This window comes from Haemorhous mexicanus, chromosome Z (genome assembly GCF_027477595.1).
Source record: "Haemorhous mexicanus isolate bHaeMex1 chromosome Z, bHaeMex1.pri, whole genome shotgun sequence".
Taxonomy (NCBI): Eukaryota; Metazoa; Chordata; class Aves; order Passeriformes; family Fringillidae; genus Haemorhous; species Haemorhous mexicanus.
Genome location: NC_082381.1, coordinates 12,038,463 through 12,147,322, shown reverse-complemented (window position 1 = coordinate 12,147,322; position 108,860 = coordinate 12,038,463). Strand labels below are relative to the sequence as shown.

General features: G+C 39.0%; 1 protein-coding gene across 3 annotated transcripts; it reads right to left on the bottom strand.

Annotated features, from left to right (window-relative positions):
• Nucleotides 1–32,565: 32,565 nt before the first annotated feature.
• Nucleotides 32,566–88,382, bottom strand: CHD1 (chromodomain helicase DNA binding protein 1). 3 transcript variants are annotated; one of them, XM_059837159.1, is made up of 37 exons: nt 88,365–88,382; nt 85,337–85,545; nt 68,663–68,867; nt 67,552–67,653; nt 66,175–66,242; nt 64,286–64,435; nt 63,699–63,973; nt 60,492–60,717; nt 59,521–59,621; nt 59,091–59,269; nt 57,975–58,102; nt 57,193–57,409; nt 56,497–56,586; nt 55,372–55,562; nt 54,114–54,302; nt 53,637–53,799; nt 53,068–53,220; nt 52,500–52,571; nt 50,673–50,822; nt 49,946–50,094; nt 49,611–49,707; nt 49,422–49,517; nt 48,307–48,483; nt 48,000–48,160; nt 46,578–46,619; nt 45,737–45,867; nt 45,211–45,349; nt 44,351–44,501; nt 43,270–43,392; nt 42,763–42,900; nt 40,345–40,608; nt 39,800–39,940; nt 36,912–37,090; nt 35,241–35,337; nt 34,964–35,021; nt 33,757–33,967; nt 32,566–33,551 (listed from the first exon to the last, which is right to left on the bottom strand). In XM_059837159.1, the coding sequence occupies exons 2-37, from the start codon at nt 85,387–85,389 to the stop codon at nt 33,188–33,190; spliced, it is 5,430 nt and encodes a 1,809-aa protein (XP_059693142.1). In that variant the 5' UTR covers nt 85,390–85,545; nt 88,365–88,382; the 3' UTR covers nt 32,566–33,187. The 3 variants fall into 3 exon arrangements, with proteins under 3 accessions (XP_059693142.1, XP_059693141.1, XP_059693143.1); XM_059837158.1 differs by lacking the exon at nt 88,365–88,382 and adding an exon at nt 87,321–87,461; XM_059837160.1 differs by lacking the exons at nt 40,345–40,608; nt 88,365–88,382 and adding an exon at nt 87,321–87,461.
• Nucleotides 88,383–108,860: the final 20,478 nt, after the last annotated feature.

Sequence of the window (108,860 nt, the reverse complement as noted above, 5' to 3'; positions counted from 1 at the left end):
GCCTCCTTGACTCCCTTAAATTCTTCCTTGTCCTTTTGTGTCCACTCACTCTCTGTGGTGAGTTTAGCATAGAGAAATTTCACCTTTTCACTCCACTGCCAACAATACCCCAACAATCCCAAAAGCTGCCAGACCTCTCTTTTTCTCTGCAAGGGTGGTAAGGCAATAATCGCTGCCACCCTCTCCGAGTCCAATTTCTTTTTTCCCTTTGTTAACCAATGTCCCAAATACCTGACCTCCGGCTCTGTGAACTGCAATTTCGATTTTGAAACTTTCAATCCCTTTTCTCCCAAAAAGTTCAAAAGCCCAGTTGTGCTCGTCCTTACCTCCTCCTCCCCTTTTCCTGCAACCAACAAAACATCTAGGTATTGTAGAAGCTTTGTTTCTTTTGTGGGTACACACTGACTCAAAACCTGCTCAAGTGCCTGTCCAAATAAGTTTGGAGAATCCACAGAGCCCTGAGGCAACGATGTCCACCTGAGCTGCTGCTTTCTATTCGTCTCTGGATCTTCCCATTGAAATGCAAAATAATCATGACTGCCCTCCACAGTCCAGAAAAGCATCCTTTAAATCAATCACGCTGTACCACATATCTTCAGGGAAGAGATTGCTTAACAATGTGTAAGGATTTGAAACAGTGGGAAACAGAGTCTTAGTTCTCTGATTCACAGCCCGTAAACCTTGCACCAGCCTAAAGCTGCTGTCCAGTTTTCTCACTGCCAAAATTGGGGTATTATATCTTGACATGCACGGTTCTAGTGTGCCTTTCTTTATTAATTCGTCAATCACTGGTTTCAAGCCCCTCCTCCCTTCCATGGAGAGGGGATATTGTTTGACCCATAGAGGGTCTTCAGGTCTTTCAATTTCCACCCGAATCAGTTCTATGTCCAACCTCCCAGCTTCTCTCAGAACATACCACACCCTTGGGTCTATTTTTTCCCCATCAGGAGCAGTGAGGCTATAAAGTTTCACTTTGAGCTGAGCTTTCTCCACTGATAGCCCAATCCCTAGAGTAACCATCATGTCCCACCCCAGCAAGTTAAAGTCTGCATCCTTTGCTAATAAAATATTACCCATGTGCCTTCTGTTTCCCGTCTGTATTTCAACATTTTTTATGATTGGGACCTCAAAAGGATCCCGTTTTGCCCCTGTTACCATCATGGGTCATTGCTCAAAGAACACCCCTTCAGTATTTGTAACACCATCGTCCACTCCACTCCTGAATCCACCATAAACTGTAGTTCTTCTTTGTAGCGTCCCACTTTTAATTTTATCAAGGGCTCCCTAGATGTTCCAGGACCCAAACTGAAAAGCCCCTGACACCTCTAATCTTCCTGAAACATTGCCTGATCCTTGGCTCTGTTTGGGCAATTCTGTTTAATGTGCCCCTTTTGTTTGCAGTAATAGCCCTCAAACTCCCACTTTTGCTCACCCGAGACCTTGTCCTGGGACGGACCGTTTTCTTTGCTGGCACCTTTTTCGCCGTATCCTTTCCTCATTCCTGTTTCTGAGTCTCCCTCACCACTGCCACCATGACTTTAGCTTGTATTTTCTGTTTTTCCTCGTCCCAGTGCATGTAAACTTTCTGAGCTTCACACAGCAATTCCTGCAGTCCCTGCTCCTGCCAGCCATTTATTTTCTCCAACTTCTTTTGAATATCTTCCCAAGATTTTGCCACATAACAACACCATCCCCACCGGGGAGTCCAGGGTCCGTCCCTGAATACATCCTCAGACCTTTCCAGAGTCTTTCCAACCACTCTGTAGGTGTTTCATCCTTCACCTGACATTCTCTGAGCACGTTGCTCATGTTCTGCCCTTTCAGTACCGCCTCCCTGATACCTTGAATCACCATATTTCTCAGATTTATCATCCCCTCTTCCATCTGGGTTTTCCAGGACGGCTTTTGGTTCAGCCTACGCTTCTCCCTGGACCCCCTGTTCAGGTTTTGCCTTTCCCAATCTTTGATCGCACCTGACCAGATCATATCTCTCTCCTCGTTATTAAATAATGACCTGAGGATCACTTGGAGATCCTTATAAGTGTAAATGCTTGTTCCCAAAAACTCATCCAACCTCTCCGCTACTCCTAGCGGGTTATCCATCAGCTTTCCCATCTCCTTTTTGAATGCCCTTACATCACTGGTGTCAGTCGGGATGTGGACATACCCAATCACCCCCGGGGCTGTCGGTACCTCCCGTAAGGGGTACATACGAAGTTTTTCCTCCTCATCCCCATGGTCGACCTCATCGTTCTCCTCCTAGTTCGGCGTGCTGGGGGAGAGTCATCCCTGGTGATGCCCACCCCCTTCTCCTCAACTTTCAGGAATATTTGAGGCTGTGGCTGTGCCGCAGCCATGTGGCCATGTGGGGAAGTGGATGCAGCCACCTGTTTTTTGTAGCACCGGTGGTGCAGTCACCTGAGCTCGTGGCACCCCCACCTCGAGAGGCATCCCTGGTGCTGCTTGTGCCAGCGCGGGACCTGGCTGCTGTGGAGCCACAAAGTAAGGGGGTGGAAGATTTTTCAATGGTTCCCACTCCCTCCCTCCTTTCGCCACGCGCCAGTGGGCTCGCACTGGGTACAAACCTGAGCAAGCATGCCTCCACATGTCCGCGTACTTGATTTCCTCAGGATCCCGCGGACGGCGACCATTCATGTGTTCAAACAAAGACTTTCAGGTCCAACTTTCAAACGTGCCGAATATCAGCCAGACCACCTACTGTACAATCTCCCTCCATCCTCATTTCTCCATTCTAAAATGGATCATCTTTTCCTTAGATTTCCCGACTCTCTGCAGACTCTCGTCCCAGTGTTCCAGCATCCACCCCAGAGGACTATCTCGGGGTATTTCTGGTAACACTCTTTCAGGGACCTGAGGGATTTTCTCCTGAGTTCTCTTTTGCTGCTTGCTCTTTCCCAACCCCATTTTCTCAAGGAAAGTTACGATTTTCCTTACCTTCTCTTGTTTTCCTTGTACTTTGGCCTCGAGTCCCGATCTTTTCTCCAATGTCGGGTTTTCCGGCTCGTGAAAAGTCGCCAGCCTGACCAAGTTGGACAGTTAACTGCCCTGTCGACTTTTGGGTAGTCTTTCTTACCTGTTTCCTCTGGTTTCAGAAGGTGTACGAATTCCTGGAATTTTCCAGGCTCGCTTCTCCCCTTCCGATCCCAAACATGACCGGTTTTTCCCCTATACTCTCCCTGAGCCCTGGGTCTTGTGTGTTTCGAACCAGAACCTCTCGCTTCCCCCTTGACTGACCGCTTCCCTTGTGGGATAGTGGAACTGCAATCGTGGGGTCCGCACTCGCTCCGTGACAATGTCACGCCTCACACACGTGTCCGATCACGCTCCACCCAACCATGCAATACTTACGGATCTTTTCTTGCGTGGATCTCTTCGTGCACATTGATTTCTACGCATGAAAAAACCTCGGATCTCAGAGATCTCTCTAGATCTTTCCGAACCGAGAATGAGCCCTTATCTCCCTTGGCTGTGGCTCCATTAGCACGTGGCTCCAATCATCCGTGGCTCCAGTCTGCAACTTTTTGTGGATCTGATTGGTTCCGAAATCCGATTCCCGTCCAGGCCACTAGAAACAAGCGGGGCGCCCCCCCGGGTGGGAAAAGGGGTTCCTGGACCCCAATATCAGATCACCTTGGGCCGCCACCAATTTGTTGTAAGTGGTCAAAGCGGCAGCCAAATTTATTAAAAAATTTTATAAATTTATTAGATCGACAACCAAAAATAGAATATTATGAAACCGCCACAGCCAAGACAGCGTCAACCCTGGACTTTGACACTGGGTGAACTTGGGTCAAACTGACATAGTGTCAGTGTCTCCCCAGAGTTTCACACCAACTCCTTCAGGTAGCCAGTTTATATACAGTTTATTCCACCTGAAGCAGAAATGACATAAGATTTCTGTAGGTCCCTACATATGTATAACGGGGACTATACGGATTCAGACCCGTACAAAAGTTAGTTTGGATGGCTGTCTGAGCTCCTCAAAATAGTCTTTTTTTCAATTGTAGCCAAGACTCCGCCAGTCCTCGATGTAATTTCTTCCAGGTGCCATTCTGTGAATGTTCTGGACATTCCTGGGAAATGGCTGCTTATTGCCCCAGAAGTACTCATTCATTCGTTAATAGTCATGATTCTATCTGGGCAAGTCCGGGAAATCTTTGAATAGAAAGAAGGCCCTGCTTCTGGCCATGGGGGTCAGAGGCATGGTTGGATCTTATAATTTTTATACAGTTATAAAGCATGAATTATCTCTATCATATACTGCAGAAGGGAAGGGGAAGGGGAAGGGGAAGGGGAAGGGGAAGGGGAAGGGGAAGGGGAAGGGGAAGGGGAAGGGGAAGGGGAAGGGGAAGGGGAAAGGGAAGGGGAAAGGGAAAGGGAAGGGGAAAGGGAAGGGGAAGGATCCTGGACACCGTCCTGAGTGCCTGGGGTGGGAAATTTTAAAATGGAGGAGTCAGCCATGGGACTGGCACCATCTTGTTCCATAGCAGTGAAAGGGAGTCAAAGGTAAAGACATTTAGGGGAAAGGGTTTGGTAAGAGCCCAGATGGATATAAATAATAGGGCAGGAGATTTCTCTCCTTTTTAATGCCTTTATTAAGGTCAGCTTGGGTGGGGGCCCAACAGGTTGCACACACGCCTCCACTGCTACCAGAAGTGGCATGGAGAAGAAGGTGTGCAGCTTTGTCCACTGGTGTGCAGGCAGAGCCAGGGCTTCCATCCTCGTGAGAGCACCAGGAGATTCCAATTTTTGATTTAACATTTGAGGTCTTCTTTCTAGCTGACATCTCTTTGGGTTAGGGTGAGAGGTTAAAAGGTCTTAACAGACACTGGATTCAGTTGCTTACCCTTAGACATCACTTAGATTGTTTAATTCTGTGGTGGCTCGTTGTTTTAGGGGTTTTCTTTGCTGGACTTGGTGAAGTGTTTCTACATTCTGATAAAAGCTCTGACGACACTTCCTCCTCACAGTCCCGGGTGCCATTTTCCAAGAAGCAGCAGGGGTGATACCCAACAAAGGGGGATTTCTAACAATTTAACTATTAACATCAGGTAATTAAAAGATAAAACTATTAACAACAGGTAATTAAAACATGAAACTATTAACAATAAGTAATTAAAGCTCTAACTTAGTAGCAATTGCTTTAACTTGTTAATGCTATCACTTTTAAAAATGGACTACTTTTTACTCCTAACACAGACTAGCATAGCCAGTACTAGTTTGGAAAGGGGATGGGAGAAGACTGGAGGAGGCACAAGGCAGGTAGCTCTCCTATACTTATTTTAGGCAGTTTCCATCTCCAGACCTATCCTGAGGGGACAGAGGAACAGGGACAGGGGGTTTGGAACAAAAAGGCAGGGATACAGAACTTTTGGAATCTTTAGAACTCTCTCCCAAAGGTTGAATTACCTCACAAATAGAGTGAAAAAGTGGACAGAACTTCCCAACCAGAAAATCACCTTCAGTCTAGAGTTGATACATGCTTTTCCTACATTATCCCAGAACTCAACAGAAAAAACTGACTCAGCTGTAGCACCTGGAAAGTATTTGAAAACCCAAAGAAAAAGATCCCTCAGATCACCCTTAGAGAATTTAACATTATGTTAAAGAAGGACATTAGAAACTTTGGAATAAACTTCTTTCTGCTCAGTGGTTTGTTTGGTACCTATTGAGACCTCTCCCTCCTAAGAGATAAAAAAAAAAAGGTGACTGTTACCAGGCTATACTCACCACCTCGGTGTGTCAGATAAAAAAAATCTCAAGAGGAAGTTTCACTGATACATCTAGTCCTCAAAGCCTCGAGGGTTGTTGGCTGCTCCCAGAGAAATCCCCCAGAAAATTGGGTTTTTTCTCTCAGGGAACTGGAACAGTGACTGCGACTTAAAATCCAGTGGAGATCCAGTGGAGATGCTTTCAAAAAGCTAGCTAGAAACCTCAAGGTCCGGGCCCAGTACTGTGCCAAATAAAAATGCGGGAGTTGGATGATGGGTGCTGTTGCCTATTACCTGTTCCCAACAAACCTCTCCTGTAGAAAAGCAGGTTGGGCTAACATTCAGGTAACTCAGTCAGATCCACACACAACACTTGCCACAGCTGGCTCAGCAAGAGAGGCAGAAGGTTCTTTTGAGGGTATGTTCCCATGGAGGCTGAAGGAAACCCAGGCAAAAGAGGCAGAACACATGCTCTGGACAGTTTAAGAAGGGGAAGGGACTGGGGGCTGAGCTAAGGGCAGGGCAAAGGGGATTGGTCTCCAGGGGAGAGGGGGCAGCCCCCAGGGGCACCCAACCTATGAGGAAACAGGGAAAGGAGAAACCAGGGTAGGTTGCAAAACATAGGGATCAGTGAGACAGAGGTCCATGGGGGAGAGTAGTGTTTCCAAACAGGAGGAATAAACTCTAAGGTACAATGCCTTTGGGAATTGGCTGCCGGGGGGGGGGAGTTATTGGGATACTATACTTTAGCAATTATAAATCCTGTAAAAAGGCCCTAATCATTAAATTGTGCCTTACATAGTAGTGTTTGGGATTCTTTGGAATGCTACCATTTCAGATTTTTTTTTTTTTTTAATATGCATGTAAAAATGTCAAAGTCTCACCTTCTTGAAAATGAGGTGAGCTTTATGTATGTAAAGCGATCAATAAATAGTCCCATTGGGAAACCACAGACAGATGCTTCTCTATAATAAGAATAATTGGTAAAAAATAATTTCAGATGTGCCTGTGTCTATGGCAATCACAGTCTTCTGCCCTCTCTCCACAACTAGTCTAGGCTTCTTGGCCAAAAAATATGAAAACCTGCAGAGATGACCCTCTGTGTTTGAGTCCTTGAGAGCTTTCCACAATCAGACCTGTCTGTTCCTTGACTGAAGTGCTGAGAGTTTCTTCTGCCTCAGCAGACCATCAGATAACTCTTTTAAGACAGTGGATTTCTTTTTGACTTCCTCTGGATGCATTTTTTTGTATTGTTTTACTCTGATCATAATTATCAAAATCCTGATGCTGCTGTTTTGTGGACAGAAATAGAAGACCCTTAAAAGTGGAAACACTTTCAACTTCAAATTTTATAATTATAAAAATGAAGCCAAATAGAGGTCTTTTCATAAATGTGTTAGATTGTTGCTCCTACATTGTCTGCTGAGAGCAAAGTGTGTAAGGAAATCTCTAGTTCTGCACATTTGAGGCGATTTTACTCTGAGTTTCTTCTATACTAGCTCATACAAAGCAAACAGCTGGAGTGCATTACACAGCAGGGTAGGAGGGAGGATGAAATACAGAGGTTCTCTTCAAAAGGGAAAATCTCACCAGCTCTTTCAATATTAAGAAAAGGTCAGTTGTCTGGTAATTATAATACAAACCTTTAAAATCAGTATTCTATGTAATATCTCTGGATAAAAAAATAGCAACCAGAACCCTGCAATCTAAAAGCACTTCATTAGAAAAAACCCTCCCAGTTTCAACTTTAACTAGCCAGTAAAAATATCCTCTGAGCAAAGTGCCAGTAGTTAAATGGCAATATATTGGCTTCTGGTGGAGACTCTAAATGAAGGGCTGCTAACTGCAGTGTAATTGTGCACAATAGGATTATATTACATTACATGACATTGACAGTCATTAATGAAACTTCCCAAGGTAACAATTTAAGCAGGACTTTTTACCACTAATTTTGCCTTAGTGGAGTTCTTTATTTTATATGTGTGTGTGGACCACTATGTGCACAGAGAGTCTCCTTGATTTTTAATTTCCAGAAACAGTTTTCTTTTGTGCCAGAGTATTAGGTGGCTTAGAGACTTAGACAATTAGGAATTTCTTCATCTTGCCTCTTCCCTTCTGTTGCTTATGCATAGAGTCAGCATTCAGTATCCCACTCCTAAGGAGGGAATACAGTTCTTCCATTTTTAAATTATTTCACCCTTACACATAACTTTGAATATAGGGATTATTGTGTATCACCTTTGGCTGAAGCACTGCATCCAAGAATCTCAGACAGACTCTTTCCCCTGCATGTGACTTCAAAGCTTTGTTTCAAACTCATAGCAATCACTGTTAGCTGCATTTTTCTACAAAGGGACAAAACGATGCTTGTCACTGCCTTACACTGATTGTCTTATGCTACCAAGGAGCAGCTGAGTTGAAGTTACCATTTTGTATCTGGTATCCAGCAGTCTGCACCCACAGATGTAATTTTAACAAGCAAATAAGCATCCTACAAGAAAAATTTCAGGTGTGAAATTAACAGAGCCTTGTGTTCTCACTTTTCTTCTCATATTGATTTTCTTCCTAGACAGAAAAAATCCACAGCATAACCTTCTACACACGGATAAACCCATTTCTGGGATTATGTCAAGAATAGCCTCGCAAAAGGCTGTTATCCCTGCAAATTAACAATCTCCAGTTTTTGCAGATGAGCTTTAATTTTGAATATCCAAAAATCCTGGGACCTTGTGAGCTGCATCTCAACACCTCATCTTTTGTATTTGAAAAGCCATGGTGGTCAGGTGAAGTCTGTAATGACTATATGTTCCATGCATGTAGAAATGCACCCAGTTATGATGATCTTGTGTAAAAGGTGTGATAACTTTCACCATAATGCACAAAGTGCTCTTTGCACATCCTTTTTCATGCGAGCTGGGCCCCCTTCTGCTCTGTTCTACTAGCACAAGGTTTCTCCTATCTGCATCAGCCTGAGCCCTTTGCATGTCAGTCCAGGTCACAGCTTTCTCTCTTGATGCTTGAGAGAAATACTCTCTTGCTGATAAAGTTTGTGAGAGACAATTGCTTACTTTAAAATTTTTAAAAGTTTATTAAACCTTAACAAAAATACAACAAAAGGACTAAATAAGGAAAAAGTGCAGCACTGGGAACTGCCTTCATGGCTGCCTACCATGTGGCCAGTTCATCTTCAAGAGGGATGCTCAGTCTTTTATACCCCGGGGGGTTGCATCAGCCAACCCTGGCCTCTCCCCAAGGTTTGTCAGTCAAGTCTTCTTTGCCATTTATCAGTGGACACTGCTTTCTTGAAACTTGATTGGAGGGTCAGGTGTTGTCATGCCCCTTAGTAACAAGCTTTTCCATTTCCAACTGCCCCATGGAAGGGGCACACTTGTATGCCTTCTTTCTACCAGACCGAGACAACCCAGGCTGTCTGATGGCAACAATAAGGAGTGGGGGGATGGGGGATAGCTAAACTACAATGACATAATTATACATCAGTAAAGCTTCTCTTAACATTCACACAGTATTCATCCCTTAACTGTGAGAGCCAATCATCTCATTATCCATCTATAACAAGTTGAAAGAGGACAAAGTCATCAAAGCATGACTTACTTAATGATAACAAGTCATCTGAGTCAGGTGCATCTCACTGAGGAGGCATACATCTCTCTAAAATGCTCAAACTTCTACACCCTTCCTCAATCACTGTCCCTGTCCCATTTTCCCATTGGCTGGGTACTGAGGAGCTCACGTTCTTCACATTCTTTCTGACTGCCCACAGTGTTCAAGCTGATACCTCCCTTCTCCCCCCCTTTCTATACCTCTAAGTACCAAGCACTGGTTAACTCCCCTTTTCCTACCCCACCCCACACTCACACAGCCTAGGCTCGTGCTAGCTACATCTTTGCCTAAAAGACATTAGTATACATTCTTATGGCTGAAGCAAAACATTATTTTATCTCTTACATGGTGGATCATCACTTGCTGTTTCTAGTTCAAAACTCTTCTCACTAGCTTGCCCAGACTTGACAGATATGAGAAACTGTTTTGTCATACTCAGTCATGTTGGACCAACTACCCATCCTTGATCTTTCAAAATGGCCCTGTGGTCATAAAAGCTGAAGCTTCAGTCAAGACCAGCTGCAACAGTTGTTGTTGACCTCCTCCTCAAGCTCCTCCATTCACTGGCAAGAGAAAGGGCAGGACACCAATGGGCCCTGGCACCCCTGGTCCTCACTTGCAGAGCCTCACATTCATTCTTGCTCTGCTCCAGGTCTCCACTGGTGTAGGGAATGAGTAAAAAGTAAGGAATGTTTCTCCATTGCCTCCTAGAACATAAAGGTTTGAAAGCTGCCTTTAACAAAAACTTTAGAAACTGCTTTATTTTAGAAAATGAGGCATCCTGTTTCAAGTCATTAGAACAGCTTGTAGTTGGTACATCAGCAGAGGAAGTAATAAGCTTTGAAACATCAGGCAAACTTCTCCTGAACACCAATGAACCAGCTAACCTCAAGGGATCAAATAAAGTTATGATGGATTTGGCCAACCTGCCCCCATGTCTAAAAACTTATCAAAGTGACAGAGTCTTTGCTGTCTGTTGTCCTTCACTGTTCTGGCTGCTCCTACAAAGCTGTTTGCCCCCCAAACCCCGCTGGTCTGGCTGCCGGGCTCAGCTGCCTTGCTGGATTGCTCACCTGCTCTCAGGGGAGCTTCACCAGGGAAAGAGCCATCATGCCCAATGAAGATATTCCCCATGCACTCTATAAACCAATGCTGGACCCCTGGTAATCCCTTTCCTGTGGTTTTCGTAATTATTCTTGGAAATTTCCTATTTTTCTATTTCCTTTCTATCCTTCCTTCATGAAAAAATAAGTGAGTTATCACTTTGAATCCAAACATCTAACCTTATTTGTGTTTTAATATAGCTTTTAGATATGTCTAGAATGTAATTTCTTTGCTCAATTGTGAATCAAAGCAAAACTCACCTCACCTTAAGGTATGGCTGGCTCTCAGGTTGGCCAGGAACTAGAGAAGCCTTATCAGCCGGCCCACAGTACCTCTGTGAAGCAGCACATCTCCTTTATCCTGATACAGGCCAGGTAGGGTGGTGGGAGGGAACCTCTGCCCCTCCACAGGGAGCTCCACTGTCTCTTGCCACCTCCCCCAGCTTCTGCTGGGGGGACTCAGATGGGAGGATGTCCCAGCCCCTCATATGTTGTTGGGGTACTAAATCCCTTTTGTAGGCACAGACCTGCAAATGGGGCAGTACACCTTCCAGTCCTTGCCCCCTTCATTTCCCACACCTCTCTGTGTGCATAGACTCTGCCTGTGCCCTCAAGTGCAGCAGTAGTTCAGGCTGACACAGACAAGTTGACACATCTTTGTTGCTGCCATGAGAAATTATTGGACAAGGTCAGGCACAGGTTAACAAGCCTCACAAGACCACTCTGGGCTGTAATTAAGATTTCTATTGCTGGAAATACTCTCCTTTGCTCTTTGTCTGCTTTGCACTTGTTCATGCCCCCTAAGAGTTTGGCAAGTCTGCCATGGTGTTACCCAAACACATGATGGAAGATTCACTTTCTTTTATCTACCAAATGGAACTTCAGTTCTAAAGGTCTTTTCTTAGGCTGTGTGATGCTTTGTTCTTCTTGTCTCTCTTGTCTCTGTTTCTGATGCTGTAAATTTTACCTGAAATATTCATTTCAATCAATAAAGTACATCAGAAATAGCCATGATTATACCTTTATATTTGTGCTGTAGTCATTATTTTAGAATCTGCTCTTTTGGTGGAAAAGCAAAACAGGGCTCACTTCAGAGTCTGGAAAGACCTGAATCTAATTGTATCGACCATCTAGTTCTCTAAGTTTTAGTTTTGGGATTAACTGCAAGAACATTCTGGAGCTCAAAATACAGCTAACACACATATTTTGCATTTGAATTAGGCTTGAGAAAAATACACAGACTGTAGGAAGCACGAAAATTTTACTATTCACAAAGCTGAAAATTAATATAAATTATGGTTAATTATTACATATTTAACATTAAAAAAATAGTTGAACATTAACAGTACTCTGGGAAAAGAAGGCAACCATATTAAAATATTTCAAGGTGCTGTATTCTGTGACATTACTGACAATTGCTAACAAGTTTATAGAAATCAATATGTTTTTACATAAGCATGTTCATTTCTTAAATGTACTCTAAAGTACATTTCTTTTAACCATAAAAGAGCTTCACAAGCTTTCACAGTCACATAATCTTAAAGAGGAAACTGTGTGAAAAAATCTAAAATTACAGAGTTTTATGTCCAAGGAGGACATGTAGGATTCCTGTAACTATTTAAATAAAGGGAGAGGCCATGGAGCATTCCCCCTGGAGTCTCTAAAATTGTTGGGGAAAGCAACTCCCTTATTATCCAAAGTTCTCAGCCACATCACCATCTTCCTTTCCCCACTGGCAGAGGTACTTGGAAGGTAGAGACACCCTGAATCGCCTGCTCTGTGTCCCCTTCTAATGTGCACCCCCCCTTTTTTTTTTCTTTTGTAACAAAACACTATTCATAATTCTGTTATATCTCTGTTCTTTTTCTCTAAGTTCAGGAATTTAGCACAGCCTTGATTGAGCATCAGTCCATGTCAATTAGTAAAATTTTTTAGAACTGATAGTTTCTTTTTTCTGTTACTTCCTTATCTCTAAGTTCCTGGCCCTATCTACAAGCAAATTCACATGGTCTGTTTATAAAGACACATTCATTTTACTAATTTCAATTCCTCCTCTTTTAATTCCCTCAATAATTCTCTTTGCAAACCTTAATTATAATTTGTGACAGCTATAGCTGGTCTACACTTACACAAACAATTCAGCTTGATAGTCACTTAGTCGTCCAGCTAGCTCCTTAGCTTATTGAAGTACAAAAGTCCCCAAGTATGAAAGTGATTGTCGGAATTCAAGCTCAAACAAGGGGACACCAGCCAATTCCTCTGAGCCAGGGATGTGCCCACATCATTGGCCAGTAAGCTGGGTGGAGTTGAAACCTTTGTCCAATAAACTCTCTATGTGTAGGAAGTTTAAAGCCCCTATAAGAGGGGCTGCCCTTCAAAAACACTGGCTGTTGCTGCATAAACGCAGAGTTTCTTTGTTGTTTGTCTCTCTCCAAAACTGTGACAATCATTCATTTAATATTTTCTTCCTGGATCTTCTTTGGTTTTGCAATTATTCACGGTGACATCATTTTCTGTCCTTTAGCCATTTCTGGATCAGTAGGCATGGCTACCACCTGCATCCCCTTGATTACCTGCTGAATGAGCTGCACTAAGCAGGGTATCATGCAGGGTAAAAAAAGAATTTGAGTTGCTACAGCACATAAAAGGAAAAATAGCATTTGGTTTAACCCGTAGTCCACTGGGTAACCATGAAAAATGTCCCATTACTATCCTTTGCATATTTGGGCTGGTACATGAGTTAATTGTCTTATTTCCTTTGCTATCTGTTTTACCACTTTTCTGTTATCATCCATTTGAAAACAGTAGTTTGAGTTATTTATCTTTCCACAAACTCTTCATTTTTCTGCTAATATTCTAACACCATCCCATGTTAAAATATTGCATTCCTCAACTGAGTGGATTGATCAGCAAGAAGATCAAGAGCTGTACCTGTCTGGTTGATTATTATTTAAAAGACAGCTTATAACCTAATTATCTAATTCCAATTATAAATGGGTTCTCTGGTAAATGATATTAACTTGTTAGGATTCCAAGTGGCTGGTCTGCAGTGCTATATAATCTGTTCTGGTGGCCATTCATCTTCTCCCTACTTTGGGGCACTCCCTCCAGCCAGGGATGTGTCAATTGACTGTTTTTCTACAGTTAAATCATCATATGCTTTGATTCCTGATTACCCTGAACTTGTGGTAGCAAAAATACTCCAGCAGTCTAATATAGGATATATAACATATCCCTGACCAGTTTGGAAGTAACTTGGGATAATCATGTTGGCCACAAATCCAATAAATTCCTTTTAAGGTCCACATTCTGTCTCCAAAGGGAACTTCCCACTTTTCATCAACAATTGGTGGGTCAAAATATAGCTTGTTTCCTGGGCCTAACGGTATTCCAACAATAGTTGCCCCACTATAAGAGCCACAATATTTCCATTTCCAAACTCCTAAATGAGGTTTCCATTTACAGTTGCATCCCAAGCTGTTTGGTTGAGTTTGGACCAGAATTCACTAAAAAGGGTTCAAGTTCTGTTCTGATGTTACCACTTCGACTGATTGTCATGGACATGTGTTTGACTTATAAAATAGGTGGTCAGAAAACCTGTCCCTCCCTAGTGTTTTACAGCCTTCAAAATCCCTGTGATAAATGTGGTAGGATCTCTTTACCTAGGTACCATTAGTGAGCTTATTATGCATTTGATTCAATCTGCCTGAATATTTAGAACAATCATAAGGAAGGCAATTGGGGGTCCAACTGTCATCCAAAGATATATTTATCCCAAAGATAAAGTCCATTCATTTTACAGTGTATTCATTTAATTAAAACAAAATGAGGTATCGCCGGCCGGGGATTTATATACAAATCACAAACAGGATGGGACTGCTGTGGAACTTGCCTTGAGCTGTTTTATTTTTCAGCATCAGTCTCATTACATGGTTATGACAATGGGAAGATGCCAGCAGCTCACATCCCAGGCAGCAGACCAAAAACTTCATGTTACAACTTCCTTTATAAGTTTTTCAACCCATCACACGAAGCAAAAGCCTATTGACAGTAGTTCTATCCAACCACTATAAGTACACGTACCTTTGGTTAAAACAATGCCTGTTAATTTAGAATACAATACCTGCTTGTAAGCCTTAAAACACAATGCACAGAGCTCTATTATTAAGCTTCAAACTTCCTAATATCTTGCTAGATAAACTTTTCTGCAGCTTAGGGAGTTATCCTAGACAAGCGTTAATATGTGGACCATTGTTCTATTTGTCCTTACTTTTCTACTTTTAAAATAATTTTTCTGCTGACCTGTCTCATGGCTATTGCTTAGCTCTAATCAGAGTTCAGCTGTCTCTGAGGCCTGCCTTTTGCAGCTTTCCCAAAATCATCTGATTTTGTGGATTCCCACTATTCCCCCTCTTGATTCACCTAAAAAGAAACCTTCAAAACCATGTTGCTTATTGCTACCTTGCATTTCGTATCCTTGCTATAATATTTCTGCTATTACCTACTTAAAGCACCTTTTTGCTTGCCCTAAGCATTGCTATATTACAACACAGCAGTTTAATGCTGTGAAAGTTCAGTCAGTTCAAAGGGCATAAATCATGCCTGACAATAATTACAAGTCATGGTTTGAAAAAGTCTTGTCGGTTCCAAGGTCTTAATTCAGAACCTTCTTCCAAGTCTGTACCTTCATTCACCATCTCTGTAAGATTTTGAGAACTCTCTGTGAATCCATTCCCTACCTCTCTCTCTTGTATGATAAAACCTTCTTTGATATTTTTGTCAATCATTTGTCGCACATACCGAAGTATGCAAGGTACTACTACCAATATAACTACAAAAACACCCAATACATAGAGACCTATCTTACAAAGTCCCCTTAGCCAAGGTGCTAAGCTCCATTCTTGGAACAAATCATCTAACCAGGACCCACCATCTTTAATTTGAGCTGTCAAATCGTTCAGCTTTTCTATGCTTTTGTGGGTGGATTCAGAATGATCAGACAGGTTCATACAACACCAATCCTTCAAATTCCTCTCAACCATGTCCTTGTGCCAGTAAAAGAAAATCAGTTGCTGCTCTATTTTGAAGGGTAGCATGTCTAACACTATAAACATTGGTCAACATATCACTGATTGCAGTGGATGTGGCATTATTTTGTTTACTCAGCCAACATCCAACTCGATCTAATTGTTTCAATGCCATTGCTGAAGCCAGTCGGGGTAAAAACAAACCTGCTGAAACCCTTTTCACAGCTTTCCAAGGCATGAAATAATGGGTTTCATCCTAATGATGAGCAGATCTTGTTCCCCTATGTTTCTTCTTAATGACTGCTTAGCAGTAGGTGCTATCACAGTGAGCATCCCAATGCAACATGGGCCACCTTCAAGGTGTGATGGAATGCACTGCCAAGCCCTATCTCCACAGATGAACCAATATCTTTTTGGCAATTGTCATGGATATTGGTCAGCCTCAGAAAGCACATTGCAACTGTTTGAATAATTACACCAAAAACTTAAATTTCTGTATGCAAAATAATGGGGAGCAACACTGTACTTTGGAGGATCACCTTCTCGCCAACCATTAGCTGTAAATGTAAGGCAAAAAATCCACTGTTAAAGAACCAAGGATTTCTAATTCTTAGGGTTCAGATACTGCTTTGGGAAGTTCTCTGGCCCAAATGTTGCAATTCAATACAGGATTGCTCCCATTATCAATTTCACCAGGCTCACCATTAGATTGCTTTTTGATCAAAGGCAAATACTTTACTGGCATACCAACCAGACAGGTTGAGAAAGGCTTTTCTGGTTCCGAATTAGACAAACATAAGGTATCTGAGCCTGCTGCCTTGGCTAAGGTCACCCAAACATTTGTTTTGGGTTGTTCCACAGGCAAATCGGCACTACAAGAAGGAATTAAACCCCACCAACACCAGCATATCATTTGATTTCACTCCATCCTTTTCATGAGCTAATTTTTGGCAAAAATCCAGCCATATATATTAATTTAAAAACTTTAATTTTGACCTTAAAATAAGATTTCATCTTTGAAAGTCCAATAGAGGGGATCTATAACATAACAAAACAAAACCCACGCTTTAGCCAAAAGTCAGCTCCACGAAACCAAAAATTGACACATATAAATAACAGAAGATTAGAATTTGCAGGGTCTACCGATGAACAAGGAATGTCAGGTGTGACCCAGGATCTCTCTGTTCAGCTCATGTCTGTGTACTTGCTTCCTCGGTTTTGGACTCGTCAGCACGTTCTGGTGTGCTATATGGTTTGACGTTTTTGGCTGGGACCCACTTAATTCCTGCACCTGTGGAGACAGAAGCATACCCTTTGCCCCAAGTGATTAGTTGGAAAGGAGCTTCAATTTGTCCAGCCTCAGAGTTTCTTACTATAACAGGGGGATTTTCTTTCAGCTTCGCCTGTGTGTTATTTGAAAAATGCCTAAAAATTGGTGGATTGGGTTCTGCAACCAAGCTGTTTATGAAATTAAAAACATACAAAGCTTTATTCAACCTCATCTGTGGTGTGACCTCTACTCCCCCCCTCTGTTGATCTAGAATGCGTTTTAATGTCTGATGTGCCCTCTCAATAATTGCTTGACTTGTGGGAGAGTGAAGAATACCAAAGATGTGACAAACACCCCATTCTTTCAAAAATGTGGCAAATTTTTGAGATATATATGCAGGGCCATTGTCGGTTTTTACTTCTTGGGGCACACCCAATGAAGCAAAAGCTTGCCAAAAGTGATGACAGCCAGGATTACCTGTTTCATCTGTGTGAAGAGAAGCAAAAACTGCACCAAAGAATGTGTCCACTGAAACATGAATGTTTTTAAATTTACCAAAGGAAGGGTATTTAGTGATATCAGTTTGCCTTAAATGCAGGCTTTGCAAGCCTCATGGGTTGACCGCTCCTGTAGGAGGCTGCACAAGCTGACAGTCAGGGCAAGTACTGATGATAGCCTCAGCTTGACTTTTGGAAATTTGAAACATTTACACAAGTGCTTGCGTGTTTTGGTGAAAAAAGGCTTAACTCAGTTTTGCTTGCTCAAAAATGTTTGGCATACTGTTTGAAATAACCATTGTCAGTTTGTTCGCTCTTGCATTTCCTTCCACTAAAAATCCAGGAGGCGAAGAATGAGCCCTAATGTGAGAAACAAAATATGGATTAGTTCTATATTGCAAAGTTGTATAAAGACATGAAAGCCAGCAATATAAAGTGTCATTACTAACATCCTTTAAAACTGATCCTTTTAACTACATTAGCAACATAAGCAGAATCTGTGATTAAATTAAGAGATTGTGGAAAGAGCTGAAAAGCCCGAACCACAGCAGCAAGCTCAACAATCTGAGGAGATCCTTCTACTATTTGAATGTCTGACCCCAAGCATCAGTTTTTTGGTTCAACCAAGTTATGACTGATTTGTGACTTTTGCCAGAGCCATCAGGGAAGAGAGTTATTGCATTTAAAGGTCCTTAAGTTGCTCTCTAAAACTCAATTTTACTTGCAATAATTTTTGAGCTGGGTAATGAACAGAACAAACACCTGGGAAGTTCAACAAATGCATACTGCAAATCATCAGAATTTTGCATAACCCAATTAAGATAATCTTTCTTCAATGGTAGATAGATAACTGCAAATTCTTGACTTGCTAAACTTAACAATCTTGTTCTGGCCTTAATTACAATTTGTGCTATCATCTTGAAAACTGTGAAGATAGCCTTTGGAAACCTGTAGGGAAGAAAAATCCATTCTATTATCAACAAAGGATCTATCTCAGAAGGGTCCCACTGAAAAATGAGACCAAAAAGTTGCATTTTTTCTCCTAAATTTGCAAAAAAGAAAGGCTTTTCTGGAATACAGTGATGAGCTTGTCATCTTTGGAGAGCTTCCATGACCTTGTCAAGGGCTGCACAAGCTTTAGGTGTTAGAGATCTAGGAGAGTTGATGTCACAGCTTCCTCTCAGTAAATTGAAAAGTGGACCTAGTTCATCGCTGGTAATTCTTAAAAGGTCTGACCCAATTGATTTCTCCTAGAAGCTGTTGTAAGCCTTGCAGATTGTTGACATTGGTCCAGAGCTGTTATCTTCTGTGATGTTCTTGTTTTTTCAGTCATCCTCCATCCCAGATACTTCCAGGGTGGAACTTCTTGGATTTTTGTTGTAGAAATTTCAAGTCCAGGATTTTGGATTTCAGTAACAACACTAGCACGGGTTTGCTCCATCTCTGTCTGCATTGGAGCTGCAATGAGCAAATCATCCATGTAGTGTAGAATCATGGATCTTGGATACTTTTGTGGAACTGGAGACAAAGCTTGTGCAACAAAATATTGGCAAATTATAGGCGAATTCTTCATTCCTTGGGTCAATGATTTCCAGTGATATCTCTGCACAGGTTCTTTTAGATTGATAACGGGAACAGAAAAGGCAAATCCTGGAGCATCATCAGGATGAAGCGGAATGTGGAAAAAACAATCCTTTAAATCAATGACAATGAGAGGCCAGTGTTTTGGGATCATTGATAAAGAAGGGAGTCCAGGTTGAAGAGGCCCTATGTCTTCAATCACTTAATTGATCTTCCTCAGATCATGAAGCAACCTCCAGGAGTCTGATGTCTTCTTGTGAATGACAAATACTGGTGAATTCTAGGGACTGTTCATGGGAGTGATGTGGCCTTTCTCTAATTGTTCCTTTACCAATCTTTTAGGGTTATTTAATTTTTTCTCTGTTAAAGGCCAGTGATCAATCCATATAGGATTATTGGTTTTCCAGGTCAGCTTTAAAGTGGCAGGTTTCGACATGGTCTCAATCACAGGCCCACCTCCAGTTTTGCTCCCCATTGGAACAGGACATCTCTCCCCCTGACAGTGAGAGGCTTCTGTACAACAAAAGGACGCACCTTTGCTGTCTTTCCTTCAGGACCTGTAATGTTAATCATGGATGCACTTTGAAAACACACAGTAGAACCTCCAATCCCTGTGAGGGAACCTGAAGGAGCTACCAAATCCCATTCAATGGGCCAAAACGTGAGAAATTAAAGTGAATCTGCACCAGTATCCAGCATGCCTGTAACATAAATTGTTTTACCACAGTGAGTCAGGCTACAAGTCAATTTTGGTCAGTTGCAGTCCAAACATTGCACCCAAAAGACCTCTGGACCTGAGGTACAAAATGGCACAGATATAATTGAATTCTTTGGAAAGTTGTTTTGCTTGGGTGCATTCATGGGTAAAAGAAATGCAATAGCTATAGGTGTTTTTGGTGGAATTACCATAGGAACATAAAGTGCTAGAGCTAAAATCATTACAATTTACTGAAACAATGAAAAGATTGAAAGTCCAAAAATTTTGTTGCTGGCTTTGCCTAGAATCAAAAAATCTTGTCTTTGTTGAAAAAGATTGACAATTCCAGTAGGAATGCTTTCATAACAAAAATTATTTAAAAGATGAATCAATTTTGAGGAGGCCAATTTGAACCGTGTACCTGAGGGTATTGAGTTGGGACCATTTGAGGGATGGTTGAGGGATAAATGACTGAGGTACCAATACCATTTGATTGGGTAATTGGCTGTAAGGAGGTACCACTACTTGTGTCGAGACGTGGTGGTAATCCGTGCTCTTTTTTGAGTTTAACGACAATAGTTTGCCCTTGATGTTAAATTGAGAGTGACAAAGCTTACCAAGATGCTTCCCTTTCCGACACTGAGGGTAAATTGAAAGTTGTTTAGGTTGGATTGTTTTTGTAGGACAATCTTTTTTAATGTTACCTGGTTTACCACAAGCAAAGCAACAAGCCTTTTTATCAGAGTCCAACTGTACAGTACCAACAGATTTTTCCCAGATTTTTTCTTGTGTTTCTAGGACCTTTTCAAACTTTTCCATTTGTTTTGCCAAATTATCTCCCAATGTTTTTCCCAACTTTTCTGGAGATTCTCCAATCTGCTTTCCAAAAGCATTGACTTGCACATAAGCAAGTTGTATGGAGAGGTGAGCCTACTGCAAGTTGTTAGCATCTGTGTAACAGTTGGTGGCTGATCAGGTAAAGTTAAAATAATTTTTCTACATTCCTCATTAGCATTTACAAAAGCAAGGTTTTGAACAATATAGGAGTGAGCTTGTTCATCGACTGCTTGGGTTAATCTGTCTAGGAAAGATCTGTAAGATTCCATTTCACCTTGTCTGATAGTAGTATAAGCATTTACATGGGTACCAGCTGGCTCAACTGAAAATAAAGCTTTTCTAGCAGCATCTTTAATATCTGTTAGTACAGGCTGAGGCAATTCCACCACTTGATTTTTCTGACCTATGGAAACGTGGATCACCTGCTTGGGTAATATCTATATTCTCATAAGGAGTATTTTCATATCTTTCAATCAATTATTAAGAAGTTTTTTCCATTGTAATTCCCATAAAAGATACTGTGAATTGGTTAAAATCAGAGATGCCACATTTCGACAACCAGCAGGGACTAAGTCCCTGCTGATGAGAGTTAAATATACTTTTCAACATATTATTAAAATAAGGAGAAGAGAACCCACTTTCTTTCAAAGCTTGACGGAGTTATTTTATATCATGGTGAGAAAGGGTTTCAAATCATGGATTTACATCCTTACGACTGTATCTTACAGGTAATGCAAGGAGTTGTTTCTTTGAATCCAAATATTTTTCTAAATTTTGATTAATATTAGACCAATTAGGTAATTGCGATGGAAGGTTTACCTCTGATTTAGATTGTGTTTTGTTTTTCCCTCTCACCACTCCTGTGTCTGATATAGGAGAACAGGTAGTATTGTCACTGTCATCAGCTGTCCCAGGAACTCTGCCAGGAACCTCCAAGTTCTTCTTGGCAGAGGTGCTGCTGCAGCAACAAACCTTCCCAGGAGTCCTGCCAGGAAGGGCCGGGCAGGAGAGCTCCAACTTCTTGGCAGCAGTGCTGCCCGAGCGACGTGCCTCCCTGGGAGCCCTGCCAGGAAGGGCAGAGGAGGAGAGCTCCACACTCCCAACAACCCCCACCCCAATGGAGATAGTGGCTGAGGAATGTGTTGTATTGGTTACAGGAAGAAAGCCAGAGCCTGATAAACCACGTCTCAATTCACTAAATCGGGTTTCATTAGAATCATACAAATCGGGCTGCTCTCGAGTTGCAGATCCCGAATTTGTATTTGTGATACTTTCCAATGAATTGTTACAGGTTCCACACCGTATCCCCACCCACGGGGATACAGCTGGAAAATTCTCAGCTCCAAGCTGCGATCCTGACATGCTGTTTTCCCCCCCCAGCAGCGAATGAGACAGGCTTCAAGGCCTCTGTGTGAGTGATCTGTGTCTCCACAGAAACTTTTCTGAGCTCTTCTGCCTCCACCCCATGCATCTCTCTGGGCAGAGCCATCCTGGCCCCACTCAGCCCCTAGCTGCCAGCTGTGGCCTCTGTCCCCCCACCTCCACCCGCTTTTCTGCAGGCAGAGCCAAATCCAAAGGCCCCCCACCATGTGTATCCAGAGGATGGGGAATCAAAATTGGAAAAAACCTTGAGAGAGGCTTGGGGGAGGAATTTATACAAAAAGAATTCTCAGATCTACAAAGCAATCTGCCTGCCTGAGCTCAATCTGAGGGGGTGTCTTCCCAGGAAGGGGAAGCAGTGGCAGGAGTGACCCCCGCTGCCCCTCAGCCAGGCAGAGCGGGTCCAGAGCCCACCTCGGCAGACCCCGCCTGCACAACTTCAGCACAAGATCCAGACGCAATTGGTTTGGAAGAGGAACAGGGCACAGAAACAGCAGCCCCTGATTTGCAAAGCCACCCCAAACTTTCACTTCTCTGAGCCACGCGACTCCCATCCTCCCCAGAATATGACCCCCGACCCCCCACATTCTTGGAACACATTGAAAATCCTGAATGCTTTCCTGGGAATTCTGGAGGTGGAGGATTCTGTGGAGGAATGGGAGGACAACTTGTCACAGCATCAGTGACGCGGAAGAAATGGAGGACACAACCGAAGCTGGAAGCTGATCTGATTCCCCTTTCCCGGAGTTCGAGGTGCTGTCAACACTGCCTGGAGAAACCCTGGACACACAAGAAAGGAAGGAAATCTGAACAAAACCCGAGATCCTTCCAGAAAAGGACAATGGCCTGGCACCACCCGGAATTAAAGTCTCAGAACTAGGTGCTTTGTTTTGGCATTCGAGAAAGTCTCTATTATGATCATTCTGTTTAAAACTCTCCATTAAAGCTCCGGAGACAGGCATTAGTTTGACCACAGTCTCTTCCTTTTTGAGAGAGACTAGATTATAAATTTTCCAGTTTATCTGGTCCCAAAAATCAAAGGTAAACGCAGACAGCAAGCCTGTATTTTGAGTATTCACTTTTACCCAGATTAATAAGTCTTTCAGTTCATGGTTTGAGATGTCTGAATGTCCTTTATCCTGTAAAATTTTCTCAAGCCAGTAAAAAACGTCCCATTCTGTTTTAGATAAATGACTTCACATCTCATTGCCCAGGAGCCCCTAAACCCGCTACTTATTACTTACAAGGACATCAGGTGCAGATGATGATGAAGGGGATGATCTATTCCTCCTGTTAACAGCCTACTCCTCCGGTGACCTAACTGTTGATGATCTTCTGTTTTAGTCCTCTAGTCTAATAAAGTTCCTAATAGAAGCACCATTTATTGCCTGCCAGGTGTTTATATACAAATCACAAATGGGACAGGACTGCTGTGGAATGTGCCTTGAGCTGTTTTATTTTTCAGCATCAGTCTTATTACATGGTTATGACAATGGGAAGAAGCCATCAGCTCACATCCCAGGCAGCAGACCAAAAACTTCATGTTACAACATATTTTATAAGCTTTTTGACCAGTCACACAAAGCAAAAGCCTATTGACAGTAGTTCTATCCAACCACTATAAGTACACGTACCTTTGGTTAAAACAATGCCTGCTTATTTAGAATACAATACCTGCTTGTAAGCCTTAAAACACAATGCACAGAGCTCTATTATTAAGCTTCAAACTTCCTAATATCGTGCTAGATAAACTTTTCTGCAGCTTAGGGAGTTATCCTAGACAAGCATTAATACAGAGACCATTGTTCTATTTGTCCTTGCTTTTCTACTTTTAAAATAATTTTTCTGCTGACTGTCATGGTTTGAGCCTGGCACAATGCCAGTGCTTCCATGAGAATACCTCTTTTCCTGGTATCTACTGTGAGATGTGATCAGAGACAGAGCAGAGCAGGCTCTAACTTAAGATTGAAAGAAAAAACTTTATTAACCTAAAACTACAAGGAAAAACATGCAGAACACAGGATGAAAACCTTCCAAATTTCCTCCTCCTCCTCCCCCCACCAAATTTCCTAATTCCATTACCACCTTTTAGATAATCAGTTCTCAATTCTTCAAGAAGAGAGGAGTCCCTCTTTCACCACAGACTTCACCCAGGAAACAGTCAAAACTTCTCGTGTTTCCATGTCACGTGTGGCACTGCCCAGAGAACATTTGGCCATCGTGACTTCTTCTTTCTATGTCCAGTGCTCTCACCACTGCACATGGACCAGAGCTGCTTCTAGGGTTTTTCCCTTTAAGGATGCTTTGTCCAGTTCCAAAAAAGAGCACAGTCCCTCTCCTTTTGGGACACCTGTCCTCCCCAGATTTCACCCCTGGGGCTGAGGGGTCTCTTGAACAGAGATCATCTTCCTCTTCTTCTTCGAAGATGGAGGGCACCACTACCACTCTCCTCACCCGTCGTCTCTGTTCACACACTTTCACGTCACCGCACTCTCCTGGCTCTGAGCCATTGCCTCCCCCTAGATGCAGTCTCTGTGTCACAGGAACTCAAGGGTTCTGTCATAGCTATCCAAGAAAAGTCCAGTCAAAGGCCATTCCATCATCTCCTCCCACCTAGAATTCTTCTCAACTTCTCTCAATCTCACCAACTCCAGGAGGAATCAGCATTTGCAAGGTTTGTGGTAGTTCACCTCTCTTCAGTCACTAGCAGAGGCATTTGAAAGAAAGAATAGTTTTAAAACATCAGACTAGAGGGTTGTGAAAAATGTGTATTTTATGATTGGCTTTTTGCAAATATTAAAATAAATATTATATGTGTTATGTTAGAAAGTTATGCTGTAATAATTTTAAGTAGTGTGTTAAATATAGCTATAGGTTATAACAAAATGTTAAAATAGAAACTATACTAGGTAAGATACTTTTTTAAAGAAAGGACTTGAAGTGAGATAGCAGCCACAGGACACCTAAATCTTTCAGAGAAAAAGAACTTATTTCTCTCCTATCAGAAGAAACTAACTTCTTCCTGCCTCACTCAGCTCTGAAGACGTCATTAGGATTAAGAGGAAGAAGTTGACATTGACCAGACAGAATCCTGTGTTTGAATGGAATTTATGCATCATGTATGAGATGCATGAATATGCAACAGGTTATTGTTTTTAAGGGTTAATCCTCTGTTAACGTGTGTCCTTTTTCAGGCTTATGTTGCCCAGAAAAAGGTACCCATCCATAACTCTTTGTTTCTATTGTCTCATATTGTTCTAATTCAAATGGTCCAAATTATTATTATTACTGTAATTATATTGCTATTTTTATAACTATTTTATTATCATTAAACTTTTAAAATTTTAAAAAACAAGTGATTGGCGTTTTTCACAGAGTGTTGTGCTTCGTGTGCTCTTTTTCTTTTTCATTAAAGCTCATGGTGCATGCTCCTGTGCATGTTTCCCTCCAACATTATGTTTAATGCAAAACTCCAACCTAACTCTTAAGATGTGTTTTTTTGGAATTTGACATGACTCATTGAACACTTAGAATCTTGGAAAGTAGTTCTCCAGCCCTGTTTTCTTACATGACAAGAAAAAAAAAAAGAGTTAGACCTTCCCTTCCAGATTTTATAGCTTTGATAGAGTTCTGTGAGGTAGAATTATAATTTTGTATTCTAGGTATTTCGAAATTGACCTCCTGCTTATTGTATTCTGGATAGAGGAGTCACCTGCAGATTTTATTACACAAGAAATATCATCAACCCTCCTATGAGAAATTACTGCTCACTTTTTAAAAATTTTATTAAACTTTTACGAAAACTACAACAAAAAGGACTAAATAAGGAAAAATTACAGCGCAGGGAGCTGCTGTGGCTACCAGCCCCGTGCGCCTCTTCAAAATGGATGCTCCCACTTTTATACCTCTAGCCCCTCCTAGAGTCTTGTTAGTCGACTCCTTCCTTGCCGTCCAGTGGTGGAAATCGCTTTCTTACATCTTGATTGGAGGTCAGGTTTTACTATAGTAACAAGCCAACCTTCCCCAGGTGCCCCGACTACCAAGGCCATCCCGTGATAACAATGCAGGGAGGAGAGGACATATTGCAGGTAACATAACTATACATCTACAAAACTTCTTTTAACATACTCTGAACATGAACAATCTTTACCCCTTAACTGTGAGAGCCAACCATCTCATTACTTGTCTATAATACTCCCGAGTGAAATTTATTTAAAATTTAAACTAGAAAGCTGTCTCTCATATTAACAGCTTCTTTGCAAGCAGTACCAAAAAGAGATGGAACAGTAAGTTCCAGAAAAAAAGACTAAAGGACATTTAAGGTTGTGGACCTGTAACAGCTTTATTAGGGGTACTTGGTGCCATGGTAGTTTTAGGTTGCTGGGGGGTGGGTTTCTTTCTTTTTTCTTTTACTTATAGATTTTTTTCGAATAAGTTGCTAGGAAACTAATTACTTATGGGTACTTAAAGTCAAAAGAAGTAGCTGGAGTCAGGGGAAGAGTGTGGCATCTGGCTACACTTTTTTCTCAGGGAGTATCTATTGGAGACACTCCTCGAGAATAGAGGCAGGTAAAAGGGGTTGGGTCAGCTGCTCCCTCTCGTTCTGTGACGGTCAGGCTGTCACTTACTGTGGCGAGAATTCACTGGCACTGCTAGAGTTCAGCCCTGAGGGACCAATTACCATCTGCTTGTGTGTCCCGGGAATCCTGAGCTGCACCTCTCCCGGCCCTGCTCAGAGCCAGCCTGCCGCTCCCCAGTCCCCGCTGTTTCCTTCAGTACTGCTCTCCATTTCTCCATGCTGTAATCCGCACCCTTCTGCCCTGCCAGGGAGTCCCGCAGTTCCGGCTACCACCGCCGAGCTTCTAATACATCCCGTCCACCACCCCGGGATTTTTTTGCTCATTCCTGCTGTTTTCCAGGGTGGTGCTCCTCAGAGTCCTGCAGGGGCACCGAGAATTGACTGCTGCAGGGTTTAGTGAAACAAAGCCACTCCTCCATGCATTCCCGTCTTGGTCGAGAAGGCTGTCATGGGGTTCCTGGTTCTGTTTGTTGTTTGCTTGCCTTGTTACACATACTAATAAAGAACGATTATTCCTATCCTCGTATCTTTGCCCGAGAGCCCCTTAATGTCAAAATTATAATAATTCGGAGGAAGAGGGTTTACATTCTCCATTTCAAGACTCCTGCCTTCCCTAGCAAACACCCATGTAGTATATAGTAGAGATAATTAATGCTGTATATGTGTATAAAATATTGTGAGATCCAACTTACGTCTTTGACCACCCTGGCTGGGAGCAGAGTCTTATTTCTATTCAACTGGTTCCCGGACATCATTAAGACAGTATCAAGCACGTTAACGTAAGGATGAAACCTTCCGGGCCATGAGGGCCAATTTCCCAGGAATGTCTGGGCCGTTCACGAGAACTTGCACCTGGGGAGACTACATCGACTAGCTCAAGTACTGGCAATACTCTGTTGCATGTGAAAGAAGGCTATTCTGAAGAAGCCCAGACAGCCATCCGGACCTCTGGACCAGCTTTTGTACACTTCTGCATCTGTATGGTCCCAGTTATACATGTGAAGGGACACAAAAGAACCTTCCATCATTTCTGCCTCAGGCAGAATAAACGGGATATAAGCCAGCTGCATGAAGCATTTGGGGTGAACCGCTAAGGAGATGCTGGCACTCTGTCAGTCAGATCCAGATTCACCCAGCGCTGACTTCCGGAGTTGGTGCTGCCTTAGCTGTGGTGGGTTTTCAAAATCCTATTTTTGTTGTTGATCTAATAAATGTTTGTAAATTTTTTTTATAAATTTGGTTGCCGATCTGATCATTTATAACACCCACCTTTCAAACTAAGACACTTCTCAGTCATTGCTGGAATTATTAGGGCAGGAGATCTTTCTCACGTTTTAATGTGTTTATTAAAAGTGAGTACCTCAGGTGGGGAGAACCAACAGGCCCACATTCACGCCACTTCTGCTCCCACGTATAGCACAGAAAAGGAAAGAAGAACAGCTTTATCTACCACTCCACAGGCACAACTGAGACCTCCAATCTCCCCAGAGCACTACAGATTCCCCTTTTTTGGGTTTCTGGGTTTATGGTCCTCCCTCCAGCCGACATCCTGTGGCTAGGGCGAGAGGCAAAAAGGGTCTCAGCATCTCAGCAGATTCTGGATTCTGTTCCTCAGGTGTAGACATCACTTTGAGCTCTCAATTCTGTGTTGGCTCGTTGTTTTTAGGGGTCTTTTTGCTAGGTTGGGGGGGGGGGGGGGGGGGGGGCTTCCCCGTTGCATGCTGGTTCCGAGGCCATTTGCATGCCAACTCCGATGTCCTCTCCTCTTCACCATCCGGGTGCCGTCTCCCAGGAAGCAGCAGGGCGGCACCCGGCGAAGGGAGCAGCCCGCGGCTGTCCCTGCGGGACACGGCGACCCGGGCCGGTCCCCGCGGGGCTTTCTTGCCGCGGCTGGGACCCGCGTCGAGCGGGGGGGCCCCGCCGCTCCCGGGGCGGGCTTCTGCTCTTGAGACACTCCCGGGGCAGTGGCGGGCTGGCTCAGGGCACTATTAAGAACAGGCAATTACAAGGAAACTATTAACAACAGATAACGACATGAAATTATTAACAAGAAATAGTTAGAACTCCAACTTGGCAGCAATTGGTTTAACTTGTGAACTTTGCAACTTTTAAAACTATGGACAACTTTTTACTCATAACATTGCTTTTCACAGTTCCAAGACTAGAAAAGAATGATGATCTAGTAGGCTTACACAAACCAGAGCTTTGAAGTTTGCTGTGCTTTAGTGATTAAAAAGAATGTCAAAGTGTCATTTGGTCTATACAATACAGGTAGCCACTTATCAATTATAATTTATCAATTATCAATTAGGGAAACCCAAATCCGGTAGCTAATTTTATGTGATGAATGAGATTACTTTCCAAATGCTTCAGTTACTGCAGCAAATACTAGTTCTGATGCAAATAAACACAGTGGATGTCTAAGAGTACTGCAGTAATAAAAGCTCTCTGATTATTTTTTCTCATGGGATCAGTGTCACATGATTTTCTGCCATGATATCCATGTGCTTATTTTCAGAGAAGACAGATTTGTCTGATGAAAAACCTGTGTGAAATAAATAAAATGTATTGTTCAAGTGTATTATTCAGGCTTCAGGCTTAGTTCTTGAGGTAGAATATAGATCTAAAGTTTATATGTCAAAATGTCTCAGAAGTCTTGCAGCAGCAATTTCCAAAGTCTTCAAGAAACACTCAGGGCGAAGTTGTGGGGTGGGAATTTGGGGTATAAAACAGGTTCACTCAGTATCAGAGTATGTTTGGATGCTTCAAGTTTGAATAGCAGCCATCAGAGGGACTTGCAGCACCCTGGAGCACCATTTCCTTCACAGTCACTTGTCTGGCATACAAGAAACATGCACTCACCTGACTCCCTGACATGCATGCGAATGCAGCTGAGACTGTCAGCCTTTCAGCAAAACCTTTCTTTTTGTTAGTGCAAACATGGCATCAACTGTGGTAACGCCTCAACCTCAAGAGTAGTTTTTGAATAGGTTTATGAAGATGCTACAAATAATTTAAAAATCAGAGTTATTTTGTTATGCAAGGTTCATAAGTGATTATTTTCTTTTGATCAGGACAACAGCACTTCTTACATTTTCTGCAAATTACAATCATCACTAAATTTCATCTTTTATGCCAAATGTTTCAGTTGCTAAAAGCTTTAAAAATACAAAAAATAATTACCAATAAATTGGTAGAGCTATGGGCCTGGAAAATAGATGCTAGAAATATTAGTTTTGTGTTGGCCATATCCAAAAACACCATAGAAGTTTAAGGATAGGTGGACCAGAAGGTACTTACCATTACACAGGTGTTCTCCACTTATATCTTAAGATAAGTAAATGGAATAGAGAGGAAAATAAAAAGCTTAAGAAACTAATTCCATGAACTTTCTCTTAATTCTGCTTGTATCAGCATCCCACAAAATTGTATTCCTTAGCCAATGCTTCTGGACTGTTTCACAAATTAAAGATTCAGCATAAAATTTTAAGAACAAAACTGAAATTTCAGCTGCAGCCACACTAGTTTGTTGGAAGAATGAAGACATAAAATGCCAGCACACACCTGTCCCAACAGAGTTCAGTAAAACAAACCTTGTTTGGTACAAATGGATAACTCATACCATGTATGGCTATTTTAACATTATTTACTGTTCTCTAACAGAAACAAGAAATTGTTTACATTGATTTCTGTGTAATTCCTAAGTAATAGTGAGGTAATTTCCTACCAAAAAGAGCTCTTGTCACTGAACACAATACTAGGTGCAACACTGGAGATGGAAACAGCTCCTTAAAACTGCTTTGCTACCAGAGTACCTCCCTGGGATTTTATATTGTAAGTGGAGCCCAGCAGCGACCCAGTTAGGGCTGTGAAACTGACAAGATATGTCTGTGGATGACAAACTATCTCACAGGGACAAATCAAGCCCATCAAGTTTCAAAAGGGCATTAAAAATACTTATCCCAGGGAGTCGGTGTCTCAAAGGGAGGTCAGGGCACACTCCTTTCATAGGAGTGTCATGTTAACACCGCAGGAACTGTCAATCCTTCAGTGAGTGGTGCCTGAGTGTTTTGCAAGTCCTGTTGATTGTGGTGAAAGACTCTCAGCAACTGTCTGAACGCTGATCAGACAACACAACATATGCATGAAGGATCAAAATAGGGGAAAACACGGAGCAACTGTGATCAGGTAAATGATGATTGCATCATCACCCTTGTCAACTAACAGCAACCAGAATATGCATTTCTCTAACTAATAGCAACCAGAATATGCACTTCTCTGTCCCTAAAACTTTAAGAGCAGTAATATGGTTTTAAATCTGCTTCTTCATACTTAACAACAATTTATTCTTTCTGGGTAGTACTGGGAATGGTAGACTAGGATTAAGATGGAAGTCTTAGACTTCATGCATGGTAGACAAAACATCTAAGCCTTTATCAATAGCCACGTGAGGACTTCTCTTGCAGTCTTCAGAATTCTTACTTCCCAAAATCTTTCACAGACAGGCAATGTTAGTATCTGATGGATGCTTCAGAACTGGACACTCCTTGAAGACTTTTCATTAGAAATGAGCAAAAGAAGGATCAAACCTACATTTAGACTGAATGATAAATAGATCATTTGCAGAGGATATGGAATTGAAAAGTAAGATATAGCATAACAGGCATTACCAGCAATTAAGATAATTTCCATTATCAAACTTCAAATACTTACAATGTAATGGAAAGCAGAGGGGGAAAAAATTAAACTATTGGAAATGTGATCTGTGTATCTGTAAATATGACTGAGTAAAAGTTATAGTTACAAAGCATAAGGATACTAATTCCCAAAGACTGACATCATCAAAGCCATCAAGTATTTCAGAGACCTGAGGGACCATTGGTGAAAACGTACAGACCACCCATGTCATGTGAGGCAGCAGTGTTATATCACAGCCAAACTGAAGGAGAACCAGCCTCTGTGGGAATGCCCTCTCTATGCTCTGGGATGCAACTGTGTGCTTCCCAGCCAGGAAGAGTTGTGTCTTTGTCTGGAGATGTTCCGACTTCTATGTTTCCACCCTTGGAAGTGCAATGTTCATGGTACACATAAACAATCTTATCAGACTCTGCTGCCTGAACACTGTTCAACAATCAAGCCTGAAAGCAGAACCACTCAAACCCCTCAGCTCCTGTCAAGATGAAAACTTAAGAAATGAAGCAGCATTCATTAATCAAGTTCCAGCCTACACTAAATGAGCAGCAACTACCTAATGTGCAGCAACTGTGCCTATAGTAAGATCCATAGATATACTCTGTGGACAGACTGTGGTTCTATGGAAATGCTTCCATATAAACCTGCTTAATTGGAAAAAATAATCCATATTGCAGGAGCAGAGAAAAACTGCAGCAGCAGATGAACCTTCTGCCACCTGATGCCAGGCTAGGTACCTATTCGATTTATCACCAGGAATAAAATTCAGTACTTTTAATGTTCTTATGGTAAACCTGGGGAAAAGTAACACAGTATAGAAAAACACAGTAGAAAACTACAAGACCCACATGTCCTTTTAGTTTAAATTTAATTTGTCAGATAGAAGTTATCTATGTACAATCAGTGTGCATTGTAACAATTCTGTCAATAAAGTCATAATTCAAATCTTCTAAAATATTAACTACCTGCATAGCACATTTGACATTATTGCCCATGTTGAAGAGGGAACATAGAAATTTACAATTAATTTTGATTGATTTGGATACTGAACTGTTCAGGTATTTGACACACCTCCTTTAAAACCAATGCACCTGAAAAGCTTTCCAGAGCACAGTTTAGCTAGATATTTCTTACCATTTCATTACAAACAATCACAACACCGACAGCTTAGTACAGAAAAAAGACACCCCCCCACCCAAAAAAACCCAGAAGACCCCAAACAAAAAAAAACCCACCAAAACAAACATACCCCAACAACAAAAAATCAAATCCAACAAACCAAACTAAACCAAACAAACAAACCCCCCCCCCAAACCACAAAATGTGTATCTAAAGTATCAAAAAAGGATCACTAAATGCAATGAAGTTTCCTTTCCCCATTTTTACATTCTGAACAGTGACTCCATCAAAATCTTTTATTGAAACATGTACATACACTGATTTTGTTTCATAACTGTGGCAAGAAGTCCTGAGTTGGTGGGGAAAGGAACATTAAAAAAAAGCCTGTGGGGGGGAAAAGCTCATTTAATAAATTTACAATTTACAGCCATTAGTTTTGTATTTTGCTTTTATTTTTATTTTTTTGTGTTTTTTTTATAAAGGCATTGTAACTGATCACAAACAGGAGAAATCCTGACTATTTTACAGTTATAGGTACAGAATTTAAATATTCAAGCTTGTGATGAAAAGCGGCAAGGTGGTCGCAGTGTACAATGTAAACAAGAAGCTTTGGAAAGTGAACAAAGTCCTTGAGATTTCTTTACTAAGAAAAAAACATTCTCCCCATTCCCTCCTGAAATATGAGCACAGGTCAGTGTTTAAAAGTTCATTTACAAACATAACTTAAAACATTATCAGCCTCAAACCACTTTGACATGAAGAGTGTTATACTAAGATCCAGTCTGAAATGGGCAGTGTTGAGGTCCCTGTAAAAGTAAACATCTTCTATTTCTTAAAAAAAGTGCCACAGCATTTGCAGCACAGTGCAGCATAAACTTTAAATACAAAAATATTTTTCTTCTGTTGGGATAATAGACCTTGCATCCTGGAAAGAAGTAACAATACTGCTACTGATAGAATATCCCATCTGTATCTTTCAAGTCATGTAAGGCATTTACTGTGTTAATTTACTGTATATGGCTAAAAGAAGGTCCAGAAAATATCAGTCTTTGTTATGTTTTCCGGCTACTCCATGTATGTTCAGGTGTACTTTTGTGATCTGATGAATGTTCAAATGGAGATCTGTGACCGAGGGGAGATCTTGAACCAAAAGGAGACCTCTGATCCAGTGGTGACCTTGGGCCACTACCTGAAGCTCTGTGGTCCATTTGCCAGTCTGAGTTGTACCTATAATCTCTGGGAGATTTATGATGGCTGTACTCAGAAGAGGAACGGTGATCTGAATGTATCCTGTGGTCTGAGTGGGAATGGTGATCCAAATGAATCCGGCTGTCTTTTAGACTCCCTTCCAGGCTTGACCTGTGGTCTCTGCTCCTGTACTCATCTAACTTCCTATGTTTACTATCACTGTAGTATCTAAAAAATAGGAACTTATTTGTATTAGTTACTGGTAACACATCAAGAGCCACAATTATGTAAAATTGACAGAACTGCATTAGAGAAAGATCATTGTTGCAATTTTGTGTTACTCAGAAAAGACTGTTTGGTGCTTCCTACAAGCGTAACTACAAAAACACAAAGAGAATTCTGACCAGATTTCAAAATTGCTCAAGAAACTCACCTGCTGTCTTGTTTGTAGTGATCCCAGTCTCTGTGATCTTTTCCATTGCTGAAGGCTGAATAGGGCCTTTTCCTGGAGTCATTTTTCTTGTAAGCATCTCCCTGATGCCTGTCCTTATGATGATCGTGGTACTGTGACAGATGTCTATCAGAGGAATAGCTGTCTCTGCTACTGTCATCATGGTTTGTATTCTCCTTCAGTCTTTCCACATCTGTTTAATAAAGCAGAGGTTAAAAGGAAATACCATAACATTTTTACTTCACCTAATTCAAACAGCACTTCTATCTGTCATCTGTAAACCAGTATGAAATGGACATAATTTAAAAGAAACAAGATCTAAATAGCTAAAAATCAAATGCACTAATGCCAGCGAACAGAAGAAAATCTCAGATTTAAGAGGAAATCAAGCTAGAACGTAGATGCATAGGACTTGGGAACTGAACTTCTCAACCTCTCCATTCAGTCTATGAAGCTGTGTGTCCAAATGGGCAATGAGCAGAGGGTACCTTCAGCAGAGCAGTTTTGGATAGAATGGCAACAACTTCCTCTCTAAGAAAGGACAGACTTTGTATGAGTAACACTTTTAAAGAAACCCCCTTGTTAGCAAAAAAAATTTCAGCGGTATTCCTAAAATTCATGACTGTTGATTTTAAGCCTATGACAATGTACTTGGAAGTTTGGTACCACAACATTAAAAAAAGCAATACATACAAAAAGGCAGGTGTGGGAACAAGTGGGGGGAAAAAAAATCTCTGTTATTGACAACAATAAAAGACAGCCCCTGTAACTAACAACTGTGACATCCCCTGTCAGACTGTGACTGACTAATAAACTGCTTTCTTTCATCATAGTGATACTGTGACAGCTACAAACAGCCTCAAAATTTCCGAGAAGTTTACAGGTTTTAAGTAGACCTCTTGCCCTCTCCAAAATTTAACACAAAAATAGCTGTTTTTAAAGGATGCTCAAATAACCTGGTTAAGTACCAGCTTCACTCTGCACTCTGCTGGATTTCACCAGCAAATTAGTGAAGCTTTTTGAATTAGTCTATTACTTAGTGCAAAGTACTTAATTAGTTATTATTGACTAATAGCATTAGTCTATTACTGTGGTACTGTGTGGAAAACAAACCCAGAAGACATGTGAAATGGAATAAACATGAATAGTTAAGGTATTTAACACAAGAATATACTTAAAAGTTTCTTACCTGGATTTCTAATTACATGTGTATTCACATGACCGCTAATATTCTGATCGCTGTGTTGCTAAAAAAGAGAAGTGCATTGGTAAATGTACTTATCGATAAATCCCAAAGTTCATTTGAATACCTTAGAAAAATACCCTATCAAAAGACACTACTATACTGAAACACAAATACTAACTTGAAGTGTATTTCCATGTTCTTTATAATCCTCTATATCTAATAAAAGTTATAATAATTAAAATATATATTTGTGTATTTCAAAACAATGTGAAAATATTACCTGAGACTCCTGACGTTTTTTGATTGCATGTTTATACAGTTTGTGCAGCTTTCTGGCATCAAATTCTGTAAACTTAGAGACAAAAATCCACAAATTTCTGAGGAGGAAGAAAAGAGAAGTTGTAATTCTTCTTTAAATTTTTTTGCCCTTTATTATGTAGCAGAACATGGATTTGACTGAATTTGTTTGAACACCACTTCAGTAAACCTGAAATGCTATATAACCTACAAAATATTGCCAAATTGCACAAGAAATGTTATGCAGTTGTAAATGAAGTATTTAAAATATTGACTCCTTTAACAATTTTTCACTTTTTTCACTTTTTAATATTTATTGTAAGTACTTCACAGTGTGAAGTGCATGGACAATAGTACTAAGAAGAATTGTTAAATTTCTGTGAAATGCTTATTAAAAACATAGCTATCAGTATACATCTATTCTAAAAAGATATATATATAATCTGAGTATTTGAATTCTGAATATTTACCAGTCTGTAAATTAAAAATTTAAGTACCTAAAGGAAGTAAAAATTCTTTCAAATGTGAAATTTCTTACAGTGTAAGACACTTGACACAACAAACCTTATTGTATTAAACCATCAGCAAGAGAAAACTTTTTCTTCCATGATCACAGGTAAAGTTTTTTTAACAGATACTGAATTTTTTAGTGAAATTTGCAGGTGGAATGCTTAGAAAAGCCTACAGTCTAACAGCATTCAAAAATATTCGAAGTGTGGAGGTTCACAAAGCAACAGTATGCTAATTCACTGTGATTATTTAAACACAATAATTTCTGTCCAGAAGTTTGACTAAGTACACAGCCAGTCAATGGTGTGTCTAATGAGACCATTCTAACTTAATATAAACTACACTACTTCTTATCAAATATAGCTGAAATAATTTTACTTATCTACATATAATATCATAGCATTATTATGAATAACAACTCTATTACAAGTTTCCACTTAAAATAATAAACCTAAGACATGAATCTTGGTTTTGTATCTCAGATCACCTTACTATTTTCAAGTAAAGGAAGTAAAATCAGCAGAAGCATATTACTCTAACAGAATTCTTCAAGAAAACACAAGACTTAAGAATTTGATATATATATATAAAATCACAGGATGTATTTTCAAGCATTAACTGAACATTCTGATAAAAGTAAGTCAAATTGCATTAAGAACGCATCAATGAAATACAAGACCAGGATTTTTTTCCTAGTTCTTTTTATATTGTCACCTGATATAGATGAAAACTCTTCCCTTACTTTTGAAGTGTATCTGAGCACATTGATAAATACTTGTTATCAAGTAATAGTTAATACATAATACACCATTTCATTTTAGAGTACATTAAAAAAAAGAATTCTACAACTTGGAATCATACATTCAACATAATTTTAGAACTGTGTATTTTCAACACAAATTGTTAAGGAGAGAGATGTCTCCACCCTCTGGACAAAATACAGGGCTCTGCATCAATGCTTAAAGTCAATGCATTACAAGTCAGAACGATGTATAATCACTTTTTAATAGACTCCTATTAAACACAGCAGATAGCTACAAGAAAGAGGGAAAAATAAACAGGAGAAATAACTAAAACCTACTCTTCTCAATGGAACCAATTGTAGATTTCCTTTTTTTAAGTAAAACCCAAGAAAATAACTTACTTTCTCCACTGTTTAATTTGTTCAGGATTTGTATACTCCTTTAGACATTCAGTAATATGATCCCCAATTTTGATAAGACACTGTCTAGTATGTTCCAGCTGTTCTCTTTCAGAAAGGCCCTTCTCTGGTCGATCAAGCTGTTTCAATGCTGCCTTGACAGGTCTCATTCTTTCTTTGCACTGTAAAATGGAAAAAAGCACTGTATTGATTCAAAAGAAAAAAATTATTCTAAAGCATGACTCACCTTTTACTGTGATATATAACCACAGGAGAAGACAGGATTGTTAGAAGTCAAATGAAACACAAGACTTTCTCAGAGGTCTAAAAAATGTTTTATATTTTCCCTTTGGAAGATTTTCAATCCAATTGGAAATTCTCTATGAAAGCTACAGATTGCATAAAACACATATATCAAGCTGTAGAAGGTGCTAATCAAACATCAGCAGCCGGATAGCTGTGAAGGCACCATTTTTTCTGTTCAAAATCCACTGCTGTGGGCTTATATGGCAGGTCAGGGACTAACATACTGATTTTCATTCCAAGTGTGTAATTTACTAATAAAACCTTCTAAGTTTTTGCAGACCTGCTCACTTTTGAAGTTCCTTTCCCTCGCAAGCTTCCATAAACCTAGGGTGATGCTTTCCTCTTGAGGGTAGGATACTTCTAGGATATGAGAAACCACTAATTTAATATCTAGGATTTCTGAGGAAAAGGACTTACTACAACAGTAATTTGCAATTACAACTCTGAACATAATCATGTAGGGCAATACTTACCACCTACAAATCTATACAAACTCAATGTCAAAATTAAATTTTAGAGTGTCCAGTACATTTCAAACAATACTTTCTGCAACCATTACACGTGGCATTCAACAAAGGATCACAATTGCTTCTCTGAGCATTTTTTAAACTTCACTTCTTTGCAGATATTAGCAGAAGTTATGCTACCTAGAAGAAAGCTAGTTTGGGAATAGCACCATAAAGGTTGCAAAAAACCTCCAAGATCATTAAACCCAACCTTTGTCTGAACACCACCATCCCAACTGAACTATGTAAGTCCCACATCAGTTGGTCTTTTGAACACTTCCAGGCACAGTGACTACTCTGAGCAGATTGTTCCCTGCTTAACCACTCTTTCACTGAAGAAATCTTTCCTTAAATCCAACATGAACCTTCCCTGAAACAAAACTGGGCCGTTTCTCCTTGTCCTGACACCAGTTCCCTGGGAAAAGACCTGATTCCCACCCGGCTACAACCTGCTATCAGGCAGCTGTAGGGTGTGGTAAATTCTCCCCTGATTCTCCTTTGGGCTCAAAAATCCCAGCTCCCTCAGCAACTCCTCAAAAGACTTGTGCTCCATTCCCTTCTCTGGACTTGTTTCAGCACCAAAATGTCCTTTTTGAGCTGAGGGGCTCACAACTGAACACAGCACTTGAGATGTGGCCGCAGGGAATGCTTAGACTAGCCACAGATAAAGGTCATGCATTCTTCAATTTTCATATTTTGAATCCAATGTTTTAATAATAAATCCAGATAAATCCAGTTGGCATGGTTTCAATTGCAGACAACTGCTTAATCATACATCAAACTCCAATAGCATGGTACCCGTGACCGGAATATCCTCCTTGTCATCAAGATCACTGTCAGTTAAGCGCGAACAACATTTCCATTTGAAAGTGCACTTAACTAGTATGTTTAATTGGACTGCACCTGACCATGGCATAATGATAAATACCAATCACCTCTTTCCCCCATTGTTCCCCACTATATGCTACCAAACCTAGAAAAAACAAACCAATACCTGAAATGGAATGAAATGGAATATCACCATTACTAGCTAAGCATTTAGGGACAACTCAGAAAAACTGGGGAAGCTCTTCCATTGCAATCTCACGCCACTAAGTAATTAAGCATCTGGTTTACATATTAAACTCACACAGATTAAAGTAGCTTTTTAAAAGACAGCGTAATTCAGAGTGCAATTCTTAGAGAACTAATCAGAAACATATAACTGTATATGGAAATCAAATAATTTTCTGTAATTAGCCACATCGACATATCCACTGGATTCACTCAAGGTCCATGCTGAAAATCACAGGTGAGTTAAGAATGAACCCCTGGACAGGAACTGCCACAGTCATAAGAATCCTACTAGCGTTCTCACAGCCAGCATCCACAATATACCCAAAAGACCTGGTTGGCTAAAACACAGCTGTTGAAATCTGAAGGACAAAACAACCACAGCTGTTCAAAGTAACTCACTGATACTTTTCCATGGGCCTCAGCCAACCTATAAAACTTCATAAAAATTGTGCATATATATTTTTCTCAAATGTTAATTCTATTCTTGTAAGCAGTAGTGATTAAACAGAATTCTTTTGGTGTCAGAGACATTACCTCAGCAAGATATTTCTAAGTGCTTTAGCATAGTTTCTTCCTGTGTTTACTAACTAAAGTCTGTGATACTTCAGAAGTGCTGAATCCTAGTTTTTCTTGCTATCTTACAAAGAAGAAAAGCATGTATTATATGGTGAAGCCAAAGACTCCATCAATTCCAATTACATTCATTCACATCTGCTCTTAAGAAACAGGATATACAAATGATTCTCACAGATAAATCTTTAGTTTATATTCTCAACCTATTAATCCTACAATCTATTAAGTTTTTCTATTATCTTGTATATCTATATTATACAGCAAAAAGCCAAAATAAAACTGCTATAACAGAGTAAAAAAATCACTTTAGTACACTGTCAATAACATTAATTGATCCAAGAAGTAGCAAAGATCACCTGTGTTACTGTGCCAAGTAACAGTATCAAGAATATCAGCAATTGTCCTCATTTAGACTATTAAGTATACACACTAATTTATTAAAAGACTTACCACACTAAAAGTTTTCTGATCTAGCTCTTCAGATTCTTCTGATATAGGAACTGGTTCACTAGAAGCAGTAATATGAACTGGAGTATCCAGCAATGGAATTTTTTTTGTTTTTTCTTTATTTTCGGATTTGATTTCATTTACCTAAGAGCAAGATACAAAAATATTTAAGTACATTTTACTATGGTTCTGCAGTTATAACATATGACCATCCCCATAACTACTGCATTCTCTTCAATATATAAGAATAAAATCTGTGCTGACATTGAATGACAGTACATTTTACTTTCTCTGTGAAATGGAAAAGGAAAATGGGAAAAAAAAAATTTTTGCACACATTCAGTCCAATTATATCATTGAAGATGTACTTCCCCATTTCAAATGCCTGTCCTAATGATTTCAGGTAGTAAAAGTAAAGCTTCAAATAACATAAAATACTTTACTGAAATGACAACTAATGAGATCCACAACACTTTTTCATCTCAAAATTATTTACATAAACCTGGTGGCCTTCTCTAGCACTATGCAAGATAAGTAAACCTAGTTACCTTCTCTTCCTTTACTTCTTTTTCTTTCTGTGTGGATTCTTTTACTTTGTTTTCTCTCTTTTCTTTAATATCCTTTTCTTTTAATTCTTTCTTATCCTCTTTTTCTTTTTTCTCCCTTTTCAAATCCCTCTTATTTTCCTTTTCTTTTGTCTCTCTTTTTTCTTCAGCTTCCTTCTTTATACCAGTATCTGGCTCAGGCTTTTCTTCATTTTCTTTTTCTGCTTTAAATTTTTTATGCAGATGTTTCACTGAAACAATCTCATCCTGCAATATGCAAGCATATATGTCACATCAAACTGGATTCCTATCTATACAAGTTTTGCAGCTATCAGATTAAAACATTTTTTATCTGTGAATTTTTTATTTCTGGATGTAGATTTATCAAATCACCTCTTAAATAGCACTGAATGCACTTGGTAAAGAAATATGAGAGCTCACTTCCTTGATGTGACAAAGCAAGTACTGATTGGTGGAGGCAGTGGGCATGAGAAATTGCATCCAGTTAACTTGGAATAAAGTTTGAATTTAATCCCTTTAAAGGTTGTTAGACTGAAGGACTGAAATCTAAAAGGAAGTACGTTTTCAGAACTCACCTGATCAGTCAAGACAGTCAAGTGATGGGAGATGTTAGAAGACCTCTGATCTAATTAGCTGTGTCCCAATCCCATATTAAACACTCACAGGAGAAGGTAACAGAATCCCTACTTTCTCTTTTCCACAACTGTTCATTTTACTAGGCTTTAAAAATACCTTTAATTACAGACTCTCTGTTTGGAGGTGAACAAAGTATTACTCACTGCTCTCTATAAAATTCACTGAGAAGGTCTGAGATCAAAACTAATATCCTTTCAGACATAGAAAAATACTATAAATAAAGTATTATTATCACAGATGGAAGAATCATTATCAAGTTTGAATTTATTTGAACATACCAGAAAGGCACATACAGAAACTTCTTATCTGTTGCATGAAAACAGATTAAAGACTGTCTAGTACTTGAACATGTTACTTAGAAGAAGTATGAAGTTATGAGCTCAACCAGGGCTAGGTTTTAGTGTTTAGGTATCATGGAAACGTTCTAGCAAAATCCAATTATTTAAAAACTTTCTTGTTAATTCTAACAGTAAAATAGGTACGTTTTAAATACTGCACACAGTAAGGAATCTAAGTAGCTAAAGCCAGTAGTTTAGGAAGGTTGTACTATACAGTCCAGTTTTCAGAAATGGAATTGTTATTCAGTGCCCAAAAGTAGTGAAGTGATGAGTACCTGTTGTTAACAGACAGGACAGCATTTCTAGGCAGTTTCCCAAAACATAGTTAAGGCCATCAACTGATGGCAGTGTCTTCTCTTTTGAATGGAAATGAAGACTAATACTCATTTTTAAAGTAGTCTGAACAATTAATTTGCTTAGTTTTAGGGTCCATTAATCTGTGGCAACATTTGCAGGTCTTAGTCTTACATTCCAGGCAGATTATTCTAGCTATAAACACAAGGCAGTCTACATTGATTTTTTTTTTTTTAATCACTGGCTTCACATTTTATTCTTTATAGTGCAATTTAAACACATACACTGAAAGAATGATTAAAAATTACTGTTTTTCATAGATTTATCATAGCTTTTCTAAAGCTAATTTTAACTACGTATTTCCACAAGTAGTTTTTATTTTAGGACAAGCTGACAATTACAATGGCTTGTAACTGTTTGCTTTAAACCGAGTATTTTATTGATTATAGAATTGCCGTGACGTAATTCAACTGCTTTCAAATTAGCTGTGACATGACCCTAAATTTTATCCAAATTTTTATGTCTAGTGATTTTGCTATGTGATAAACAACAAAAATTAAAAAGACACAACAAAAGCATATTACCAAGATTAATAATCAGAAGTAAAAAAATCCAACAAAGTTAGTCTTTCTGAAAAATGAGAGTCATGATGTATACACAAGCTTTTGTATACAAGTCTTGAAATACAATTTTTTATGCTGCACATTCTAATTGAACTTGATGACATTTTTCTCAGCCTCAATAAAAAAGCCTTTACCCTAAGAATTATTACCAGTAGTAGTAACACATGAGCAAAATCCAGTGGTTTACAACTGTGATTTGCAATTCTTGCAAATACAGGGCTAGTGCTTTAAAAAATAAGTTGAAGCTGAGCAATGTCACTAGTATTTAGACTATAATATTTCAATAACTATTTGGAAAACTCATAATCCCTTACTTATTTATCATTAAACTGAAATAGATACAGTCTTCCATGTGCTTGTAGTGATGCAACATCAGTTGTAGCGGCAACAGGAAAAGGATGACATTCAGGTGTCCTAATTTTATTCAACCGAGCAGAAGATGAAATACAAATTGATACTAACAGGAAGAACTGAATGTATGGTATCTTGACTGTTTGAAAGATACTCACCTTGTTATTCTCATCCTCATCTTCATCAGATTTTTCTGAGGGTTGTGGTGAAGAATCACTTCTTATTTCTTCTTTTAATTTTGCAGCCTTTAGCACCTTATTCTTCTTAGTTCTTGTTTTCCTCCTCTTTGAATTGCCCTGAATGCAAATTGATCTCTTTAATCATGTCAACTGACAAGTTTCCTTGCACTATATTTGCAAAGTAAGATTTGGTTTTACATAAAAGAGAGGGTTCCTTTTATTTTATTTACTGCCACTAATGACCACCACTTTACTCAGGACTGGAGACAGAGCATAGTGAAAAAGTAGAGAATACACACAAATAATAAGAGAATAATACAATATGAAACTTGCAATTAATATCCTGAGTTTGTCTTATGTTCTACAATTAGGAATAGAGTAATACTACACAAATAAAAAGTGCAGCACTAAAAAATGAAAAGGATCAGGTGACATGCCAATAAGCATTTTGTTTTACCTTTTTAATGAATGCCACATTTTACTTACTGCTCCAGCAAGCCTTTGTGCTTCCTTCCTCGCAAGGTCTTTATTCAGTAATTTAATGAGGTAGTCTGCACGGGTCTGTAACTGCTTTGCTTGGGGTTTCTTATCTGGATCATCAGGCAAAATCTGAGGAGAAAATGGTAGCATCACACCTCTGAGTACAGATTATCAACTTCAGATATTAGCCTGGAGCACACAGAACAGAAAACGCTGTGCAAAAGGACATGGTAAACAATCTACTCCAACTATACCTACTAAATATATCAGAATGTTTAAAGCAAAGGAGAATTTCATAAAAGTTTTCATTTCTCTCCAATGAAACCAATGCAAGCAACCAATGCAGAATCTTGGAAATTGCCTCAGAATTTAAAACCAGCTCAAGAAACCAGCCTCATATTTCTGTCTCCACTCTGATATTTCATCTAAGAAATTATGGGCACCTGTACCAGTCAGTCACAGAACTCCTGGCTCTGACTCATTGATCTTCTAAATGCAGCTGCCAAGAATACAAATACATGATTTCAAAAGCCAGACAAATTAATGAAAGGCAGGTGTAGGAATCATTACTAAACAAATTTCGACACAAACCTATCTTCTCAAATCCCAAAACTATAGGTTGTTGGCACTGTCACAAAGTTTACTTCACCCCAGGCTTTTCCTCAGTATCTGCTGCTCACTATTGCTAAGAAGTTATTGCACTAATTCTAGTATAGCTACAGTCAATGCTGAGAGTGGAAGACAGCTTCAACTGAAAAACCTGGGGATTAAGCACGGATGGAGAAACAAAACCAGAAGATCTGAAGTAAAGAAAGAAAAGACTGAAAAATATCAAATGACACAGAACCAACCACGTGAGAATATAAAAACACAACTGACTGCAAGAATGCTTGCTTCAAAATAAATACTCAAGACCCCAAAATCTACTACTATACTATGAGAAGGATATGAATTATGTATGAAGTACAACTGACATATAATGTTTTTGCAATTTCATTTATCATAAAATAAACTCTTTCAGTAACACTACTTAGCAGCATCAATACCTAAAAAAACAGTCCTTGATAAACTATTGTAGACGACATACCTTCTGTGTCAAACTGAGATCAGGATCCATTTTTATCATTTCCCAGCTGCCATAACCATATTCATAAATGCCTATCAACAAATTGGAGTCATCTTCCTTACCCCAATCTATATCAAAATGAGCAGCCTTAGTGTGGCATGGGATGACATATCTAGAAGAAATATATTAGAAAGAAAAATACATAATTTTTACATCTGAAACATAGCGAGGGGGAAGAGAACATACTGAAGGTAATGTAACTAGATATATTTTCTCTGCTGAGATGCTGGTAAATTTAAGAAATTAATCCAAATATTTATTAAAATATTTGCTTAGTATTTCTATAAAACAGTTCTTGAAATCAGCACTGGAATGTGTTTTAAAGCTGATTAAGACTAAAATATGAAGTACAGATACCTGTCTGTAGCCATGAGCTGACAGAATTGGCTAGCCATGAATAAAAACAAAAATTATCATCCAAGTGTTCTAAGTGGATAGTTTAGGAACTGCAATACACGAGGTGGGAACAACTACTGCTGCACTTTCATACTTCCCTCAAGCAGAGATGACACATTTAGCTCCTCAGCAAGCCTGAATTCTAGTCCTAATTAACACAGTTAATAGTGAACTAACTGAACACAGTTCATACAATTTTGAGTAGAACTGACAAGTTAAAGCTCTTACTGGCGTCTGTGGCAAAGGAAGAAGAAACAAAGTACAGCTGTGGAGCAGGTAACTGCTGTGAGTTCTTAAAGGGAATAGAGGGACAATGCTTTTAATAGAGTGTTCGAATCAAAGTTGAAAAAAAAAAAAACAACAAAAAAAAGACTTGAGAAGTTTTCTGCATTACTACTCTCTTAAAAATATGCAAAAATTAGTACCTTTTCCTTTCTTCTGGATCTGAAGGAATGGATTTGTGCAATGGTGCCAACTCTTCTTCATGAGAGATGACTAATTTTGCATTTACTTGCACTCCTGAGATTCGGAATGTTGGGCCTTTAACCTTCCCAAGTCTACCTCCTTAAAATAAAAGACAACGCTATTAAAATATTTACCTTTACAAATAACATCAGAAGATGTACAGAAAACAATTATATCACATCACCTTTTCTTGACCAAATGCTTGAATTAAATCCTTCAGAACTGAAAAGTCCCTACATAACTGGAGTACATCTAAATTTCACAGCATATCAAAAATCTATTTCATTTTTCAGTGGTAAGTCACACAGAAAGGGGGAAAAGTCACCTTACTATAACCCTGTTTTTTTTTTTAATTATCCAGTATGCACCCTAACATTTTTGTTCATATTTCCCAACAAAATTGTTTTCTGTTATAATCAGAGTGCAAGAGTAACTAATTTTTCTTGTCATTTTTCACTGTCCTCTCAAACCTGGTGAATATTGTACCTGCTCTTTCTTGTCCAGATGAATTGTCCTTTAAGGCTTTAATGCATCCATTATGTACAAGCTCTCCCAAACGTCTGAGGTCTGTCTCTGATTTATCAACTAGCTCAGCATCTCTAGCTACAGCATCTAACCTGTAATAAAAAAACCTCATTTTTATAACTCTGAACATTTGGCAGCTGTGAATAATTCCTTCAGATTTCAAAACAAAAGAAATGATCATGTAACTTAGCAGTCAGCCGTGGTTTTTATTTGGTGTACAATTTCGATCCAAGAAAAAAAACTCTAAATGACAGGTATGAGGACAATCAAAAAATTGCAGAGAACCCTAACCCTCGTGTTAAATTATTGTACTTTTCCTTAGAAAAGAAAATGAATCATTAAATCATACATACATATATGAATAATATGATCATACGCACTATAAATATTTCTAAGTATTAATATTTTTAAGGATGAGAATTTTTTCTTAAAATAGGAGTAATGAAAGAAGCTTAAAAATGATAACTGACAATATGTAAAATGCAAAACTAACTTTGACAGAGTGGATAGACTGATAGGCTTTCAACAGCTTATCTAACATTACAAATGAATGATTATCACCAATGAAGAGTAAACAAGTCAGCAGATAAATATAAAGGAAGTGTTCCTCCAAATGGCAAAGTATGTTGTGTGGCTGCCTGCACACATACCATATATGAAGTAAAGGAAGATACTACATTAAAGTCACACTATATTCAAGATTATGTATTTCCCCTACTGCCTAAAGTGTCATTCTACATTCTAACATCTATAAAAAAATAGATTCCAAGTTGTCACACAAATAATAATCAAACAACTTTACCTCTCAAGAGGGCCGCCAAACTTCTTGTAACTCTTGATAAACCTAGTAACAGAAAATAACATTACCATTAAATACATGCTTAACAAATAACATTTGTTTTAAAATTGCATTGATACAATTGTTAATCTCAGTATAATGCTATGTGGACAATGGGGAGAAAAAAGATAGAGTAAAGCAGTTTCATATATTTAGATAACTCAAAAAAAATCAGTTTTATGGGTTTAAGAACCGATATAAATAAAACAACAGAAGATATAATTTATTTCAGAAATCACTTTATTAATTTCACAAGACTGAGGATTCAGCTGCTGTATGTATCTAAAAATGAAAACTGAATGTGGATTTACAGCAAATGAAGATTTCAGACATCATGTTATGTATAGCTATATGGTTATTAAAAAGAGCAATCTCCAACAGGTAATTGGAAGATTTAGGAAAATGACATGAAAGATACTCTCTGTTCAAATATCTAAGCAATGGAAAGAAACTGGAGTTACTTGGAGGAGAAAGCAAATTACATAAAAATAATGTATTAAAAACTGAAAAAAAAAGGAAGAAAGAAAACTTCCTCAACAACAAAACTGCTTGTTCAAGCACAAGTATAGGCTTAAAAAAAGCACCAATTTGCCTCACTGTTAGATGAGATAGAAAGCCAAAAAGGATCTTTGAAGTCATTCCTCTAAAAAAATACTCTGAAGACTTTACAGCAATTTAGGGAAACATGCATACTTCAATTTCAGAAGCAAAGTAGCATTTCACAAACCCAAAAATGCTAACCAAAATAATTCCTCCTCCTCCTACCAAAACAATACTTCAGCAAATATTTAGCGTATACAGAAGGGACCAATCATAATACAAGTTTCTTAGTTTTAAAAAAGCAAGATGTAACAACTCAATGATAGTGCCAAGAAGTTTAAAATGAAAACAAAATCCAATCAAATTGTTTCATTTGTCACCAAATAGATGTAGCATAGTCTTTGAGCACCACAGGTTTTAGATAAATTGGTGGAACCCAGATTATTTTGCTTGTTCATTTTTAAAGGAAAGCGCCCCTTGTAAAATCACTATCAGTAATTATTAAGTGAAATTACTGTCTTCATAGGCTGCAGGAACTAAAAAATTTAAACCAGTCATGCATATTTTTAAAACCTAATTTTATACCTCATTAAGATGGGTTCAGATTCTTGCTATAACAGTTCACTATGTCAACACCACAAGGTAAAAACAATAAATGCCTAGAATAAAATAAATTTCAAACAACTTCAGGAAAAATAGATTACCAGTTAGCTAAGTACTAACAATACTTCCATATTGTTAGTATGGAAGCTATTGTTAGCTTCCATACTAACAATAACAGTATGATTAATAAAAATAATTGCAATTTCTTGTTCCTTTAAATATGCATGTCCTCCCATATCTTACCGCCTTATCTCTGCATCACTAAATCCTTTAATATTTTCTCGAGGAATAGTTCGTGGTCTTCCACGTTTTTTTGGCCTTTTTCTTTCTGAGATGGAGTCACTATCAGATCCAGAGTATCTTCTACTCCTACTGCGTCTCCCTTCGCTGCCATTGAAGCTAATCTGGAATTCCAGAGTAAGCAAGCTATGTAAGTAACAAATATAAGCAAGTTTTACCTGCTCTGTCAAAAAAATGTGTTCAGAAAAGAAAAAAAACCCAAACCCCCAAAGCAACACAGAACTACAATTTAGTCAAAACCAAGAGACACCTGTTTTGCACAGTTTCTCATTCTTGGAAGCATGTATATTTCTTCAAGTTCTTTTTGTCTTTCCTCCTCTTCTATTCTTCGCCTCTGGACCTCCGGAATGATTTCTTCCCAATTTCTTGAATTTCTTTCTGGCTCCAACTCAATATCATCTTCATCCATATTGGAGAAGTTGGCCACCTTGTACATCAAAACATATACATTTTTATCAAGTCAATACATGACACAATTAAAAAAACACTAATCAACTACTATTTAAGGAAAACAAGGTTACAGATCCTGTATTTTATGCATTTATACATAGAACACTTACATATTTTATCTATTTTTATATATATGCTATTGTTTTATAAGAGATACATTAAATTTATAAATTCAAAATGTTTCATAAACAATCTCTAATGAAAGTATTTTTAATCATTTAGGAAAGACAGACTCCTTTCAGCATGGGCTAAGAAGAGATACAAGGAGAATCACACCCCTCACACCTCTATGATTGTGGTTGAACTTCATTCAAAATAGGCCTAACAACATTTAAATGCCTGATTTAATGTGAAACTATAATAATATAAAATTAACCAAACATTAACACAATGCAGATATAAAAATATGTTGTGAATGAGTGATTAGCAGGAAAGCTATTTAATAATCTCCTGAATTAAACAAACATATCATGCTCTGCATTTTATTTTTTTACACACATAATATGTCTAACTGATAACACTTTAAAATACCTGGCATTCCAAGTTTACTTTAGGGCTAAAAGAAACTTGGAGAAATGATCAGCTAAGAAACACAAAGAACACATTGCATTTATTGATACTATAACTGTTTAATAACAAAGAGAGTAAATAAAACACAAAATTAAAATTCTAATCATTAACCCATTCATAAATACATCTCATTTCATTATCAAAATACATAATGTATTTCTAATTGTTTATACTGATGGTAAGGTATCATGTATAGGCAAAAAAAAATTTACTATGAAGTGATACAGAGTTGACTTACTGAGGCATTTATTTCTGAAGAATTAAGAGATAGATACATAGAAGAGAAATAGTACTGTTTAAAAAGGCAAGTATAATTATGGCAGGAAAGAGGGAACAGAGCTATACCTTGAACTGCGAAAGCAACTCATCCCCTACAGTTAATGGACCTGGCTCATTTTCCCGAGTTTCAGCCCTCTTCAATATTTCATCTATATCCATTTCCTGAGGGTACAAAAGAGAAGTTTCTCTTTACGATAAAATAATTCATACATATTTTCGGCTGTTTTATCTACCTAGTCCAGAAGCGCTACTTACTTGTGGCTCCTGTTCTTCCCCTTCAGGTTCTTTAAAAAGTTCCTCAGCACCAAACTTCAAAATTGCTGACAACTCCTCCTTATTAAAAGGTGTTGAGCTGAAATAAATGATGTTTCAGGAAAAACATTTTACTTACAAACTTGGAAAAGTTTTCTATAATCATGAGTCAATTAAGCATTCTTCTTACTGTTAAATATAAACTCTTCATATATTTGCGATATGTATTTATTATGCAAATAAAAATCTACAGAGACTTCACATCTTCTGTTTTGCCTTTCATTTACAATTGAAATATTCTTAAGGGTAAGTTGGTATAGAAACAAACATAAAGGTACCTGGAAGGAGTAGAGCCTGTATGTAACACAGTTTTCCCTGTAGTGTCCATTCTTTGAATTACTAAATGATCTAACACCATCTTTTTCTTGGCTCGTTCAAGAATATCTTCTTCTACCGATCCTTTTGTGACTAGTCGATAAATATTAACCTATGTGTATTTAAAAAATAAAAAACTTTAAAGGCAGAAATCTCAGTCTTCATTACATGACTTCTGAACTTTTTCATGGGTTTCAAATATGAAATACTAATTTAATCACATTACCACAGTCTTTACAGAAATGTTTTATAATAAATCATCTTAGACCTTTCTTTATAAACTTCAGTGACTTAGCACAAGCTTTGCCAGAGGCAATAATGTCATATTTCTAATTGCTACTGTATATTATCTGTAAGAAGGAAAGAATCCTCTTCAGAACTAGAATATTTAAGCATTGGGGATGTGCCTGATGTAGCAGTTATTTTGTAAAATTACATCATAGCAATGAATGCAAGACAGACAAGCTGACAATTCTCCTTCTCCCACCCAAACACCACAGCTGCCTTATTATTTATTCCTGTATGGAGACTTAAGAAAAAAGAAATAAGCATTACTAACACTTCTGGAGATATTCAGAAAGTATTAGTTATTCTCAAAAATACATGAGGACTGAATGGTGCAGACAGAGGGTGGACAACTAATGTACAGAAATATCTCTCAGGTCTGGAGCTTAAATTGAGTGTGTTTACCTGCTTCTTCTGTCCAATTCTATGTGCTCTAGCCTGTGCTTGCAGATCGTTCTGTGGATTCCAGTCAGAATCAAATATAACCACTGTATCAGCAGATGCCAAGTTGATACCTAATCCTCCAGCTCTGGTAGACAGTAAAAAGCAGAAGTCCTGAAATCATAAAGTAGGAAATAGCTTTATATACAATACTAGTAATATTCCTAAAGGAAACAACATACTTTAGAATTTACTTTATGCAGTACGTGGTGCTACCAAATCCATTATTGCTCTATGCTTAAAGCTTCTTCAAATATAAAGCAAACGCTGATTACCAATTTCTTTCATAAAGTTACTGACTTCTCAAGTCAGTTCAAAGGAAGCAGTGTCCTAGATGACGATCACTGAGCAAGACATCCCAATAAAACCAGACTGGCCAAAAAAATTACCAAATCTTACTGTGAAAGCTTTTAATGCTACAAAAACCCTCTCCTGCCCTCCCTGCCCCAAGCCCTGGAAGACTAAACAGTAATGTCAGAGCAAGGAAAGCACTTGAGCCTACACATAAGCGATTAAGAGACAGAAGCAAAAATCTTCTCCCAAGTTCAATGCTGCTCAGCATATTCATGAAGAATATGAAAATGGGTAAGCAGCAAGGAGAAAAAACCCAGTAGGCAATATAAAATTAATGAATCAGTCTTTCATAACTATGAAAGACTGCAGGAGGATATTGAGACATGCAAAAAACAACATATAAAATCCAAGCTAAAGTAAAGGTTAAAAAAACCCAGCCAAACCAAATTTTCAGTACAGTTACAGGAAACAGCAATCATTACAATAAGGAAAGAGTCCAGAGAATTGTGTTAAAGATTTCCAGGTAGCCTGTAGCTCAGTAACACAAAAACTCTACAAAATCCACCCCAAAATATTATTAAATTTTAGGAAATAAAAAAAATAAAACTGAGAGCATTCTTCTTTTTGCTGCACAAATGCAGAGTTTGCCTCAGTTTTAGAAATGCATAAATTCTTAATCTCAAAAAATGTACAGTGTAACTGCTAAGATTTCAGAAAATGTCAACAATGTCTATGAAAGAAATTTGAAAGAAAGTTAGCTTTTGTATTTAACACAAAGTTTGGTCCTTCTCCCTCCACAAAGCAGAAACAAGCTCAACAGCAACTAACAAATGCTGTCTTCAAATACATATTAAACCAAACCAAAATCAATGATAACCAACCTCCTCTCCCTCAAATCTGAGTGTGTAGGAAAAAGATTTAAACCAATCTAATGGTATGGAATAACATGCCTAATAGGAGTGCTAAATAAGGTATAAATACTCCAGTTCAGAATCTAAAGAATCGTAACGGATGCCGACCTATTCACAGGCTGCTCACAAATAATTGTTAGAAATCAGTACTTTACTATTTCTTCCAGGGAATGTAACAGGTGTCAACAAATGAAGATAATAGGAATTGTATTTGAAACAAGTAAAATATGATTGTTTGTGCAAGGATATATGAAGTTAGTTCTACTCATTGCCAAAGGATTTTTGGATACTAACTGCTTAAGTTCAGCACTTTTGTTAATATTACTAAATTCTACAGAGGAACAAAGCTGAGGTTAATATTCTGCAGCACTTATAGAGAAATCAGCTACCACTTTCCTAATTTATTTATCTACTTAACATCTTCTTAAAAAAAGTATTACAAAAACCTTTTACTCTAGGCAGTAGCAATGAATTTCCAACCTTATTGATACATTCCTCATTTTTTTCAGCTGTCCTTTTTTGTGCAAGGTCTTTTGGTACTTGTGAAAAAATAAGACAGACTCCCCAGGAAAAAAAAATACTTTACCTCTGATCCTTCTGCATTAAAATGATCCAGTGCTTGTTTCCTCAATTCCCCTTTTATTGATCCGTCAAGTCTCTAAAGAGATTGAGAACTACAGTTAAAAAGTAACTTTATACTGTATTCAACATCAGAGCAATTTCAATTGCCAGCTGCCAAACTGTTATGTGAAGGGGGGGAAAAAAGTAAATAAACAGCTCACAGAATTTTTAATTCATCTGTTTCACTTCAAAATAACATTCATCATAGAGCCAGTCTCCTTCTGGAAAAAGAAGATATTTTCATCCTTTTTTTTTTTTTTTTTTAATCAAAGAGGTAAAGGCCACATAACCACAAACAAAGCTCAAAGGGACCGCTGAGAGTCATCTTGTCTAAATCCCCTACTCAGGCAGGGACAGATAAAGCATGCTGCCCAAGGTCATGTCCAAGTAGCTTTTGTAACTCAACAAGAAACAGAAATTTCACAACCTCTGGAAAACCTGTTCCAGTACTTTGACACCCTCCTAGTAAAGGAAAAAAAAATTAATATCCAAGATCAAAGCTTCTTAGTTGCTATTACCAGCAAGTTTCTTACCTGAAATGGAAATTGACGATATTTCAGATATTCTGCCAGGATGTCCAGCATCCTTACCATCTGTGAAAAAATCAGGACTCTGTTGCCACGTTCTCGCAGACGAATCAGTAGCTTGTCAAGAAGGATTAGTTTCCCACTGCTACGTATTAAATGCTACAAAAACCAAGAAACATACATGGCAAAATAAATTCATCTCAACACTACTACATACTGGAGTATGTTGGACATCCATCTGAGGTTTGCCTTTCTTTCTATTACCATGGACAGAAAAATAAAAGGCAAATTCTGACATTCCTGAAAAATTTTACAATTTAAAACATCCATACAATAGTATGTAATTAAAACTGGGCATATTTATTTACTCAATTTTCTGTCAATTATTCAGTTCGAATTAAGAATCAAAAAATACTTCAAAGTAAAAACACAGGACACACATTTTATGGAAAACCTGTTCTTCCTTAATATACTTCAATGAGAACAAATAAACTGCCAAGGAACTATAAAATTCTGTGAAAACTACAGACGTAAAACCTCTCTTTCCTTTTTTTTTAATTAAGAAGTGACACTACCTGTAAGGCCTCCTGTTTATTATAGAATTCATTATCATCTGGTGGTTTAATGAGGTAGCAATGGTTGCAACACTTCTTGAGTTCCATCATGATGTTCAAAAACCCTGAGGTACTGCCTTTTGAACCTTTGCTAAGGGCTTTATAATTCCTGGTTAAAATCCACCTATGAAATAAGATGTACAATATCAGTAACTTCTAACCGTATGTGGAAGTAAGACAGATGTAGCTGTCAAAATATGAACAAGTTAAAGATAAAAAGCGTCTTCCAAAAGAGTATATCAATATGCCAAACAAAAGAAACTACATAAATAGACATTAGACCAATGCAATTCCTGAGTCCTTGCTTCACAGAATTTTATTTCTGTGAACCTCTATCAAAGCCCCAACTTCCATACAGTATACTAATCACTGTAATTCAGTAAATTGTACGTAGACATATCACTGAAACAGCAGAATATACAAAGAGTTGGTACATACTTGTAGTATTGCTTCTGCAATGCACTCATTTCCATCCTCAGAATTTGCTCAACTTTAGCAGGTAAGGACTTTTCTACATCTTTTTTAACTCTTCTCAGCAGAAATGGTTCAAGTTCTTTGTGAAGACTTGCATAACCACATTCTCTCCCTTTGCCATGCTCCTCTTCAAAATCTTCCCATGAAGAAAACCTTCAACATAAAAAAGTATAAGTGCAAAATAATGACATACAGTGAACACCCCCATGAAGCAAAATTCAGGAAGAAAGGTAACAGGCACAGAACATGTATGCATATACCACAAAAACACAGACACATTCAGATTTCTTCCCCACTCCCTTCTGTTTCATCCCATTTCTGAATTTTCATCTCCCAAGAAATCCCAGATACTGTAAACAGAAGAACGGAATTTTCCAAAAATGTCTACAGAATGAAAACTTCTAATTCCACAATGGAAATGCAATGTTTTTCTTCTTCTGCAAGGACACTTGTCTAGATGGTTGCAGCAAAGTCCATTATTATATTTTATCAAGACAGCATAAAAAGCCAGCTCCACATCCAGAGAGTGTGCAAGAGAATAAGAATATACTTAAAATGTGTCTTGCAGCTTGCATGGTCTAGCTAATGTGTAGCTATTGTCTGTACTAATAGACTCGGAGAACGGAGTTTATGATCAAACAAATGAATAATGGCTACCCAACCTCAGTGGCTTTGCCTCTAATGTTCTGTATAATCCATAGCTCAATTTAAACCTAGTTATGGTGCTTGGGATTTACAAGATGTCTGACAGCAACATGTGCTTTCCCACATGACCTCTAGTTTACCTTAGGTTTTAACCAGTCATTACAAAATCAAGTCAATGCAATAAGTTTACTGTATTTAAAACACATGAGAAAAACAGCTATCTGATTGAATTACAAGATATTTGGCATCTTGACACAAATTTGTTTTCATCAATAGTATTAACATATGAAAAATTTCATTCTTCTTCCCCCAGAGCAAATCAATATGGTTTTTCTCTTAGGCTAAGACGAAGCCTTTTTCCCAGCCTCTGACCCCACACATCAATCCATCACTTTTGCGCACTGCTAAAATGGGAAATGGTGACTACCAGCATTACTTACCTAAAGCAGCATCAAAAGATACACGCATTTACTTTATGTAGGATATTTAAGCTGTCTTTCAGCACAATTCCCTATTTCTACTGATTCTGACATCACTACACTTCTTTGCAATAAAAAACTTAACAAAAGACGCTTACTTTTCTGGCATGATGAAGTGGAGTAAAGACCAAAGCTCTTTGAGAGAGTTTTGCAGAGGTGTTCCAGTAATAAGAAGACGATGGTTAGACTTAAAGTCTATTAAAGTTTTGTACAGAAGAGAGTCATCATTTTTTAAACGATGAGCTTCATCAACTCCTATGAATGCCCAATTCAGACCACCAAGGAATGACTTGAATAGGAAAAAGAGAAGGGGGGAAAACATTACTGAAATCAACACATTACATGACTTTCCACATAACATAAACAAGCTATAAACCTGATCACTTCTTGGTTTAATAAAATAACAGCTATATGTTTTTAGTATTAATTATGGCTTTTACATTTCCAGGTTCAATGAAAAGCTGTGCAGTCATCCTAAGAAAACATAAATTCAATTTATTATTTAAAAAAATTCCCAGAAGTCTGACCCACTTTTTTTTACATGGCAGGGGGGAAAAAAAAAATCATTATTGACTTCTTCCCATACAAACAATGAAGTAAACAAAGTCAAGTGCTTCTTGAATAACTGTATCAATTTCTACATATTGTTAGAAGTATTAACAATAACTCTGTATGCTATCACTTCAGAGACAGTATTAACACATGTGCACATACATATGCAGAATATCACAGAAAAACTATATGGGATTTCCTAGTTTTGTATAAAATTTGGGATTAAGGTTCTGTTAGGTTCTGTTTCAGTTCCTTGATGGTGGTCTGCAAAGAAGCAGAGCATGAAGCTGAGAGGAGATCATTACAGCAATGAGACTTTCAAGCAAAATTAAGTTGTTACCCACCTCATAAAATGGGAAAATTAGAGGAAATGGAAATTAAGAGGAAATTTCCTCTTAATTTTCCTTTAGAGGAAAATTAAGTTGTTACCCACCTCATAAAATGGGAAAAGGCTGAAAGCCTCACCACATGTATGTAAAATCCAGAAGCACTTAAAATAAGACAAGGCCCCCAAGAAACAAAAACCAAAACCCCAAACTACACACTGTCATAGCAAAAACAATCAGATTCTCCATAAATTTAATGGGCCATAAATCAAATATATGCAAGTCTAAAGAAAATTATTCTATACTAGGGAAATTATTTTTGTCTCTCCACGGAAGGGCAATTACCTTATCCTTTAGCAAAATTTCATATGTTGTTAAGAGTATGTTAAATTTCAATCGTTTGGTCTGTGGATGCATCCATTCATGAGTTCTTATCTACAAAAAGAAAGAAGTAAACTATAAGCTGCAGAAAAAAGGTCTTGCTGACTGGAATCAATTGCAATACTGCAACAATGTAAATATTTAGTAGCATAAATCAATATGATAATGGAACAGAAGGACAACACATATATACACATTTATATGTATAGAACATATACCTATATATAAATATGTACACTTGCATATGCACTATATATATACACACACACATACACATTTATAACAGACAAGAACTTTTTACTTTAACGGATAAGATTAATAACATTAACAAACCAACAACCTTTCAGGAAATAAAGTAAGATCATGACTGGCTTTCTTATAGACTTATTTTCACTATATCCACCTTAATAATCACATGGGGAAAGATAACTGGTTTTCAAATGCAAAATTTTTAATTCTGTCCACTACTAAGCAGAAAGGAAACCTCTCACACACATTTACATGAGATCAAATAAAGCCTTCAATTCCAATTTAAAGACATGGGCTTCAGCAAGTATTTGCTCAGTCCCAACCAAAAACTTTGAGATACGCAAATGATAAAAATATGAAGTATGTCTTGTTTACATACAAGACTTTCCAATGACAAAGAGAAATACTCACCATATTTCTACTAGTTATGTCTCCTAAGTAAACTACAGCATTCATCTGAGGAGCCCAGGTTTGAATCTCTCTTTGCCAAGACGTCAAGGTAGAAAGTGGCACAACCAACAAGAAAGGCCCATACAATTGATGCTCGTGAAACAGATAGTTCAGAAAAGAAATTGTTTGTATTGTTTTACCCAGACCCATTTCATCTGCGAGAATACAGCTATTCCCTCTAAAAAAAGAAGAAAAAATAAAGGAAACAAAGCTATTTAGGGGATGTGTGGAGATGGAAAAGGTTTGGATAAAAAGAAATCATTATCTTTTTAATATAAAATCCAATCATAAAAGTTTAAGATTTTACTACTACACATTTTGAAGACATTTATTTACATTGTTTTTCCATCTAAAGATTTCCAATCCCTCCTACCCCCCTGAATTAACAAAAAAGTTGCAAGTAGTCCTCCTGAGCCTAATTTTTAAATTTTAACAGTAAGATTGACATTCCATAAATGTTTGTTTGGCTTTTCTCATTTTACTGTTTTAGGTCTGTTTGTTGTTTTAAAAATATTACTTATTTAATTGAAACTGAAAGCAAAGTAATGATATAGCAGTTTTTTGTTGAGAATGGCCATAAAATGATAATTTTGGTACTTAGAGCAAAACCAGTCCCTTCAGATCTCTATTTGGGGCTTACAGCATGAAAGTTTCCAACTTTAAAAAAAAACCACCCAACAGAAAAAACCATTTCAATATGTTACAAATGCTTGCAATTTACAAACAAAATAGAAACTCCTTACTTGCACCATGAGTGAGCAAGCCAATTCAACCCATTTAACTGATAATCTCTTAACTCTAAACTTTCATGTCCTCCAATATAAGATGGTTGTTTTTTTAGTGCAACAAATCGTGGCCTTTGTTTTAGAACCTGTGAAAAGCAAATTGGTCATCAGTCAATGATTGAACTGTAACTGAAATTACCAAAAGATCTTCCTACAGAAAAAGGAAGATCTTTTCATCAACTCTAGTTTTATCTATCAATGTAAGCCAGACCACATAAAACCACCAAGTAATTAGCAAATTGAAACTAGCTTGATTGCCAGCCTAAATGTCATAACATGAATCATATTAACTCACTCAAAGTTTTCTTTCAAAATAAACTACAATACTAAACAAATCCATTTCTGAATGCTAGTAAAAATGCAGGGGACTGGCATCTACAAAATCTATTCTCAGTAGTGCTATTGTCCAGACATCCTACTATACATCATTACTGGTATTCTGAAAAAACTTTCAAAAAAGCTCATAATGTGTATTTGATACGTGGATTTAAAAAAAAAAAATCACATTTTTTACTATTGCAACTGATGTAGCTTGAACTTGGCCAGGAGCCAAGCTGCCACCCAACTGCTTACTCACTTCCCAACCTAGAGAGACAAGAGAGAGAAATGAAAAGGTAAAAGTGAGAAAAAAATTGTGGGTCAAAATAAGGAGTCTACTGGGTGAAGGAAAAATGCCCACCCAATCGAAACAAAAAAAACACATAGAAAAAAATCCCACAAGTGACAGAATGAGTCACACATCAATTCACCAGCAGAACTGATGACCAACTCCAGGCAACAAGCAGCCCTGTTGAGTAAGACATTAAACAGCACCAAGCACCTCTTTGGTCAGTAGGTGGTTCAGCTGTTATTGGTGTGCTCCCTGCCAGCCTACTCATGGGGGGGGATGACACAACAGGACACAGAGAAGGCATTGTGCAAGCACTGCTGGGTAACAGCCAATATGTGTTATCAAAACCATTTAGGTGACAAATATAAATCACAGACCACAGAGGCTGCTATGAAGAAAATTAACCCTATCCTAGTCAGACCCAGTACAACAGATTATAAATCCATTGCAAATTACCTACTCACCTTGCAATCTTTAAAGGGAGTGGTCTTGGATTGATTTCTGCTGAAGTACTCATCAATGCGTGCCTGAAACTTTTTGGCAATGAGAGCTCCATCTTCCCAGCTACATTCAGAATAAGGCAGACCCTGCCACTTACAATAGTAGTCTGGATAACCAGCAGCTGATTTCTGATTTGAATGAGCTGCAAAAATGCACCAGCATTCTGATCAGCATTTTACTTCTGTACTGTAGGAAAACATTCATTTTACATAATAATACAACAGAAGCTAGATCCATACAGACAGCCTGACAGCTCTTCTTTTTACCTGAAGTTTTGTTTTGGATTAAAATTTTGTGATATCAGTATTTTACATTTCTTAACTACAAATACAAGAGCATTGAAAACATACAGAATCCCTGACACTGACTTCTGTTCACAAGTTTGTAACATACCAATTATTCTTTCCACTATCTGGTATTGTTTATGTAGATCATCTGTAAGCTCCTGCTGGCAGTTGTAATATTCCACATCTTCCGGAGAAGCGTTTTTCAGCCTGGAGCAGGAATTAATTCACAACACTTAATACACCATATACTTTGAAAACTAAGAAAATTCAGCAACTCTATAGCTCTGAATGCAATCATCCTGTGAATCTTGCCTGGAAAGTTTTTTTGAACAAACAACTTAAAAATCCCTACTACAAAATGGCTATGTCTGGCCTAAGTGCCTCACCATTAATGAGTAAAAATACTTATCGCTGAAAATTAGTATTTTCCATTACTTGCTTCACTAGTTCAACTGGTAGCTGTAGTAGTTATGTCTCTGGATAAGCAGCACACCTTACAGGTTATTTTCATGGAATAGTAGTCAGGGTGGCTCACTCTGTAAGAATCCATCTAATGATTAGTTACTAAAAATCTCACCAGCATTGATTATATTAAACATACTAATAAAACTGGACACCAAAGAGGTGACTTTAAAATGCATGTATTTCTTCATGGTTTTTATTCTCAAACTTCAACCTCAGGTTTCAGCGAAAAAAACTCAATTCTTCCAAGTCACCTGAAATGGCTAATGCACCAAGAAAACACTGATCCTTGCAGCAATTCTTGAAGAACTCCATTCAAAGTAAAATGGAAAAATTACCACAAGTTATAATTTATTATTCATTTTTAAATACGACCCATCTTGTTAAAACTCCATTGATACCACATAGACACATACATACACACACATACACCCCCACATCAGATTCAGATAATTATGTTACTGGAACATGTTAAAGGTGCTTTGGCTTTCAACAGTTTTGTCTTCCCAAAAAGACAAAAACCTGTTACCTTCTCAAAAGCAGGTAACAGGTCTCAGAAACACAACAGAATACCTACAGTGTTTCAAAAAAGTATCACTAAAAAAATAGATTCACCATCGTTTTGTTTCTTGATCCTTTTTCTTGTAATTGTCCAGTTTCTTCATTCCTTTAACATTTTGTTGCTTCAGTGTTTCCTCAGTTTCCCAAGTGTTATGGATGTGTGACCAACCTTTCCATTTAATAAGATATTGTACTTCTGCTGGCTCCTTTGATTTTTCAAACCCAGCATTTGGGTCACCATCGGCCTCAACTGCATATATTGTAGTTGCAGCACCCGTGGCTGTGAGAAAGAAACCGCATCATATGCCTTGAGTAAGTGTGCATCATAAGTTAACCAGTTAGAAATGTCGTCAAGTAATTGGTGGTAATTTTAGATGAGTATATACTTGAGAAGTGTCTACTGCACTCATGTCATCACTATAATTTGAAAGATTATGATGTAGATATATTAGGACAAGCACAAGTAGTCAAGAGAATAAAAGAGCAACCAAAACATCTACATCTACCCTGCAACATCTTATCTTTCCTCATGAAAATTTTATTTGTATTCCTGGTTTTTAAACTAGGGAATGCTCCACACTAACAATGCTTGTCATCTTCTGTGACACTAGTCTTATCTCTGAGCATAAAAAAGACATTTGATGTTAAGTCTGATCAGCCTCTAGACATGAAAAACCTGCTAACAGAGACACTATAAATCTCCTTCCTAAACAAGTTTGTTGCCTGTCCTGCCTCTGTTATCTTACAAGGTAAAAATTATAAAGTACAGATTAAGTACAGACTGTATTGTAGCTGTAGCCCACTAGCAGCAGAAAACAGGCTCATTTTGGTGAGGACAGGTTACAGAATCACAGAATATTCTGAGCTGGGAGGGACCCACAAGGATCATGGAGTCCAACTCTTAAGCCTGTATAGGGATCAAACCCATAACCCTGGCATTAATACCATCCAGCTCTAAGTGAGCGAGCTAATGTCAGTGGTGTTGATAAAGATATGAGACCAGCAAGCTGCTGGGGCAGATAAAATCTGACAGAGGCAATGCCAAAAAAGCAGCAACATCATCTGTGCAGGAAGAATGAAAGAAGCTTAGTTCCTAAGGCTTTGACAGCAGCAGTAACACCATACACTGGAGCAGGAGGATATGGGATAGCATGAGAGAGGGAATTTAAGAGAAAAGAAGAGTACTAGTTTGTAGCAGACACGGGGCTGGCTAGAGCCCCAGGGAGGATGGAAGCCTAGAGACAAGAAAATGCCAAGTCATAGTAACTAAGCCAGAAGCCCTCTCTCCAGTCCTCCAAGACCTCTGTGACCCCATAGGCTACTTTCCCCTAACACTTACGATTGGACAGTTTCTGATCCCTTCTACCCCTATATAAGGGGCTACTTTAGCCCATTCTGGTGAGAAGAGCTGTCGCTGGAACCCTTCACGGACCTCTCAATAAACCTCACTGTGGAATCTCCGAGGCCTCTTCTCTCTCTCTCTCTCGCCGTCTGCTTTCCTGGAAGCCACTGCTAGCCAAGAGCGCCTTTAGCAAGCTAAGAGCTGAAAACTGTAAAAGAGCTGAGATCACTAAGAGCTGACTAACACTTAAGCTTGCTAAGGTAGCTGTGGCTATAGAGCAGTTCGGGTCTCCGGACACCCAGCATCCGTAAGGCTGAGCTATCCGGCCCAAGCCTGCCTGCTCGCCTGGGACACACAGACCCTGCAGAAACCCAACTACCTGGCTAGAAGTAGCCCCCGTGGCTTTCACTAGTTCTGACAAAGGTCAATAATTTAAGACACTAGGTATACCTAATGGAGAGAGGGAACCCTTAAGTGCAAGGGGCTCAGCATTTGGGTGGAGTTTTTTCATGTCTTTGTTTAGATAATTAAGAGTAGTATGGGAGAACTAGTTACCTGGGACAAGGAGCAGGCTGAGACATACTCAACAACTGATTTGCCTCAGTCTTCACTAGGCCAATTACTCAGCCACATCAGAGGAAGCAAAGGCAGGGAGAGAATGGGAGAAGGAAGAATCACCCACTCCAGGAAAAGATCAGGTTTGAGACCAATTAAGGAAACTGAAAGTGAACAAGTCCATGGGACCAGGTAAGAGACATCTACAGGTCCCGAGGGAACAGGCAGAGGAAATAGCTAAGCCACAACCATAATCTTCGAGGTCATGGTGGCCCAGGGAAGTTCACACTAACTGGAAAAGAAGAAATATAAACCTCATTTTTGAAAAAGATAAAAAAGGAAGACCCCAGGCTCTGGGGTCCCCACTGTAAGAAGGATGTGGGCTTTCTGGAGTACATCCAGAGGAGGCCACCAACATGGTAAAGAGGGCTGGAACACCTATGGTATGAAAATAGGCTGACAGCTGGGGCTGTTATGCCAGGACAAAAGAAGGCTCTGGGAAGACCTTGCAGCACCTTCTAGTATCTAGAGGAGGCTATAAGAAGGCTGGAGAGGGACTATAGACAAGGGCACATAGTAGTAGGACAAAAGGTAATGACTTTAAACTGAAGGAGACTTAGATTAGGTGTTAGGAAGAATTCTTTGCTATCAGGGGGGTGAGGCACCATAACTGGTTGCCTGGCTACACCCAGAAAAGCTGTTGATTCACAATGCCTGGAATTAAGTGTTCAAGGCCGGGTTGGATGCATCTTTGACCAAACTGGTGTAGTGAAATGTACACCTGACAATGGCAGTGGAGTTGGAATTAGCTGATCTTTAAGGTCCCTTCCAACCAAAACCATTCTATGAGTCTATGATTTTAACTTGTAAACTCAAATACAAAGCAGAATTCTAGATACCATTGCAATTTTAGATGCATTTTTTGTAGCCATTACACGCATTGTTCTGTACTGCACTGCAGTAACTGAAATCATTATTTCAGTGGTTCAGTCTTACCAACACTGTCTTTCAATGTTCAGACTACTAGTCAGCTCTCCCATGTAGTCTACTTTCTCCACATACATAGTTTGTACCGATCAAGTACCACTGAACGGTACAAACAGTGTCATAACAACATGTTGTGCATTCATGCAAGACAGAGTTATCTTCCACCTAATTTTTATCTTCTACTTAGGTATGCAATTTTTCTGTACTCTGTGATACTTAGAAGGGAATAGAAGCATTCTTATGAATATAAAGGGTGCAACAGTATGACTTCTTTGTAACTTTAAAACTATTGCTTTTTAACCTATAGACGAGAATATGCACTGAAGTTGCACCATGATCTTAACAAGGATTTTAAAAACACTTAAAAAAAAAAATACCTCCTTTACGGCCAACTCGACTATCCATAAATTTCTCTATAGTTTCAAATTCATCTTCTTCAGGTTGTGGAACATCTTCTCCACAAACTTCTAGCAAATCATCAGAATCTGTCTTTGTTTCTTCAGCTTCTTTGTAACTAATGTTTACTGTTGCCTGGCGACGAGATCCCCTCTTATCATAATCATCATCATCATCCTCCTCATCATCATCCTCTGAAGAATCAAGTTGCCTCTTTTTTGGTCCTCCATTCTTTTTCCCACTTTTTGGCTTAATTCTTCAAGACAATAATGTATGACACAACAATGATGTTTCAACACAGGCAACAATAAATTTTAATTTTCTGCATTGTTTTCTGAATACATGTATTTAATGAATGTTCAATTACTCTGCTTTCATTTAGAGCAGACAGGAAAAGGTATTCACTAGAAAGCATTAATATATGATCATATTATGTATATTAAAAAAAAACCTTTTTTTTTTCCTCAGTAAATACTAGAATTTTCAGTCGCATGCATAGTAGTAGTAAATACTCAATTGCTTTTTAGAAATAGTTTAGAATAGAGCATTCAAATGCCCAACTTCTCACCTGGTTGGAGGTTTACGGCTTTTGACTTTGTTTTTTGGCTCATAGTCAGATTCACTCTCTGCACAGCTGCTTTTCTCCCTGTCTTCCTCCGATTCAGAATCTGAACCTGTTCCCGACATAGACCCTGATCCTGACATTTGCCAGTCTTCACTGCACATGATGAAAGACAAAACAGTAATTTCACATTGTTGCATTTTTTAGAACAGTTATTCACACATGAGGGATCTGCTGTTATTTCAAGACTCTTCACAGAAATAAAATCTTGGAACAGTTATTTCAATTGATGAGACAGAAATTAGTCCTCAGTGAATACCAGGTAAGTTAAAAAAATGTCCAGTGGCATCAAAGGGATTTGGACTAAGAGGTAGATTTAAAATCTAAAATAACAACAAAAATCTGGATTTCTATATCAATTTCAGCATGAAGAAATGAGTTAACATGACATTAGGAAAACAAGTCTACCTGGTTAAGATACATATTCATCAGAAGTTAGACATGTTCAAATCATAAAGTTCTATCATATTGTATTGTGGAGAGTCTCATATTGTCTAATGCCTATAGTCTCTGTGGCCCATGTGAAGATTCAGCAACTTTGGCACGAAAATTGAAAAATAACAGAGGCAGGCAGATTTGAGAAATGCAGAAAAACCTGAACTGCAGTAATTAGTGAGTGGCACTGGCTCCCAAAAGCTTCCACTAAACTCTCACATCAGCGCTTCAGAGCCAGGCAAGGTACTATAAATAAGACACTTGGGACTGACTGTCCTAGGTTACAATATAAAGATGTATTCTATTCCCATCCTCAAGAGCTGCTGAAACCAGGAGGGGCATTGTTTTTTCCTTATCTCCTGTTACTGGGCCCATCAATGCCTTTCTGCATGACTCAGAGGTAAGTCCCTCCAGGAACCATTTCTATTTAATAGACCCACCACATGATTCATAGAATGATCTTAGCCCATTGTGAGATGCTCCGCCCAGGGGGGAGAAGCTAAGTATCCCCACCTGGATATAATCTGGGCTTTGGGACAGAACAGGCAGACCTTACCCACTGGTTTCCAGAGGACAAGAGCTACCAGATTTTTTTTACAGGATCACCACTTCAACAAGACTATTTCATCTAGACTGCTACCACCACACCAACCAGCAGGGTGTCAGGTTGTATTCTGACTCTGTCAGTGGTTTTCTTCTTTTGTACTATTGCATGTATTTGGTTTTATTCCCTTGTCCTAATAAATTGCATTTCTGACCTGGAGTCTCTCATTGGTTTTGCTTTCAAACCAGAACACTGAGTAGCAGGATTCCCCGGTTTCTGCTTAACTGAGATTTTCTGCTTTCTGACAGGAAAGATGATGTACAGTATCTTGATTCAAACTCTGACTTTATACACGAAAATTCAATCTTAATGGCTTTAATAACAACTTAATTGATTTATTTAATATCAAAACTATACTAACTTTTAAGCATGTCCAAGGAAAGGAATAAAGGTAAGAAAAGCAACCCCACAAAATCCAAAAGATGAGCCATCTGGCATTAACTAAGGGAATCTAACTTGAATTTTCTCTGAGACAATCTATTTAAGTAGTTTCCTACCTCTACAGGAATTTTTATGGAGGGCCTCCAACTCAAAAAGTAAATTGCAACAAAGCATTTTAGAAATAAAAGCACTGATGAATGTTTTCAAACAATACTGCAGACTCTCTGCTGAGAAACTAGTGTAATAGTGATGCTAATTTGACGGTCCATTTTAAAATTACAAAATTGCAAATGAAAGATCAAGACAAATTAAGAAGAGATCTTAAGCATTTCAAGTGTGAGGAATTCAAACATAAGTTACAAGCATCTCTCTCTATGATAAAAAATGTGTGCTATTACTCAGGAATACATCTTACTCTTTATGTGTTTTTTTCTTGGTTTCACTGGATGAGTCATCTGCTGAATCTTCACTACTTGAGGAGTCCTGCAATGGAAGGAAATAAACCAAAGCCAAAGGAAATAAACCAAAGCCAACTCATTTTTACAAAAACAATTATGTAAAAAATCCTTTAACAAGTTGATTTTGAAAAGATACATCAGTTTCCACTTTCAAATTTGAGGCACATTATTCATATTTTACCCTCTTCAATTTAGCTCTTTGAATACTGGCATTGTTTTTGTATTTATCCATCTATGAATACACTGTGCCAACACTGCTCTGGAGAACATCACATAAAACTCCCATCTTAAAAAATCAACATTGTGCCCACCACGGTGTGTAAGCTACTCCACATTACTCAAGATGAGGTCTCTGTAAAAATTCTAATAAAATCTCCTACCCTCAAGAGCTTTTTCACTTTTCATCTTCGTTCACATTAAAACACCAGTTTAAGAAAATTTTGAGAACAGCATATCCCTTCTTTCTTTACAATAAAAGACAAGAACCCTCTTAAAGCTAGGTTTTCTTAAAGCCAGTCTCAGTGTCTTAATTTAGAATAACTTTTATCCTGACAATAAATAGTATCTTTCTGGAAGAGTGTGCTTAACAGGTGTAAATAAACATTTTGATGATACGTGATTAGGTTTCGTGTTTAAAAGACGAGCTCCTAAATCAGGCAAAAACCGAAATTCAACCAAATGAGTGTGACTACAGTACAAAGTCTTTGTAATACAGGACAAAAAGACAGCTTTACAAATAAATTGCATTTCATAGTTCTGATTAGTGTTCTCAAAAGATATTCCTACTGCAAAAAGTCAGTATTTCTTTAGCCTATGACTTAGGTTTTGAAATACCTGAAATACAGGCCTTATTCTTAAAATACAAGAATTCCTTTGTAGTAACTATTAGAAGACTTGTAAAAATTAGTTTTCTACTTCATATGGAATTTCTTAAAACTACAAAACTACAGCAGACATCTTTTCCAAAACCACATTGAAAAAAAAAAATTTTGCATTTTTATTTGTCTTTACAATAAACTCAAGAAGCTGGAAATATAATGTAAGTCAGTACTATGTGGCTTGAAAATTTTGTCTAGACAACACAGAATAGCTACCTAAAAAAAGCATAGAATCAAGACCACTGTAATTTTGGGACAACTCACTTGGAAACAAGTAACCAGAGGTATCTTTACTTTTCTGCATAAAAATGTAAGTTATTTGAATGTTAATTTTATGGACTAACCCCAGGCTTCTATACTCACTCAGAGAAATACGAATTTGCTCTATGTAATTTTATTGCAATGTGTAAGACAATGAGACACAAATGTGTACATTTTAAAAATTACATTAATCACCTCTTCTGAAACACTGTCTGATGAGGCTGCCTTTTGTTGTTGCTGCTTCTTGAGTACTCCTGATCTTTGCACGGCAAGTATACTCGGACTAGACTTCCAAAACTAAACAGGAATGGAGATGAAAGAGTCAGGTAAACATACTGAAAATCTACAGTTTACCACATATTTACTTTTCCTAAGTAGCATCTTAAGTTTTTCAATAAAAACATTTCACTACAAAAAAATTCACTACAAAACACTAATATTAACTAACAATATCAGACAGCTTTTTAAAGTCTTAAGATTTCTACAAAACACAATGTTATATGCTAATCACCGGGATAATTACTGAAACAAGTTAAACCATAGATGTGTAGGTAATTGTTAAAACAAAACTTACTGAAGTACATTTTTAAATTCACACAGATAAATTCTTTCAGATTGCTCAACTGCTATGATTTTGTGTCATACAGTAATAGTTAAACACATGGGAAAAAATTTAACAGAGAATCCTTAACAGCCTTCAGTTCTTGGTGTGAGTCTTCTGTAACTACCTAAATAAATACGGTATATCACTCCATAAACATGGGAGAGCGCATGTAATTCTGGCCCACTGGATTGAAGAGATTTCTCAACACCACTTTTTTCCTGCTTTTAGCAGACTTATTGATAAAGAAAGCTAACCATATGTCAGCTTGAAATTTTTTATACAATTATTTATACATACAATGAAACCAAGCATTTGAGAAACAATGTAAAAATAGAATTCCTGAACAACAGTATGTGTTATCTTTCTCTTACAAAAGTTCTAGTAGATTAGCACATGCTTCTGTGCGATGAAATTTAGGTAGCCTCTTAACTGAAAATACTTACAAATGTGAGAATTTTAAAAACAAAAATTTAAATACTTATATGAGGAACTTGCCCAATGTTTAAGGCAGCAAAGTACATGCTTTCACTAACCAAACCAAGTTAAAATCTAATTAAGAACACTTCATTACATCTTTTTTTTTTTAATGATCACTGCTCTTTAAAATAATTTTAAAATATTTTTTTAGTATTTCCTTGCCACTTTTTCAGTATTTCCTGTGCCATTTCCTTGACAAAGGATTCATTTATGTATCTTGTTTACCTCAGATCCATCAACTTTTGGCGGTTTAGATTGAATTTGTTTCTTCTCTCTAGATGAGTCAGACTCTGATTCTGACTGAGTGCCTGACTCTGAACCAGAGTCAGAGTCACTGCTGCCTGACTGGCTGCTGCTTCTGTCACTACTGCTTCCAGAGCTTGAACCAGATCCAGAAGCTGATGCTGACCCAGAATCATCATCCGATCGGCTGTAATGACAAGTTAGTAGAATATTACACAACTACCAAAGTAACAGGATTAAAAGAAAAAAAAAGTCACCTTAGCTTTACCTATAACTCAACTCTTAAGTCAGACCAGAGAAATGGGTAGCACACAAATGGAAGTAGTCAACTAAATAAGCTGAGTTGAGTAAAGCTAAAAATAAACAGGGAATAAGAATTTAAATTATGTGAAGCCAAAATAAAGACAAAGCAAAACCATTCAAATTAATACAGCAGTGTCACACAGGGGAATTAAAAGTGGTAGAAATGCTTTGTAGCCATACAAACTTGAGCTTCACCCCCTTCAAAATCCCTGCTTAGCGCCATCAAATGCTGTATTAGTTAATGGTTTAGTCTACTTCACAAAAGACTATCCAATATTGTTTTCAATCTTCATAAAGCCATGGTAGTCCTTAAACAAAACAAAAAGCTGCACAGACTGTGGTCTTCCGTTAAAAAAGCAGCACAAATGTTTCCCACACAGGCAACTCTGAATTTGTCAGAGGTGGTATGACTTGTGTCAAAGCACTTTCCTTGGCATATGCTTACGCTGTCTAAATTACTTCATCTGTATATTCATCTTACACTCAATTTAACATAATTAGAACATGCATTATTAAAGAGACTTCTTTTATAATTTTATCATGTGTTTTTCACAGAGCAGATGAGCTTGAAACTTTAGTAAAATTCCTTACTAGATTTCCCTACTATATTTCAAAGATATAATGAGAAATAAACACCACATAACAAATAATTTCAAATTATGTACAAACTGACAGAAATGCTTAAAAACCACAGTAAACATGAAGCTGGAATGAAAATGTTAAAACCAAAACTGTATCAAAGCTCAGCTGGTCTCTGCCAGCACAATTCCTCTGGCTGACAGTCAGCTGGAGGTGAGGTGGGGGAGAGGTAAGATTGATAATTTGCCCCAGAATATATTTAACTGACCCTTTTAGAACTGCAGAACAAAGCAAAATCACTCCTCTCCTTTTGCTGCCACCAAAAAAACTCTGCCAGAAAAGAAAAAAATGAAGCTATTTATTAACAGATCCCTGCAGAGTGCACCTCCATCAGCCATCTGCAACCAGCAACCAAGAAAATAAAGAGGGGCAAAGCCAAGATGTGGAGAAACATGTTGCTACTGGGCTCCTTGAACTTGCTGAAAGGAAAGCTGGGAAACAAGAAGGCTGCCCTGAAATTTTCAATTTCTTTCATCAACGTCTTACTTAAAGCATGGTGCTGTAACACTAACTCCACCTGCCCCAAAGAGGTTACAGAATATGAGGCTACATATGACTGGAGCTTAAATGACACCAGAAGTTAATGGCACTCCATGACTGTCTTCTTAAGAGAAGAAAAACTATGGTAATAGAGTTTTTGCACACAAATATTGCCTTGCCTTAAATCCTAGGTGAATCGCACCTTTATAAAACAACCATATTTCTCAGCAAAGCAAAGCACCATAAATACATGTCAGAGAGACTACAGAAGGGAGCACTAACTGTAAATGAAGATAGAAGAAAATTCAGCATGAAGAGACACAAGTAAATACCAGACAAAGTTCCAGTCATAAAAAATCTGTAGGATTTACAAAAATACGTAAATTACATGGATTACCAAAATCAAAACTTATGCAAAACACTAAGCCATATGGATGGTAATTAAGTTAGTTTTTTCCACATAGCAGTAAAATAGTTCACACATACTAATACAGTGCTAAGCATAGGTTTAACTGCATACAGAGACAGAGGCAATCAAAACAAAGTGTGCCTGTTTTCTAAGGTAGCATGGGGAAACTAACACTGAAATAAGACATCTTGGTCAACTTGCTAACACTGTAAGAAACATCTCAACCAGATACAGAAGAGAATGGTGGAGAGATAAAAGAAAATATGAAAAAAAAATTTAGTTTACTTAGATAAGCAAGCAAGAATTACACTGATTTGATAGAATCACAGAATCATCAAGATTGGAAGAGACTTTCAAGATCATCCAGTGAACTCAGCACCATCACTCTAACTCCTAAACCACATCACCCAGCACCAGACAAAATGTCTCTTGGACATCTCCAGGGATAAATGACTGATGGGAAATTTTAAGTTGTTTTATGTTCTTCACAGGAATTCAGCGTAAGTTCAAAACCAAAGGGACTGAAATAGGGAAAATAAAATCTAGTGGATAACGCAATTTGCTGAAGAGTTCGATGCAAAAAAACCAGCTAATGCCAGATCTTATTATTTACTAAGAGATCCGCTAACTATCATCTAAGGTCTCTCTTAAACCATACCAACATGTCAACACGTGGATCATACAGTATTCAAATAAAAGAGCATGGGCTCCTTATCTTCCCAGCTATCTCTCATTGAAGCTCTGAGTCTAGTAATGAGTTTCCATTAGGCTTAGAAGAAGGACCAGCAAAGTAAGAGCTATTCCATAATCCTTGTTTCTCAAAATAAACTGGCCTGATTCGGAGAAGAGCAGCCTAATAGAATTCACATCACAATGCGCAGTAACATCTGACAAAGAGTAAAAATCTTAATTCAACCAAAATACTAATAAATGCAAAACAAACCTGCACACAGAAGTAAAAGAAATGGGGAGAGAAATTACAAGAAAATTACAAGAAATTACAAGAAGAAAAAACAAATAATAAAGTTCACCACAACTGATTTAGAGCTGCTCTAACAATACCAAGGACAATGTAGGATCCCTACCAGAGATTAACACATGGTACAAAAAACAGAAAAAAACAGTCATATGAAATTCAAACACTACAGGACCAATAATAACTTACCAGGCTTTCTTATCCCACAGTGTCAAATCAGGACAAGGAAAGGGGAAAATACAAACTGAATAGCCTGAAATCATTTTACAACCAGGGTAACAGCAACGACTTGCTGAAATATTTATCAAAGCTTAGTAATCTATGTCAGTTTGCACACATGCATAAACATTTGACATAAGCTCATAAAAAGCACTACAGGAGTTCAAACACACAAGGCTAGTCTATGTTGGGAAGAGCCTACTTCAACTATAATCATCCAAATTAATGCAGTTGTGTGAACTACAAGTTCTGCCTGTGCACCATATAGTCCCAGATATCTTCATGGAACTACAGTGTGTATTAAAAAGATTAGGTAAGAATAATAAATAGATTTTTATTTCTACTGATGACTTGCCTGTTGACTTTTTCCTGGTCGACTTGCCACAGAACAAGTAACTGACAAGCTCTATTGAGGGCTACCAAAGCCATGTTTCTTTTATCATGTACTTTCATACACTCTTTCAACCTGAAACCTGAATGCACAAACTCTGCAAAGACAGCACTGTAAGTCAGAAACCTAAAGCTGTTGTTTGCAAAGGAGGTAGAAAGTTGAATAATAAATAAGCTCTGCATAAGACAAATTGCAGATCTTTAAGACAGTATAGACAAGCAGCACTGCATGAGATATAACACCCACAAATCCCCAACTTGGAGGTGTAGTTGCAACAGTCCTTACATCAAAGGACTTTCCTACACACAAATATGAAGGATTTGAACCAACAGTAACAGAGATGGGGCACATAAGGCAAAAAACAAACCTACGGTAAGAACTACAGATTTAGGGCTCACTTGTCAGTGTGTAAAGTATTTTCAATATTAGAGAGGAAATTAGTATTTTTCTTGCTATAAGTCAAAGACACAAAAGAGAGAATGTTTATGCCATGATCAACATTTTACACACTTCTGGATGCATATTGTTCTTTTGCTTTTCCCATACTTAAAAAAAAAAAAAATTCTCTAGCACTTCCAATGATAATATTTTGTGTAACACAGCAGTATAAGGAAAAGATTTTTGTATCAACACAACAACAACAACAAAACTTCTTTTGTCTAACAGGACTAGGTATCTATTCAAACAGAAATTGAATAGAATTGTTCAGTCCAAGAATTAATTCTTAATTAGCTATAAAGTTCTGTCTCTACAAGATAGACAGAAAGTATAGTTATCAACTGGGTTTTTTTTTGTTTCTTCACATATCTCACACAAAGCAGTTTTGACAGACCAATGTCAGACTCAACTAACAATCCATTTTTGATATAACAGAGCACCTTATTTGTTTTTGACAAAACACCTGTAAAAAAGTAGCAGCAATGAAGTAAAAGCATAGACTATGTAACTTTTTCTAAAAATGAAGAAATCCACCAAAATATGCAGACTTGGGACAAAGGGAGAAGAGTTATGTAAAGAAGAGAATAAAGAATTACTTTTCCCCTCACAACAAATGGAAAAATTAAATATATCTGTGACATTTTGTAGCCATATCTCTTAAGCAGTGTCCATAATGAAAAAATGGGGCAGTAAAAATTTAATCTTACTGAAAACCCAATGTAGCAGCAGTTTTCCATTTCAACTTCTATTAAGCATAGATACTAGCAGTTACTATATCATATCAATTTAACACACAGAGCCCAATGATTACTAGCACTTTGCCTCTGCAGATGTAACATCACTGGGACATTATCCGTATTTTTATTTTTTTCTCACATGTAGTGCTGACCTAAACAAAACAATGAATTGTTGCGAAGCTGCTTCGCATTATTGCATGAGCCAGACTGACCCTGCCTCAGGACTTAGCTGAAAAACTCTCTCTTAAAAACACCCTTCCTAGTGATAAAGACAATCCATACTTAAAACTGATGGGAGGAATGCCAGGATTTACCTAAAGGCTTTATCATGCTCTAAGGAGCCAGCCTTGGAGCTGCAGTATTTGCCCTAAGGTGTTCTTTGAAAGAGAAGTCTCACTATACTTCACTGAAGAGACAAAACTGGCACATGAAGACACTTCACTGAAGAGACAAAACTGGCACATGAAGACAATGGTTTTCAAAGAGGAGTGCACATAAGCAGACAAGACAATCAGTGGGGGCATGTAAAGAATATATTGGAACTGATATTTAGATTTCTTTTTACCTAAAACAAACAAACAAAGCAAAAAATCCCACCCAAACCAAAGCAGTAACCCATGAAATGCAAGAAAGAAAGGACGGGAAGGATGGCAAGGGACAGAAAGGAAGGAAGGGGAGGCAAGGAGACCCCAAACTACAAATTCAACTCTACAATCATTCAACTATTTATAAATGGTTTGATGTTGCAATGTTGGGGGACACAAGACAGATGATGGACTTTGGACCTGGTTAATATAAGAGACTTGATAACAGCATGCCTTGCCAAAAGTAAACGGAACTTTGAAAATTAGACCTAGATTGCAAGAAGACTAAAATCAGACAGGTTTACGGGGGAAAAAAAAAATCCCATTAAACTCTGCAAGCAAGAGACATTGTTATACCCATAAGTTTGTGTATGTGATCTTAACCTAATCATTTTAGTACACATTACTAGTCTCCCTGAAATAGTATATAAGCGTTTGTATCCAACAATAAAATCGGATTCTGATCACTGAATCAGTCTTGCCAGTCTCTATCCACTGCCAACAGTCTGACACTTGTGAGCTCACTCAGCCTGTAGGTCTGATGGGCCGGTGTCACATAAGGCAGCTGAGAGGCCCTGGGGGAAGTATGTGCTCCATAACCCAGACAGTGACAGTGGCACATCACTCCATTCCTTCTGTGTGCAAGTGAGACAGATCTGGGTGCAGCTCGTCCCTTCCATAAGGTGGATTCCCAGACAGCATTACTTAGTTTTAACCAAACTAACCCTTACAGAATGGAGTAGTTTAAAAAGAGTCCTGTAAGGAAACAATGGACTGTGAGTGCACGTGAAAAGCAAAAAGCATATGGCAGCATCGACACTTCTACTACAGTACAAGCTCTTCATTAAGCCACACTCCAAGGTAACAAACAATGACAATTTAATGACATCTGAAAAGAACTTGGATTAAAGAAAATTTCAGTTATCAAGACTATTCAAAATATTACTTACCATTCTTAACAATTACTTGTACCCTAAATGTGTACCATATCTTGAGATATTAGCTAATGGTAGCATGAAACCAGCACAATTAACAAGACATCTGAAAAGTAACTATCCAGAACACAAAGATAAACCTTCATTTTTTTGATCAATGTTTCAGGTAATGCAATAATAGTCAATCTTGTACTTCAAAAAATGTCCCTTATTTTAAATCATTAAAAATGTTTAGCAGCCTGCTCTGAGGTTTTCTTACCTAAGATGAAGGGGAAAAAACATCATGCCATCTGAGAATTGAATTTTTAGGCTTAAAACCAGCTAAAATAATGCATGAAAAACTACAGTGACAAACTGAAGCACATTTCTTTGTCAGCAAATGCTGTTCAAAGACACATAGAAAACAATGCTGAAGATCTGAAAAATAAGTATTAGAACAAATTATCCATTTCAGAAGGTTTGCTCTACAACTGGATGAAAGTACAGCTGTTTCTAACATGTCTCAAATTCAGCAATTGCAATAATGAGGTACATAAAAAATTACTTTTCCTAAACCACTAAAGGAAAAGTATTAGAGAAGTTACTTTATCAACAGCAAACTACTTCTTTAATTAAAAAAAAAATTAAAAAAAAAGTTTTATGAAAAAACTATGCAAATGTAACTAGGAATGTGTGGTTGCTTTGACTGGAATAAAAAACAAAGTCCAATAAGGATGGTAAGAGATTGCAGTACAAAATAAATTCAACCACTCTATCAACAACAGGCAAGCTATTGCAGCAAAGAATCTGGAGCCAGAAGAATGCAGGAAGTCACTTATGTTCTTAATTTTATGAAAGTAAGTCCATTAAATAGTAAAATAATTACCATATTTTGTAACAAGATAGGAAATTAACATATAAAACTATTTATGCCATAAGAGGTTTAATTGCCGAGAAGCACTGTTGATCAGGAACATTAGTTCTAGGGGTGTTTGTTTTAAAAAGAAGAGTGCTTCAAATACACTGACCATTTCTGTGGAAATAATGTTACCAGTAGCATGCTACCTAGATATTTTTGAAAAAAATAAACAGACTTTACGTATCCCTTCCAAGTGAAGGAGACATTTTAACAGTGAAAAAGCAGATGCTTTTCAAAAGAAACTCATGCCACAGAGATAGCATTTTGAAAACAGATGTTTGGAAAAGTTTCCATCATGTTATGATCTTATCACCATCTTAAAACCAATGCATGTAACCTGAAAAAAACTATTGTAGCTATACACATTAAAAGCTGGGAGATAAAAATTTCCATCCTTTAAAAAAATCTTCCAAGAAGTTTCAGTGGCGTTTGAACCCATTTATCAAAAACATGAAACCTACAATCCCTTCAGATTAACATGCATGAAATGATTGACAGGGTACTTGGAAATTTACTAAAAAAAATTTAATAAAAACCTCCACATAATTAGCTGATGGGTTTGAAAAAAATAGTAATACAACTTAGTAAGTGCAGTAGACAATGCACTTCTTCCATCTGAAGCCATGTATCTTTGCTGGGTATCTTCTTCAGTTGTGCTAGTCATTAAAATAAGGTAACAAAATAAACTTAACAAAGAACCATACCTTCAAGCCACTGTGTCACAAAATGTTAAACCAAGATATTACTAAACAAGAATATTCTTAATATTTTTCTAGAAAGTGCTAAAAGGGTTCTTTTACCAATAAAAACCTTATATTTTCAAATATTAAATCTTTATCTCGTACTTTTAAATTTTCTAATACTTGTATACGTTTTATAAAGGTAGATTTTAGTACAAGTATTATTACATTTATACACTTCATAAATGAAATATATATACATTGAGATGCGTGCTGAAATAGTGACAGGAGTGTGCAAACAACAATTTTGGAGACCACTGCACTAAGGCATTAAACAAAACAGGTAAAGGAGAGATGTCCTCCTTCACCCAGACAACAAGCAGGCCTTGGTTATTAAAAACAAACATCATTCTGTAATCCATTTTGCAAAATTAACTATGACCCTCTTCCATGTGAGCAGTAATTCAGATTAAATCCTAGTATGCTAGAAGCTAAACTTAAGAGTAGAAATGGAATAACTTAAGAGGTATATTCATTTACACACAGGGATTCAAAGAGAGCATTTACATCTGTCATCTCCTCATAGTAAAAGAGGAACGCAGAAACAAGAAACAGAACTGTAAAACTTCTCTTTAACTGCTCCTACCTTTGCTCTGAGTTACAGAAATATTTACACAATTCATACTGGGAACAACATGCCGCCCTGTGACACTTTGAATCAAACACATTCAGTCCTCACCAATACATTCACCTACTGCTGAGGACATATAAAAACAACTTTTTCTGATTCTGATATTGTTGCCCTCTCCAATGTCCCCTGTGATGTCAGAGAGAAGACAGAGCTTTTCAAAACTGCCTCTGTTCTCATAAACATCCTTAAGCATCTATGAAAATGTGGAAGAAACAAGCAGGAATGATCAGGCAGTATTTCTTGAGACTGCTGTCCTGAAACCAAGGCATAAACCAGTGGAAATCAACAGAGAAATCTCGGAAAAAACCCTAAACCAATTTCCAATGAAAAAGGTGTCTTTGGTATTATTCAATTTTAGCACATCTACTACAAGGTGTAACACCTTCTCTCCTTTTCCCTAGCACATGGAACTGCAGATGTGACTAATAAAACAGGCAACATCATAGAGAACTCATACCACACTGCAGTGTCTAGCAGCACCACTTCAAATTTAGAGCCCATTTACCAGTTTTTGAAATGCAATTGTTTGAGTTTCTGAAGGTCATAAGAAAACACATACAGAAGTTTTTGACAGATTTGTAGTAGCTCAGCTGACATTTTCTTCATCTGCTGAAATGGGACACCCAACAATCAGCTATAACAAGGCAAAAATAATTATAATCAGCTGGAGAGAGGTCTAAAAGTTTTTCAGAGCATGAAGACAAATAATCTTTTATTTTTACAAGTAATCCCTGATTTCAACAACTTGTATTAGCAGAATTTCAGAAATGGTTTAATCTTCCTTGAAGTGGAAAAGGAAAGGAAATGTGAAATAATAAGAAAATATGTATTTTCTGAAAATACTCAAGGGAAGCTACTAATGCAAACCAAATGCTAAGTGAGAATATTCCACACTATGCTAAAATTTCCCTTTAAAAATCATTGCTATGATAAAGACAAAAAACCTGTCTGATAGAAAGGCAGTTTACCAGCACTTAAGAAACAGAACCAAAGTTCTGCAACGAAGGTATTAAAAACACAGGGAGATAATAGCAGTGAGGTAGTCATAATATCTGGTTGCTTTCTTTTCCATGTTGGCCTGTGGGATTCTTTAACTTCACCAGCATTTTTCCAGACACAGTCCATTAGCAATTTATTTTCTAGCCAAAGAACTTTAAGGATCAGCTGACCCTAGTTCAACTAGGGTCCCTGATTTGACCAACCTCCCTTGCAACAAGTAACGCCCATTAGGCGCAAAGTAGGATCACTGACTTTCACGAAATAATTAATCTGAATTGACATTACAAATTACTGAGATTCTGGTGTCATATCTCTAGGGGAAGGACAGCAAGGAACATTAGGTATTTCCTAAAACACTGAGCAGAATACCATAACAACTTGCTGTCTGCTGCTGTATAAAGCTATCACACAAATACTGTCTCAGGAACAGACTTCATTCTCAGTAAACTAAGAATGTTTGTCATGAATCTGTGTTTGTCAAATTCACCCTACTTTACCACATCACATTATGTTTATCCCTTCCTTGCTCTGGTCTTGTACTGCTGACCTCTTCAAACCAATTGTACTTTATTGTCCAATTTGTCTTCTTTTCTTACCTTCTTCCCAGATGACTGGGATTCCAAAAAGCCAAATGGCACCAGAAATTATAAACACTATCAACACCACAACATGAAGTGCAGATGCAAACAGGGCAAAGCAAGTTAAGCTACATAACAGGGGTGTTATTATTCTAGATAGAGTAATACAATGTTTGCTAAGATTAACCACTGAAGACCATTTATGCTTTTAGGCACTTAACTCCATTAATCAAAACGAAATTTAAATCCATCTTCTGTGTCACATAAGCCTTCTTCCCTCCTCCACCTCCAAGCAAATTACATGTATTACTTATTTTTTAAAAGGTAATATGGAAATGTCATTATTTGCTTAAAGATGCTCTTGAATAAGAAACCTTAAACTACATTCACTTTGCCCAACTGAAATAGAAAAATCAAACACTCAAAAACCCAACCACCTCTCTCCAAACTAAATTAATGCTAGTATAAAAGACTCTGCAGAACAGTGGACCCTCATAAGGATATGGAAAATAGAAACAAGCATGATGGATAAAGCACTAATGATCTCCTTGGTACTGCTGAAGTGAGACTATTTCTTTACTGTGCAAACAAACCCCAGTAATGATGAAAAATTCAGCAGTCTGCAGTAACTTTCAGTAGCAGGCCAATAGCATATACTGAAAATGAACAGAAGGTGTCAGGATGGAAGTTCTATATGAAAAATTAGTTTCATGTATGTTGACAAACTGAGGAGTAAAGTCTAGTAAGAGCATTTTCCAGGATATGCACTTAAGAAATCTCTTACCTCTAGCCCTTGATAGTTCCTACTGTACAGCAGCAAATGTCAAATCTGATTTGGCATGGAATTTAGAAACACCCTGAAATAATTTGTCTGTTTTTTTAATGAACACTGTCTCTGGGTACTCCCTACATGTTCAAATCTATGCCTGAGTGCAGTATTTATTTGTGAACTCTTTGAAAGAAAAGCAACATGGGTTAAAGAAGGTACCAAAGCACACAACAGGTCAAAATAAATATAATCTTTTTTCCTAACTTCCGCAAATAAATACCTATGCAATGAAACTGGGGAGAGCTTTGGGGAAATGACAGGCTTTTAGAAAGTATCCTGCCACACAGCCATTAGTTTAGCTGCCACAGTCTTAAGTTCAGCTTCACTAGCTTATTCTTTAGAACAAGGTGCCCCTGAGAGAATCGCACAATGAGAAACTAGGCACTAGGAATAAGTATACTGAAATGAAAAGCTAAACAAGTCACGTTGTGAAAGAAATGACAGAAAATTTAGACTCCTGCCTACGATAATGACTGATCCAAGAAGAGCTAATTTAACGTCACTGATTTCAAGTGCATTCATTAGACAATGTTACCTTAGTTATCTTCTGTTTCAAGTCTAGTAAAACAGAGTGTAACAACTTAAGCAGACTAAAACTCAACACACTAAAAAACAAAGAGATTACTATCTGCAGAGTCTCTGAAACTTATCTGAGATTACAATGGACTGTCTCCTTTGATGCTTCGTTGTTGGGTTTTTTAAAAAAAGCTGAAGGAAGAAAAGCATAGGAATATGAAGAGTCCATTCAAAATGTGCAGAAGTAACAGATACTAAATGCCAAACTCATAAAATTACAAGAAGTTTCTATATGCAAATGCTATGTAAATAGTAAGCTTTTTTAATTTCTTCCAGAAGTCTTAACAATTTAACTTAATTACAATGATTAAGGCAGATTTATCTTATTAATCACTGCCAGTAAAGAACAGAGGGCACAAAGAGTATAATGTTCAATCTGCCAAATGTTATTTCCCGTCCTCAGCTCTTACTGAGTATAGAACTGCACTGAATTTTCTTGGTATGGGCTAACATTCACCAATATTGTGTTTCCTGTCCTGCAGGCTAATTATCTGCTGCTACTACTGTAAGCAAAGCAATGTTATCAAAATTAAACTGATTACCTACCAACTTTCATGACCCTATGAACTACATTGCAAGTCTTTATTTCAAAGATGCAAGTCACACATCTTAAGAGCACAAAGTTGTTCCAGGAACCATTCATAGGCAGGAGGTATCAGTGATTACACAACAAAGTAGTAGACCCCTGGGTAATCTGAGAAACCTTCAACACATAGCAGGATCCAGTAGCAACACAATGATGTCTTTACCAGAAGCTCCTTAGAGACTACCAGCAAAAAAGTATTATATGGAATTTAATAAACAAACAAACAAAACCAAATCTTTAAAGCCCCAAACAAACAAACAAACAAAAAATCATCCAAAGAAAACAGTGGAAGACAGTCGAGGGACCACATCTGGACAGGTCTGAGGTATACACTGCTGGTATCATAACACTTAATTTTGTTTTAAGGAACATGAAAAGCTTGCATCAGCTAAAATCTTGAAACTCTCAGAATAAAGGAATTTAATTTAAAATATGTGGTACAGGTATGTGGCACCCAGTTGGGTTAGACCAAACACAGGGATAAACTCAGCTCAAAACCAAACATATGATCACATGCAGATGAAGAGCTGGACCATGAATTTTTAATTTTTTCCTTTAGTTGAAAAGGTTTCTAGGAAAAAAAATACTTGGACTTGGATGCATGGTCTCTCTGAACTCTTCTAAAAAGAAGGGAAACGATACTTTTAACTTGGATTTGGACACCTTATCATGCTTTAGTATGCTTAATTCTTTAAGAGATTGTTCCTGATAAAATAACCATTTGTTAATTAAGGAGAAAAGTACTGCAAAGAGCTTGCTTTATCCACTAGCTGTTTACAGTACATGCTACCAACAGTCTTCTTCACCATTCAGGTAGTTTTGTTGATCTGAGAATTCCTGTGCAGTAAATATGTATCTAAATATATACAGTTTTATTTATATGCTCTCTCTTGCTGCATACACATATTTTTACTAATATCATCTATTTAACTCCTACTAAAAAAAAGCCAGTGCACACAAGTAATTCTGCAAATATGCTTGGTCAATTTCTATTTTAACTCCCACTTAGATTTCAGGAAAGTGAGAACCTAAAGTCATGACTTTAAATGAATCTTCTTTATTTTCTATGGAAGGTATGCATTTATATAGTAAATTGAAGCCTGTTGACCAAGTCTTTACTCTTTCCTTAATTATGTGGTCCACAGATTACGCAGTCCACAAAACAAAGTAAACCCACTGAAATTCCCATCTTCTTTTAACATCAACTTCCAGTGTGTAAAGACTTGTAGAAGTCTTTGGTGTAAGCAGCTGCTCCCTGCTTACTGCAAAAATGGCTAGTTACCTTCCCCTCAAGCTACACTGAGCACATGCCGTTTTACCTAGGAAGGAAAGGTGTACTCAAGTCCTCTGTACCTTGTTCTGCAGAAACACATAACAGCAAAGAGATGGGAAATCAGATTGTTATTCAAATAGTGCCAACATTTCATTGCTGCAGTCCTTGTTCTAGCTGGCACTTGTCTTGCAGTTCAGGTACAAGTGCCCTTCCTTGCTGATTAAGCTTTCTTATTGCTATCTAACTTGAATGTATGTATTCATATTGAAGTTTCTATGATGAATTGTACTGAATGCCATCAAGAACACTATATGCTCTGCTTGAGTAAGCTTCTCAGCGTACTGCTAATAAGTCTTTGTGTCTACACTGACTTACTATCCAGACGAACAGTATCTGTGATACTTTACCTTGAGCTACATAAAAACATGATAGAATAGTTATTTCCAGTAAACAGGAACTGGAAAGTAGACTCCACTGTGATTACTGGACAGAAACTGGAATACCAAGCAACAAGACTAGTTAACAATGTTTACAACAATTTCCATCATGCTCAGTTCTAGTACCGATTTAGAGCTTCAGAGGCTGAAATAGGCGAAGAAAGTCCAAATGATGTGGCAATGCACTTTTCCACCAGCAGCAAAAGAGAACTTCAGGATGAACACCTGCAACCAGGGAAAGTTTTCTAGTGATCTAGCAGACAGATGAACAGATGCAATGCTGGAAAGGTATGAAGCTGTGTGGCAAACTGTTCATTCTTCTCACTTCAGAAAAAAACAATCACCCTCATAGCTAGACACAGTGAATAAAGGCAAGCTACAATCTCCTACTACAGTGCATCAAGTCAAAGGTCCATGATCAGTCCATTCTCCCACCCTCCTACTGCTGAGAATACTACAAGCTTTCAACAACTTTTTCAAGTCATGGTGTTTCCATAAAACACCATGAATGTAAAATGAATGAAAATATGAAATGAATGAAAATGAATGAAATTAATGAAAATAAAACATGGGAATGGAACTTGACACCATACACCAAAGGCAAATGAACTGCTTTACTGCACTTCTGAAGTATTAAATTTGCAGACTGACACAAATTTTCTAAGAATGCTCCTACTTAACACCAATGCTGCTGCTTAGATGGTTACTGTACTCATCTTCACCTCTTCTTTTTGCCTAATTCTTGAATTTGATCTTCTGTGCAATTCACTCCCAGCAGCAGTTCTCAATTTCTTTCTTCACTTATTTTATTTCCACCCCTAGCATCCCATGAACAGAATGGGATCACTATAAGCTTAGCAAACATTCTGTTGCTGATTTCTACCTCCATTCTCTAAAATTCACACATCCAGATTTGAAGGATAATTACAGCAACACATCCCAAATTACAGTAAAGTATCTGTCTACAGGTGCAGCTTGCTAATGGACCTCACCTCAAAGTGAAAATCACCTAGAATACTGGAAATCTACACATTAAAGTAAAAAACACTCAGCTATAACCCAAGGATAAGTCATATAAAAATATTCTGCATTATTTTAAAAATGGAACTAGGTTAGACAGAAGAGAATTCCATCATTTAAAATGCCAAGTTTTCTTGCTTCACTTACACGAAGTTCATTAGCTTTCTGATAATGAACAAGAAAATACACTTTTCAAGGCCTGCCTGTGAATTAGACTATGGGGTTATCAAGTGACACAGGTCTAGGAAAAACAGTTGTTTGGATTTAAAATTTTTTTTAAGTTTTAAGATGTGCTCAGCAGGACATTTAAGATGAAGAATAAAGTCTCACTTTCCAGGCAATTATGAAGTTTTGAGTACTGTGCATCCTCCTGATTCTTATTTTTCATTAAATTCACGGGAATTTTATGACATTTAATTATTTTAGTCTTATGAACGGCTACAGCTTTTAAGCAGCTTTGATATACAGATAGTTATGGGCAATCATAGTTCAATACAGAATGGTTTCTCCACAGACCTTTAGCAAGGTTGGCTTCTTTCAAGCAGTAAGAAAATTCACAGGCTAACTTGTCCCATGTAGGCTCATGTTCATTGGAAGATTTTGTTTTGGCTTTTTTTTAAAGCAACAAGCAATATTTTTCCCCATAAGAGACTTCATGCTTGTTTGTTAACTGTAACAGCATCAATAGGAAGCAGAAATCTTCAAAAATTACTATGTGTTAAGAGCCTATGAATTATTCACAAAATTGAAAATCTACTGTCTTTCTAAGACGCTTCTGTGTGTAACAGGAATCCTGACATAAAAATACACAAGAATTATAAAAGTCTCTTTAGTTTCACTGTTCATAAATTTTCTTGTGATTTGTACTCAGGGTCACCTAAACAATTCTCTCCCAGTCCATCATACACTGTAGAAGTCTGATGGCCAGCACAGGCTGACTGATTAGCTGGCAGTTATATGTTCTTGCATTTCTTCTCTTGAGGCAATAATTCAGATCTCTCTCTACCCAGCTGGAAGTTTCATAGTCTGCAGAAGGTAGTTTTCTTTATGGCCCACTGACTGACAAAATTAGCTAAACAGTTGAACAGGCTGTAATCTGACAGGAAGAGGGGCAGAAAAACAGCACAGTCACATACCACCTCTTAGAGGAGAAGTCTAATGCTCACCTTTTATTGGTAAGTTGATTTTTAAACCTCTAGGTTTATCATATTTCCAGTTTTAGAAATATAAACTTTGTAGCGCAGGAGGGGCTTTTTGAACTTGGAACTGTCCTAGTAAGTGAACTTAATTCCACCCCCTACAAACTGGCTGTCACCCTGCATGGACACAAGGACATTCTAATCAGGATCCTCCAAACATCTGAACATTCTGCACTTTATAGAAGACTGTAATTTGACATTAGAGAACTGATTTTAGGTTTCTTTTTAGTTAAGAACATGGCTGGACAACAGTCCTTTCACTTCCAAAAACAAATACAAAGTTAGCACTTTCAGCTACACAAGTCTGACAGCTCTGAAGAATGACAGAATCATAAAGTATTTCATATCAAAAACTGAAGTGAACCACTGCTCCTTTAAAGACACCATAATCAGGGTTTTATACAACATATATTATGCATGTGTGCCTTGCACTTTATAGAGGACAGCTTTAACACTTTAATTCAATGTTTCTGAATTTGTTTTTTCAGGCACTTTTTTCCTTCAAGAGAGATACTATGCTGCTGGATGCTGACATGGCTTTAATACTACTTCAGCTTTATTATGTAAGACATATGTGTGAGCACTCCCATTCTTAGCTGAAATTATGTGAACATAACAAGCAGATTGAGCACCTGCAAGAAAGCAAAGCCTGTCTTCCTAACAACAATCTGCCTGCTAACCACCACATTTCAGCATTCAGTTCAAATATAAATTAGTTTCTGTAAATAAAATGTAAGAAAATACATAGCCAAGAATAACTGAAATAAACAAGTGTTTACCTTGATTCTCCACTACTGTTTCCTACACTTTCTTCATCACTATGCCCATTCATTGTAAATATTAAAAAGTTAAAAAAAATAAATAGAAGTCCACTCAAGGAACAAGCTGGATATCAGGAATCCACTTCTTGCTACTCCGTATGTTTTCCAGACACTGTATGTTTTGCTTTAGTGTTCTCAGTGGGTATTGAAGATTTCTCCCAAAACACCTAGAATAGGAAAGGAAAACATTATCACAATTTTAAAGTATGTTTGCAATTAAAGATATATCAAATATAAACTTTTTTTTTCCACTAACAGTGAAAGTGGGCAGGTTTGACATCATGTCTGTACCTCAAAAAAACTTTTTTTTGTGTATTACCTTCATGGCTGATCATTTTATCACTATTTCCTTTTCTGAGGGGAAAAAAAAAATTCCTGCTGTCTGAAAAAACAAGAAAAAATAATGTCCAGACAACAACAGGTCTTCATATTAATTATTTAAAAAACACTGGAAGATCTAAATAAAATACATAAAATGCAGGGATAAACTGTTGTGCTTTTTATTTGACTGCAGCAGGGTTCTACCATGCACTTCTTTTTGCCATTATGCTTCTTTATGCTTATGCTCAACTTTTCATGGATGGTGCTATAAAGACAGCAATTTCTGCTGAACTACTAGCTCCAGAATAGGAAAAATTACAGAAATTACATTTCCTTTAGTACTGCGGGGTGAGAACAGTTTACTGGTTATCTGCACTATATGTCAAGTCTTTGGGCATAGTATTGAATGAAGGACAAAACAGATCTAAATATTAAAGAAAAAATGTTTACTAGAAGATGTAGGTAAATATTAATGTTCTGCTAATATCTTCTTAGTAAAATGTATTTCATACACGAAACATAGTGCAAGCATTTCCAGGAACACACATCATGCTACCCACTTACAGTTGTGGGCAGGAGCAGGAAGATAAAAGACTATACACGAGCTCCCACAAAATCAAACCAGCAAGATCCCAGAGATTGAATGATCATTATTCCATATATATCAGTCTCCTAGGCCTGATTCCTACGCAGCCAGAGAAAGTTTAGGCTCACGGTAAATAGGCCGCCAAGTATAAGCTCAGTGATAATCAGATCAACTCGCGCTCTCGTGGACTTAGTGGTGTGAAAGCGATTAGGGTCTTGCCTGCCCCGAGGTGCTCCCCAAGAACAAACTACAGCCCAACCCCGAGCCCACTGAGGCGGTGGTGAGGGAACTCTCGCTCTGGGGCGGGCACTGCCCTGCACTGACATCGCCGGGCCGCTCTGGACCGCGAACAATGGCGATGATGAACGGGAGCGAGATCGGAAGGAGCCCCGGAGCTACAGCGGGGACGCGAAGAGCGTCTGAGGGCCCCGCGGGTAAGTAGGGGGGCGCCGGGAGATCCCGCGACGGCACGAACCACCGCGCCTTGGGCACCCAGGAAACATCGCGCGCGGCGGCAAAACTTTTTCCCCGCCGCCCGCTCTCTGCTCCGGGCCGATCAGATCTCGACTCTCATCCTCTAGCGCCCGCGCCGCTCTCTCGCTGCCCGCCCACAGGGAGAGCGGGCACCGCCGCCCGCACGCATCGCAATCGGCGCGGCCTGCACGGGCGCCGCTCTCTGGCAGCGCTTCCAAGGCCACCGCCGCCGCCCTCCACGATCGCTTTCCCCGGCGCCCCCCACGGCCCGGAGCGGAGCCGCTCTCGGGCCGCCCGGGCGGCTCCGCACTGGCTCCCCCCGCAGGACCGCGCGGGAGAAGCTCGACCACACGGCCCACCTCGGTCCCGGAGAATCCCTCCCTCTCTCGGCGGAGAACAGGCAGAGGGCCCGAGGAGCCAGCCCGGCGCCGGGCATCGACCCCCCTCGAGAACGGCAGCGGGGCCGCATTTCCTCCGCACCGCCCGCCCCTCTCTGGCTTTTATCGCCGGCAGCTGCATAGCTCCCGGCCGGCGAAGGGAACCATGGCGGCCTTTGCCTACCTGCGGTACGTGGGGGCCGGCCGGCCCAAGCCTCCCCGGGACCCCCAAGGCCCGAGGCCTCTATGCGCCCCGCGGGGCGTACTGCCGCTCGTACCACAGCCCCGGGTCGCGGGCGGCTCCCGCGGCCGCGGCCGGGCCTGGGCGGCAGCCGCTGCTCTTGCCGGCTCCGCGCTGCCCGCGCCGCGGGCTCGCTCGCTCTGTCTCTCGAACAATGGGGTCAGGACCACGCTGGGAGGGGCGCAGGGAGAACCGGGGTGGGCGCAGCTCCGCTCCGCCGCCGACTCCTAAGTCCTGGCGACCGCCGCCATCACGTCGCCGCTCCGTTCAGCCTCCCCCTCCCGCGGTCGGATGGAAACCCCGGGCGTGATGTCAGCCCTGCGCCCTGGGACCGACCGGCAGCGGGAGGAGGAGCCTCGGGCGGGGCCGATGAGTAGCAGCCCCGCCGCCGGGCCTCGCACGGCAGGGCGGAAGTCGTGCGGTCGCTCTGGGAGCCGACGGGCTCGCTGCAGCTCCTGCCCGCCATCTGCCCCTACCTCTCTTCTGCCTAGCGCTGGGAATACTCCCATCTCGGTGTGCGGGCGCAGCGCGCTGCCCGAGGAGTGCCATAAGCTGAGCACCGCGGCCGCAGCCCGGAATGGGCCGCCTGATACTATGCTGCGCGGCGCAGGGGTTTTGTTCGCGGTTTTCGGTGTAAAATCACGAGCCGACGACAAACCCAACCGCGTTTCTCACTTCACGCGGTCACAAGCTGTGCTGAAGGGTGCTTAAGGAGGTTTGGACTGTTCCCTGGCAGAGGCCTGGCCTTCCTTGAATCCAAATATCTACACCCGGTCTTATGCCTGCTCCTTGCCAGTGATCAGCATGGTTTAACGAGACGCGTGGTCGTTATTGGAAAAAACCAAACAACCCAACCCCGAGAAAAACAACACAAAAGCAAAAAAGTATTTTGTGTGTCCACATGTTCCCAGAGTGAGTGGCAAAGGAAAGTAGCAGCTGAGTCAGAGTGTGCTGTAAACACGACCCTGGAAAGTGGAAGCAGCTTACCTGCCTTCTTCCCCGTGAAAGCACACCTGCGCAGTAAGGCTCTGTCACTCTGCAGGAGGATTGTGGGGACATTACTGACTGACATCTGGCACCAGACCTTTGAACACCCTGCAAGGGTGAAAGAGGTGAGATCAGCAGGAAAACAGATCCGTCTTCAGTGAAGGAGATCTTGAAGGAAGCTACTCTCCCTGTGGGTATACAAGAGGAAGATTGTCACAGCAGCTGTCAAATTAATTCAGGCTTGAAGAGTTGTGTTGGCCAGGACCCAGATATGAGCCATAGTCACTCAGCTGGAGACCTTACCTCATGGTTACTCTTCTAGGGTGAGCAAATGCTGGCTACCTTGGTGCTCAGTGATGTGTGGGACAGCTGATGTACACACCACCCTGCAGCTGAGTTGGTTAGGTTTCCTGGAGCCTACCAAGGAACCTTCAGTGCACCACGCATGATGTGGTGTTGGCTGTCACACTCAACAATTCCCTGTCTGAGGAGCTGCAGAGGCAGGATGAGGCATACACACTGTCTCAATTCTCAAGCACCGCATAGGAGATTCCCACAAAATCTCAGTGATGGATGGCAGAGAAAAAATTTTTCCCTCTGGAGTTAAGAAAGGAATTTAGGAATTGCTTGGACAAGAAAAGAGCTTGAAAGTTTACAACAAGGGGATAATTATACTATGTTCCTTACTGAAGCACTGAAGTTTGCCTAAGTCATCTTAATGGAGAATATTTTGTGATAGATAAGAGTGCTGCAAAGAGTAATGGACTCAAGTTTAAATTGAAGAGTGTCAAAATAAAAATAACTTTTAAATTAAGGTAAATTTAAAAAAAACCCAAAAAACTAACCCCTTCCCACAGGCAGGTGGTTGTTCAGACATCCCTAGGGGAGCAGTGCCCTATCACCTATCCCACCATCCTTCTTTTCCCCTCAGGTTTATATACTGAGCATGACACCATATAGTCTGACCCTGTGGTCATTTGGGCTTAACTATCCTGGCTTCCACTCCTTGTGCACCTCCAGCCTCCTCACTGGTGGGATGGGATGAAGAGCAGGAAAAACATGGACTCTGCATAAGCCCTGATCAGCAGTAATTAAAACATACTTATTTTATCAACACTGTTTCCAGCACAAATCCAAACCAGCCCCATTCCAGCTATTGTGAAGAAAACTAATTTTATCCCGGCCAAAACTAGCACACCTACATGTTTGTTGTATTTTACTTACTAATCTTGGCTTTTTCAGTTTTCTTTACCTAGATTTGTTTAGTAAAGTTTCTCAGTTCTCAGCCTTGGAAATCCCTTTTGAAGGTATGTTTTCACAATGACTTAAATAACTGGAATCAGAACTGCTGTAATACCAACCTCATCTGCTATGAGAGCCAAAAACTAGCCACTTAATTGTCTGAACGAGGTCACCATGCAGCTGCACACACAGTGATCCCTGTGAGTGTGATAATAGCAGCAGTTTGTTACTTAGACTGCTTAAAAATTGCCAAAACATTGTCTGGAGATCTTTCTCCACTTCCATGTGAGAGAAGGACTTTTCTTTCACATCAGAACTTCTTCATATTGCATCTTTAACCAATTCCTTCTTTCCCAGATGTCACAGTAAAATATAGATGACATTGCTATCTTAGCAGCATTTTATACTGTAAGTAAAACTGACTTCTGGTATGCACAGCTTTCAGTCTGCATCAAGAAAGAAATACACATAATGCACAACATTTTAAGGACAGATGGACAAAGCTTTTTCTCATTACAGAAAGCTACCACCTGTGGAAAAAAATCATAATTAAATATAAAATAAAGAATTAAATGGGTTTTTTGTGAAGCTGTATAGCAAGTCTCTGGCACCTCACCAGGGTATGGGTGAGAATATTTATTGTGCCTAAGGAGTCACTGATTTACCCCACCCCAGCAGTTTGTGAGTTGGATTTTTTCTGATAGATAAGAGATAATCAATGCACTGTACAAGACAGCATCACTGGTCTGCAGTGAACACAATCACTTTCAATGTCTTTGTTTTCAGGTTATTTTTCTTTCTAACACTGGTAGGTGTTCATGTTTATCACAGTAACTCATGTTTAAAAAAGGACTTACCACTGTTTTATTCTTAACATTTAGAAGTTCTGGATAAAGAAGATTTTCCTTTTTAAAGTACTGAAGCCTTCAATACTGCATCTAGCAGTTTTTAGTGAGGCAAGATAGACACAAGAAATAACCTTAAGATGTAACTATGCGCTAAGTTATATTCTGGTTTCTTTGCTCTTTTTGTTCTCTTCGAGGTAGTTCTAAAACGTGTCCTGAAGAGCTCATGAGATAGAATTTCGTAGCAAAGATTTTCCTTCTCTTGAGTAGCTATTAAATGCAGCAGGTATAGTCTAAGTTTGCTTCTTTTCATTCATTTTGTATCCCTACTGTTATTTCGTTTAATTTTACATTTTCTCTGCTACTAAGAAGCCATCAATAGCAATTTATGTAAAGTAACACAGTCATTATCCTGTGACTTGAGTCTTTCTGCCTTCTTTCTTGCCTTCTTCGCCTCTCACACTCCTTTTATTTTTACCATAACCAGAATCCTGTCCTCACTTGGGCCTAACCAACCAGCCAGCTGCAAAGTGCTAAAGACTACAGAGATAAGATTTAGAGAAAAACAACAGTGACAAAAACCCCAGTTATTTTACAGAATTAGTTGAAAGAAAAATAAATTGATTCAGTGCATTCAGGTCTAGGGGAGAAAAGCTAGTCTGAATTTTTTATCAGTTTAGTCCGTGGGTCTCTTACAGATTACTCTTGTTAGAAATCAGTTTAGTTTAGATTTGTGACTTGCTTAGGTCGTCACAAACAGTTGATCAGAAGAGGTTATTCCAAAAGAATTTTATGTAAGATGCAAAGTCTTCTTAGATTTAAATGTCAATTATCTGCCAGTAATTAAAGAGCAGGTACATTTGTAAACTGGAGTGTACAGAAACTGGAATTATGGAAGAAAAAAAGAAAGAGTGAGTAGTTTAGATCGATTGGTCAAGTTTGACCAACTAAGTATAGAGAATTTTTTCATTTTTTAATTATAAATTTCTGAAATCATTTGTGTGATTCCTAAAAAAATATGTCAGCTCATAATTTAAATTATTTTCAAGTTAAAATAACACCTTTGGCTGGTACAAGTGTATGCATAAAATTTCTTAACTATATGAATTTAATTAAATTGAACAACAAACTGGTCGCTGGACAAGCATCACTAAGGCTTTACTTAAAACTGCACATTACAATGAAGTAAAGTTTTAACAGATTGCTACCTTGTCTGAACAGAGTATCTGTACACAACTGGACCTCTGCAGAAACACTGTATCTCTGCATTGGCTGAATATCTTGCTGAAAAGCTGAAATGAGTACTATAAACAGGGGCATTTATATGGTTATAATGAACCTTTAAAGTTAACATGCATCAGGACATGAGAGAAAAGTTCACACTTTTCTTTAAAGCACTGTTTTGTTTGCTCTAAGTTACCACAGATTTGTTGAAAGAATTAATTCTCTCCAAAAGCACCTGCAGGGTAGACCTTAGATGTCAAATAAGTGTTATGTCTATCACTGTTTCCTTCTCAATGTTTAGCTAACAAAAGTATAAATTGAGTGTAAACTATACTTTTCTTTCTCTTCTTATATATTAACTTGAACAATCAAAATATGTCAGGTTCTACATATTGGAGGGTTTAACATGCCATAACTCTACTTTAGAGATCTGTTATACCATTTTTAGGGCAGACTGCCTTTTTCAGGGTTTGCACCAGTTATATCATCCCAGTCTTGTTCATCTGGCACCTTTCTTGCTTTCCTTGTTTGCTTGGTGGTGTATCATAAACTTCTAGAGGTCTCATCCATGATTTATCTTCCCAAATTAACATGGCTGGCCAGCTGGCCTGGTTTGTTAAGCATTGATCAGGTACACTTGGCAGGTAGAATGTCACAGCAAAAGGCATTATATTGGGCAGGTCTGATGAAATATGCATCCTTGCTTAACGAGCTCCCATCATAAGGCACTTCTTATTGATGTAGGCCCTCCTCCGTGACCATGTGTTAGCAGGAACCTGGTTTTCATTTGATAAGCATTGTTATGTAGCCTTATGCATAAAATGCCAATTCTTTGTAACACGTCACTGTAGCATTAGTTTTTCTCATTTACTGGAAGTTAAGAAGCATAAAGTGGCATAACTATATAACCATTGACTACTATATATGACACTATATTTACACCTGGAAATTTTGTTTGCATGCCTATTTCAGTCACAAGCTTTCCCTGCTCATATTCCAATCTGACAGAGCTTACAGTACAAGTGTTTACAAATGCAGATGTTCAGAGCTTCCTCTCTGCTACAGGAAGGTCACTCTTAGGCATCAGCAAACCAACATATTTTATACTAGTATTTTCGTTACATTTGGCCAAAACTTTGAAAACTATGGCCTTTGTACTGGAGTAATGCAATTCTCTAACTGGACCAAATGAAAAAATGTATTACATTAGACTTGGTGCAAGTTGTATTAAGACTGTTTTTTCTCTCTGAGTTGTGGCAGTATAATGGGTAGGTCATGCTAGAAGTTATACTCTGGGGGCCCGGCTGTCTGTCTCTGCCCCCAGACACGCTTAGGATGGTTCTTGCACGCTGGGCTTCAAAGGATGAGACTGGACGCCAGGTTTTTTCGGTCTTCAGTTTGTTTATTATCTCTTATCTAAAAAGTCCTTTTCCCTGCCTGAAGGATCTGACCAACACGGCAGCCAAAGGCACTCTGCCCACCCCTAAGGCGGCCGTATCTTTTATAACAAAAACTACGTATATCATATTTACATTTTTTCCCCAATACCTATTATCTTCGTCACTAAGTACACCCTCATCCCAGACTAATCTACAGGTGCTAACACCACCCCAGAAGATGGAAGACAGGAAGAAGAAGGAAAAGCTTGGTGGCACACCCTGATTCCTCCATCTTGTCTCTACCACCCCCCTGTACCGAAACCCCAAAATTTGTAATTCACCTTATAATAATATCTTCCCTTCACCATTTACACCTGAGTGGTTCTCGCATGTTCCATTTCCTCATACATCGGTGGCACATCTCTAGATGGATCAAAATCAAGCCACCAAGTGCTTTTGGCAACATTCCAGGGCTCCCGAGCCCCCCAAGGGTTCTCTCGGTAGCTCTGGACATCAGGAGTGATGTGCTGAGCTCCCACATCTCCCCCTTCTGTTTGCACAAAAAGCACTTCTTTTGTAATCGAACGTACAATGCGCTGTACACTCAAAAGGATGCATGGTATGAAGATTATGAGAACTGCAAGAATTAACAAAATATAAAATCTTACTTTTAAAAGCTTTCTCCATATGGGAGAAAGGTTAAAAAACTTTACTACATTATCAATCTATGATCTAGTGATCTCACTAAGTTTTTCTATGCTGTCTTTTATCTTTTTGATGTTTTCTGTAATTGATTGTGAATGGTTTGAGAGATTCATGCAACACATCTCTGCAAATTCTTCACATTTATGTCTATGGGCAAGCAACAGATAATCGACTGCTGCCCTGTTTTGTAGAGTTGCTTGTCTTACACTGCTCACGTCTTTTAACATGTCACTCAGTGCAAGAGAGACTGACTGAGCATGTTTGCTCAACCAACAACTTATGTGGTCTAATTGAGTCAAGGCCACTCTCGACGCTGTCTGAGGTGAGAAAATTGCTGTCGCAATTCTCTTTGTCTTGTCTCAAGTGTACACTGTATCATCACAATTTGTGCTATAATGTTGTAATGTTCTTTTTTCTTTACGTTTTGACTTTTTTAGCATTTTTGAATTTGGTGACAACATTGAAATCTTTCTGATGCTGCATGGACTTCTCATTGCATTCGCAGGAACGCTATACTAAATTTTGTCCTCGCAAATCAAAAACAATTTTTTTGGCAATTGCACTGGAACTTGGAGTGACTCTGTAGTTGTTACTGTGTTTTTGCACTAAGCTGATGCATTTTTATAATATTCATGATTCGGTGTGACATCAATGGTCTTATTTTTTGCCACACTTAAGATTCTGAATTGCATGCACAATTCTATTGTCATGGATTTAAAAATCTCTAATTCTTGAGGCTCAGTAGAATTTACAGGAAGAAGATGCGTCTAAGCATGCTACTCCGTCACAGGATCTTTAACAACTTGTGAGATTTTGACTGGAGCGTGCCCTGGAATTGGCCATTCGTCCACTGGCATTTCAATCATGCATGCTGAAAATGGACTCTTTGGTTTGGAGTGAGTTAGACAAATACTATCTAAATTCGCTGCTTGAGCTAAAGCTTCTTAGACATTTTTTTTTGGTTGTTTAATTGGCAAATTTGCTTTGTCATTTGAAGCAATTGATGACAAAATGGAACACATGAGAATTACAAACTTTATGATCTCATTCTCGTAACATAACATTGTTATTTTTTCTTCTCAAACTTTTTTTTTTCTCAAAGAAAGAAAAATTTCTAAAGTCTTTTATTCTTTTGTCTTCTCTAAACTGCTGTTTGTAACTTCAACTTCTTCTTCTGTCTGAGTACTCGTCTCTCACGATCGACGCAACATGCTGTGGCGTTCCCACTTTGCTGCAAGCCTCTACCATCTCTGCCAAGGATGGCTGTCCTGGCATTGCTGAGATGACCCGTTGGCAATCCGGGTTGGCACCGCCGTAGGCTAAACTTTCCATGAGTGGCTGCTTTACCTGTTCATCTACCACTTGTCGATCCACAGCTTGTGAGAGTCGATCTATATATGATGAAAATGATTCTGTGGGACCTTGCTTAATGGATGCGAATGGGGTATCCGGAACTCCTGCTGGTGGAATCTGCAGGATTGCTCTTCGCGCTGCTTCTTTGATGTCATTCAGCACTTGCCTCGGAAGTCGTGCTGCTTGTTCCGCTGGGTTGTCATTTGGAGGATCCCCTGCCAACTGTGCTACAGTGAGGTTCGCATTTGGTCCACCTTGATAACTGTTCCTCAATCCTTCGAGGTATCGTCGCCATCTTCTGTCCCAGATGAGATTCTCCGTGTCCGTGAGGATAATTGACACAAGGCTTCGGATGTCGTAAGGTGTAAATTCATAATTGTCGAATGTCCCCTTCAGCAGTTGTTTGAAGTACCGTGAGTTCAAGCCGTTGCTTTGAATGGCCTTTGCTAAATCTTTGACCATGTCGTGACCCAGCCTTTCCCACCTTGGGTTCTGTCCCTGTGCATCATACGTCACTGGCATAGTCAGATCTCCTGATCCTCTTAACAAACCCTTCTCCTTGGACAACTCCTTTCTGATGTTTTTCCAATCTATTGGTCTCTTCGGTTGCCTTTCTTCTTCCTCTGGGAATTCCTCTTCTGGTAGTTCTGATGGCAACAGGTTGCACAGTGGAACCCTGGAAGTCATTGGTGATTCCTCGGTCCACATTCTTCGACTTGAGGTTTTTGGCCTCGCTCCCAAATCCGGAAAAGGAATTTCAAATTCTTGTGACTTCTTCTTCTTTTTCTTCACTGTATCAAATGATTGCAGAAAGCCTTTTGCTGCTTCTGCCATTGTAAACATCCATGCTGGAGTTCCCTCTGAAGCTGTGATTTGTATCATGTCCTCTCCTTCTTCTTCTTCTTCTTCCGCTTCTGATGATGTGTCTTCTAATTCTTGGAGCTCTGGAGTTGACTGAAAATCTGTTTGCTGCGTTGCTTTTTCCTTCTTTGTCGCTGTTTTCCTTTTGTATGTTGTTGGAAAAAACTGCTGCATTGTTATCGTTTTGCCACGAGATGGCGCTGTGACGCGACCGACCGGGTCTGGCATGTCCTGCACTGTGGTGTTCCCGCCACTAGGTGGCGCTGTGGTCCGCCTGGACGGCCGTAATGGCGTCCCGGACTCGATCGGCTCCTCAGCCGCTTCGGCTGAATGCAGCGTTTCTGACTTTTGGGACCGAGCTCGCACGGGTTTTGAATGAGCCAACAATGAAGCCTGAACACATGAACGTCCCTCAGGAATGGGAGAGGTTTGAATCGCAGGGTTTGGGGTCGGGGAAGCCGGAACCGGAGAGAGGGTGGAGCCCCGGGATGTGGAACCCCGCGCGCGGCCCCTCCTCGCCCGCAACGTCACAGGGGATCGGGCTCGCCCCCGACCGCGCTCCTTCCGCACTCTCTGCGCATGCGCGGGTTCGGGAATGCCCCCTGTCTCCCCTGAACTGACGTCACTGTCCTCGTCCCGCTCCGCCTCTGATGACTCCTCCCCTGTATCTGTCCCTGACTCCCTCTCCTCCTCCTCTGACGCTGTATTCACGCCCCCTGCTCGCGCGTACAACCCCTGCCCCGCCTGTGCCTGCGCGCGCAGCGCAATCCGAGCGGACCGCCGCGGCTCGACTTCCGGGTCCTGCATCATCACGCGTATCCTACGTCTACCTACGGGTGCCGCTTGGAGCTCTGCAGTTGCTCCTCGCCCGTTGCCCGCGTCTGACGTGGACGCTGTATTTTGAGAGCCCTTCCCGGACGTCCCGCGGGTCCCGCCCTGCGCGCGCGTCTTTGGCACTGCGCCAGCTGAGGCTGCCGCTGTCGGTGTCGCGCTCACAGCCCCCGCGCCGAAACTCGCGTCCCCCACTGCCTCCGCGCTCCCCCCGCCGCTCGCCGCCGCCGCCGCCGCGCAGCCACGCTCGCCGCGAGAGAGCAATCCCCCCTCCCCCTCCGGTCCCCGTTCGCCCCCCCTTTCCGATTTGGACGCTTTTCCCGTCCCTTTCCCCTGCTGTTTTCGCGAGATGGGGGGGTCTGCCCCTACAGGGCGTTCTTGCCCCTCCAGTTCGCTAGATGAAAATCCTAATTCATCTGGGGTAAGGACCGTATTTGCGTCCGAATCGGAACCCGAACTCCCCGCTGTTTCTGGGGTTTCAGGGCGTTTTGGAGGCTTCCTGGGCTTTCGGGGTAGAGGGATAGGAGGCGGTAAAGCCACTTGCCACTCCCTCTCATCGGGAGCTATTTCCCGCTCCCTCTCATCGGGAGCTATTTCCCGCTCCCTCTCATCGGGAGCTATTTCTCCAGGGCTGGTCGGGACCAGAGACAATCTCTGCTTTGAGCTTTGCTCTCCTCCCCCCGCCCCTGTGGGATTCACAGTTAATGACCTTTTAGCTCTACTCCGGGATCTTGCCGTAATTGCCTCTAACATGATCCTTGCTGGAGACAGTAACTTCAAGGCCTTTCCATCACCCTTCGTAGCCAAAAGATAAACATGTCTATTAACTTCTTGCCAGAAACCCGTTTCGAATAACACACGGGTTTCCAGATGTGGGTAATTAAGTCTCACCCACATCAATAAATCTTTGAGTGCTTTCTTAGAAATTCCCTTTGTGTTTGCCTCAGCCACACTTTGTAGTGCGGACAAAACCTCTATTTGTTCCTGGGAGTATGTTTTCCCCATGTTCTTAATTTTTGACCGTCTTACCGAATTCACGTCGTCAGAGCAGTCCGAAGGCTCCCGGTCTCTGTCCAGCAGGTCACAGGAGATGGGGTCGGAGGCGCCTTTCCAATCCCGGTCCGGGCTGTTCTGGTACGATTTTTCTTCGGCAGAGGTAGAGTGCGATGTCCTTTTTGGCCGCTGTTTCTTCGGATCCCTCTGGCTGTTTTCCCAAGGAGTTATCAGTGGTCTCCTGGGAACCCGTCCAACTCAGGGAGCTGCCCGCCAGCGAGACTGCTTGCTTAACCGCAGTTCTTGATGGCCTTGCAGCACTGCCCTTGCAGCCCAGCTCTGTGGCCCACCTTTGTGGCCCACCTCTGTGGCCCACCCAGGGACTGCCAGGTCTGGGGGCCCGGCTGTCTGTCTCTGCCCCCAGACACGCTTAGGATGGTTCTTGCACGCTGGGCTTCAAAGGATGAGACTGGACGCCAGGTTTTTTCGGTCTTCAGTTTGTTTATTATCTCTTATCTAAAAAGTCCTTTTCCCTGCCTGAAGGATCTGACCAACACGGCAGCCAAAGGCACTCTGCCCACCCCTAAGGCGGCCGTATCTTTTATAACAAAAACTACGTATATCATATTTACATTTTTTCCCCAATACCTATTATCTTCGTCACTAAGTACACCCTCATCCCAGACTAATCTACAGGTGCTAACACCACCCCAGAAGATGGAAGACAGGAAGAAGAAGGAAAAGCTTGGTGGCACACCCTGATTCCTCCATCTTGTCTCTACCACCCCCCTGTACCGAAACCCCAAAATTTGTAATTCACCTTATAATAATATCTTCCCTTCACCATTTACACCTGAGTGGTTCTCGCATGTTCCATTTCCTCATACATCGGTGGCACATCTCTAGATGGATCAAAATCAAGCCACCAAGTGCTTTTGGCAACATTCCAGGGCTCCCGAGCCCCCCAAGGGTTCTCTCGGTAGCTCTGGACATCAGGAGTGATGTGCTGAGCTCCCACATTATACTAATGAGTAGTCTTCAGTACTTCTAGGTATAATTACGTTTATAAAGAGTAACAGTTTTCAGTGTCTGAGTCTCTCTCTGAGAAGAGCTATTAGAGTGTGCAGAATTCAGCTCAAAGCTTGTTACCTAATCCTAAGGCTGTTAGGAAAAATAGACTAAAGAATTTGAAGGAATTATATGTGAACAGTTTATTCCAGTTACTAAATGCAGGATAAGGAGTGCTGTCTGAAAGAGGAATCATGCTTCTGTGCTTAACATATATAAAATATGAAGGGGTGTTCAGAAAAGACCTGCACTATATTGCTGTGTACAACAAAACCAATCAATTCTTTGATAGAGTGATGGAAAGCAGTGATTTTGAAGCTGAGAAGAGTTGCAAAAATGCAGAATATATTTATTCCTTCAAAGTGTTTGTACTGTCATTCAGAATTTAATCCTCAAAATATTCCTGCAAGAGTAAGTAAGAATTAAAAGGATAAAATAGAATCAGAAGAAAAAATGGCTACAAAGTGGTAACTTCACTGTCATTCAGAATTTAATTCTCAAAATTGAAGCAGCAAGCTGTCGGGGGGGAAGCTTGTCCTCCCCCTTTCGCCCGGCAAGCAACCAGCACACTGCTTGCAGCAGAAGCACTCTCGGGTCTCACCTGAGACAGCACCTAGGGATACAGCCCCACGCCATTGTGAAGGCAGCTCCCTGCATCGGACGGGGCTCGCAGCAACAGCCAACAGAAAGAAAGAGAGCTGACTCCAGCCGAGGGTACAATCAGGCTTACATGGCTCAAATAAATCTTCCCAGTTACAGCCCCGACCCCATCTACGCAGCAGCTTTTAAGGGGGCAGGGGAAACAGGGGAGGAAACTACCTCTGGACGAATGGGAAACCAGAGGGGAGTGGGATGCAGGGGATTGACATTAGGGACAGACCAACGGGAATACATCGAGGGTGGGGTCCTGGTTCCTGATCCAATCACTCGACGCTCCAGCTAGAAGTTTCTAGAGGGAAGGGAGGGAGTGCCAAGTGACAGACAGGGCACCAGGGAGGGATCAAAGGAAAGATTCAAAAGGCTGGGGAGGGGAGCAGGGATGACAGGCAGTGGGGAGGAGGGCAGAATGAACCAGGCTTGAACCATTGCAACTAAGGGGGGGAAACAGAACAATCCAACATACAAACTGAGAGGGGAGCAGAACAACGTAACACAACACAAAATATTCCTGCAAGACAGAGTAAATAAGAATTAAAAGGATAAAATAGCATCAGAATTAAAAATGGCTACAAAGTGTTAACTGCATGTACTTTACAGCAAGACACTGATGACATAACAGTGTCTCTGTATCTATTTTCTCAGGTTGATTTTTAAATTAATTAAATAATTCATTTACTGCTAATGTAAATAAAAGAAGGGCAATGGGACCTCAGATTTAGGAGGTCTTGTCTAAGACAGATCATTAAAGTATTAAAAAATAGATCTCTGTCTCCAGGTCTTACCAACAAGATCGGGTAAAAATTCTGAAATCCTTGATACCAAGCCTTAATTCTTCCAAAAGTTTATAGAAGTTAATGATTCTACTTAGAAGTAGAGCTGAGAACTCAGTTTAGTAGGAAGAAACACCTTAGAGACAGGGATTTGTTACTCAAGGCAGAAGAGAGCTAAGTCAACCCTAAAACTTAAAGAAATGTAAGAGAAATAGCTTTGCTGTCAGACTAGCATGTAAGACTCCATTGTCCAATCATACAAGGCAAGGAAGTATAAGGGTTTACATCACGTGCTAGAAAATATGAAGCTGTATGTGAGGGCAGGAGCAAAAAGGATTAAGTTCTGTGAATTCTTGGCAGTTGTGAACGGTAGTTATAAAGTGTCATAGACTTTCTTAGAAGGTGTAATGAGTAACAAGAAATTCTAATGTGAGTTTTAACATTTTATTTTTTGTTTCTGCTACAGTTTGTAATTTTAAATGAGAAGGTTATTTTTGTCCTTATAGCTTGTCTGTCAATGAAACCAAATCCCTTTATCTGACTTTTCTGCTTCTTCTTTGTGACAAAATCCACTACACGTGGTGGGTTGACTTTGGCTGCCTGCTAGACACCCAGAGAGCTGCCTTCTCATTCCTGAACATCAGCAGGATGGGGAGAAATATAGATTAAATTCATGGGTCAAGATAAAGACAGAGAGAAAACCTACTAAGTAACCTCACAGGGGAAACAGACCGGACATGAGAGAAATAATTTAATTTATTGCCAATTAAAATAGAGCTGGATGGTGAGAAACAAATACAAAATATCTGTACTGCCTTCCCTTCATCCTCCTTCTTTTTCTCAGGCTCAACTTCAATCCTTCAGTTCTGACTCCTCTCCCTGAGTGGTGCCAGGACACAGGAAATGGCTGCTGGGATCAACCGGAGCAGCTCCTCTCTGCCCCTTTTTCCTTATCACACTCTTCCAGTACTCCCAGGTGGGTCCTTTCTGTGGTTACAGTCCTTCCCAAACTACTTCAAATGGGTTGTACAGTTCTATCAAGATAAACTTACTCCAGCATGGGCTGTGTACAGAAATCACTTGACCAGTGCCTGGCGCGCCTCGTCCCCTTGTTCTCTGATCTTAGTTTCACATATTCTTCACTCCTCTCTCTCAGCTGCTGTGCACCATTTTTTACCATTTCTTACGTAAGTTTTCCAAGAGGTGCTACCACTTTGACCGCAGGACTCAGCTGTGCCCTGTGTCCATTGGACCTGGCTGGAACTATGTGGGACAGGCACATGGCTGCTCCTCAGAGAAGCTGTCCTTGCAGTCCACTGCAATGATCATAATCTTGCGTTGTAGACCCAATGCAGTAAGATACCAAGTCACTTTCACCATAGCGAGATCTCCAGAATCTCCAAATTGTTTCATTTTTTACCTCCTGTTGAGCTGCTTAGTTTCCTTGAAAGCTGGTACTCCATAATTCTGAGAGTAAGAATTTTTTTTCTGGTGGCTGACATTAGCTGGGTATACATCCTGGCATTCCTGAACCTCATAGAAGCATCCAGTATCTGTGCTGGAACTGGATAGTCCTTCCAAGTACAGGTGGGGAGACAGAATTCAAGACTGGTCTTAGTCCCATGGAGGGCCATCAATTATGCTTTCACAAAGACCTGAGTTGTGCAGAAGAGATTTAGCAATTTTCTCTTCCTTTTGATCACTCTGACAAAGTAATTTGCTGAGATGCTTCTCTGTTTCCTGAGGTAGTCCTTAAAAATTTCTAGTTTTGTGACAAGACTGAGGGATATGATGACTGGAAGTAAGAACACTGTATTGCATTGCATGAAGTTGTGTTGATGTATCCTTGCATTGCATAAAATGCAAAAGGTCTTGTAACAGCAGAAAACAGGAGTTATGGAGCTGAGTGCAAATACAAGCTATGCCTCTCCTACTATAAGGCTGGACATATGCTTCCTTTTAACATGATATTCAAGATAATATAGGTGAACTTATGTGTTGGGATACTGGCATATTAGATCCTGGACTTTTCAAATTAGGCACACGGAATAACAGGACCTCTCAATGAACTTTCAGCAGTGTGGCCCTTTAGGTGGAGATAGGAAGTAAAAGCACTGCTGTAACTCAGAGACATTTCATGAACGTAGTAAATTATTATGAAACAGGAAGGTGCAGTAATATTGTTTGTTAAAGAAAAGCATCACAGGAAATTAATACTTGGCAGGACTGTATTTGGCCATTCTATGTTTCTAAATTGAGAACATTCGGCGATATGGATACCAAACATACTAGGTAAAGCAACAGTATCATATAATTTGAATGTGGGACTGTGAAGTGACTGCCGGAGCCTGGGCTAGCTCTTAGAACTCTTGTGCCACTCCAGGAATGGGGAACTACCTCAGTATGAGGATTTACCGGAGGCAGAAACTTTAAAGCCACTTGCTCTAAGGTGCAAGACACAAGCCACAACAGGGAGCATGCAGAGGAGAAAGGAAGAGGCTCTCCATCTTGAGGTTCCACGAGGAGCAAGGTTTATTCCAGGTGAAGGGAGCAGGATAAAAAGCCCCTAGCTGTATTGTCCAAGGGGTTTTGTACAGATACAATTCAGGGGGTGGATACAAACAGCTAACCAATAGGGAATCCTCAGGGGTGGAAAGAGGGGATTACAAGTGTCTGGGGGCAGCTGGGGTAGGAGGATGGAGAGGATGGGTCACATGGGCCAATGGGGCTTCAAGGAGTAGGGGAATTCCAAATGAGTGTTGCAGACAGGGATTGGCCTGAGATTTAGGTGGCAGAGAAGGTTGGGGAATCAAGGGCTAGGTTTCCTTGACAGGCAGGGAAAGAGGTGGAACAAGAGGCAGGCAATGGCATGAGGGACAGCTTCGAGGGAGGGTAAACCCAAGAGTAAACCAACTTGGGGAGGACATGGAGGTAAAACAGGACGAACAACTTAACAAGGAATCAATAAAATAAATTCAAACCACTGCAGGAATATCTTTACAAAGCTCTTTGTCATTTAAAAGACTGACAACTTAAAATTCAGAAAGTGTCCAATCGAGTGTGTCTTAGGTTGGAAATGAGTGTGTGTATTCTATTACTATCTGTGGAGCCACTATCTTTTGTTAATTGGGCAGTTTTCTTTATCTCTTCCACAACCAATCCTTCCTCTGGGGAGATACCTTCTGTTGATGAGCCTTTGAGTCTCACTACATGACTGATAAAATTACATCATGCCATTGTGAGAAGCTCTGCCCAGAAAGAGGAGCCAAGCATTCCTTAATATAATCAGAGGTTTGGAAGATCGCAGGCCGCCTTTTCCACTGGATTCCCAGAGGAGTAGCTTTCTACTCCACTGGATTCCCAGAGGAAATCCAGGCTCATCTACACCACCATTGGATCTTCAGAGGAAGACTACACCCTTCTACAGGATCACTGCTTCAACAGAACCACACCTGTCACTCCAGGAGGACTGCAGCCACCATTTAATGGGACTGCTACCGACACCCTGACCTACTGGGTGTCAGGTTGTATTCTGACTCTGCCAGTGTCATTTTGTATTACTGCATTGTTTGGTTGGTTTTTTGGTTTTTTTTTTCTTCCCTAGTAAAGAACTGTTATTCCTACTCCCATATCTTTAGCTGAGAGCCCCCTTAATTTCAAAATTATAACAATTCAGAGGGCGGTGATAAACATTTTCCATTTCAGGGGAGGCTCCTGCCTTCCTTAGCAGACATGTGTCCTCTCAAACCAAGGCAAGTGTATCTGGATAATCTTAATTTAACTTTTTAGTTTAAAATACATTTCCAGATACATAAATTAAAAATCCTACTACAAAAACACATCTATGATTTTAGAATATCCATTTAAAAAAGAAAAAAATCGCAACCCCCAAAACTTCACTATTGATGTAACTGTTGGTTTGGGTTTTTTTTTTTCATTGAAGGCATGGGGAATACAATAATATGACCAAATCAATGAACCATACCAGGTGTCTTCATTTCAAATAAATCTGTAGTGGTCAGTTAGTTAGTTCCTTTGATCAGTCCATAGAACCATGATGATTTGCACTAGAATTGCAAATGTAATGAAAGTGTTCAAGTTAAATTACCACCTCAATTTAGTTGGTCACACAAAATGCTCTTTCATTTTTTGTTATTGTTGATTGAAGATACTTTCATATGCCAGAAGTCCTGCCACATCTTTCTATAAACACAGACTTAAAATAAAGAGACTCTGCTTTCCCCTCCCTCCTTCTTTTCAATGTCAAAACTTAAAGAAAAACTATATTCAGTTATTGAATTTGAAGTAGACAAAGTACTGAGTTTTAATTGAAGAAATAAAAAGTCCTAGATCAAGATAAAATGCAATTTCTGTTTTAAAAGTCCTGGAAATATAAGTCCAATAGTGCTTTTGACTTTAACTTTGCTAAGAATACCAGGCAGGAAAGTAGTTTCATAATTTTAAATATGAAGGGAGTGTAGAATAGGAATGAGGGCTATCTTTAGTTTACTTTTATTTCATATTGTTTACCAAACAGTTTGATAAATCATTTCAAATCTATGTTGCCATTAAGGAAGTCACTAAGAGTCAAAGGCAGAAAGGTACTTACTTAGGCTGTATATTACTAAATTTTATTCCTGAGGTCCAAAAATAAGAGAAATGTAAAGACTAGTGAGAAAAGGCGCTTCAAGTTATAGAATGCCTTTGATGCAGAGTGCTTTAGTGCATACCATTGCTATGAAAAAAATTCAGAGCTGCATTTATGAAATTGGTAAGATAAATAGAAATTGTGAATTGCTTGAGATCCCAGAGCCGTGTGAGACAGTTCTGGCAATTAAACAAAATTTTCCTATATACAGGAATAGATTATACTTGATAAGTGGACAATAGAGATATACCTTCCAAATCATGTGATTGAGGATTTCTCTTACTGATTTTTTAAAATAATGTCTATTTTAAAATTTTTACTTTACTGTCACAATTATGAGGTAAGTCAAATCTGATAAAAGTTTCCTAAAATTCCAAGACATGATTTCTCCTGTTGGAAAATTAAGGTATGGTTTTGTAACAAAGAATTGAATCAGTTTGTCCCTAAATAGCTGTCTTAAAGTCATTCTTCTATTAGCTAAGAAATATTTGCTGTTGCAGTGCTGTGGTTTTGGGGTTTTATTTGTTTGTTTGTTTGTATTTTAAATAGTTTTGAAATTCAACCCTTCTAAAACAACCTTAGGGGCCTGTGTACAGCTTGTAAATGAAGAGTGACAGTATTTGTGCGTCTATCTTTGGTAAAAATGCCTGGATTATAATATGAATAGGTGTTGCTTCCTTCAACACACACTGATTATTTCGTATATTTAAGGGGTCTAGAACTCTGAAGTAATTGTATTATCCAAAATGGAAGATTCGGAAAACTGCTCGCAAATGATGATTTCAATAATGTTTGTACTTTGTATTTACAAAGCATATCTCTACCAAAAAGGAAACAGCAGATTGTGTAGTTTCTTCCTACAAGAATGTAACCTTGGGAATCAGCCAACAGAGGAGCAAAGGATACTTAAGAAAGGAAGAGTTAAAAGTAATCAGAAAAGGTAGTAAAGGCATTGTTTGGTTCCTTCTTTGTCACTTGAAACATTAGTTTAATTTTTTTGTCTCTGACCCAGTAGTAGATTTTGTACATGCATTTTTCCTGTGTGGGAACCTAGTAAATAAACCATTGAATCTAAGTTCTGGTAGATTTTTCTTCTAAGATTTAACCTTTTTCATTCTGAAATCAGATTTTAACTTCATTTTGGATTAAGAAGGAAATCCCAAAAGGTTAGTTTTTTTCTTCCAAGAAAATTCAGTGAGTCAAAGTCAGCACACAGAAGGAAAACAAGACAGCTAGTGAATACTGCAGCCTATGGTTAAAGTATTGAGGTAGTATGGTGTGAAAGAATGAACAAACTGAAACTCACAAGACTTCAGCCTTCAGCTGGAGTGTATGTTTGTGTAGGAAACAGATGATCACTTTCATGTTATTGAGGATCATGTTAAAGAATTTAATTGAAAAGAGTTGTCAACATTCTGTGACATGTTGAAAAAAGCAGTGCAGTCACTGAAAATCTTAGGGAATTGCCTATTTTATGCTTATGTGTAAGTGCTAAGTAAGTATGAGGTCATGACTTTTTGAAGTTTTGTTTCCAAGTTAAGTTGCCTCTATCCGTGTGGATCCATAGCTGTATCATGTCTTTCTTTGTACTATAAAGAAAGTACAAAGAAAGACACGATACAGCTATGGATTGTACTGTTCTGTTGGTCATTCTTAAGAGGAAAATGGAATTATGGTGGCAAACATTACCCAACATTAAGAAAATAAAAAAGAAATATGCTGTGCAGCTGTTCCACTTTCAGAACCTTAGTAAATTAAAAATAGTAGTTCTTCACTTAGAGATTTTGGGTTATTGTGTAGTTGTTGTGCAAAAGTCTGTATTCAGTACCTTCTAGTACTTGTGTGTGCCTGAAATCTGAGATGTAGTTGGTGTTAATTCCTTGCATAAGTAAAAATTAGTGATTTTTGAAATGAAATATTCTTTAGTACAGTAAATTTTCTTTTATTAATAGATGTCTCTTTTACTTCTTGAAGTAACCTGGTCTTCATTGTAAATTCTACTTGGAAAGTAATTTAATGTAAGTAGTTTGTCTGTGTTTTTAAACTTTTTTTTTCCAAGTACGTAACTACAGCCTTTCACAGTCAGTTTACAATTGGTAGTAGCAGTTTTAGTTGTGTTAGTAATTTTAATTTGTCTGAAATACTAGTTTTTCATAACGAGTACTAAAATTCAGGGGGAAATCCCCCACATTATTAGCAAGTTTGTAGTGAAAAAATCTCAGGAAAACCTTAAGTGGAGCTATCAGCATTTGTAAAAACTAGAATTGCGGATGTTCTCCAATGACAGTATAACTTTAATTCATTATTAAATTGATCTAGTTCTGTAATGTTGGAACTGTTTATACGAGTAAAGTATCTGCCCTATTTTAGTTTATAATTCTTAATGGGAATAGTTTTTGTAACAATTTTTAATTCTGTGTTTTAACATTGAGGAGTTACAGTGTGAGATACTACTGTCGCTTGACCTTTAGTTCAGACTAAATGGAAAAAAAAATATGTAACATGTTCTTCTGTTTGTATTTTGAAACTTGGTGAAATTTGGTACAATTTGCTAGTGTCCAATAGAAGGAGATCCAATGAGATTTCGAGCTAGACCCAACAGAATTATTTAGTTGAATCTTCAGTATAGTTTATAAGTGTTAATTAGTTTTACATATCTTTGTATTACTTAAATGAGAACTGATAGTCCTGAAGTAGTCATAGTTGAGCGATAATAACTCACATGATGATGTTCTACAGAAGGTATTTATTAAATTGCTATGTGGGTCCACTAATTCTAAACCACTGCTGTTGACTTGCCTTTAGATTTTACTGGGTTTGTTGTTTTGGGGTTGGTTTTTTTCCCCTAGATTGTTAAGGGTAATTTACATTAACTCAAAACCTGGAAGTTCTTATTCCTTTCTAGAGGGATGAAGTCTACAGGTAATTGAGAAATATTAGAGCAAAATGACTAAACTAAGAATTGAGACCTTTATCTTTCATCTCTCATTGCTGATCTTTTTGCTTCCTAATATGACAACATGGATAGTAGAAAGTGACAAAGAAATGGCTAGTTGGATCACTAACTAAAAAATTATTTGATTTTTAAAAAATGCAGATACCTTGTCACTGAGGACAACAGTGAGTGAAATTTGGAATAAGTATTTTACTCACTCTATCTTTCAGAGTGTTGTCATGCTCTTTCTTGATTGAATGAACAGCTGTGGCAAGTTACTCCTTAAGCAGGGTGAAGTGATTATAGTAAAGAATGTTAAAATGCATTAGGACTGTACATTAATCAATCATTAGTTATCTATAGAGAATCTCAATATGCCTAATGTTCTTTACAAGGACTGAAGTAGAGGAGAGAGTTTCATTATAATGTTTTGAAACATAATTTGTTACATCAACTTGTGTGGAAAAAAGGATTTTGTTAGAAGCAGATATCAATCATTCTAATAGAATGTAGGATATGTCACTGGTTTTGTTTTTTTTTTTTTTTTTTTTTTTTTGCATCATGAAGTTTAAATCAATGATAGTGAAGGGTGTTGCTTGTGGAGAAACATATGATCCAATAGTGGTAACCCATGGGAAAATCTTATTAAAAATGGTATTATTGACAAATTAGAGGATTAGGATTAGCCTAATCCTCTAATTTGTCAAGAATACTTTATTATGAAGTTTAACAAGGACAGATGCTGGATTCTGTTTCTGGGACAGGGCAACCACGGCTGCGTGTATATCCTGGGGAATTAAGTGCTGGACAGCAGTGCTATGGAAAGGGACATGGGGGTCTTGGTTGCTTGGCAAGTTGAACCTGAGTCAGCAGTGTCTTGGTAGCCCAAGTGGCCAACCGTAGCCTGCCCCAGCATTGCTAGCTGGGCAAGGGAGGGAATTGTCCCACTCTGCTCTGCAGTAGGGCACAGTAGGGCAGCCTC

Excerpts from the sequence above, each read along its gene's own strand:
- CHD1 (XM_059837159.1), bottom strand. The coding sequence starts at position 85,389 with ATGAATGGGCATAGTGATGAAGAAAGTGTAGGAAACAGTAGTGGAGAA. Across the intron at positions 63,974-64,285 it reads AGCCGTAAACCTCCAACCAG|AATTAAGCCAAAAAGTGGGA; the intron begins GTGAGAAGTTGG and ends ATTGTCTTGAAG. Across the intron at positions 49,518-49,610 it reads GGGAAGAACAGGAGCCACAA|GAAATGGATATAGATGAAAT; the intron begins GTAAGTAGCGCT and ends TTGTACCCTCAG.